Source organism: Nilaparvata lugens, chromosome 2 (assembly GCF_014356525.2).
Source record: "Nilaparvata lugens isolate BPH chromosome 2, ASM1435652v1, whole genome shotgun sequence".
Classification (NCBI taxonomy): Eukaryota; Metazoa; Arthropoda; class Insecta; order Hemiptera; family Delphacidae; genus Nilaparvata; species Nilaparvata lugens.
In genome coordinates this window covers 89,715,582-89,828,212 of record NC_052505.1, presented here as the reverse complement: position 1 = coordinate 89,828,212, position 112,631 = coordinate 89,715,582, and the positions used below count along the sequence as shown (strand labels likewise).

Sequence of the window (112,631 nt, the reverse complement as noted above, 5' to 3'; positions counted from 1 at the left end):
GATGCGGTAGGATAGCAAAATGTCTTGATATTTTTCAACTTGTGGATCTGGTTCATGAGTTATGTTACTAGAAAATAATAGGCTATCGTTTTGATTCTTGCTTATATCAGGGCATTTATAGAATCCACAATCTAAAGGTCTCCACTGTTACTTCCGATTGAAATATTCACATTTTGAGGAACATTCCTTGAGCTAACAACATTTCCGGATTTTTCACATTGGGTCAATTAGTTTCAAGTGGTTTCGCTGTGTATTTAGATCAATCAACTCATTAGATTTCTTGTCTAGTTGTGTGGAAGTTGTCTTAGATTTCCAATTTTCAAGTCAGAAGAATTCATTGAGCTTTCAATTTGACCACATTCAGAATAACCATCTTTTCTATCTTCAATAAAGGAAAGTCTTTTGGAGAAGATATCATATTTGAGGAAAAACTTTGAAATCATCTGTGGCACTGAAATTGGTTATTTTTTATAACTAGGTTAAAAACATCGATACAATTTTTTACACTCTCTTCGTTCGATAGTGTGGACATGGAATGTTCTGATTCAACAAGCCATTCGAATTTATTTTATGCAACCGATTATGATTTTTGGGTGGCTTCGTGATAATGGTAAAATTTCAATGATAGTTTTCATCGTGTTGAGAGAAATCTCATCCTCAATTTTCCGAACTTTATCACTTAATTCCACTCGATCACCACACAATATTGTAGGTGAATCTATGCGTTTAGGTGGAATATTCAATGAAAACAAAAGTCAATAATAGCTTTCAGATCATAGGTAATACTTTGTTTTCCTTCACTAAAGAATCTAGTCTGTTAACCAATTGACTTTCTTCACATGAGATTTATTTTCAGATGATTGAACATGGATATCAGTATCGAGAGTACATTCAGTTCTTTCAAGTTTAGAAGTACTTTGTATCATTGCTGGAGAATCAGGTTCACTTCTTGATTCATCAAATTGTCTATGGAAAAATCCAAAAGCCATTAGGAATGGGATGATTGTCAATGGGCAAATGATTTTAGCAGTCCACTAGTAGAACATATGAATATTTACCTACAGATCCGTTTGACAAATTATTTTCTTAACTGAGTGATAGTAGGAGCTTTATCGAACGTTGAATATAACCTGTTTGCGTTTAAACTTCGCTAATAGAATATTGAGAATCGATGCATCATTCCCTGTATCTGAATTGAGAGTTGATATATGGTGTATTACACATTTGGAAGTTTCTATGATGTCTGAATGTTTTTCTGATACTTTGTTTCCAATTTGGAGATGTTCTTTTACAATTCTTTAAATTTTCTAAAGATTGAGAAACAACCTTGATGTTTTCCGACGAAGAAAATCGGAAATTGGTGGGATAGAATCGGCGTTTTCGACTTCACACTTTTCTTCTGTTTGAGTGATTGAAGTTTTTCAAATGAAAGGACATGAGAGATGATTGGATGGATTTTGTGAACCATTAATAATAGGCTTTTCCTGTATTTTTTCTGGTTCCTGTTTACTTGAAATATCGTTTGGCACGGTATGGACAGGGATTCCTCCCTTATACAACAATATAATTTGTATTTGACTTTGAAATGACAGGATGAGAAGTGTTTCTACTGTGATTAGATGAGGAACTCATTTTGTGATCGAGACTAAACAAGTGCTTGTAGCTGTTCGTATTTTTTGTATACCAACTGACGAGAATTATTCTGAAGTTCATCAGACACAGTATTATACAAGATAGGACTCTTTTATTTCTTGCATCACTAGTGAGTTTCCCAAATGCTTTTCAGTAATAGAAGAGTTTGATAAATAATTGGAATCAGATAATAAATGCTCGAACCTAGTTGGTGATTTCGTTTCGTTATAATAAATTTAGGGAGGTTCCTTCCAGCTAAAATTTTTGTTTTTTGGCTTTACTTTTGAAAAATATTTTATCGAAGTACTTCTTTGTATCAGTATGGAATTTACTGTTATCAGTCATCTTTAAACTTTCAATATGTTTGAAACTTTCATCAACTGGCAATGATGTAGACTTCAGATCTGATTCATGCTTTGTAGCAGCATGACAGTTCTTATTATCAGTGATATCTTGTTTATTGGCATTCTCATTCAAATCTTCAGATTTTAGGATAGGTTCTGGGTTCTTTATCAATTGTTCGTTTAATTCAAGTCATTGCAATGGATGTGCTGATGTTTATTTTTGTGTAACATCAAGTTTGGGATTTTTGTTGCAGAGCTCTCTCTTTATCACGAGAATGAATATAATTGAAGGATTGAATAAATTTCTCTCAGATTCGTTTTTACCACAGGGTTCTTCTTCGATGGCGGAGTGTTTGTCTTGACTCATTTCTCGGTTATCTACTTTGCACCTATCATCCGACTTTTTTAAACAAGGCGTATTCACAAGAAAATGTTGAGTAAAATATCTGAGATCTGTAATTTTTTCGTTCTTGATTATGAGGAAATCACCTCATCTATGATCCCCACCATCAACTAGTAATCTATTTTTATTCATTCTCACTTTATTACATTATCAAAAAACTTTTGAAGTCAGGCTTTGAGAAAACTTTGTTCAGCTTCATGGGGTCCTTATCTCCAACAGCATTATATGTATCAAGTTAAAGGATGGACCATTGGATGCTTTTAATGCATTATTATGTTCTTTTAGTTTAAACTTTCTATCATTATACTTTGATGAATATGTAGAGCGATTATATTTCCTAGGAAAAAGTAAAGAATTGATATATCCTTCATTAGTTATATTTCTTTGCAAATTAGTTTGTTCAATTTCAGCAAACCTATCAGTTTTCGATTTATCTGACCAGAAAGAGAAGTTCATTCTATTTCTATTTTCCTGGCGAGACTCTGAATCCTTTCCATTGTTATTTATGGGAGGAGACTGATTGGAAAAAATTTCTTTATTTGGAGTTGATTTAGACACATATAGATCCCTCATATTTTGAAAATACTGTTCCAAATGAAGTGTTGAGTCGTTTTTCCTCTTATGTTTTAATTTCTATCTTTTAAAAGATGTGTAATTTTGAAAGAAGAGTTTTTTGATGACGTAATACTGGTGTCTCCACTCTTGTATCACTGAGATCTATGTGAGAACGGCGATTTCCATACTTTTATTGTCGACTTCTCATTTTATCAAGTTCCTCCTTTTTCAAATAATTCAGAGGCTTTTCGATTCTGCCTCCAGGTTTATCAGAGCTCCAACCTCTTCCGGGTATTTTAAATGCAGATGTTTTACTTCCTTTTTCTCGACTCTCAACTGGCGAGTTACTAACATTCGACTTTAACCAAGCATTCTTCTCCAAGTCTTTATTAACAAGGTTTTCTATGCTGAAATGAGAGCAATAGAAATATTTCTTGTTTTCTATAAATCGTTGTCTTAATCGAAGTTTTACATGTGCATTAGAGAAGTTTTGGAGTTTGGATTGAGAGTTCAAATCCGAATGCATCCCTTTGGAATTGAAGTTTGAATAGACACCGTTTTCTACTATCAGAAACTTGATCAGTTCCTGCTGGTGATGATAGTTTTCGCTTATCAACAAAATCTATGTTATTCTTTTTAACAAATCTTCGGACTCAATAGTATTATGATTGATGTAGTTATTGGACACTTTGTTCTTCTTAGTAGATGATGATATCAGCTTTGAATCAATACGTTTTTGATTGATAGGGTTGGATGCAACAGGAGACCTTTCCACATCTTTTTTCAATAGATTACTAAGCTCTTCCAAAGATTTAGAATTTGAATGATTTCTGCCTCTTTTATATTTTCCACTAAATTTTTGAAACGAATACATAGATTTCAAATAGAGCTCAAGATTTCTCATTTCTTCACATTTATCTTGTACATGATGTGATTGTACAACATTGCTAGTTGGAGCAAAGCTTTGTTCGTCTGAAATTTTAGATGAAGCTTTACCGACTTTCATTAACAATGAATTGATAGATGGTGAATTTTTACTGACTTCCACAGAAAATTCATTTGAATCCTTTTGTGAGCTAATATCTTTGCCATTGAAAAAATCAGAATCAATACTTTTTTTAGCAAGTTGTATTGGATGACGTATTTTTACTCTCGTCTGTCTGTGAATGAATCTTTTAGTGGAAACGTATGGTTCATAATATACATTTTCAAATATATTATAGAAAATATACATTCATATTCATAACACATAAATGACAACTTACTAAGCATATGAGAGAGCATAAAAATCTGATGAATATGATGATAAATATTACAATATATGAAAATAAAGGAATAATGTGCTGGATTTTGAAGTACAGGGACCGGCATATTAATCTGACGATTTTGTAGTAATTGCTATGTTTGAACCACTGTCATTGAAAAGGCGGGAATGTTGTACATCGACAGGTCTATTCTTGCCATTTTAGTAGCCAGTATGTCGTGGTCAAGTGAACATCAAGCGATTGTGATTGAAGCTTATTTTTAAAATAAAAACTCAGTTATTTTAACACAGCATTTATGTCGCATACATTTCAATAATTTGAATCGACACGCGCCTGTTTCCAGTAGGATCTTGTTGAGGGTAAAGAATTTCAGGAACACATTGTCCGCTTTAAAACGAAACCAACAGGACGAAAACGAACTGTGAGAACGCCTGAGTAGCTGTTACATGGTCTCCACAACATTTAGCAGCGAAACATGCTGTTGCGCTAGCCATTTCTTATTGAAGTGTACAACAAATTCTTCATTCCGACCTAAAATTCCATCCCTATAAGATAATGTTAGTGCAACAATGCAAATTATTGGGCACATTGCAAACCCGCTTGCGAGTTCATTCTCGAAAATTTCAACCAAAATTCCGTTATTCTTTCAAGTGACAAGGAACATTTTCATTTTTCGGGATTTGTGAATAAACAAAATTACCGTTATTGAGCAGCCAATAATCAACAGAACTAAAGGAAGTAATTCAACGAGAAATTGAAGCAATTCCACAAGTGATTATTGAGTGAGAAATGGCAAATTTTAGAATTAGGTTAAGTCAGTGTGTGAAAAGTAACGGAAATCATTTGGATGCCATAATCTACAAATAAAAAACTTTGTGAGTAATCTATGTAATTCACTAAAAATTGTAAAATTTGATCTTTAATTTGATATAGTATATGATTTAATTGTACGAAACACACTTCAGTTATTATCCCTTAAAAATCGTCAGGTTTTTATTCCGGGCCTGTACATTGTCTAGAATGTTTTCCAATAATATATATTTCAAAAACATATAAAGGCAGATGAGTTGAGGATGATAACCATGTGTAGTACCCCATCACCAACTTGCCAGTATGTACCGTGGCCTGGGGACTTCACTATTAAATATGTCACTATCAAAATAGTCTTGAATTGGGAACTGGATTACTTAAGCTAAAGGGTAAAAGATGCAAAGGCAGGCCGAGGGAAGAATGGATGCAAGAACAAGCTGAACTCAAGAAACTAACAAAATTTGATCTATTAGGACAATGAATTTGACAATATAACTCAACTAGGACATTCTTCACTTTATATACACTATACAATAAATTGAACTTTATGTAACTATGATATATAATGTATATAATAATAATATATTATAAACTATTATGAAATAACATTGGTGATAATTTGAAAACCAAGGCTATTGATATTTTTCATGAACATATAACAAAGAGAACACACCAATAGAGAAGAAATTGAGTTATTTAAACTGTGTGGGTATGCATATGCCGTGGCATATTATTAGAGATCCGCAGAGCTAATGCAGGAAATACATCTCGGGTCTTTGACAAACGGCAGTATGGCACATCTATTAGACATTGACTTTTAGTGTTGTGACCATGAAATCACTCCTTGTGTTGACCTCTCCAAGGTTTGCTATTACAAAAAAATCTGGTGGGCGCACTCACACAGCTTTCGTTGCCGTTATGAAATTTATCACCTGACGCTAGTTTTCACGCGCATCTCAAGACTGCTATTCAAAGATCCAGCCAGCTGGTGACAGGACAATAACGCTGGAGACACACGAAGTCTGCTATCTATTCATAGTGAATGATTCAATAGAATCAACAGTTGCCAACAGTTTCAATTTAAATAGTAACATATTCTCGAATTCTGAGCTTATTTTCAATTTAGGAGGAATGTTACTGAACATTATTGTAGAGATTTTCATGCTTATCTTTCCACTTGGAAATTTTTGTTCAATTGTATCTGAAGTCTGATAATTGGGAATCTAGAATCAAACTTTGCATAGAGGGGTCGGAGCTCATGGAATTTTTACAGATATGGGACTTGTGGCAGTTGATAGAGCTTATCAATGATTATTTTAGGTATACATTTAATTAAAATCTTTGGAGACACACACACACACACACACACACACACACACACACACACACACACACACACACACACACACACACACACACACACACACACACACACACACACACACACACACACACACACACACACACACACACACACACACACACACACACACACACACACACACACACACACACACACACACACACACACACACACACACACACACACACACACACACACACACACACACACACACACACACACACACACACACACACACACACACACACACACACACACACACACACACACACACACACACACACACACACACACACACACACACACACACACACACACACACACACACACACACACACACACACACACACACACACACACACACACACACACACACACACACACACACACACACACACACACACACACACACACACACACACACACACATACAGACCAATACCCAAAAACCACTTTTTTGGACTCAGGGGACCTTGAAACGTATAGAAATTTAGAAATTGGGTACCATAATTTTTTTGGAAGGCAATAGCCTACTTTTCTTACCTATGTAATAGGGCAAGGAAGTAGAATGGCACACAAATATATGTAATGACTGTATATATGTCAAGATGGCAGTGGAAGAGGTTGTCAACTCGTCGTGTGGTGTCTGTGTGAAAATCATAAAAGAAAATGAAGAAGCCATTTTTTGTGATTTATTTTGCGAAAAATGGTTTCATGCAGAGTGTGTGAAAGTTTCTAATGATGATTATGTAAAGATCCAATCACTCGGGGACATAGTGAAGTGGCACTGTGGAGTCTGTGATAATAGGTTAACTTCATTGAGAAAGCTCAATTTTGACGAATTTCTATCTATAACAACTAAGGTAGATGAAATGGACACTAAACTAGATTTAGTTAGGTCTTTTAATAATGATCTATTGGAAAAGATTGAAATTTTAATAGACTTGAAATTGAAAAATATGTGTGACATAAACAGTAACAGTTCTGTACATGTTGTTAAACCAGCTGTCTGTTTGAATTCGAACTTTGACAAGCCTGTAGGATCAAAACATCCCTCAAGCCACAGCCTTCCCAATCAACGAAATAAATCGACTGTTGGTGAGAAATCGATTATGGAAATCGAACGAATTGAGTTGACTGTTGGAAATAAATCGAATGTGGAAATTGAACAAGTAAATGGAGTATCGACAATGGTTCTAAATCGACCTGATGCAGCTGTTGAAAATAATGATGAAGTTTTGTCTAAACTTAAATGTAATGACCAAGGAACATTACCTGAAGGTAACAGTAGTTGTAATGCTAATTTACATAACCTTACTTTCAGATCATACATGTTCCAACAAATTGACAATTCCGAGTGGAAGCAACAAAAAAGCAGAAAATCTAAAACCAATAAACGTATACCACTTGACATTCAACAAGGAGATAATATGACACCAAACAAAGATAATTCCGTTAGAAATACAACTTCATCTAGATTGAGTTATGCAGGTGCTACAAAGAAAAACATTAGCAGTAGCCTTAAGGCTGAAAAGAAAATTCTTATAGGAACATGCACAAATAATACAGATAGTGAATCATCGTCTCCTCTTCTGGGCGAAAAACGGGCGTGGTTCCACCTTGGAAAGATTAAGATGGGAACAGAAAAAGAAGATGTAGAATCATTCTTGTCCAGGACGTTTCCTGGTCAAAGTTTTACTGTCGAAAAGCTGGAAAGTAAGAGTAACATGTATTGTAGTTTTAAGCTTGGAGTGGAATTTGACAAGAAGGACTCAATACTGGTCAGTACTAAATGGCCTAGATACGTCACTCTAAGACGTTTTTTATTCAGAAGAGCTCAGGGAGGTGTCATGAAGTAGCCCCGCCCCTCTTTCGTACACCAAGACAGTCCGCAAAAGCTCATTGCACACGCAATCAAGACTCTGGTGGCTGTTGTCAGATTGACAATTCAAACTTGCTGAGTGTGTGCTTTTTGAACGTTCAATGTTTGAGAACGAAATTCAATTTATTACAAAACTTCTGTGAAGACCTTCAGCCAGATGTATTGTGTATAAGTGAGCACTGGTTGAACTGTGAGGAGAGTCTGCTTTATTCCAACATTGATGGACTGGGGCTATCAGCTTCCTACTGTAGAGTTATTCATCGTGGTGGTGGAGTGGCAGTCTTCGTGAGGAATGAAATCGGGGTGAAGCAAATTGACTTGAGTCAGTTTTGTGTAGAACTCGATCTGGAAGTAGCAGGTGTCGAACTGATTGAGATGTCAACTGTTGTACTGAGCATCTACCGATCTCCAAATGGAAGTATTGAGGGTTTTTTCCATGGTCTGGATGCTTGTCTGTCGTTTTTCCAGAGTGTATCCAAGCACATTATAATAGGAGGTGACTTCAACATACCTGTTAACTTTGAAGAACAATCTACAAGAGCGTTTAATAATCTGCTGGCTGCTCATGGACTACGGATTGTTTCGCAGATACCAACCAGAGGAAACCGATGTCTAGACACCGTGGGAACTAACCTGGATATGCAAAAAGTTCAAGTTCGGGTTACTGAGCCTCTTGTTGCTGACCATAGTGCAGTGATCATCAAAGCTGACATTGAAATAGTGAATGACTCTACGAAATTTCCTGATTGGTTCTGTCATTATACCAGAGGGGTAAGGAAAATAATTGAAAGCTCTCTCCCTAGCTTCAGAGAGGCAGTATCTGAAGTGGACTGGATGAGTGAGCTTCTAGATAAAGGTCCTGAGGAGACTTTTGATGCTTTTTTCAAAAAGATAGATTACATCTTCAACATTTTCTTTCCTCTAAAGATTTTGAAGGGATATACCAAGCAGCAGAGAAGATCTTGCAACAGGCCAAAGTCAAAAATATGGTTTACCCCTGAACTATCTAGACTCAAAGAACTGGTACTGACTCTTAAAGACAACTATGCATTGTCAAACTGCCCTCAAGTGAAGGATAAGATTTATCAAGCCTATTCCAGGGCAAAGTCAGATTATAAATGCAAGATTGACAAAGCCAAGAAATTGGCCAATATGCAAGAAATTGAGAATGCACCCAATCCATGCAAAGCAGCTTGGAATCTTGTAAATAGGAATAGAGGTCAGCTAAAGTCAGCTAAAGTCACTTGCTCTGCTAGTCCTGACGAGTTTAATAGTGTGCTCTTGCAAAACATTGACCATATTGTTGCATCTATACCAACCACTAATATGAACCCAATGGAGAACTTGGACAGAAGTGAGGCCAGATTATTGCAGTGGTATGACGTTTCCCCTAGTCACATTGTTAAAATGGTCAATGGTTTCCGAAATTCTCAAAGCCAGGATATTTATGGCATGACAATCATAGTGTTGAAGTCCATCATTGATGTCATTGCAGCCCCATTATCTTGTGCTATCAATGAATGTCTTCATGCTGGAGTTTTTCCTCAGTTGTTGAAGATGGCTCGCACAGTTCCTGTCTACAAGAAAGGTGATCCCACACTCATTGATAGCTTCAGGCCTATTTCAATAGTACCAGTATTTGCCAAGGTCTTTGAGACTGTGATGAAGGAACAAATTGTAGTATTCTTTGAGTCCAACAGGCTGTTCTCCGATCTGCAGCATGGTTTTAGAAGGAACAAGTCTACATTGACTGCTGTGACCGAATTAGTTGAGCAGGTTCAGAGGGGCTTTGAGGAAAGAAATGCTGTGTCTCTGATCATGTGTGACCTGAGCAAGGCCTTTGACTGTGTGTCACATGAGATTGTTCTTGGTAAGATGGAGCACTATGGTGTTAGAGGTGCTGTTCTCCAGACTGCAAAATCTTATCTTGAAAACAGATGGCAGGTCGTTTCTCTGGGAGGAGCTAAGTCCCAGGCACTGCCCATCAGACATGGTGTTCCACAGGGCTCTGTTTTGGGTCCCTTGCTGTTTTTGATTGCCATAAATGACTTGAACCTAGAAGGGAGGGCTCTAAAATTTGCAGATGACACCACTATAATCTCTTCTGGTCGGAATCCAACTCAGGCTCTACAGGTGGCAGAAGTCGTGTTTGGAGAAGCTAGGATGTGGCTGGAAACAAATAAGCTCCAATTGAATCTTGGCAAGACACAGAGGCTGCTCTGTTCATTGGCACAACATAGCCCTGATCATCACAGTGTGTCCCTCCTTGGATTTATCATCGATCCTAAACTCAAATGGAATTGTCACATTGAGGGACTGTGTAAGAGGCTGGCAAGAGTGACCTATCTACTTCCTAAGCAAAAAGGTGACTCATGACAACCTCTTATAGATGCCCTTAATATGCCACTCCGAGATAAGCTTTGGATCGATGATGAATCCAAGAAGACACACTGTGAGTGCGAGTCAGTGTACAAACCAATCTCAGAGTCTTGTCTACATTCAGTAGCAGCTTATACTTTGGTAGCTTTCAACCACCATCAAGAACCATCGAACAATACATCAGCCTCCTGATGCGACTCAACTCGCTCGAACAATTGGTATCTCACTAGTAGCAGAGAGTGTGACCAAATGCAAAAAATGCTCATTAAGCAAATAATCTTCAAAATGATGGTACAAACGTTCAATTTTGGCCTGTTAGATTTGTTTAACATTTTTGGTAAGGCAGTATTTATTCCTAGTTATTGTAGTCACCTTTGAATGAATCCAGAATACTGCAATTTGTACAGTACACTGTCAAATCACTGTAATTTGTAAATAGCCTAGTGTCAATTGTAATTAATTTTCACAAAGGAAACACACTCACACCCGATCATATTTTGTTTTAGGAGACCAAGTTTGAGCCTACCAATTAAAGACAAAGCCAAGCAAATGAACTTCTGAGCTTGTTACAAGTAAATTAGATGCCGTACTTAAACAAACAAAATACATTAATAAAAAATATTGTGACAAAATATATCATGTCTCTGGCTTCCTTGCATCATAAATTGATTTATTGAACTTAATTGATTTTGATATATAAATAGTTGGCAAACTTACTATTGCACTGACAGAAAAAGCAGATTTATAAAGATTCAACTCTAGTGAATATATGAGGAATTCGTAGACTTTCTTTTGTGATACAAGAACATTCTATGTACAGTTTAGAGCTAGATTGTACAATAAAATTAATGTAAAACAAGTAACAACAAACATTACAACTAAAGTTATACAACTATTTTTCTTTTATAAACAGTAAACAGTATATTGACATAACCTAGAAACTAGGCAACCTGACTTGACTTTTGAATTTCGTCGCACTGCCGGCTGCATGCGCCATGCGGCTGTTTTGTGTTGACATAATCTTAATACATTATTCAACCAATTCAAATTGTTGATGAGAAAAATAACGATAAATGTTAATTTAGAAATGATAATTGATTCTTATATAGTCAATTCATATATTATATTTCAATTATTATTCACCAGCTATTTGGAAGGCCTTGGCAACTCTTGCAAAACAAAAACGTGAGCGAAATAACCTAAAATTTTGTAACCACCACTGTTTCTTCAGTGTGTTCTCTTCCTTCAAGTTATATTTAATTAAAAGGAAATACATTGACATTAATTTCTTGTTATGGCATGAAGCTAAATTTTCGATTTCATTGAAAAGTAGTTATCTGTATTTTAATTTTCCTCCTCATTCAACGATCAAGTAAGTATAGCGTACTAGGCTATAATCTACTCACCAAAATGCATTATTATTATTTATTGTAGATAGGCTGAGCAACTTCTCAAAATGTCAATCTTACAATACTGTAATTAAAATGTAGTTTGATTTTACAAATCCTTATAACGCCTTCAGTTTTCTAAAGGTTAGGAAGCTACAATGTTTTTAATCAAATAGTGGATGATCATATAGCTGGGTCTGGTTTAATGTTAGGTGATTGCTTGGGTTCTTCGGGTAATTAATGTTATATTCAAATATCAAAGACTAGATAGAATAAGAGTAGACAGTCATTGTTTTGAATCAAAGATAGATTTAAGTTGGGCTTACACCAAAGTTATTAACAAAATGTTAATAACTTAATCCTTATAGATTCTATTAGATTGAATATAACTGATCACACACATGATGCACATTTGTGTTTGTCAAGTTCCGTTCAAACTAATAGAATCTATAAGGATTAAGTTATTAACATTTTGTTAATAACTTTGGTGTAAACCCAGCTTAAGATTTCAGATTTATTCAGCCATGTACAATGATCAAACTTCTATGAGAAGGCTTATGCCCAAAACTGTCCTTTTCAAATTTATACTACAGTCCAAATCAAAATATAGGTTGAGCTACTATCACTTATCAAAATAACAATTTAAATAATCACTTTGAACAATTAATTACGACATAGCAGTCAGGTATTTATAAATAAAAGCTATTAGCTTCTACTTACATTAGTGTAGCGCTTTCGGACACTAGTTCCTTCATCAACACTGGCTGTCACTTCCGTTATTGAATACATATGGTTATTAAGCAGCGTGGGTTGTGGGAGTGGCAGGAATTTTGAACTGTTGGCGGCGGGGGTGGCGGGAATGTTTGAATTTGTGGATTATTGGAGTAGGAGGTTGAAGAGGCTGTGTGATTTGAAGTTGGTTTGCTCATTAAGGATGTTGTGGGGGTCTCTTTTAGTGTGTTGTATATTTCAAATGTTCCAAGGTGTTTAGTTCAGGTCCTTTGTTTCTGATGTGTAGAATTTTTAAATTTGTGGCTATGTCTGTGTAGGTGTGATTGTTTCCTATCAAGTGGGTGGCAAATGCTGATTCGGGGTTGTTGATGTGTTCTTTGAATCTTTTTTCAAATGAACGGCCGCTGTGCCAAGGTAGTATTTTTGGCAATTTGAACAGTTGAGTTTGTATACCCCTGGGTTTTCATATAGGTTTTGTTCTGTTCTCTTGTGGTTAGTAGGTTTTGATTTTGTTTTTGTTTGGAATGCTATCTTGAATCCTGCCTTTTTGAAATTCTTTGCTAAACTGTTGGACTTTGAGTTTATGTATGTTAGTGTTATGATTTGTTATTTTCAGTGCTGGCTTTTGAGTTTTTCTTTTCATTTTCTGTTGGATTCTGTCATCAAGTGGGCACCTGCTATGTATATACCGTGAGGTGTGGCACGCAAACTACTACCCAACGGCACTGCCAAGTCGGTAGGCGAGAATCATGGAGGAGTTAGCCTGTATTGTGTGGAACCACCACTATACAGTTCCGGCGGTGCGTGGGCTAAGCAAGCCCGGACGTATCCTCTAACTCGTCTACAGACCAAAAATATACACATGGCTCCCAATTGTATGTACGCTTGGCGGGCGCTTGCACGGCCACCATATAGGCGCCCAAAAGTGAACGCGAACGTTTCGGAAAGAAGGACCAGTGAGAGGATTCTTTGACATGCTATAATGCTATTTCCAGAGATGAAGGCGTTGCCAGATTCCAACAGTTTGGGTCCCGAGGTCTCTCGGAAGTTTCACATGCCTGCTACTTCCACAGATGGGAGTACCCATGTTCATAGTCTGATCTCTCACTGGCGACCCCGAAACTCCACCAGTTGCTTCATTGTGCTACTCCCAGAGACGGAGTTCTGGCGACTCATTCAAGTCATGAACCTCCCATATTCTGGAGCCTTCACCAAGCCGTACTGCTATAAGTCAGGCTACTCCCAGGGACGGAGTCACACAGTGGCTATGGTTCCCCCTGGTTGGCGTTTTCCTTCACCATGATAACCAGCGCCAGCAACTGGTTGATCCAGTACTTCCTGAGGCGGGAGCCAGAACAAACCCAAAAGAGCTCAGCCCGTGAGGGCCCAGTCCCTGAGGGGCTCAAGCACCAGCTCTATCCCATCAGGGCCTGACTTAGGCTGACAGGAAATGTAGAGACGAAAATTTACTGGCAGTCATTTAGACAGATGTTTATCAAATGGAAACTAGTGGAAATTGAAAAAATAGTCGCCAGAATATAGTCACTAAACAGTATCTTTCGTCTCTACCCTTCTTGTCTGTGAGCAGCTTCCAGTCTTCGTTAATAATTGCTCTAAAATCAGTTAATCGTGCTCTAAAATCAGTTAATCGTACTGTATAAACTTAACTTTAGGTCTTACAATCTTAAATAGAACATTTCAAGCTTTATTAAACCTTGCACACCAAACCTTGCAGCACGAATTAGTTTAGTTCTAGTGTTCAAGTGAAAGTGCAAAAACAGAGTATCCTTTTATGGAAAAAATAACCTTTAATATAGTCCTTGACCAATATAGAAGGGTGATCCAATGGGTTTTACCTTCACCAACGTTATTCTTGTCAATTTAAGTCAAAATAGAATAGCTTATTACTCCAACTAGGTGCTATAAATATCATGAAAAAACCTGTGCGGTGGTTGAAAAAATTATGTGATTGAATGAAATAAATAAATTAATAAATGTTTATTCCCCCCCACCAACAAATAACTAAAACTACTACATCAATTACAGAAAAATATTAGATGATAGTCTAAATATATACAATAGTTGGTTACAAAAAAATCTTATAATGTGTCCTCTACTTGTTTAGTGTTTTCTGTGTGGAAATTGACCAACTACACTATGGCGTACCATGTTCTAGAGTACGTTCTGTTGATTGACTGTTAGATTGGCTGTTTTATTTTTTCTTTGAGGGCGAAATTATTAGTTATTGCGGAGCTCTAACAGAGAGAGAGTGAGAGAAAGAGATGGAGAATTATATTATTTATGTATGTTACAATATTGCTGGCTTATATACCAATTTACATTAAATGACGGTAATGCTAATTATTCAACGAATTTTACAAAGTACAAATAATTAATCAATGAGAATAAAGATTGAATGGAATTATAATAACGATGATTATAATATTGTGATGTAACTTCATAAATCGGCGGAATTTCAACAGAAATTCAGAAATGTACTCAGAAATTCAGAGAGATTTGAAGGAAATGTAGTTTGCCATGGCTATAGCACAAGAGCAAAGAGTTCAGCTGTATATCAGTACCCGGCTCACAGACTGACACTTTTGGAAAAAGGACCATGTTATTCGGGACTCAAGCTCTTCAATTGTCTACCTGAAAGAATAAGGTTATGTGGTAGTCATAGGCTTTTCTTTTCTTCAATTACTAATGTACTTGTGGAAGCATGTCCCCATACAATGGAGGAATGTTGTGGTGCCTTTACACTTTGAGTTGATACTGATTCTTACACTTTGCATAGGAAAATGTTCATGACATGTTGCATGCCACTTGAGCTCTGCTCAGATTTGTGGCTTCACGTAACAAATGACAATAATAATAATAATAACAACAACATAATTGTCGATTCTCTGAGAAGATATTAAATAATATCATTCCCATCAACACACGACCGGAATGAGGGGGAGCGGGAAAATATCAAGAGAAAAATAGTCTGTTCCCTGATCAGGAGCAGTAACAGTAATAGTAGCAAAGAGGTGTAGTACAAGAGTACTGACTGTCAAGAATTTTAGCAAAACTCACAAAATTCGTGATTTTTGGTACAAAACTTTGCTTTTTTTCACTGTAATCTGTTAATATCAATTATTGCATTACTGTTTATTTATGTTTGTGATGTTTCAGGAGAGCAAGATGTCGTCGTGGAAGAAGGCATCCAAGACTAATCAGAAAACACACAGAGAACGACACCAACCCGAAGCAAGAGCGCATTTGGGTCTCCTAGAAAAGAAAAAGGACTACAAGAAACGCTCGAATGACTACCACAGGAAACAGAAAATTCTAAAAATACTGAGGAAAAAAGCTCTGAACAAGAATCCAGACGAATTCTATTTCCACATGATCAATTCCAAAATGCTTGCAAGTGGCCACAAGGAGAAGATCAAGCCAGATACGCATACTCCGGAACAACTGAAGATTATGGAAACGAAAGATTTGAAGTATGTCAACTACAAAAGAACTATAGAGCACAAGAAAATCGACAAAATGCAATCGACTCTGCATTTGCTGGATTCGGCGAATCAGGTTAGAAACAATCACACGTTCTTCGTTGAATCGACCGATGAAGTGAAGAATTTCAACCTAGCTGCCCGTTTGGACACGCATCCCTCGCTTCTCAACCGGAAGACGAATCGCATTCGAAATAGTGACCTGCAAAAACTCAATCTTCCAGACGTCAGCAGTGAAGCGCTCCAAGAAAAGAAAAAGATCTACAACGAATTGGAAAAACGTTTGAATCGTGAAAAAGAACTGTCAATAATTCAGCAGAAACTTGAAATCAAGAAATTTCTGAAAGACAAAACTGCTAAGAAACCCAAGCAAATCAAGCCTGGTACCAAGGATGCGCCTCCTGTTTACAAGTGGGAGTATAAGAGGAAAAAGTAAAATGTTTTTTGGTAAAGTATAATAAAATTATTATTCTTCTACTTATCTGTGTTTCTAATTGGAAATTTATTAGTAGTTCATCATCCAAATAATCGTCATTAACTTTAAATAATCTGTAGTCTAAATATGTTTTACAAGCTCCAGTTCGAATTTAAATTCAAATTCAAACTTATTGGATAAAAACTACATTTAACATTTTCAATAACACAATCAATTAATATCAAGTGGGGATGCTCCACCTGCATCCGATTCTATCTTCCATTTCATGATGAATTTTACCATAAAATAAGAATATGGAAATACAATACTAGTGTATGCTTTCTCTATGGTTAAATTTTGGTTATATTCAAACATTCTATTTTACTTTCACATAAATAATATGAAAACTAGTCAATCAATAATTAGTGGAGTAGTCGAGTGGATCAGATGCTGGCTTCATGATTCAGAGGCCCGGGTTCAAATCCCGGCCCGGCAAGATATTTATCTCGGGCCACTCCCGTGTTTCGGATGGACACGTTAAGCCGTCGGTCCCGGCTGCCTCAGCAGTCGTTTAGGTCATGTCAGAGGCCCTGAAATTGACCAGTTGCGACCTGAAAACTCTGACACCAGACCTGAGTCAGCCAGGTCACTCGATATTATTATTATTATTATTAATCAATAATTTCATAATCAGCTATAGCTATTTTGAATATGAGCAGTTGACTCAGTGTTCGCGCTGATAAGCTATTGCTAAATTAAGAATCATGCGCCTGATACTCCCGTTGGAAGGGTGACCGCTTGATCCAACTTCTCTGAATATGATTCATGAGTTGTAAAATCGCTTCCCGGTGGTTCGGAACCCAACTAAACTGTAGGTCCCTTCATCTCTCATTATCATCCGCCCCATTACCCACGCACAAGCCTAGAGCTCATGTGGGCATTACCCTCAAAAAAACAATAATTGTAAATGGATTATTAAAACATACTATTTATATAGCCTATTATATTCATTTATATAATAAGTACATTATCAAAATGATAGGGAGGGGAAAATAAGGTGACCTTGTGCTATTCCTCTCCCAAATTAACACCCGGTCGTGTGTGCATATTTTATATCATTCTTAGAGAATCGACAATTATTTGTTGAAACACCGCCGATTTATGAAGTACATCACATTATTATATTATCGTTATTCTAATTGCATTCAATCTTTATTCTCATTGATTAATTGTTTATACTTTGTAGAATTCGTTGAATAATTAGCATTACCGTCACTTAATGTAAATTAGTGTATAAGCCAGTAAATATTGTAACATACATAAATAAAGAAATCTGATCTAATCTAATCTAAAATTTAGATAACACATAGTCCGAAATAGGTAAAGTCTTGCAGTTCTTCAATTCACAAAATTTTCAGTCCTCAAGTATTTTCACAAAGTATATACCGGACGTATTATGCTGAGTGTGATAGATACACAAACTAACTCTAAGCTAGTACGTGGGTGTTAAGGCGTATAATTATGAGAGATGAGTTTAAGGTGGGTTCCGAACCACCGGGAAGTGATTTTTAAACTCATAAATCATATTCAGAGGAGTTGGTTCAAGTGGTCACCCTTCCAAAGGGAGTATCAGGCGCATGATTCTTAACTTATCTAAGCGATGGCTTATTAGCACGAACACTGAGTCAAACTGTCATATTTGAAATAGCTATAACTGATTACGAATTAATTGATTGACTATTGTCATATTCATGTGAAACTAAGATAAAGGTTTAAAAGTCAAAATATAACCATAGAGAAAGCATACGCATGTATTGTATTTCTGTATTCTTATTATATTGTGAAATTCACTGGAAGATAGAAGTGGTAGCTTATCAGCGAGCCAAACCGCTTCCCGGTTATAATCCTAAATTGAGAACAGGACTTTGTAGATGTCTCAACCATACATTAACAAAGATTTTGTTAATTTTTCATAGTCCAAACGATTTGTTCTACTGTAATTGATAAATCAATCGGTCCATGATACTCTTTTCAAGGTTTGAAGTTGATTATTTTTATTGAAGTTGCTTTCCATGACGAAACACTATTTAATAACTTTGTTGTAGTTCTGACACTGTGTTACTTGTAAATATTTGAAAAAACACTTACTTTCCTTGGAGTATTGAGGAATGCGTTTCACTCCTGAAGAGGAGCTTCATTAGCCTGACACCAGGGGCGCTTGCTCTTATGGGTTGGACTGTGTGGCCAAAATGTGGGAAAATATTACATTCGATTTGAAGTTTATTTGATCATTTATTAAATTGGATTTGTCATTTTTGAGGTGTTTCAAAATTTCGTATTGTTCTAGTGTGTTGAGTCTCTGGCTTTTTTTAAGAATGTGTAGGATTTCAATATCTGTCTATGTTTTTGTGAGTGTGTCCTGTGGCTATTAAATGTTCTGCATATGTGGATTCTGAATTCGAATTTAATGCTTTTATGTGCTCATTGTATCTTATTTTGAAAATTCAAATTCAGAATCCACATATGCAGAACATTTAATAGCCACAAGACACACTCACAAAACATACAGACAGATATTGAAATCCTACACATTCTTAAAAAAAGCCAGAGACTCAACTCACACCACTCTCTACGTCTCACCTGGGTGCCAGGGACAATGTCATTAGGGCCATCTACAAGACTTCTCTGGATTCATTTACATTTCTGAATGAAAATGAGAAAGCAATTATACCCACAGTATTTTCACTCAGCTAGTGCAGACAATAAACAGCATAAATAATAAACCTCAAGAGAACCTAATATCAAGTTCTCTAAATATATATTTCGCTTTTTTGTCTCCCAGTTGAAAACTTGGTGATTTTTATCAAAAAAATACCGGGTGATTACAAATGAAATAGACAGTTTGAATAGCTTGTAGAGAATTTATTATTTAAAAGTTTAGATCATTACTTACATGATTACATAGAAGAATTCTTGAAGTTTTTATTGAAAATTTACAGATGTTCAATGTGTGCACCATTTGCAACACGACAGATATAAACACGGTAGTCAAATTCTGACCACACACGACTAAGCATCTCACGGTTAACTGTAGCAAGAGCATTTGTGATTCGTTGTTTAAGATCATCGATATCAACAGGAAGCGGTGGTACGAAAACTCTGTCTTTTACATAGCCCCACAAGAAAAAGTCGCAGGGCGTTAGGTCCGGACTACGAGGTGGCCACGGCTAAACACAACGTTTTCCTCACTTGCACGGCCGATCCATCGTCTAGGAAGATGTTCATCCAGATACCCTCTGACGTCTGAGTACCAGTGAGGCGGAGCTCCATCTTGTACAAAAATGAAGTTACAACTATCTTCATGGAGTTGAGGCATTAACCATTCGGTTAACATGTCCAGATAAATTCTTCCGGTTACTGATGGTTCTTGGAAGAAGAAAGGCCCGTAAACCTTTTCACAAGATAAAGCGCAAAACACGTTCACTTTAGGAGAATCGCGTATATGCTGTACAGTCTCTCTTGGGTTTTCTGTTCCCCATACTCGTACATTATGTCTGTTAACTTTTCCACTAATGTGAAAAGTGCATTCATCACTGAAAATTAGGCGATTAAACAATGTGTCGTCATTTTCAAGACAATGTTGCATCTCTTGACAAAAATTTTTACGTACAACTTTATCATTGTCATTTAAACTTTGTACTAACTGCAATTTATAAGGTGTCATTTTCAAACGTTTCCGCAGAATTTTCCACACAGTAGGTTGAGGAATTTGCAATTCTAAACTCGCTGATCTAGTCGATTTTCCTGGACTTCGTACAAAAACATCACGAACACTATCAATTTTTTCTTCTGTAACAGAAGGTCTTCCAGTACTCTTCTTCTTACACACACATCCACTGCTTTCAAAACGTTCATACCAGTCATAAATTGATTGCCTTGTTGGTGGTGGTTTACCGTATTTTGTTCTGAAATGACGCTGCACAACAGTAACAGAGTTTGTTTTGGCTAATTCAAGAACACAATAAGCTTTCTCCACTTGAGTAGCGGCCATATTGCTAAACTAAACTGGCTGTTGTAACACGGAGCAGCCAACAATAGCCAGCAACAGTTCTACCAACATAAACTTTAAGAAATTCCCTACAAACCTATATCACTTACTATGTTGAAATACACCAGTTTAATTTTGTACAGGCTATTGAAGTTGTCTATTTCATTTGTAATCACCCGGTATAATAGGACTGTTGATATTTTGAATTAAAGTCTACAACTTTTAAGAAGATCATTTATTATTTTTTTATAAAAATAGTATCACAAACATAGCTTATTACAGATAGTAAATTGACTAGATGAATATTAGATCATAATAATTGTAATACTTTTCCTTGGATAGATTAACATTCAGAGAAAGAGGTTGATATTAAATCTTTAATCACCTTGTTATTTCAAATACAATATTGCCAATAAGTTGGTTGAAATTCTGTTGAAAACTCTATTGCTGCTATTATTACACTGACATGATATTACATTCTTTGGCATTCACTGTTGGTCCAGTCAAATGGTCGTTTTTCAGGAAACAGCCCCGAAAGAATTTTTCTCGACGGTTCTATATTTATTTTGGGGCGCTGAATTCGAATCTGAAATTTTCTGACACGCCAGAGGGCGGCTTCACCCCCAAAAGCACCAAAAACCCCTAAAATTTCGGACTTTTTTTAATTTTTCCATTTAATTTCGAAAACTTCGAGTTTTTGGAGAAAAATTATTCCCAAAAAAATTAGAGATAATGAAATTTCCAATAAATTGAGTGGTCGCGCAGGATTCTACCATTTTTTGTTCTGGAGCTACGAATTTCCAAAAAAGGGGTATTTTTCAAGGGGTTTTCAAAATTATGCAAACAACCACTTCTACTCTATACAACTTGGATATTTTTCTAGTATAGATAAAAAACCACACATCACGTGACAGAACAATTCATTCCGAACAGGATTCCTTAGGAATTTTCGAATTTATTAGTGAGGGGAGAGGGAATACACCCAAAAATTGAAAATCATGTCCTACAGCCAAAATACAAATTTTTCATTATAATACCTTTTCAAGGCCTTCCTAACAAAAAATACATATTTCGGCTGAAATCATCTTACGAGGGTTATTTTCTATGAGACTCGATAATAAACAGCCATGTAAGGCAACGTAGCTTATAGAGCATGTAATTCTCTTTCATTTGCAGTTTTCGAGATTAAATGGAAAAATTAAAAAAAGTCCAAAATTCTAGGGCGTTTCGGAGGTGAAGCCGCCCTCTGGCGTGTTAGCAAATTTCAGATTCGAATTCAGCGCCCCAAAATACATATAGAACCGTCGAGAAAAATTATTTCGGGACTGTTTCCTGAAAAAACGACCATTTGACTGGACTGGACATATTGGTGGTTTGTGATTCTTACATATAAGGTAGAGAGCTTTAGTACTGTAAAATGAGTTATATTTTATCATCAAACGATAAATCTTATAGCTTTTTTAATTAGTATACTACCGGTAAGTCACTGAAAATTACAGGAAGAACTTGAATCTATTTTCGAGTAATTTTATCAAATCTATTTTAAATTGTAATGCCTAATGAAAATCCGGAAGTAGAATTAATGTTAGGTAGAGGCAATGTAGTTACCTTGGGTATAGTTATTATAAATTGAATTAGTAAAATTAATTGGAACAGTTTCCGACCCCAAATAATGGGAAAAAGGCAAGGAAGAAGAAGAATTGGAACAGTTGTTACTTTTGCTAAAATTAAAGTTCACCAATGGCAGGAGTAACAAGCATATTTGTGACTCGAATACAAACGTGAACAATCCAACTTTCCAAAAAATCATACAAGTCCACTAGACCTTAAAATACAAAATGAATTAAATAGTAGATTTATTGGTAACACCTTATATGTGTTTCATATTATGACACATTCAAGAAATATATAGTAAATCAAGACGTGTTATTACACTTATATTTTAGCTATGAAAGTTAAGATGTTGAGATATACATAAAACAACAATAACTATCATTGTTTTTACATAGAAAGTATGATTAGGCCTATTATTTGGTAACTTTGTTACTGTTTTAATTCCTCTCTCTTTGCTGCTGTAACATTCCTCTTCCTTTGTTACACTGAAACCATTAAGGTGCGTACAGATATACGCGCCGCGAACATGAGCAACTCACTTTTATTCAGCTGACTATATCTGTATTTTTCAGAAACGGTAAGATACAGATATAAAAAGCTTGGCATCAGCTGATTAAAAGTGAATTTCTCATGTTCGCGGCGCGTATATCTGTATGCACCTTAAAATATCAGAGTTATTTAAAGATCTGTAGCCTACTGTATTAGTAAAATGGTGTCCATTGAATTTCAGAATAGCTAAGTCAGAAATTTTTATTATAATTATGAAGAATCATTACTGATTTTAAATAGCTTGCTAACCTAAATAAAGGTGGATTTATAAAATCAGAAATTGTTGATGAATTCTATCTGAATCATCAAATTTTAAAAACATTTAGTGATCATTGTCACATTAATCCAAAACATAAGGCTACAAAGAATATTATATTTAAAAAAAAACATTCCTTTAAAATAAAACGTATATAACATTAAAATTCATGTCTTCAAGTTGATTACAACTATAGATGAATTGCTTACATAGTAAATGTTATGTCCATTCATAGTAAAGTAGATTTTTTAATATATTAAACTCAATAGTGTGAACACCATAGAAATAATTAAATAATTCCTTGATAAACATGTGAATAATGAGCATATTATATACTTTATGTTCCTTATAAATAACAGAAACAGTGGAACAATATAATCAATAATATTATTGTGCTTTGATTCATAGTTTAAGAAATTATAAAAATTAAGTTGAGATCCATACTTATCTTCTCTTGGTGTATTTTCAACTACATTATGTAGATAGTGAGAGTTACGTTATGAAGTCAGTGAAAATAATAGGATGCCAGAGTTGTCAATTTTCATATATTCAGCTTTCATTTATTTAAAATAAGTTAATTAATTACATTTGTCAGGATGAAACACCAGTCACTCGCCCAATACTTTTTCTATCCCTAATTTAAAATAATATAATCAGCTCCTTCTGTAGTAGATAACTTGATTCAAGTCATCTCGGTATATCTTATGTAATAATTATTTATTGTTGATTTTTGTTAATAATGAATAACATTTTCTTCGTCCAGAAAATATATTTTTCAGTGATTTAATAATAAATTTTTATAATTTGGATAGCATTCTGCTAGTTTATTAATTTGTATATTTGAAAACCAATTTAACAATTTTGCGGAGCTGGGACAGAACTATCAGCTTTGTCTAGAATAAAATAGTTTAAGGGCCGGTTTATGATCTCGGGATTTAGCTAAGTCCTAGACTTTAAACAGCTGGAGTCAGAAAATTGGCTTTCCAAAACGGGGCGTAGTCGCAGCTTTTATAACAGTAGTCGTAGTTTTTATTTTCTCATTTCTATAATATTGGAAACGTTTTCCTTGACAAAATTGGACATTCTCAAATAATTCAAAATAGCTGAAACTTGACACTATTTTCTCTCTATTTTATCTTTTGTTCAATTTTCCAGTTTTTCGAAATTTAATTCAAACGTGGCTATGACAATGACTGCTGCGACTACGCCCCGTTTTGGAAAGCTAATTTTCTGACTCCAGCTGTTTAAAGTCTAGGACTTAGCTAAATCCCGAGCTCGGAAACTGGCTCTTAATCTATTTCACTTTCCATGACGAACTGCTATAATAAATTTTTATACTGCTATACGGTATTTAACTTTTGAATTATTATTGGCGATACTGCAATCTAAATGTTTAATATTAACAATTAAAACTTGTACTCAAAAAACGAGTGTAGAAAATGGATGTAAAATCCTGAAGCGCTCCACATGTGAGTACTAGCATAGAGAAAAGATAACGTGAGAAGATTCCCCATGGTATCTATGGGTATCTATGGTATCTAGCCTACCCATAGGTCGGCTATGTCCCAAATATCATGACGTTCTTGTTAACTCAAGCTACGACCAATCTAGAGTAGTTACACTATAGATTGGCCATGCTTATGTCAATTACTGTAGACTAGGGTATTCTGTATAGGTATCGGTTTTGACCGAGTTAGAGTTTAAAGGTGCGTACAGATTTACGCGCCGCGAACATGAGCAATTCACTTTTAATCAGCTGATGCCAAGCTTTTTATATCTGTATCTTACCGTTTCTGTAAAAATACAGTTATAGTCGGCTGATTAAAAGTGAATTGCTCATGTTCGCCGCGTGTATATCTGTACGCACCTTAAGAACGGCACAGTATGGGAGACTACCAGTGTCACATAAATTCACGAAAAAGAACTACTATAAACTACTATAGTGATTTCCACGTTATAATGGCAGTGTTTGTTTAGCAATGTTATTGCTATCCTTGTCTTATCATTCAACAAAGCGGATAGCGCTATCTCTTTCTCGCTTTGCTCTGTTACCAGATCGTCTTTTAACAATGTAGAATTAGTAATTTATTAACAGAATATTTCATCTTAATTATGAAATTATTGAAAAATATAATTTCTTGCTTAATAAAAAATAATTGATTATTTTAAACGAGAATGATCATTTGATATAAGGTACATCAACGAACCTGTATCAGCTACCGTTTATAGAAGGCATTGACAATACAGAGGTTCGGCAATATTGTTCGCCTATCTCTCTCCACTGCCATTATAACGTGGACCTCACTATAGGCTTGATTTAACAGAGAAATCTAGAACGTAAACGCCCTGAACCATAATAGGATATATTTTGTCCTAAAATACAATAAAACACAATCTTCTTATGCTATCTTGTCTGTATGGTAGTATCTCTTCTCCATACAGTACTGGTTTGAATTAACTGTGAAAGATAGTCTTATAACACACAAAATTTAATCAATGTGCTGACTTTACAACGTCAATCTCACTATATAGCTCAAGATGATCGAAAGATTCAATATCATTACACGATAAATAGTTGAATAGTTTAACAACAATAATATAAAAATCGTTGAGATTGTTGCAAATGTGTTTGGCGCGTTCTATATACATCTAGTTTTTATACATGTCACAGAGGACTTTCTCCATAGGCGTGTTGCCTATGGTTCGTTGAAAGAAGATGAGCTCTATCCGGGTGGTGGGGACGTGACGCAGTAGGGGCAGCATGAGTAGGAGGCGGCCGAAACGCGCACACTGTGTCGGGTGTTGTCCCCTTGTGTGCTGGCCTAGCATCACTTGTGCTTGCTCTTGCAGGTTGTCCACTTGCAGTGGGTCCTTCAGGCCTCTCGTCTCTGTCAAAAGTAAGCAGAATAATTAATTATTGATGTTGCTTTCCATGACGAAACACTACATAATAACTTTGTTGTATTTCAGACTCTGTGTTACTTGTAAATATTAAAAAAAAACACTTACTTTTCTTGGAGTATTTCACTCCTGAAGAGGAGCTTCATCAGTCTCAATTTGGTGGCCTCAATCAGCCTCAGGCTGATGAAGCTCCTCTTCAGGAGTGAAATGCATTCCTCAATACTCCAAGGAAAGTAAGTGTTTTTTTTTTAATATTTACAAGTAACACAGTGTCTTAACTTTAGACCATTTATAGAATAGACACGCTGGGAAGCCTAGCCTCTGAAGCCAACATCTAACTGCCAAATCCGCCCACCTTGACGTCACAACCAAGCTAACAACAATGTAAGTTAAACACCACAAACACCTACACAACAAATTTTTGTGACGTCAAGGTGGGCGGATTTGGCAGTTAGATGCTGGCTTCATCGACTTTCTGTGTGAATATACAATGGGTCGTGTCTAATCTATAACTGGTCTAAGGTCTGAACTATAACAAAGGGATTAATTATTATTAAACGAAAATCCCAATTAAATGCTCCATCGACTTTCTGTGTGAATATACAATGGGCCGTGTCTAATCTATAACTGGTCTAAGGTCTGAACTATAACAAAGGGATTAATTATTATTAAACGAAAATCCCAATTAAATGCTGTAAATCACCCTGAATACTTCTGCTAGGTACTGCAAATATTGACAACAGTGTGAACAGCTAGATGGAAATTCGACGAGCGCTACCTATTTTACAAAAATTATTTGTCAGGCCGGGAATCGAACCCAGTACCTCCTAATTGCCGAATGCCACTTCCACGGCCAAATGAAACTTCCAATTTATTCCCATCTTTAAGCAGAATGAGTTTAAGAGTATAATCCTAGGCTTACCAAATATGGAAAATACATGTGTTACTATAATGATGCCTACAAAATAGTCATATACAAATTTAAATTCAATTTTATTGATCCAAAACACTTGACAACTGGCCAAGCAGGCCCGGCCCCAGGGGTGGGCGGATCGGGCGGCCGCACAGGGCGGCAGATTTTTTTGGGCGGCAAAATTTTATGGAACAGAAAATTTTTAAATGCAAATAAATAATAAATTCAATGTGAATAGTAAAATTTTATAAGAAGCTTTTCCAAATTCAAGCTAATGAAGACATATATCTAAGATCAACAATGTCCCAGGAACGTCTGAGTGGTCTAGCGAACATAAAATAGCTCAGTCCCTAGATCTTGAAGAACTGGAGAAGGAATTTTTCTATGCAAAGGTCAGACGAGTTCTACTTAAATTAAACAAGTGTGTTGAACAAACTCCTGTTGTAGCAATTGTAGTTTTGATTACATAGCAAGTTAAATAGGCCCAATACTCTGTTTAGTTGCAGTCTCTTGATTTAGAAATACCGTCTTAATTATGTTTTCTTATTGTGTACCGTATCTGTTCCGAACATAAAAATAGTTTAATCAGATATTTTGTGTTACTGTTCTAGTCCAGTCAATTGAAGATTATAGAGTGAAAAGCTTGGAACACAATTTTCAACTCCACCGCTCTTTTAAGGATAGTAAGAGGATCAACAGATCGAAAGTCCTCACCCCTACCTCATGTGCTAAAGGAGTGGAGGTTGTTTGAAAGTACCATTTTTAATCTTTCTCATATATCTCGGAAACTATGCATCTTATGAACATTTGTATTCTATACAAAATTGAAGCTCACAAAATTACCAAGTATTGTACTCTTCATTTTCTTCATATATCTTATAGTTTCTCCACTCTTGAAGGTGAGACATTTTTTGAAAAAACACTTTTGCCTCCAATTTTTTCATCTTTTTGGCCTTATAATTTTTGAACGATTGATGAAAAAAATCCGTGCTGATTATAAGCTGACGAAGCATCAAATTATCTTCAATTTGATGTATATTTTCACTATATTTTACGTATTTCCCTACGACTGTTGCAGCAGTTTTAGTGTTGAGAATGAAATTTTCTGTTCAGCAACAATAGATCAGTTGACAATGAACTTTGAAGGGAATGTTTGGAACTCAATTTTAGACTTTGCAGCTTTGCTGTCACTAGTTTGGAGGTGAGCATATCAAAAATCCCAACCCCTACATCATTAGCTAAATGGATGAGGGTGGTTTGAAAAGTTGCATTTTCCACTACTACTTACATGCTATATCATGGAAACAATGAGTTCTATTGACATAATCATCCACATAAAAATGAAGCTCAATGAATTTCCTACAAGTTTTGTTTTGTAGAGGTTTTCAATAAATATGATACTAACTTTTCGAGATATATATGTTCTAAAGTAATCCATTTTCAAAAACCCAGTTTTTCTTCTATTTTTCGCTCTTTCAAGTCTTTTAACTTTTCAATAATTGATGAAAAAAGAATTTGCTAATTACGAGATTTTAGAGCATTAAAATTATCTTCCATTTAATGTATGATTCGACTATTTCATGCATTCCTATACGACTGTTGCAGCAGTTTTAGTTTTGAATGTCTTGTTTGGTAGGAAGTTTAGAAACACCCCCTGTGTTCAGTTCCGCAGACGTTCCATTGGGTACTCAATATGGATGTTCATACTGAAGCACACTCCAATTTATGATCACAGAATAGTGTGATATTCGAAAAAAGTCACTTGTTGCGAATCTTGATAATTGACTCTCAAACCTAAAACTGCTGCAACATCAGTCATAATTATAGGAATGCGTGAAATTGTCGAATTACAAATGAATAATTTAATGCTCTACAATCTCGTAGTAAGCACATTCTTTTTCCATCAATTGTTGGAAAGTTATAAGAATTGAAAGAGCGAAAAATGGAAAAAACTGGGTTTTCGAAAATGCATCACTTTAGAACATATATATCTCAAAAAGTATCAGATTTCTCGAAATCCTATACCAAACAAAACTTTCACTCTCAACACTAAAACTGCTGCAACACTCGTAGGGAAATGCGTAAAATAGTAAAAATATACATAAAATTGAAGATAATTTGATGCTCCGTCAGCTTACAATCAGCACGGATTTTTTTCATCAATCGTTCAAAAATTATAAGGCAAAAAAGATGAAAAAATTGGAGGCAGAAGTGTTTTTTCAAAAAATGTCTCACCTTCAAGAGCGGATATCTCAGAAACTATAAGAGATATGAAAAAAATGTAGAGAACAAAACTTGTTGGCAATTTTGTGAGCTTCAATTTTGTACAGAATACAAATGTTCATAAGATGCATAGTCTCCGAGATATATGAGAAAAATGGTACTTTCAAACCACCCCCACCCCTTTAGCACATGGAGGAAGGGTGAGGACTTTTGATATGTTAATCCTCTTACTATCCTCAAAAGAGCTGTAGAGTTGAAAATTGTGTTCAAAAATTTTCCCTCCATACCTTTATTTGAGCATTCGTTGCCTGCACTTATTCTTCAATATTTATATTTGTCAAATATTTGTTTAAATGTCATTTTTAACTTGAACAGCTGATATTCTTCGGGCAAATTTTTAAGTAAACAATTATTAGACGGATACCTGGTTGGGGGGGGGGGCGGCGTTTGCCGATTTCGCCCAGGGCGGCAAAGTCCCTAGGGCCGTCACTGTGGCCAAGTCAACAAGTATTGAAAAATACAGAGAAAATCAGAAGCTTACAAATTGTAGCACATTATTAATAATTATTATCAAACAAAAATCCAAATTAAATGCTGTAATTCACCTCGAAGACTTCTGCAAATATTAAGGCTAGTTACTATAATTAAGGCTACCGTACTGCAAATATTGACAACAGGGTGAATAGCTAGATGGAAATTCGATGAGCGCTACTATTCAAAAATTATTTCTCAGCCCGGGAAGAGAACCCGGTACCTCCTATAATTAGTCAGGAATGCTTACCGGTACCCTTTAATTATAGCACAGGTTACATAAGAGTGTATCTGATTAAATTACCCAACCCCGAAAAGGTTTAAAAAGAAGGGTTTGACCCCAACATTGAATTCATAAGAATTGCATAGGAAATAATGTTCAATGATATATTATTCATTTGCTATAAGGCGATATTCAACTTTGCAATCCTCCTCTATAGGGGCCAAGCCACATGAAGCGTTTTTCCAGGCGTTGCGGCGGACAAGTCAGTAGTGTAGGGCAAACGATCTGTACTATTAAAACATATTGATGGCAGTGCAAAAAGGTAGTCACACACTTTTGAGACGAGCCTTTCAATTTTTCAATTAATATGGGTCTCCAAGTAATGATAGTTTTCAATGATTGACTTGTTGGTTGTCCAACCAACCTGGTCTGCTCACACACTTTTGAGATGAAGCTTTTAATTTTTCAATCCAGTTACATGATTTCCTAAAAGTAATGATTGACCGAACGTAGTGAGGTCTATGTTTTAACTCGGATTTTCTTTTGTCTGCATGTATGTAACGCATTCACGGCCAAACGCGTTTATAGAATTCTATGAGATTTGGCAGAAATATTCCTTTTTTAACTGCGCGTCGATGTTTACACAAGGTTTTCTAAAATTTTTCATTTTAAGGATAATATGAAAGGAAAAAGAATTTCCTCCATACTCCGATATCACTTTAAACATCATCTACTCTGAAGATAGGATTAATCAGACTATGGAATTAACTAGTAGTTCTGTGAACAGTAGACCTCGCGTTCAGTAAGCTACATTAACCTGTTGTTATGTTTCTCAAAAAATAATAAATAATCTATAAATTTAAAATGTCTATATAGAAAAAATCTTAAATAAACATAGAGCTTCCTGTCCTATCGTACCGTGACGTGTTGTCCCGGAATGTGAGTGTAAGCGCTGTTATCAGGTCTGGCTGCAACTGTCTACAACGTTGATGGAAAGATACATTTTCAAGATGTTTGATGTTTTTGAACGGGTAGTATTATAGTCCACTAGTCAATTATTTATGATGAATAATTCTAAAGTCTGATTTTTACGGTAATATTGGCATTCAAAGGAGACTCCTTTTCCTTTTGTATTATCCTTAAAATGCAAAATTTCAAAAAAACCGTACAGTTTGTATACGTCGACGCGAAATTGCAAAAGGAACATACCTGTCAAATTTCATGAAAATCTATTGCTGCGTTTAGCAGCTGTAAATGCGGAACATAAATATAAACAAAAATATAAACATGAAGAGAAATGCAAAACCGTCGACTTGAATCTTAAGATGCGTACAGATATACGCGCCGCGAACATGAGCAATTCAATTTTAACCAGCTGACTATATCTGTATTTTTACAAAAACGGTAAGATACAGATATAAAAAGGTTGGCATCAGCTGATTAAAAATGAATTGCCCAGGTTCGCGGTGCGTAAATCTGTACACACCTTTAGACTTCATTTCGCTCGGTTAATCATAATCAATCAGCTGTCAATAAGTGGATTATTCATTGCATGCATGTCTGGAGAAGCCGGTAAACAGGTGACACCAGATACTTTGTGGATGAGAAAACTGCGTGAGGTCTACTGCTCAGAGAACTACTAGTATCAATGGTTGTAACCATAGAGAAACAATAGCATAAGTAGATATCCCATGGTATAGGGCGTTTTTGTCGCAACTCTTACTGTTATCTCAAGCGATAGTTCATGTAATTCTTTCCCGTGAAGCTGTGTGACACTGGTAGTCTCTCATATTGTGCCGTTTATACACTCCACCCCCACAAAACAGTGAAATTCGACAATAATCAACAGTAATCGGCTTGAAATAACAGTAAAAGCTGCGACATAAACGCCCTATACCATGGGATATCTACTTACGCTATTGTTTCTCTATGTTGTAACCTAGTTGGTGATTTTCAAAGGTTGAAACCTGAGTGTTGAACCGACCTGGTCTGAAGAGCACGATGGCTTTCAAGCAAGCGAACTCGGCCGGATCGACGCCAACGGAGCGGTAACGCAGTAGCGTGTCGTTGAGCTCCCTGACATCGGCTGCCAGCTGACTGGCCTTGCAGTTGCCGCCGTTGGGGGTCGACGCCAGGTGCTCGGACACGCTGAACAGGGGCGACGAGTCCAGCGGCAAACACCACTGAATCGCGTTCAACAGGAATAGTTGCGACCAGCACTCTTCTAACAGGATCACCTGAAAAAATATTTCATTCATTTGTTTATCAATTTATCCATTCAATCATTCATTTATTTATTTATTCACAATTTCACAATGGAAACAAGTGACGGCTGGTGTAAATGTAGTTTGGAGGTTGCAGATATCTGTCCCAACTATCAAAGTAAAAAAGAAAGCAATAAATTTGGATTATTAAATTGCCATTACATGGAACTTGAATTATATACAGTATTAATCAATTATAATTAAATCATATCAATTTTTCCTCAACCCAATTCCAAGTCACTTTAAAGGTGCGTACAGATATACGCGCCGCGCACATGAGCAATTCACTTTTAATCAGCTGACTATATCTGTATTTTAAAAGAAACGGTAAGATACATTATATGAAAAGCTTGAAAGGTGCGTACAGATTCACGCGCCGCGAACATGAGCAATTCACTTTTAATCAGCTGATGTCAAGCTTTTTATATCTGTATCTTACCGTTTCTGTAAAAATACAGATATAGTCAGCTGATAAAAAGTGAATAATTGCTCATGTTCGCGGCGCGTATATCTTTGCACCTTAAGAGATAACAAGGAAATGAATAAGTTACAAGATTCAAGCAATACAATAGAAATAGAAAACACAAATCTGTTTTACATCTATCAGTCTCTATTATAGCTTGGAAAGACAATAGGCTAGTACAAATATTTTTGTACTATGTGATGTTGCAAAATATGCTATGCGTTCCTTCTTCGGACCGCGAAAATTCAAAATGTTGAACTATCTGCTCTGGCTTTCTGCTATATGAATTTTGTCGAAATTGAAAAAAAAATAAAATAATTGAGAACATGATCAACTTTTGGAATAGTAGACTATAATTTTATAAATCTAACTATTTTTACTAATTTATACTAATTTTATTAAAACCGAACTATTAATTTTTTACTCTCCATTTTACAACAATCGAAACAAACAGGTGAGAACCCAAATAGTCACATAAAATTGAAAAAAATCATGTTTTTGGACTCAGAGGACCTTGAAACGTATAGAAGACTTGAAAATTAGGGTACCTTAATTTATTTGGAAAGCAATACTCTCCTTACCTATGGTAAAAGGGCAAGGAAAGTAAAAATTATGAATAGTTGATATATTATAGGCCTACATACTGAAGATTGGACACACATTTATAAAATGACAGTAACATATTAACCTACTTTTTGAACTAGTATATGAATCGTAATATGAATCATTTAAAACCGAAATACAGTAGGCCTATTTGTTTATATCTATTCACAATAATTTTACAATGGAAACAACAGGTAAAATCCCAAATAGCCACAATTTGAAAAATACATGAATAGTGTCGATATATACTGAAAATTGGATACAGATTTATCAAGTAGAGTAATCCGTGATCTAGTGGATAGAGTACTTGCGTAACAAGCTAGAGATCCCGGGTTCAAACCCGCTCATCACCGACAAGTTTTTGACCAGGTAACTCCCATGTTATTGGATGGGCACGTTAAAGTGTCGGTCCCGGTTGATGTATGACTGTCGTAAGGTCCATTGATGGCTTCAATGATATATTATGGCAAGGTGGGACCTTCCTGCAAGGGACTCCCCACCAACAAAAGACATGCTATTCTTTTCATCAAGTGAAAGTAACAAAACCTACTTTTTGAACTACTTAAGCTGGGTTTACACCAAAACTAATTAATCCTTACCTTACTTAATCCTTACCGTCTAGATTCTATTAGATTTAACGGAACTTGACAAACACATATATGTTCATCATAAGTATGATAAGCTATGTTCAATCTAATAGAATCTATAAGGATTGAGTTATTAACATTTTCTTAATAACTTTGGTGTAAACGCAGCTTTAGTACCGTATTATACGAATTAAAAATATTGCGGGAGGAACAGTTCTGGGCTCTCCCTGTTGGTCCTCCCCCAATCATTTTAATGAAGTGTGCATAATTGAATCAATGAATGGATAAAATGCAGTATAAGGGATCATTATTAGCAATTGATTAATATTAGCAGTTAATAACTATTTCAGAGTCCTCTATATTATAGCGAGGTGGGACTTTTTGGTGGTAAAAAACTTTTTGGTGGTAGATTGTAAGCAGCTTGGAATGGTCCGGAGTATAAAAGTGAACTCGTATGGCTTTTGATAGTGGTTAGTCCATTGCGGGAGGTCTACCTCGCCTGAATATCATTTGAGACATGAATGGGTTTTCGACTGTCATACTTCAGCCGGTACCGACAATTTAACGTGCCCATCCGATAACACGGGAGTGACCTGGTTAAAAGCTGCTACGCAAGCACTTTATCCACTCACTATCTCCTTGAACAAAGCCATAGTGCATGACAGATGGTTGATGATAACGTCAACGCAGGTAGGGCTCCTACACCATTAAAAACACTAGCTGATATAGATCAGCTGAAGTCAACAAATTTTTATTGGTGTAGGAGCTCTACCTGTGCTGACGTCACCAGAATGCACTATGGCTTTGTTTACGGAGGTAGGGCAATACCTACTATTACTTAGAAGTAATAGTAGGTATTGGGTAGGGGCATAGCCTACACCACAGATCACTCCCAGAGTATGATTGGGGTATACAAATGGTGGAGTATTTTCTTACCGACAGTTCGTATCTCAATAGAAGACATTAGAAGATACGAATGCACATTAAAATATACATTAGAAAATACAAATATCTGACCTGGTCGCGAAAAGGTAGCGATGCAAAAGATGGCAGATTTTTGGCCCACTTGACGGCCATGAAGAGTAGGCGGGCCGAGGTCTCGTAGATGGTCTCGTGTACGGGCGGATACAACACGTGGTGCTCCGAGGGCAGAGTGGCCGGAGGCGGCAGACCTCCACCCCCACCCCCTGTTACGCTGCAAGGCGTCGGAGGCGGGGGTGGCTCCTCGTTTGTCACATCGATGCTGTCTTCTGTTGACAGACAATGCATTTGTCACACTTTAATAGAAAAACAATACTTGTTCTGTAATATTTTAGAATATAAATGTGCTAAAATATACTGTTTGTATTGGTAAGGCGGGGGCGACTCTTCCTTCGTTACATTGATGCTGTTAACAAATTACATTATTAAATTATTGTCTGTTAACAGACAATACATGTGTCACACTCTAATACAAACACACTTATTACTTGCTCTCAAAAATATAAAACAATGCAAGAGTCATGATTAAATTTTCCTTGTTACACTTAAGGCTGGGCATACACCGGTTAGTCAAGACAAGACTAGTCACATTTAGTCACAATACTTCTCATAGTTGCTTATGGAGTCATGTCTAATTGCAATGACTAATCAGTATGAGTTGCGTCACAATGTGAAGTATTGTGACTAAACGTGACTAGTCTTGTCTTGGCTAACCGGTGTACGCCCGGTGTAACACTCTCATTACCGTACTTGCTCTATAAATTATAAAACCATGCTACAGTGGGTGTGTCATTATTCAATCTTTCTTGCCAATTGGGTGTGGATGAAACCTAGTATGAAACCTAGCCTTGTCAATTTCACCATTACCACAATGTGCAAATTATTTTCAATCAATAGTTACAGACAAAATGTTCCTTCATCAACTATATGATAGACTGATTTATTGAATTGCATTGAATGTTCTTCTTTGTCTCATGCTGAAAAGGCCTACTATGTTAACTTTTTTTATATCACAAAATGTTTGATGGTTATTGAAACAAAATTTGGCTAAAGTGCACGTCCAGTTCCAACATACCTGTCATCGAATTTTTGGTTGGGATCGATTTAGTATGTTATTTTGAGCACAAAATCACAAAAATTAAACGGCGCTCACTAAGTTACTGTTTTTTAAATAAACTAAGTTCAAAGTAGCACAATTTTACATGCATTTAACCTATGAGTAGCAGCCATTTTGATTATTGAAATCATCAAATTATGATATTCCTAATCTGAGTTTTCCTAACCCAAAGCTTTTCCTAACCTAAGCTTTCCTAACATAAAGCTTTTCCTAACCTAAAGCTTTTCCTAACCTACAGCTTTTCCCAACCTTAGCTACTTATGGTTGCTACTTATAGGTTAAATGCATGTAAAGTTCTGCTACTTTGAACTTAGTTTATTTTAAAAACAATAGTGAGCGCCGTTTAATTTTTGTGATTTTGTGCTCAAAATAACATACTAAATCGATTCCAACCAAAAATTTGATAATAGGTATGTTGGCACTGGACGTGCACTTACACCCAAAATTTTACTATTACTATTGATAATTATTCTGTTGAAATAACTAAATTAATTTGTTTCAAAGAAACATTTTTAAAAATGTGGTGGTTCCAGCAAAGTCTTGGGAAACCACATCAATAAGTAATAACAATTATTATTTGAATAATAAATTATTACTAAACGAAAATCCTAATTAATAATCATAAAATATTATTTGAACATATAAAAATAATTACTAGTATTCTTTACTTTCTTTTATGACACGACCAGTTTCGAGGTTTCGGTTGGGATTCATCACATTATCAAATATCCAAACTCATTATTCCTTTCATTTACATAATGACAACATCAAAGAAATATGATTCGGAGAGAATCAACAGGATAAACACAAAACTGTTTCTCTTCCTAGTTCTGATAATAATTTTAGTTCATTGTCCTTCTCAGGGCAACCCAAATAGTCACTTTATTCGAAAAGCACATTATTGGAATAACACAGAATAGCAATTATTATTGAGGGCATGACAAGAGTTGAGGGCTGACTGAAGTTCATTCTGCTTAAGAGGAGGCTTCTCAGTTGCTCCAGAACATACTTGAGTCTATAAGTATTTAATTATAATTATCCTTGGCCTATCAATAAAATAGTCTGAATTAGTCTAATAAAGAAAGCCTATTTGAAATTTCTCACTAATTTTAAATATCGTATTCACAACTCACCATCATCCGGTTCTTCTTTGTTGTTATTGTTGTTGTTGCTTTCTGGTGGCGAAGGGGGTGTGGAGAGGGGAGGTGGAATGGCCGTCTGATAGCGGACTGGGGGGAGACCCAGAGCAACCGACACTGGAGGACTGCAAACACAATCAATTAACAATTATAACAATAATTATTAGAAATAATAAACAATAATTATTTAAAAAATTAATAATTAACAATCTGCCAAAATTCAATTTAGTAGGTACCTTTTCGATGGATAACTCGATTTTGAGAGCATATGATTCAGAGCCGGTTTCCGAGCTCGGGATTTAGGTAAGTTCTAGACATTAAACAGCTGGAGTCAGAAAATTGGCTTTCGAAAACGGGGCGTAGTCGTAAGCCTATTCATAGTCAAAGTCACGTTTAAATTAAAATATCGGAGCACCAACCTTCACTCGTTATTTTCATTTATTGATAAACAGAACACAATTCTCTAAAATGATCGTGCTTATATTTTAGAGCTGGCTATACGTCAGCTTATGAATTTCGGGGATGCGATATTTTGATTTTCCACAGAATCACTCGCTCACATTTTACTATCCACAGACGACAAAAGTCTCAGCTGTTTCAGCCAAGGATGAATTATCCTTATAATGTCATTCAGCGAGTTTTCTCAAGGATGAGACTTAGTGCAATCAAATTTTTATATCATAAAACCTACTATGTTCCAAATTTTGTGAAAATCGTTAGAGCCGTTTTCGAGATCCGTTGAACATAAATAACCAAATATAAAAATAACCAGATATAAAAATATAAACAGATATACAGAAATTGCTCTCTTAATGCTTTTAATGCTTTAAATCCTTTTAATGTCATTCAGCGAGTTTTCCCAAGGATGACACCTAGTGCGATCGAATTTTTATATCATAAACCTACTATGTTTCAAATTTCGTGAAAATCGTTAGAGCCGTTTTCGAGATCCGTTGAACATAAATAACCAGATATAAATAATATAAATAACCAGATATAAAATACAGAAATTGCTCGCTTCCAATAAACTAGAAAATTCAACACAAAATAGAATAAAGAGAAAATAGTGTGAAGTTTCGAATTATTTAGAAATGTTTTTTTCCTACAGATACCCTGAAAAGTGACCATTTGTGCACTGATTGCAGGCTGCAAAGAATCACTTTTCCGCACTAGTGCGCAAAGTGAGTACTTTGCGTACTCCAGATTTGCAGCATGACAACGCAAAATAGTTAGTAGGTTATATGGAGCACCAGTGCTCAAAATCCAAATGAAGTTGGTAACAGTGACTGGGCTGCTATAGTGAGCAACGAAGCACAACGCGCTAATTATGCACCGAAGCACAACGCGCTAATTATTAAGTATATATTATAATGGAGGACAACGACAGCACAGTGCCACCACAGCACACACAACACAGCTGCCCCCCGCCATTCAAACACACATACATTATTCAGGCAATTTTACCCATAATTACCCACTTTTCATATTCAATGGTAACTGTAGGAAAAATTTAATGTGAAATACGTGCGCAAAGTTCGTTTGCTGCACTCAAGAAACCATTCCGCCCTCGCCTACGGCTCGGGCGTAAACGTTTCTTTCGATGCAGCAAACTGTCACTTTGCGCACTAGTTGCACAAATAACTAATTTCTTCAAAGAAAAACGTTTCCAATTATAGAAATGAAAAAATAAAGATTTATTTTTCTGCAACTATTTACTGCGACTACGCCCAGTTTTGGAAAGCCAATTTTCTGACTTCAGTTGTTTAAAGTCTAGAACTCAATTGAATGAAAAAGACTAAGAAATTGTCTAAAACCCACAGATTTATTGATACTCAGAAAGACCGGTTTCGGTTATTACACCATTGTCAATCTCTGAGCTGAGCTCTTAGTCTTTTTCATTCAATATGAATAAATTACCACAATATCAACTTCTCAACTACACAAAAAGTCTAGAGCTCAACTAAATCCCGAGCTCGGAAACCAGCCCTTAGTGCAAGTAGGGGCTGGGGTGTAGGTGAGGAAATACATTCTTTTAAGTGATCCTTAGACGGTCAATATCAATGTACAATATAGTACCTACTTATGAAATCAAAACACAGTGTTTATTACGTGTTTACTATAGTTGTGTGTCATGATTGTTAAATACTGTATTTAGGCCTACTGAATGTCTAGGGACCGCTTTGAATGAAGGTGGAGAATGACGTGTAGTAGTTTATTTGCAGATGGGAGTAGAACTATGGATAATGGATGATATTAGTATAAATCTCAATTCGTATTCTAGTATTAGTCGCATTACTATGAATATAAAGTCGAAAAGTAATTATTATAAACATTTTTAGGCTATGGAACTTGATGAATTGGATTATTACACTAAACAAACCACTTCTCTATCTGATAATAATTATTATTACAATAAAATCGATCAATGATTTTTGGTTTGATTCGTAAATTCTTTTTATCACTGAGAATACCAATTGCGTTAAATACTAATATAAAGGTGTGTACAGATATACGCGCCGCGAACATGAGCAATTCACTTTTAATCAGCTGACTATATCTGTATTTTTACAGAAACGGTAAGATACATATATAAAAAGCTTGGCATCAGCTGATTAGAAGTGAATTGCTCATGTTCGCGGCGCGTATATCTGTACGCACCTTAATAAAACACAAACCACAAACAGTATCTTACTATAGTGAGGTCCACGTTACGATAATCGCAGTGATTGATTAGCAATGGTATTGCTATCCTTGTCTATCATTCAATCAAGCGGATAGAGCTATCTCTTTCTCACTTTGCTCTGCTGCCAGATCGTCTTTCAACAATTTAGAATTGATAATTAAAAAATATTTCATCCTAGTTATGTAAATTCATTAAGAAATTATAGAAAAATATAATTATTGCTTAATAAAATATAATTGATTATTTTAACGAGAATGAACAGTTAATATTACATTAATAAACCTGTATCAAGCTACCGTCTATAGAATGCATTGACAAGACAGAGGTTCAGCAACGTTGTTCTATTAAGGTGAAATGAAAAGATGCTGTCAATTCCACAAAGTTTTTATTTGAGTACGAACTAGTTTCGATTAGTGGTAAACTCTACCACTGATGATGATGCCAAGTGCATCTATGCAAAACAGGTAGAATCTACCACTAATCGGAACTAGTTTGGACTCAAATAAAAACTTTGTGGAATTGACAACATCTTTCTATTTCACTTTAATATGGAGAAATTCCACAACATCTCTGTGAAAAGTGTTAACATTGTTCTATCTTTCTCCACTGCCATTATTATAACGTGCACCTCACTATAAACACCACAATAAAGATATAATAAATTATATAATGGTGTGTAAGATATGCAAACTCCATTCGAAATAGAATAATGATATGATAGTGGAGTATATTGATGTATACAATAAAATTTCAAAGTTTCAGAAAATATGTGGCTCTATACATAGAAACCTCTAAAATAAATCAAGACAAGAAACCAGAATAAAGTTCTATAATACCATTTCAGTTCCGACTCTCCTATATGGAAGTGAGAATTGGATTCACACACGTAGAATGAACAGTCGAATTCAAGCTGCAGAAATGAGGTTTTTGAGGAGTGTATTTGGCTGCACTAGAGTTGATAGAATCAGAAATACTGATATAAGACAGGTTTTATTGGTTGCTCCTCTACATGAAAGAATTATTCAAAATAGACGCAACTGGTGCAGTCATTTGGATAGAATGCCACCTGGAAGAATTCCCGTTGTAGTCCAAAACTATAGACCTACTGGAAAAAGAGATGTAGGGAGGCCAAGAAAGAGATGGGTACCGGAACAGGTTCATTAATAAACCTAATCCCTGAAGTGAAGATGATGATGATGATGATATGATAGTGTGTAACATAGTATTCAAAATAGAATGATGAGAACAATAATATGTAGGAGGAATAAAGGCGAACTACCTCCTTGCTTTGCCTCGCTCAAGGTGTAGAGCTCTTTTATAGGGCGGCCTTCGCTGTGAAAGGGTTGCATCATGAAGTTTGAATAGGTGGCGGGGCAGGTGACGTGTTGGAAGGGTCTCTTGACGCGCGGCAGGGCAAGTCAAGGGCGAGAAACGAGGGACTAAGGGCCTTGCGGAAGGGCAGAGTCTATTTGGAAGTCGAATCACATCGTGCACTCATGAACTGTCAGTCGCTACTTGGGCTTCACCCGTCGGCGACTGTTGCTGAATACTAAACACCGCCTTTCTGGTCCCTGTACACTTTGAGCTCAGCAATCCGCTTTGAGAGGCAAGCAGGTCTTGGTTTGCAGCACAACTGCTCTTTGCGAGACGCGCGCCACTCAATTCAATTTATTAATGCATTTTGTGCGTTTTACCTATGCATAACGCACACACCGACGTCCAGGTATATGGGTAGATTCTCCAGGAATTGAGTAGAGCTTTAGTTTTTAATAGCACATTTCGCACCCCGGTGAAAAATGTGTGCTTGCCGGTACGAGATCGCAGTTTTTAAATTCGTGATGAAGTTGAGCATTTGAAGTGAGGTGAAGTCTCAACTTCATCAACTTGAGATGAAGTAAAAACGAGATGAAGTCGATCGTTTGAAGTAAGGTGCATTCTCAATTACATCAACTTGACATGAAGTCAAAACGATATGAAGTCGAGCGTTTAATTTCGAGATGAAGTTGAGCATTTGAAGTGAGGTGAAGTCTCCATTACATCAACTTGACATGAAGTCAGAACGAGATGAAGTCGAGCGTTTGAAGTAAGGTGAAGTCTCCATTAAATCAACTTGAGATGAAGTCAAAACGAGATAGATGAAGTCGAGCGTTTGAAGTAAGGTGAAGTCTCCATTAAATCAACTTGAGATGAAGTCAAAACGAGATGAAGTCGAGCGTTTGAAGTAAGGTGAAGTCGCCATTAAATCAACTTGAGATGAAGTCAAAACGAGATGAAATCGAGCGTTTGAAGTAAGGTAAAGTCTCAATTACCTACATCAACTTGAGATGAAGTCAAAACGAGATGAAGTCGAGCGTTTGAAGTAAGGTGCAGTCTCCATTAAATAAACTTGACATGAAGTCAAAAAGAGATGAAGTCGAGCGTTTGAAGTAAGGCTAAGTCTCCATTAAATCAACTTGACATGAAGTCAAAACGAGATGAAGTCGAGCGTTTGAAGTAGGGGTAAGTCTCAACCACATCAACTCGAGATGAAGACGAGCACAAAAAAACATTTTTGCCCGAGTTGCGAACGCTATTTTTCGCCAAAACAACTGAAAATTTGACGTACTGAACACTTGATTAACTGAATAGGTAGGTACTTGACGCTTGACGTTTTGAAATTTTCTCGCATTAAAAACTTCGACGAAATGAGAACTTGACAAACTGAGAACGTGATATACTAAGACCTTGACAAAATGAGAACTTGATTGGATAAAAACTTGATGGAATGAGAGCTTGATAAACTAGAAAGCAGACACAGTTCCAACGGGGGAACCGAGAACATTTTGCGCTCTTTTTATGTGTTCCATTTATGTCACAGAGTAATGAACAACTTCACAAAGTAATGAGTACTTCTTTATCATGCACATTGATTGAAGAGGATTTTTCGGGTATTGAGAGTATTAAGTTTTTGAAAGTATATACTATATCTTGAAATTGCGTTATGCTTCTTTGAAGGAATTTAATATGTTTGAAAATATAAAAAATATATGCAAAATATATGCTATATATGCTGAATATATACAATTTTTTGATAATTAATCAATTATCTTAATATCAATTTTTTAATTTGACACCTCCCCTCCACCCCGAAGAATTTCAAGGATATAGTTCCCTAAAGTGCGAGATAAATTAATTTTATCATGAAGAGGAGAAACTCATTTCTCCCTCCACAGTTTGTAGCGTAGACACAGACGGACATCCTGCGCTCAATTGGATGCGCCGTGTCATTCTGCTTCATGTTCTTGTGATGAACACATCTCCGTACCATACACAAACCAATATACCTGCTGACCAGTTCACTTCTTGGAACATTTACATAGTCTTTGGAACATATAGATGGAAGGGAGTGTTGCCGCGTCGCGTTACAAAGCTCTCTCACTCAGACACAAAAGAAGGAGAATGCTGCTAGGTAGTGGGAGTGATTAGTGGAGGATAGAGCATCGGACCTCTCCGTCTTCGAGAGAGAGCCGTGTTAAAGTAATTCATCTCGCACTTTAGATACTTGAAAGCCATGAAGATGGAGCTGGTCTCCTCAAGCAAGCACCTTCCCAATGGGGATACCGAATACACCAATAACAAGTTTCTCATACAATAACTGATATCATGATAAAACACTCCCTTATCATATTGAATGATATATCCTGAAAACAGGATTTATAAAAATAGTCAACATACTACTAAACTAAATGCGGTTAAACTTACTCATTCCGCTTGTCCCATGTACACCTTATTATTATGACACCAGCAAGACTGGTAGACTTTGATGTTATTATTTTTAGGATTTGAAAAAGGCAGCCTTTATTTAGAAGCAGAACAGAGGTCTCTCAGACGAGTGGCTGTGTAATCGTGTGATGGCAGGCATCACTCTGATGGCATAAAAGGATGAAAGAGCAGAACGCCTGGTTGCCGATCGCCAGTGATCTTCCATGTGAGAGCATCCTGCCTGCTCTTTTCACAGAATGTTGATTCTACAAAGTGCGGCTCACCCCATGCATCTTTGCTTCTTGGTTCTTTGTGACTCGTCAGAGTCCAGAAAAGAGTCGGTGTAGTTCATTCGCCATCAGTCATTCTTCTATCAATTTATAGGCAAATGTTTCAACAACTAGGTACCTAGTCTATTGCCTATAATCTTGATACATCACTGAATAGGACTACTAAATCTAATCTAATAGTTTGCTCCATTTCACACTACTCATTATCAACTATTTATTACTATCTACAAAGTGATCAACTATTTACTATCTACAAAGCGATAAATTATTCTACCTTTCATGAGAGAATTGGACGTGAGTTCATTCAAAAAAACTATTGTTTTGTATGGAATAATTAATTGAAAATATACTTTTACAAAACTTATTGGAGTTACACTTATACAGTAAATTAATCACATTATTGTGCATATTTGCGAAATACATTACTATAATTTTACAATGAAGGGCGGGATAGAAACATTATCATACGAGTCAAAAATCCGTCCTTTTTAACAAATTTCTCTTCCAATTAACTCTCAAAATTCATCTCTGCCCGATAATGAAAATTTTGTTTATCCACTCCGTTTGATTTAAAAATGGCTTGAGCTCTGGAGGGAGAATATTTTTCTAGAAATCTTTGGCCTCTTTAAACTTACCTTACTAATTTCAAAACTATTTATTCTTATTTATTTATTTATTTATAGTATGGCAGATACACAACACAATCATATAAAGCTGATGAGTCTCAAATGTCTACATAAACACTATATATTTTTTTCAATTTCTTCAAGGTGTTGTGTAGTTTTTGGTCAGGAGAACATAAGTTTATCTGACCGCCGTTATAGGCTATGCTAGTCCATTTAGCGTTACCCAATGTGCACCATTTTTTTTTACCCAACATTTTTTTTTTATTCATTCTTAATTTAATGCAGGTGAAAGGAGAACAACGCCTGGTCCACAATTTGAGACCAAATTGAATTATCTATCATCAAGTGCTTCCGAAGTGGATGACATTGAGAATAGAACAGAAAAAAAATCACTTTTGATGATAGTTTTCCCGAAAACTCCTGTTGGTGGTAGTATTATCTACTCTTACTCAAATGGGTATCTAGCGCGAAAAAACAAACATTTTGCACATTAACAGGCCATTTAAGATCATCGTTCATAAAAACAGTTCGACTTATGATACATCATTTCAAAGATCTCAAAACGAGCTATAACTTTTATACATAACATTTTCTAGAAAAACGGAAGCATAAAATTTTATAAGTATAACATTATGAGGTGAAATTTTCCTGATTCTCTGACTTTGTATAAGAATAACTTTTTGAACAATGGATACACGATAGAATGTTATATGACATTAATATTGTAGATCTTTTCTTCCTGGAATGGATTAGATCAAAGTCAGATCGATATCTTGATTTGGAGCCGAGATATTTGTACTTCTTTTACGAAACCATTGCTGTTTCGAACCTCCGTGGGGGGGGGGAGCCAAGCGGTGTAACGATGGGGGCTCTTCAGTTCCAGGCTATGTACCATGTATACTAGCACCCTGCAGAAATTCAGCTTCCCCCTAATTTGCTGCGCAGAGTCCTTTCTGTTTTTACTTTCCTTGCCCTATTACCACAGGTAAGGAAAGTATTGCTTTCCGAAAAAAATTAAGGTACCCAAATTTCTAAATTTCTATACGTTTTAAGGTCCCCTGAGTCCAAAAAAGTAGGTTTCGGTATTGGTCTGTATGTGTGTGTGGTGTGTGTGTGTGTTGTGTGTGTGTGTGTTGTTTTGTGTGTGTGTGTGTGTGTGTGTGTGTGTGTGTGGTGTGTGTGTGGTGTGTGTGTGTGTGTGTGTGTGTGTGTGTATGAGTGTATGTGCGTCTGTGTACACGATATCTCATCTCCCAATAAACGGAATGACTTGAAATTTGGAACTTAAGGTCCTTGCACTATAAGGATCCAACACGAAAAATTCCGATCAAATGCGATTCAAGATGGCGGCTAAAATGGCGAAAATGTTATCAAAAACAGGGTTTTTCGCGATTTTCTCGAAAATGGCTCCAACGATTTTGATCAAATTTATACCTAAAATAGTCATTGATAAGCTATATCAACTGCCACAAGTCCCATATCTGTAAAAATTTCAGGAGCTCCGCCCCATCTATGCAAAGTTTGATTTTAGATTCCCAATTATCAGGCTTCAGATACAATTTAAACAAAGAAATTCAAGTGGAAAAGATTCAGCATAAAAATCTCTACAATTAATATTCAGTAACATTTATACCTAAAATTGAAAATAAGCTTGAGATTCGAGAAAATGTGATTATTCAATTGCAAACTGTTGCAACTGTTGATTTATCATCAAATCATTCACTATTAAGAGATAGCAGACCTCATGTGTCTTCAACGTTATAGTCCTGTCACCAGCTGGCTCAGATCTTAGACTTGAGATGCGTGAACACTGGCGTCAGGTATCAATTTCCAAAACGGCAAGGAAAGTTGTGTGAGTGCGCCACACCAGATTTTTTTTCTGTATTGACTGGACTAAAATTCGCTGTGAGATAATGTGTGTAATTTATGTATATCTGAGTAATTCATCTATGTCTATTTATCTAATATGAGTAAGTGTGAGTGAACATAAGTATTTGAAATATGAATTATGTGAATAAGTGAAAAGTGAAAAATTTATTGACTCACCCGAAAACTCCGACAGCGACTGCAGCCTCGCGTAGTGCTCGTTCGTGGTCCATGTCGACGAGCGACTCGGGTCGAATGGTGGCCGTATTGCGAGGTTGCCGCTCGTTCTGCACCGCTGCATTGCCGCCACCACCACAGACACCAGCGACACCAGCACACACCATCACATTAGCACAAACTAGGTTAGCAAATCTCCTCTCACCGCACCCGCACCCCAGTCCCAGTATTACTGGAATGGCAAGTCAACTACCTTCCAGCCAACACACACTACTAGGGTGGAACCTCGGTAACCTGGACTAACTGTGACCGAGTTAATAATTGTGCTAACAAAACTATCCAACTATTATCTGAATTATCAGGAGAATCATGGGGAAGACATACAAAAACAAATAATCAACATATTTACTAAGAGACAAACTAGTACTCTCCACAGTAACTATATTACCCACAGTATGGCCATTGACTGTCACGCTTCTGATTGGTTAGCTAGGTTACATGGTACAAATCCGCCATTAAGATTCCAAACAAGCTTTTAAGTCCTATCTTATAGCATTAGACATTTGGAACTTATCACTTATTTCACCGATTGGAAACATATTATGAACTTGAGATGAGTTTGATATAATTATCATTTTCGAAGAGAAATTGATTATACTTTAATATAGACAAAAAAGATAACTTAAAAAACACTAATAAAGCTTGAAACATCAATTTTTCTTCCCTCGGACTCCTCGCGGACCACTTCTAGAGCTTTCGCGGACAACTTATTGGGAACCAGTGATCTATAAATATGTAGAAAGATAAATTTCAATTTTGTGTATTTCCTCATCCCATTATTTATTGGATCGAACTTCAAATAATCCAATTTCAAAATATTTTTTGTGGCTCAATTGAATATAACATTTTATGAAATATTTAACCATGATTAAGTGCTGATTAAAGACGTCTTGACTTCTCTGATTGATTCTCTTCAGTACTGAGAACCCTACCCAAAACATGTTGGTGCAATAGTTATTGATATGATTTTCGAGTTGCATTACCACGAGCAGTGGTTAAGATTAGAAATATCACTAAATATAAACAATAATGGTTATGTGTATTATTTTTCAATTTCTTACATGTTTAATAAATTTATCAAGTAGTACCATGGCTAGAATAATTGGCTCTTCCAGAGTTTATATTCAATGTTGTGCTTTACAATATTTTCGTCAGACTTATTGGCTGAATAAAACAAACTATTTAAATGTTATGGAATCTAACTTATTGTGATGAGAATTCCATCACGCTTCTAGAAATAGATATGAGAACTTTATTATTTGTCAATGGAACAAAATTTATTACAATATCATGACGCATTTCAAAAGTTTTATGGTATTTTTTGGGAAATTCAGCTTTCAGGTTACGTTACCTACCTTTCAGTTTTACTCGCTATTATCTACGATTTATTATTTCAAGTTCCAAAAATATATTGGGGATATAGAAAAAACACGAAAGAAATTATTTCGAAGTTAATAATCACAAAAATATACTTTAATAAATAAAAGCAAGTGATTTTACTTATAATCCCATATAAGCTCCATTGTAAAATTCAAATATTTGGAATCTTCATGGCGGCGGCGGCGGGAAAAAATTCCAATGGCCATTCTGTGGGTAATAAAGTTACTGTAGTACTCTCTATTTAGAACTCAAAGTACTGACTTTAACCTACATAAAAGGATAAAAATTATAATCTTTACAATTATTCATAGAAAACTGTACTATAGTGAGGTTCACGCTATAATGGCATCATATGATTAACAATGGTGTTGTCATCCTTGTCTATCATTCGACATAGCAGATAGCGCTATCCTTTCCCATCTTCGGAACGATGCCAGATCGGTATTTATCAATGTCAAAATATGATTAATAAACATGATATTTTTGTGAAAAATAAAAATCGTTCAAATTTAGTGACCTTATGCTCTTTGATGCGAGGAACACGAATCTGGAATCAGATTTGCAAAATTCGTCAACGTTCATTTGATATGGGCTTTTGAAAATTTTATGTTTGAAGCTGCATAACTCACTCTCTATAGTATCTGGGGGTGCCAAATTTGGCTCCGAAATTTCTCAGGTTACGCTCTATCTATGGTACAAATATCAGGCAAATCTGAGATACTTTTTGTTTTTCAAAACGCACGATGAAATCTTTTTGAGTAAAACAAAAAGAAATTCAGATTCGACTGAAATTTGCACCATAGATAGAGCTTGACCTGAGAAATGTCGGAGTACCCCTAGGTACTATACAGAGTGAATTATGCAGCTGCAAACATTAAATTTGCAAATTTTCAAGAGGCCTTATCTCCTGTTTATTATGGAAATTTATTACTGAATCATTGAAAAATATACATTCTTGACAAATGTATATATAATTGTTTATTTTTAACAAGAATGAACTTCTAATATTACATCAGATATTCTGGAATCAATTATTTTCCATAGAAGGCAGTGACAAGGCAGAAAACCGGGAACGCTGCTCTCTTATATTTCTTCACTGCAATTATAACGTGGACCTCACAATAGAAGGATATGGGCGGTCAAAACCACAGTCAATTATTGTTAGAAAATGATCTAAATATATCCAAATTTATCCGGGTTAACCGGTTTTTTTCGAGTTAGCAGGTTCCAGGTTAACGAGGTTCTACTGTACACTTGTTTCAAGTTTTTATTCAATATACACCAATTATTGTAATAGTTTGAATCAATTTAGTGAGAAACTATCAATGAAAACTTTTCAATTACTGGTCAAGAAATATTTTTTGCCCCAAAGTTACTAGTAGAGTAGTAAGTCAACTACCTCCCTAGGTCAAATCAACATGCAAACACATGACAACTCTAATTAGAGAAATAAAGTTAGTCAGGAATAAATTGTTGAGAATAGCCGAACAGAATAGTTATAGATTGGTTATTCTATGATGCAATCTGGAACTTATTTCAGTTATAAATGCGTATTTTAAGTAATGCGAATGAGGTTGAGTCAATTGAACAAATCAATATTAGGGTACCACATTTCGAATAATGTAAGAAGGTCTCTGTATCATGCATATCACCTTTGAAGTCTACAATACTAGTCTCGTACCACTCGTTCCCATGAAACTTTGAAAGCTTCGTCTTGTGTTCCAGCGAACGTAAGAGAACTTATTTTCAGCTTTTTATTTTTTTGTTTAATGTTTTTTTTTCAAATTAAAACCAGTAAATTACAGTGTGGCATTATTTGTTAATAACAAATGCTATTCTCTGATAGGCTGCAATTGTTCTATCAGACACAGTGTTTGGTTTATATACAATGATTGATAAAAAAACTTAAATACATTGTACCTAATGCCACTAATTTATCCTGATGTTTCAATGTAAGACTGGAGATGACACTACAAGTTACGAAACATGTTTGGGTCTCTATAAAAATAAATAAGTGATTTTGAACGGGTACGCGCCACCGTGGTCCTCCGACACACCCAGAACCTTACAGGAGTGGACAGCGACCATCTCTTCCATCGACACCATACGCCAGCGACAGGGAAAGACTGTTTTGAAAGAGTCTCGAATTGGCGTGTGCGTTAGGCGCCAAAGCCAGATACTTTTACATTCGTACAGAAACGACAAAGTCAGACACATCGAATCTCTGACACTTCCAAAAAAAGACGGTTAAGTTATACTTCTTGGACAGACTGTACTACGCAGAGCTGTCTTGTATTCAAACAATAATCATTGTTTTTATGAATCCCCACGTGTAGGCAAGACCATTGACAATATATTTCTGAAACTTATCACTCTCTCTTCGCAGTAATATCAGGCGATGACTTATCTTGTAACTGTATAATTCGTTATAATTATATCATTCCTATTTTGTGCAATTGTCTCTCTTTTCTGCAGTTATTTGGAGCTTAAATAATAATAGAACTATCAGTAAATTTCTTGACACAAAACAAAAATAACTTCACTCAATAGTTCAATTGTCAAGATTAGTGAGTACACTGAAACCTCTCGATAACTCTATGATTCGTATTTTTCTCAAGAAGTGTTTTTATTCACTCTCAAGAAGTGTTTTTATTCACTCTCAAGAAGTGTTTTTATTCACTCTCAAGAAGTGTTTTTATTCACTCTCAAGAAGTGTTTTTATTACTTCTATCAGTCTAAGGGTCGCTTTCTCCTTGGTTGATCCAACTTTTAAACCTATTTAATCAATGAATGGTTTTGCATTCATTATAATTTGTTTGAATTTTGTGAACTGATAGTTTAAACTCGAATATGAATTAAACTTTTTCAGAGGAAGCTACCCTATGAGTAGGTTCAACCAATTCATCAGCTGCAATCAATAAATTCATCATTCAAATAATGAATTCATCAACTGAACTGCCCCTTCATAGATTACAACAATGCGAATGGAAGATTCGCAAAAGACAAACAGTCATTCTACCGACAATACACCATAATTTTTTTTGTTTGAATTGAAATCAATACAGATTTATTGGTAAACAAAACAAAAACGTGCCTATTGTTTATTGGCAATAATTGTTTGCCATGTAATAACGAAGGGAGGCAAAGTCAACGGTCGATCAATTTGTGAGTGTGATGTTGGCAGCTCTGATGATGATTGTGACAGACATCACAGTGCATCGAGGCGCGAGCGATTCGTAATCAACGGAAGGGGAGCGCTGCAACAATGGGAAGAGCATCGGCAAAAACGCCGAGCGACGTCGTTTACGTAAATGCAGGTGCGGTTTTGATGCGGCGAAGTTACCGCGTACCACGACTGACCCGAGCAGAGTCGCTTCTGCCGTTGACAGGCTCCCGCTGTTCAAACGATGATAACAATTATCAGAAACCCACGTGCAATCGTTTCTGTGTGTCTTGTCGTCTGCTGCCAAACTCGCTCCGCCCGCCCAACCTAGTTCAGCCCACCTATATACGACGTCGCTGTCAAAACAGACCAACGAAACAAGTCGATGTCGGAACCATTACATGTTCGACCAACATTCATTACGAGCAAATGCACCGCTACGCTCTATTACGACCACTCAATTTCCTCCTCATGTACTCTCCGCCATATTGTTCAAACCACCTACAGCCTCCCTGACAGGTAGACCACGGTTGCCTTGTCATTACGCCTTCATGCATGGTGGGTGTTTCGGACAAAAATCTGCTGGTAGCATCTTCAATTTCAATTCACTTCTTCTATTCGATATATTTTTCATAATATTTATTCTCCATTATTTGAACTACAGTTGTGCTTGCTATTACGCTTCTTTGTATTTATGCATGATGAGTGTTTCGGACAAATCTCTGCTGGCGTTAGCATCTCCAATAGCAATGAACTTCTTCTATTCGATATACTGTCTATAATACAGGGTGATCAAAAAGTCCCTCCGCAGTGAAAATATATACAAAAAACACTCAATCATATAGCTTGTGTAATCTAGAGCTTGTGCTGTTATCTTGTGTAACAGAGAGTCAAGTGTGAGAGAGGGTCGACTGCGCCCTAACTTCGCTCTCTAGGAAAAATAAAGGCAGTCATTCAATTCAATTGAATTTCATTTTCATTTCATAATCTCTTTATTCATAAATTTGTACAGTGTATACAATGAATAGTGTCAAAAATATATATCTTTGATTAGATAATTTTAAAATGAAATACAAAACAAATAAAACATCTACAGAATACAACAATACAATCCAACTCATAGGAGCTGATCTCATTCATTCAGATATTCTTCGATATTATAAAGAGCTCTTCTAGTTAAATATCATTCAATCACTTGTCAAACGGGTTTCTAAACAGAACACAATAGGCTGTGCCATCAGGCAGCTAATGCGGAGAGACTTTTTGATCACCCGGTATTTATTTTCCATTATTTTTGGCTATGAACATGTAGGCCTACGTCCTGTATATTAGGTTCTTGGGAATCTTCATGAATGATTCTCCAAACCTATGAATAGATAATGTTTGTGGGGATCGTATACCGTACAGTCAGTTCTCCCTGTATTACAGTTCTTTAAAATTTCCATGCACTATTTCCAAACCCTTAAATAGATAATGCCTGTAAATATGTGCATTATTGCATAATCATGACGATTAACAGACGTTTTTGAGATGCTCTCAATTACAGAATCACAATAAAATTTTATAATTGTCTCAATAATACAGAATTCTTCTTCTTCTTCTTCTGGTGCCTATCCGTTACCGAATGTTGGCAATCATTCTGGCAAATATAACTTTGTTGACAGCCGCTCTAAAAAGTTCCGGGGTGGACACTGCAAACCATGTTCTCAAGTTCTTTAACCAGGAAATTCGTCTCCTACCAACACCTCTCCTGCCAAGAACTTACCCTGTAGTACACATTTTAACAACTGATATTTAGTTCCATTCCTCATAATGTGTCCCAGATACTCCAATTTTCGTCTCTTGACAGTGTACATTATCTCCGTCTTCTTATTGGGTTGTTGAAGAACCCTGTTGTTGGAAATGTTGTCCATCCATGATATTTTCAGTTCAACAACATATAACAACGGAGGAGTCTAATTTTCAGTTCAAGGGTGAAATTATGCGACTTGAATACTCTTAACATGATTTTGAATGCCGCTCTCGTCTTTTCAATCCGAGCCCTCACCTCCTAAGAATGGTCCCACCGCTCATTCAAAACTGTACCCAGGTTGGCACTCTCTCCACTACCCTACCATCAATGTCAACTTTTCCTTTACAAATTATCATTGTCTTTGTTTTGTTAATGTTGACTTCCAGACCATATATTTTACTAATTTCAGCGACTTTGTCCATTAGCAGTTGAAGTCCTTGCGGGGTGTCGGCAAAAATTACTGTATCATCCGCATACCTGAAATTGTTGAATCTCTCTCCATTCGATAGTACGCCGGCCTCCAAGGCTTCTTGGAAAATTGCCTGTGAGTACAAGATGAATTTAGCGGAGATAATATACAACCCTGCCGTACTCTTCGGAGAATTTTAACACAGAATACAATATTCTAATTTGGAAGTAAAATAAAGGGCGGTTGCTGAGTTTTCAGCCTCGTTCACCTTCTCTGTAACCCTCTGGAGCCAATACTTATGACACATCAATTAATTAATTGGCAATTTCATGCTGTATATTTATGAACTTTATATCTGCAATATACCAAGGCCATGTACCGTTCTATTGCACGAAAATGTCTAAGCATACTAATAACTATTTAAATAGAAATAAAAATCTCAGTACCCTTTTTTGAACTATTTTATCACACCATGTTCCAACATTTTTCAAGTCAAAATGGCATGAATGTTGAAACATGGTGTGATAAAATAATTCCAAAGGGTACTGAGATTTTTATTTCCATTTATATTACAAGTAGCCCTAAACAGAAAAGATACTAACTGTTGAATGAAAAAGACTAAGAAATTGTCAAAAAACTACTGATTTATTGATAATTAGAAAGACCGGTTTCGGTTATTACACCATTGTCAATCTCTGTCTGATAAACTAACTCTAAGACTAACAGTCTAAAAACTAAACTAAACTCTAAGAGCAGCAGAATTTATACTAGTAGGCGAGTACTGCTATTGGTCGAGGGCTATATACTAGCTGCTATATACTCGCCTACTAGTATAAATTCTGCTGCTCTTGTATTTAGTTTTAGTTTATCAGAGATTGACAATGGTGTAATAACCGAAACCGGTCTTTCTAATTATCAATAAATCAGTAGTTTTTTGACAATTTCTTAGTCTTTTTCATTCAATATGAATAATTACCACAATATCAACTTCTCAACTACACAAAAAGTGAAAGATACTAACTATTTATTTGACACCATTTGGTGGAACGGGTTGGCTGTGAGGGAAGATATTGAGGCTAACTACTATTTTTTTCCATTTATTAAAATATGACAAAAAGTAACAGTACACATAATAATATGTAAGCTATTTCGAGCATGACTGCGAATGGGAGTATTATTCTCTATATATACTATTATTATTAATATAGGAAAAATAATTTTGTTTGATCTCAAAACATAAATTCTCTTCTCTCAATGAACGGTGACTGAAACCGGTGAAGTTCATCACCATACGAGATCTTCAAAATTTATTAAAAACCGTTGTGACCCTTAGTGAAACGGATCAGACTATCTCGCTTGGTTGAGAATCGTTTCGGCTTTCATAGTTTGCAGTAATTGCCGACATGCTAGTTATTCAAACTCAATGTGGCTGCTTGTTCATGTATACTGAATGACACTGTACATGCGGTTATTATTGCAGTAATTGCCGACGTGACAGTTATTTGAATTTAATGTGGTTGCTTGTTCATGTATACCGAATGACATTGTTATTATTGCGGCGACTGTAATGAGGCGTGCGTCGGCTTTAACGCAACAGGTACAGCGAGCGTTGACGTCACGTAGCCTAACTCTCTCATTAGGTTTTTCTCGTTGACACCGATTTAGGGTGGGTGAGAGGCCTCATGGCTGGAGGGCAAAAGACGCGTGCTCCATAACGACCCTCTATTTGAATAGTGTGATGGTACAACAATGGAAGAGCACGCTCCTCGATTGTGTGGTCACAGGCATAAGTTTGCTCATCATTTTCTCTGTTACCTTATTGGGGTCGCCGCAGTTCTGCCAGCCCTAAAAACCACCACTTACCAAAAAAATGGTCAGTTTTTACGGACGCCACCAAAGTGGAATAGTGAAAGACAAACTGGGTCTATTCCTATTTTACATCTATCATTTTTTGACAGCACTGAACCTGTATTCCTCTTAGTTTGTAGTAACATTAAAAAGGCTGAAAAGTAAATAGGATTATTAAAAGTGTTCATTATTGGAGTTATTATTAGTTTCAATAATATTATTATATTGGGGAATTCCATCATATTCAAGGAATCAAATTTATGAAAACATAATGTTAAATATCATTTTTTGTCGAATCTCCTTCTAGTATCTAACTGTATTGAAAACAAAACTAAGATATTTATAGACTATGTGCTCATATCAGAGAAGGTGATCAATTTGAGTTATCTATTTAATAGGTTAGTTCTAATATTATTAATGATCATCATCCTGGCAGTATCTTACTGATCATATAAGAGAAGGTGGTCAATTTGAGTTATCTATTTAATAGGTTAGTTCTCATATTATTAATGATCATCATCCTGGCTCTACCAACTGAAAAATAATTCTATTGACCGACCGTTGACTGCTTGACCAGTTACTTGGAATTGATAGTTGAATATGATGAATAAAATGGAATACTATTTATTACTTATACAAATGTCAATATCATATTTAAATAAATATTTCTGTGTATATTAATCATATATTACAGCTCTGTAGAAAGACGACACTTTCGACGAGTTGGAAATCGTTGTCAACGTTTGGTCAATAGAATTTTTCGGCCGGGGATGGTGGATTTCCCCGAGTAAGCTAAGCTTGTGTGCGTGAAGCGACAAGCTGGATCGAGAAAATACCTAGTATGTCGTCGTTCCAGTTTGATGAAATAGCCCAATTTGTCCATTTTTTTTTGGTTGTGCAGGTTTTCAGGGCTGGTGGTTTTCTGCGACCCCGCTTATTGTAGTGGATATTTTTGATTTTCTTCAGTTACCAAGTGGGCGGGTAACTCGTTTGAATGGTACGCTGTTGCTCTGATAGACTGCTTGTTTCCTTCAAAATTGATTGGAATGTAGTTGAATGAATGTATTGGAATGTTTTCTCCAGCTCCTGATGACTTTTCTCATGGGGATTAAGATGTGTTTTCAAATCAATAAGCTGTTGCTCTGACAGACTGCTTGCTTCCTTGAAAATTATTGGTTGGAGTGTAGTTCTATGAAGCATTTTCTCTATAACCTGACTCATTCTCTTGGGTGATTAAGATATGTTTTCAACTCAATAGTTTATATAGGAATCATTGTTGGAATTGAGTTATGCCTTTCAGGTGCATAGAATGGGATCAGGATCTACTTAATGAGAAAATAGAAATCAAGTTAAAGGGCGATCCTAATTCGAATCAAATGACATGAAGATACAGTATGAAGATACAATTCATGGAGATGCAGTAAGGTATCTTGTGATAATAATCTAGGTAATTAACTAGACTCTATTCAGCTGTGAAGTCTTCTGTCACCTAATCGATGAACGAGTACCAATATCATACAGGTATTTGATGATAACATTCTAGAGATGTGAGTGAGTATCATGATTCAAAAATGTCTCTCATATTGCCGTATAAATTTTTTAGCTAAATTGCAACAATTTATGGCTCCAAAGTAAATTTCTCACCACAAATGATTTGATCACTAGGATTCATTATACTTTTATATTTGTGTGATACGATGTCTGATACCGTACATTTTTATCTCAAAACTCCAGTACTCAGTCTGCTCATATCATCTTTTTTCTTCACTTGAATTTTTTTTAAAACATATCCTTTCAACTCAATTCGATCTCAAAGCGTCCTTGATTGTTAGCACAGATTGAAGCTTGTTTATTTAGTCTAAGGTGTTGGAAAACAAAATTCTTTATTTCAATGTAGACAGAATTTCTTATATCGAGAGCGGAAATCTGCTCTCTTTCTCTCTCTCTCATTGGGCTTCGAGACTTTTAGTCTCCTTTAATACTCGTAATTTTTCGCAATAATTCAGTGAAAATTGATCAATGCTTGACCAATAAATTGGCCACCAAAATGATGCAACAGATATAGGAGAACTGGAATGAGAAGAGAGTCTTTTATCTCTCATTTTTCTGTTCCACTATCAGTTTCCACGCATTATTCAATTGCATTGAGCAAGCAATCAATCATAGAATAAGAACAACTTGCAATTTTTCAATCCTAGATTTTCAGGATGAGAATAGCAACTTTCCATCGAACATTGTTCAAAATGGGAGAAAGAGTTTCAAATTTTTATTTCGAGATTCTCAGGATCGGAACAGTTTTGTAACTGAAACCATAGACTGTTAGATCTGTGTGAAACGTTTCGTGTAGCCAGAAAAGCCCGTTAACTATATCAAAACGAACTGATAAACTGACCGAAGCAACAGATTATGACGGAAAACTGTGAGAAGAATAACGTCTCTAGTTTAATAGGAGTGGTTCACTTAGTGGGCCCATTTGAATCACAATAGATGACAGAGTTTGAGTTTGTTTGTCTGGAGTGAGGACTCGATTTGCATGCCGGCGGGAGACGCTCATTAGAAGGCACGCGGCAAACAGTTGACAGACCCTGGCTGAGGGACGATCGACAGACGTCTCATTGCAACCTCGCTCGACCTCAGTTAGCAAAATAAAGCTCAGCATCCATGTGAAAGATGCCTCTTGTTAGTGTATCTGTGGCCGAAGGCTTTTTTCCGCATAATTACTCGCTGAAGAGAATGCGCACGTTCTATGAAGCCTACAGCTGCACTGGAAGACTTGGGGTCTTTCTGATAATAGGAAAAGTATGAAATTAAGAGCTAGTTGTGGTGTCACCCTGTGGTGTAGAGTTTCTTTGATTTTAGACTTGATGGAGATGGTAAGTGGTTGTAGTTGATAGAAATATAAAGTCATGCAATATAATATAAAACCACCGTCTACATAGTTCAAATTTGTACTGTTTAAATAGTGATTTTGTAAGTGATTGGAACAATATATTTTTTCTCAAATAGAGAACTATTATCAGTTAACAGTGTCATCGCTTATTCATAATAACAAAATCAGATAATTGTACCATCAATAATATATAAACTGATTAACAGTGTCATCACTTATTCATAATAACAAAATCAGATAATTGTATCATCAATAATATATAAACTGAAAATTAATGTTCGTTTGAATCAATTGAATGTTGTACTTGTATCTCTAGTGTTCCGTAAGGCCAAAAGTGTGCCAAATTGTTTCAAAATGTGCCATAAGGCCATCAAATAGAATTATTGAATCATTTTCTGATAAGAGAGGTTTTTGCCATGTAAAGAGAAGGTAACACCACCAACTTGATGCAATTTTTTGGAGATTTCGACTCTAGTATAGACATTTTGTAGAACTACACTACTATGTTCAGTAATATCGTTGAAAACAACCTCTATGTGAATTCTGGTGTTGAGGGGAAGACATTAATTGCTCACTAATGTTGATTCAAATAATTATTATTCGAACCAACGTTAACATCTTCATTCAGGTGAAAAATAATCAGTTGTTTCCTTGTGAATTGATATTCTCAAAAGACAATTTAATGTTAATGACATCCAAAAGGCTCCCAATATTAGCATGGGAGTGCGAACCCGAAGGAAAGCGAGGCATAGGAAAGAAATGGATGCCAGTACAGGCCGATAGAGCCTAATCCTTGTAAGAAGATGATGATGATGATGACGATGATATTCAGTCAAAGTTTGAAGAGTAAGCAATAACTGCAAGGTAAGGTTGTTGTCATTGTTCACTGTTCAAGTTTGTGAACATGGAAGATGTGAATCCGTTTGACGGGATTACAATTAAGCGCGTTCAATTTAAATTTGAAAGAACGTTTGTCTTCGTCACGTCACGACTCCAGCGACTTTGCGTCAAGATAGAATGAGAAAGCATTGTGTTCAGTTTTTTCAGCGTCTGGGAGCCATCAAAAAAGAAGGTGTAAAGGGGAAAGGAAAGTGAGTCGATGCTCCTCGGAGGGGTTCTAATAACAAGATGGCGGCAGAGTGTCATGTCAAGGGGTGCTCTAATTTACGGCACTCGAGTTTTACTTTGTAAATTGTCTCTTTCTCGCTCTTCCTTAGTCGCGCCCTTCTTTGTGCGAAATCGCTAAAACTCACCCCTTCACCATAACACACTGCACGAGATAACGACAACGAACCCCTCCCCCCCACTCCACACTACGAGACTGTCACCATTCTCAAAAAAGCTTCTTTTTCTACAACATTCTCCCTCCCCGGTTAAATCTTTCTCCTCGTTTGCTACTATTGAAAAATCCTGGATAATCGAAATACCAAAGTTTAATAATAATAATTGACCGGGCGAAGTGAGGTCTAAAGGTGCGTACAGATATACGCGCCGCGAACATGAGCAATTTACTTTTTATCAGCTGAAAATATCTGTATTTTTACAGAAACGGTAAGATACAGATATAGAAAGCTTTGCATCAGCTGATTAAAAGTGAATTGATCATGTTCGGGCGCGTATATCTGTACGCACCTTAAGATTCGACGGTATGGCATTTCTCTTTATGTTTAAATGTTTATGTGTTTAAATGTTGCGCATTTACGGCGAAACGCGGTAATAGATTCTCATGAAATTTGACAGGTATGTTCCTTTTTTAATTGCGCGTCGACGTATATACAAGGTTTTTGGAAATTTTGCATTTCAAGGAAAATATAAAAGAAAAAAGGAGCCTCCTTCATACGCCAATATTAGAATAAAAATCAGACTATAGAATTATTCATCATAAATCAGCTGACAAGTGATTACACAGATGTATGGAGGAGCCAGTCTATTGCTGTATTTCCATAATAAGGTCTATAGTTTCAATCAGGTACTTGTTGATGAGAACACTGCGTGAGGTCTACTGTTCACAGAACTACTAGTGATAATTAACCGAGCGAAGAGAGGTCTAAGATTCAAGTCGACGGTCTGGCATTTCTCTTTATGTTTAAATGTTTATGTGTTTAAATGTTGCGCATTTACGGCAAAACGCGGTAATAGATTTTCATGAAATTTGACAAGTATGTTCCTTTTTGAATTGTGCGTCGACGTATATACGAGGTTTTTGGAAATTTTGCTTTTCAAGAATAATATAAAGGAAAAAGGAGCCTTCTTCATACGCCAATATACTATTAAATATATGAAATAGCTAAACATACGGTGGAAGTCATTCGAATATCATTGAGTGAAATTACGATTTTGAGAGGGAATGAGTTCCCTAACATGAGTGTATCGTTGTGTACCCTCTGTATGTATTCTCTCTGTAAAGCGCATTTTAGATTTTATTTCTACTAGACTACTTTCTCTCTTATGAGACAATTATTCATACCTGATGGGGCAGAATAAGACTAGCATCATGCAGGTAGTGTGTGTCTCAAACTTTGCTTGTAAGAATCTACGTTAGACTGTATTTTAAGCGTTAGCCAAGAAGCATGGGATTAGAATTGAAGTACAATATTATTGTGTCTGATCAATTATTGAGAAATGAGAAAAATGCGATTCAACTTACCGTCTTTGTTCATTCCCATGTGCAAGCACTTCTTGAGCCGGCAAGCTTGACATTGGTTTCTATGTGCTTTATCTACAACGCAGTTTCCTGTTCCGGCTTGACATCTGCAAAAATATTACAAATCTTATAATAATCAAAATATAATTTTTAAATAATTTTAATAATAATTATTCATAATATAATATTATATTATTTTCAAATTGAATTTCAATCTGTCTTCTGTTAGAATCATGAAGAATGGTTATAGTGAAACGATTTTTCCCAGTTAAATGTATTATGCGAGAGAGAAAAGATAATATAAGATATTATAATATAGGTACTATCTTTCCTCTATGATGATGGACTACTTACTTTCAATGTATGATACACCATCATTGAAGACAATAAATTCACATACAGTTTCGAGTTGATAAGAAATGATACGGACTCACTGGGGAATGTGAGAATTGATTACTATGAGAACTGAAGGGTAATTGTCAACATCAGAAAACTTTTTATTACTAACAGAGCTGAATTCTTCGATTATTGCTGATTGATATTTTCATTCATAAGATATTAAAGATATCCAAGTGGCACTTTACACAAATTGTGGATTCGACAACAAATTTGAGGAACAGTTGAAGGAATCTTGGAACAGTTATGGCTCAAAAACCAGAGAGGAAAAGTATATTCAGTCAGTCATATGAAAATAAGATTGGTTTCAAATGTTTGAAGCTGCAACATAATGGCGGATACCTAATGGCCATGCTCACACTCACCCCACGAGGTTGTGTGGTAGAGAGGACTTAAAAGTCCTAACTCCGCCTAATAAATACTTTTCCATTTTCACTTTTACCAATTACAGAGAACAGGAAGCTCTACAATTGGCTGATTCTCGATACGCCAACCCAATCAGCCAATCAGAAAGCTTCTTGTCCTATCGTGCCGTGCCGTGTCGTTGAGTAATCGGTACATGTGTGAGCGACTATCTTTCACAAAATCGTATCGTGAAAGCTGCATCAATATTATATATTTTTCTTAGGCCTACATATTATTTATTTCAATCTCTGAGAAGACTTAGAGATCAGATATTAAACGTGAATACTTGATAGTCTTATCGAAAACTGTAACTTTATTTTTTCATGCTAGTTTTTTTTAAATTTTTATTATTAAAATATTGATAATGTTTTAACCTTGTTAATTTTACTTCGATTATCTGATCACACTACTGGAAACGTGATCAGTATATTTTCCAAGATACTATTTAATTTCTACTTATGTAATTTGTAATTTGAGGAGGAAATAAATTCATTTATTCATTCAACTTACTGTGACAACTGTATATCATCTTATAAATATAAGTACATTTGATATTCCTAAATGATAAGTTTGTTCATCTAGTATGTTCTACGCTAGGGTACTCGAGTTTTTTATTCCGTTACTGATGGTCGTGCGTCAATTCAAGGTTTGTTGAGTCAATAGGATCTCATCTCAGTTTCCTTCTTCCCCGGTTTCTTTCCACTGAATCTCACCTCATTCGGTTGGCATCGTCGATATACACGGTGAGGGAACAACAAGTAACGTTCGCAAGCCAATCTTTCCTTTTGTTTAAAGGGCGGCAGAGACTTCAACATGGATCCGTGAGCAGGGGGGGGATTGGATGGTGAAGGGTGGGGGAGATCGCTGGGGCTCACAGCCAACTCCCCCGGGTGCCGGAATCGATAGAAAAAAGCGCGGTTTTAAGAGCGAAAGCTCCCTTAGGAGCGTATCTCATGAACTTATTTCCGAAGTGGGATCAAGCCCTGCAAAGGCGTCTGCAATTCATTCCGCTAGTTTTTGATTGGGGTGGGCATTCGGGGAATTGAACGATCAGATCCCCGGACAGATTGATTCCGCTTTCCTACCCCGCCACATCCACCTCATAAGATGTTGCTCTACAGGGAAAGAAATATATAAGCCCTTCTTCACTGTGCTCGGCTCAAGCGGGGAAAAGACTTTCGAAAAATGAAAAAGGATATATTTCCTTTTGAACTGTCCCCTTTCATAGCGTGCTCAGTCTTTCCCTCTGCGATTTTATTTCAGATCTGTTTTTCTCTCGTAAAACTCGCACTTTGCGACAAAGAAAATCCAAAGTGTGATATTTCAGTGAAACGATTCATTGCAATCCATTGTAGAATTGAATTGGAATACGAGGGAGCAACCAATGTGTGGGATACGATATCATCCCACAAGATTCATGAACAGGATTCCTTCAAGCAGAAATAGGATTTTCGCGCTTCTCTTGATCAGTAGTCTGCTCAAGTGAGAGTTAAAAGCCGATTAAAATTAATTTCCCGTTAGTTAGAGAACTATTCAAAATTATTGGATGTCGTAAGTCTTCTAGCTCTGACCACTATATTATTTGAACTCTTCTTTGAAGAATTTTCGATAATAATTTAATTGTTCCGTTGACAAATACTAGAGCTATATAAGAGCTCTACTGTCAGATCTTTCTGATTCATTTGTTTCAAATTATGGTGGAGAGTTGGCTTATTGGTTTATGATTAGTCTATTAGGAAAATTGAGATTCTTGAAGTGAGATTCTTAGCTGACGACAATTAAATTATTCTTCAAAGTGTAAAACATTTTCTTTCTGCTTTTTAATTAATTATTAGAATAAGGCCGCTTCGACCTGAGATTGAACGTAAAATAATGTATCCTCATAGCAAGAATTTACTATGATTGCAAGAATTTCAGCTCCCTGATCAATTTATATGTAGTGGAACTCAACCTGATTTGGACTAGCCTATAATAACTATTAGAATTTGGGAGAGCCTATAATAATAACTATTAGAATTCGGGACAAGAACTGTTTCAAGGGTGATCCTGTTGATTTCCTTCCAAAACATTGATTTGATTATGTGTTGAATAGATGAATAAATAGATGAATTAGGTTTTTTGAATTTGAAAGTTTCTAATACACTCCGTTTTTTTAATTTATGAGTTTAGAAATTCAATGCTCACTCTAAATTCCATAAAATATACTTAATTATTATTCTTGCTTGTGTGAAAACTAGTCTGTTGAGTTTTGAAACAACAGAACTTTTATGCTCGAGTTAGTGTCGGTTGCACAGAAGCCGGTTAAATTTTAACCGGGATTAATCCCACGAGAACTAATAAGAGAAGCTGTTTTTTCAAAAACGCCTTTTCTGATTGGTTCTCGTGAATTAATCACGGTTAAAATTGAACCGGCTTTTGTGCAACCGGGCCTTGGAGTTGAAATTGAAATTAAGTTCCCTTTAGCTAGATAACTATTAAGAAAAATTCGTAAGTCAATGAGTTTCAATTATTTATAGTCTAATAATGTTAATAATATTGGTAAGTCAATGAGTTTCAATTATTTATAGTCTGATAATTTTTAGATGTTATGAAATAATTAGTTTGAAATTCTTATCCACTTATTATTCTCTGCAAATTATTGTAGAATCAGTAATCATCCCCTCTCGAGAAAGTTACAGAAACTTGTCTGATTGGGGAACAAACCCACAATCACCGAGCATGAGCACTCGAAAAGATACATCAAAAGTGCAAATCGAATCAGGATCTAATCGAATAATCTAAGAATGGACGATTGTATAATGATTGGAGAGGGAGGACGGATGAACATGAACACAATAGGGTCAGAGACAGGGCGCATATTCTAACAGGATTTCACGGTCAATCACTGGGTCTTCCCTTGTCGGAGTGCACAGTTCCGCTAATTGATTTTCCTTACAGCTGTTCGCTGCTGCTACACAGACGCGAGGCAATCCCTTCGCTTGTGATCGATTCATGAGGCTCTCTCTCCTCCGACGATACTATCATCTGTCAAGTGCTTCATCAATGACTCTCATTGTGATCACGCTTGTTGGAGTATGTATTCCATTCGGGAGATCAATTAAAAAGTGAATGTCTCCTGGGAGATTAGCATGGGCCCACTTCAAAAAATAAGGTACGTCTTATATGCAAATACGATGGTTGGAATGCTATATGGAACTTGGAATGCGAATACGACGGTTCTGAGTCAATTCATGTATAGTCCAGTCACTATATACATTGGTGCATGCAATTTATATTGTAGTTCAGATTTTTTTAATATATTATTTGACTACATAACTCAGTACTCATTGGAGATAGAGAGTTCCGAATGATCTCATTTATCCAGAATTTTATGATCTAAAAAAAGGCAAGAGCAAATTTTTCTGTTCGATTACGATATTTGGCAGAAATAGCTGAAAACTGGAAATTGAGCCGAAAATACGAGGTTTTTGGGCCACTCTGTATCTAGCACAAGGAAATTTTGCATGAAGAAAATGGTTCTGGACTTCTCTTATGTACCCAAATAATATATTAGAAAATCAGAACTACAATATAAATTGCAAGCACATCCCCATTTTTATGTCTATATTGACTGGACTAGTAGTTTCTGTTGAAATATGAAGATTGTTTGAAATAGAATAATGCTTGAAACAGGAAATATGGTTTTGTTTGGAATGAAACGATGGTTCAAGTCAATCATGGAATAGAAGGATGGTTCAAAATATAAACAATGGTTTCGTGTAAATCTCTGTGCTCTCTATTGGAATAGAACTATGTTTCTCTTTGGATTTGAATAAAACTTTGGTTTACGTCAATTATGAAGTAGAATGATCGTTTTGAAATAATAGAAACGATGGTTTTGTGTCAACTCCTGTAGTCTCTATCGAGATAGAGATCATAGGAATTACGAGCCTACATAAATCTTAAGAAGAGGAAAGAAACGTTAGAATTCAGCAAGCAAGGACACAATTGTGTGAGAAATGCCAATTTCACGTCTGATTATATATTTGACTGCATGATTAATTATTTACATAAATATATGTCTTATACAAAGTGACATGCCACTGTCTAATTGTCAAAACTCACTTAATAATATCGAGTTAATTAGTAGGAATCAAAGCTCGTTTGGAAAGATTTCCATGATTTATATCAGGAAAATAAGATTCCTTAATAGACTGAAACTTGTATAGAAGAGAAGACACAACCTTATTCCGTACTGTGTCACTAAGTCTAGATTTTGGAAAGAATAGGTCACCGTTCAACTTTCTTATCTCTCTCGATCATTGAATCTGACAAATTGTAGTTCTACATAATGAAAATGAATATAGTGAGCTAGTTTACTCGATCTTTTAATGATGAGTATGTCAAATGAAGAAATCTACAAAATTAGAATGAAAAAAGTGGATTCATTCATTAAATCATTCTGATTTTAAGTATGCCAAATATAGAATTCTACATGGTTTGAGTGGAAATAGTGAATTGTTCCTACCGATAGATGAGTTTCCGTCGCACGCTGCGCTTGAAGAATCCGCTGCATCCGTTGCAGGCGAGGATACCATAGTGCTTGCCGGAACTGGTGTCACCACACACGACACAGGTGAGGCCGAGTGCCTTGACCTTGGCAGCCGACGTGACCCCTAGATGACCTCCGTGACCTTGGGCGGTCAGGTGACCTTGGCCACCGTGACCTTGACCGGTGAGGTATGGCGGGGAGCGGCTCGCTCGCACCACCGTCTGCTGGGGCTGCAGCGATGCTCCACTGTTGTTGATGCACAGGGACAGAGGGTGTGGGCTGGGGCTGCATGCGTCCGAGGATAGTGCTGATTCCGCTAGAGAGAACAGAAATACAAATAGGTTAAAGATTAAGGTAGATTGAAAGAAATATGGAAAATGAAGGGGGTATGGAAATTAAGTGGAAATATGAAGGTGGTTTGAAGAGAATAGTATTTGAAGAATAATCTTCTTATTCCTCTTACAAACAAGGATCAAGCTTTAACCTGTTCCGACTCACATCTAGCCAATTATTCAAATGAACATTCAAAAATCCTATTATTATCACCGCTTGCGTGGTCTGCCAACATCTCTTTTGCCTACTGGCTGATAATTATTATAGACTTTTATAGTATCCTTTATTTTCTATTGAAATAGAACAATGGTTTCGTTTGGAATAAAGCGAGTGTTTGAGTCAATAATTATGAAATAGAGTGATTGTTTTGTTTGAAATAGAAAACTATGGTTTTGTATCAATCCCAGTGTTCTCTATTGAAATAGAACAATGGTTTCGTTTGGAATAAAGCGATTGTTGAGTCAATAATTATGTAAAAGAGTGATTGTTTTGTTTGAAATAGAAAGATGGTTCGAATAGAAAAGATGGTTTTTTGTCAATTACTGTAGTCTCTATTGAAATAAAGTTCATAAGAATTGTTAGCTCAATGGAATTCAATAGAGGGGAATAGAGGAGACCTAAGCATTCAGCAAGTAAGGATACATGTCTTCTCGAGTAAAAACTTAATATTACTCTCTAGGTTCGTCTAACAACTGATACATGATACAAAAGTAGAGTGGACATATTAAACAATAGACATACTACTGTCTAAACATCAAACATCAGTTCTCAAAACATCAAACCCATCAAATAACATCGAGCAGCTTGGGATGAATCTAGTCTTGTTTGGAAAAAGTTCATTGTTATGTTTAAAAACGTGTCTCTATGGACTGAAATTTGTATAGAAGTGAAGACCAAACCTTATTCCATACTATCATCTAGTATGACTTAGTATCACTTACAATCGACTTCTTTGAACATTCTAATTTATTCAAAAATAAAATAAAATCTTAGCAAGAAGCCAGATAAGAGATTCTTGGCCACTTAATATAATTGATATATTAATTTATCGCTATTAACAGCTGCAATATACAAAGGCTGAAGCCGTTCTATTGCACATAAAATAGCCTAAGCATACTCAAGCAGAAAACTTGTTGCCATGTGGTAGAACGGGTTGGCTGTAGGGTTGATGTGAAGAGCAAGTATTATTATAAATTTGGGGAGAAATTGCTCCTTTTTTCTCTTTTTTATCTCTCCAGATTATCGAATCTGACAAATCAGGAACAAAGATTTCTTCATATAAGAATAATTAGAATGAAAAATATTAAAATCATCTTTCGATCGCTCAGAGCGATTCGCTCTTATGGTAAGTGTTACAAATAGAGTATGAAGAATAATTCTACTTGGTAGTAATGATAATAGTGAATTGTTCTTACCGATAGATGAGTTTCCGTCGCACGCTGCGCTTGAAGAATCCGCTGCAACCGTTGCAGGCGAGGATACCGTAGTGCTTGCCGGAGCTGGTATCGCCACACACCACACAGGTGAGGCCGAGTGCCTTGACCTTGGCAGCCGACGTGACCCCGAGATGACCTCCGTGACCTTGAGCGGTCAGGTGACCTTGGCCGCCGTGACCTTGACCGGTCAGGTAGGGCGGGGAGCGGCTCGCTCGCACCACCGTCTGCTGCGGCTGCAGCGATGCTCCGTTGTTGTTGATGCACAGGGACAGAGGGTGTGGGCTCGGGCTGCATGCGTCCGAGGATAGTGCTGATTCCGCTAGAGAGAACAGAAATACAGGTAGGTTAAAAATAAAGGTGGTTGGAAATTTGAAGGTGGTTTGGAGAGGATAGTGTTTGAAGAATTTGTATATGAATTTATAATAAATTCACCGCGAGGGATATTAATCTTCAGCTGCAGATACATACACAGAGATATACACCTGCTCTAGAACATGAGTGTTTCTCAAAGTTGATTGGGTTAATTTCCGAAAAAAAGGCAATTTAATTATATTTGTAGTTAATTGCATATATTGTATTTTTGAATATTGTTTATACTTTATTGATTAGATTGCTTATTTATATATTAATGGAAATAAAATTTATTATTAATCTGGAATAGTTCAATCACCCTTAACTATATTAATATACTAGCCGGCAGGCCCCATAGCCTGAAGACCCCATAGCAGATCCCGGATGGGTCATCCAGAAATAGGATCAGCAGTCTCGCTTCTCTCGCCTGCATTTCTCATTTAATCTTTCTTCCTTCCTACAAGAAGACTTTCAGGCTCTATTCAATCTCCAGTTTTCTTTGAATCATGTAGTTCAGGGTTGATTTATCGCGCTGATTCTTATGAATTGATTCTGTTGGTCTCAAAATCACCAAATTTGACTCACCGATCTCATAATAATCAACGAAATTAAAATGAAAATCACAGTAACCTATTATAATATAATTTTCGAACTATGTAATAAAATCGCTCTCTGAGTTTTTCTCAATATAGGAAGCTCATAAATGATAGTTTTGAGATAAATGATAGTCTTCAACCCTATGCTGTTTTACTTGGGGGAACGTGTACAAGCATCGTCCCAGATCTATTGATGATCTACATTATGAACTCATGCTACTCGTTTATAGAATCATTGAAGCTTTCAGAAAGGCTTCATCGGGCTTTATACAATGATGTTAAACATAAAGTTACCTTCAAACTAAATGGAAACAAAAATAAAAATCTCAGTACCCTTTCTTGAAAATGGTATCAATGTTGAAACATGTTGTGATAAAATAATTCAAAAAAGGTTACTGAGAGTTTTATTTTTATTCCTATTTATACTACAAGTAGCCACATACAGAAAAGAGACAATAAAATACCTTCAAACTATAATAAAATTGCTATAAAAGCTATTTGAAGTATAATATTTTCCTCCTATTATAATTTGATTTTTATAGAAACGTTCAAACAGACAAGATTCTTTTTAAAATAAGGATGCTCAATGAGAATCAGTCTCTGGGTCTGTCGAGACCTTGCACAGCAATCAATAAAATCAATCAATCAATCTACTCCTAACAAGTTTAATCAAGTAACTTATAAGAGTAATATAGAAACGGAAATTCCCTTTTACTAAGTCAAGAATCGCTGGAAGTATTACAGTTTCCAATGTACTGCCTTCATCCGAACTGAATAAATTATTTTCCAACGAATGATATAATAGGATATGGACAACACTACTGCTCTTAAACAGTCTTCATTACAAGATCAGGACCGAGAATAAAATATGATAGCATATATTATGCGAATGGGCTCGAAAGATTGATAGAAGATGTGTGTTTGTAGAACACAATTTTTATTAGATTTCTGCTATTGAACTGAAATTTGATTACGCCATCTCAAAAACCTCGTTCCAACTGTCTGATTGGAGAGTCATTTCAGTAATTAATCAGTAACGATTATTTATGTGTCCGAGATAATTGGATGGATTATGCTATCAAATCAGTAACTAAAATCGGGTCACCAAGCTTCGCTCGTTATTTATTTATTGATAAACAGGACAGAGTTCTTCAAAATGATTGGGGAAGGACTAACAGGCACAGCCCAAAACTGTTTCTTCCTCGAATTTTGATTTATACACTATAAATGGTCCAAAAAGTAGGTTATGTTCCATACACTTGAATTCAGGTCAAATTTTCAGTCCAAATATTTGAAAATAGAAAAGTTTTAATTTAGATTGTTTACAAACCAAATTGAATAAAAAATAACACTCTCTAATCACTTAAAACTGTAAAATAATGACATAGAGAAACAATAGTATAAGTAGATATCCCATGGTATAGGGCGTTTATGTCGCAACTTTCACTGTTATCTCAAGCCGATAGTCCATGTAGTTCTTTCCCGTGAAGCTTTATGACGCTGGTAGTCTCTCATATTGTGCCGTTCATACACTATTGCCTGATCAAAACAGTAAAAATCGACAATAATCGACAGTAATCGGCTTGAGATAACAGTAAAAGTTGCGACATAAACGCCCTATACCATGGGATATCTACTTAAGCCATTGTTTCTCTATGATAATGATTAACTTTGAATATTATGATACATCATGTCATGTAAACAAATCAGATTATTTTGATCGAGTCTATTAAATTCAGGTCAAACTTTCAGTCTAAATATTTGAAAATAGGAAAGTTTTAATTTAGATTGTTTACAAACCAAATTGAATAAAAAATAACACTCACTAATCACTTAAAACTGTAAAATAATGATTAACTTTGAATATTATGTTACATCATGTCATGTAAACAAATCAGATTATTTTGATCGAGTCTATTAAAATTATTCTAGATTTCTCGCGAGGTACGGTAAGCTGATTGATTACACAGCTGATCTCCCACACAGGCACACGCATCTTCTGTTATCGACAGACGACGAAATTATCATCTGTTTTTCCAAGGTTGAATTATCCTTTTCATGTCCTTCAGCGAGTTTTCCCAGGGATGAGACCTAGTGCAATCGAATTTTAATTATCATAAACCTACTATGTTCCAAATTTAGTGAAAATCGTTAGAGCCGTTTTAGAGATCCGTTGGACATAAATAAATATAAATAACCAAATATAAAAATACAGAAATTGCTCGCTTAGTATGATAGGATTGTAATATTTGATAGACGTATGCGGTTATACAATACAATAAAGGTTGGTCATAGGTGGGAAGCCTACAATATTTCTCATTCGAACAAGGAATATAAATCTAGATGGATTTTTCAATTATTGCTTCTAGCGGGTGAATGAAATCGTATTGTATGGTTAGTTGCTATGATTGTATGAAGTAGAGTAGAAAAATTGTTAGTAGAGTATCACGAGTGTGACGTTTTCTACCAGGAATTAGTGGAACAATGTAATATGATGTGTTGATCTTGTAAGACGAAAAATGATGAAAAATAATTATTATATTAATTGGTTTCCTCACCCGAAATATCCCATCGTGACCGGCAGTGATCGAATAAAGACCGTTTGGACCAGAGACGAATGTGTTGTCCATTGAACCATTGAAATTGTAGCAGCCCATCCTCTTCATCGAGAACTACTGAGCTATCTGAAATAAATGTCTGACGCTATCATCTGATACTTTACATGATTGTGTAGGTGCTTCAAGATATAAAAATAAAATAAAATTTAATATTGGATTATGATTCATTCAAATTTACAGTTAGTTATGAGTGTCAGTGTTAAGTTTTGGATGATACAATTAAAGGTGCGTGAATTTAATCACAACTTTAAGTTACAAATCAAAATAAAAACTGGATTTATTCAAACTTGGTTATAAGTTTCTATGTTGATTTTAGATAAGACATTAAAGATGCGTAAACTTGACCTCAAAGTTACAAATCAAGTTGGAAGCTAGATAAGGATTTATTCAAACTTAGTTATGAGTGTCTCTGTTGATTTTAGATGATACAATATTGAAGATGCGTAAATTTAATGGCAAATGAATCTGAACCTGCGTTATAGAAGTGGGATATTTGCTGTCGATTCTAAAACTGATAATACCTCTAGTTGATACAAATCTGACAAGGGAACTTGGAAAATCTAACTAGTTGTATTTGATAGATGATTGAAGTAATGGATAAAAGTTATCGAAGAGTAACATCCTACCAAATATTCCTTCAAGGGTTCTGATTTGTGTGAGTTTATGATTTTCATTCTCATTTATTCCAGTAAGATAGCTCAATTTCCTCGGTTAAATCCTAACAGTACTAAAAATGAAAATGTTTTTTAATTCTCTGGAAGCTCAATTAGCTCAATATACTTGAGTAAATCCGAAGAGAAACGAAAATAGAAATGTTTTTGAATTCTCTGGTCGAATAATTTTATTGATTTTTCAAATTATAATTGCTTTCATCTGTATTGTTCTGATAATATACAGCTACGCTATACCATTGCTTAAGAAAAGTTCAGTAGAAACTCGATAATTTGGATCCTCTGTAATTCGTATTCCTCTATACTTCGTAGTGGAAGCTTGGAGAAATCTCTATGATTATAAAGTAATCTATTTTTTCCATTTATGACAAAAATAAGTAGTGAAAAAACAGGCATAACCATTTGTATTTCTAACTCAATCTTGAAGAATATAGTTCAAATTTTCAGGCAATGAGGTAATTTTGTACAGTAACTGATCAGTTGGACACTAGAAAAAGTAAATTCGTATGGCTTTTTGGTGGTTGGGAGCGCTTCCAACTAATTCACTATTATCAGAGATAAAATATAACTAAAGCATTTTTTTCTTTATGCTATTATAATTCTATTGAGCCCACGAATAAGCTTGCCGTAGTCTCATGTTGCCTGATGAACAACTTCCAAAAATTAAGTGTCTCATGCACTCCATTCTGATTTGTTTATACCAGTTTGAGGGTTCCGATCCAGTTTGTTGATTCAATAAGAAAGGTGTTGGAAAAGCAATAATGGTAAGTAGGCTATGAGGGTATAGAAGTGAAGGGCAACGCAACGAGTGAAAGGAGAGAGGATTAAAATCTCATCTTGGTCGGCTACAGAGCGGCACCAAATGTTCTTCCATATATTTGCCATTTGGCAAGTGAAATCCGTGGCTTGAGGTATTAGTTGGACTTTAGCAACGAGGGTGGGGGAACAAAAGTCAAAGAAGGCTTAAGCGTCGGCTCTCTCTGGGGGCGGCGTTGATTGATTTATTTTTGCGGGGGAAGTGATCATATTGAGGGTGTATTAGTGCAATGAAATCCTCATCCGCAACGGGCCCTTGAAATCGTTTTATTTGCGGCCCAAGTGCCAACACTAGCCGATCGAAAATTAATTATCCCCGACGGAACGAAAGCTGCTCGCCGAGGGAGAAACCAGACCTACAACCCCTGCTACACACATGCTACTTCAAACACACTTCATCTTGCTAAAGCATGTAAACAAACAAATAATTTATCATATCCAAGGAGAGTATGATCCTATCCTTAGGATGACTCTAGTATGACCTAGTATGACCCTATCCATACCCTAGTAGAGTACAAATTTTAGAGTATTACCCTAGATTATTACCTAGATTATTATACTCTAGTATTACCCTAGAGTATTAGCCTACCCTGGATGACATTGCTTGGTGCATATCGTCTTGACTGTAAAATCACTTCGCTTATATGGGCTACTTGATTCAAATAAAAACAATATAAAAAACTGAAATATTGTAAATATTTTAAAGCATATTAATAAAAGGGTTCTAGATGTTCTTTTTATCGTCTTGACTGTATATCAAGTATTAGGTCTGACTGTGTCCAATGTCAGTGTTTCTTAGTGGCAATAAATTGTATATATTTTTATTAATTCATTTCCATCCTATCCCCACTGACAACATAATTTAACTCAACAATTCTTTCTTTCAATGCATTTATAATAAGCTACTATGATTTTCCACATCACCTAAGGAAAAATAGTATGAAATGCATTCTCATTGTATAAAAAACATTTTCCTCCACCTACTGGCTAAAGTACTTACTTTACTCCCTGAAACATAATACTAAAGTGTCACTTTTTCGCTCTCGGTAGTAAAAAACAGAAAAACTCCCTAGGGAGTAAAAGTGACTCCATTTAAATAGCATGGGAAGCATCTCTATTTTAAAAACTTACATTATAATAGGTTAGAAGGTCTAAGCTCAGATGAGAAAGCATAAAGAGGTGTCTGTCATTGAGTCAACTGAATTCAATACCAGAACCAGAAATTTGATCAACTCATGAAATATATGTTTGTTTGATATTATATTCTTAATATTATAGACGATAAAAATTTATACAATTTTTAAAATATCTTATTCTATTCAAAATACCAGCCAACAAATATTTTTGATCTGCAATTCAAATCTGAACCGCGTGATCTGGAGTCAGCCATTTTTGGTAGACACCCAGCTGATATAATTTTTAAAACTTTTGCTAGATAGCGCAATCGGCAGTGCCAATCAGATCCAGATGGCCGGTTTTTAGGTTTTAGATTTTAGGTTATGTTGTTAGGAAACATTGTCACCAATACGTAAGTTATTAAAATGATTTTATTTGCAGTTTCTATAAAAAAATGTAGATGGAGGAAAAAACATTTTTGGGTAAAATGCTTGAGTATTGCAACGTGGAACTGCAATGCGCTGTGATCAGATTTTCAGCCATGGAAGATGAGAAACATGGTATCATCCGCAAGTCTAGTAGACTCGTACATACATAGTACTACATATATCATAAGAATAAAGATGTATTGTAAAATATTGGCTGATGATTATTCTCAATGAAAATAATTTTATTATAAATAATGAAAAGTACCGTAGTAAATTGATTCAACTTGATTTCACTCAGAGTTACCAGATTATGAAATGAGTTTGACTCATCTAGTTAATACAGGTTTGAAATACGATTACTAACAGGAACAACCAATCATGTTTAATGAATATGAAAATGTATGAATATAGATTATGAGTGTAACTGTATTATAAAAACTTCAAAATGTAAACATAATGTATAAGAACTACGATTTATGATTCATGAAAACTATGAAAATTATTATTGTTGTTGAGAAAACAGCAGTTCTCGGATAAAAATCGACAATCCTTACATTTCGTGAACCAGTTTTCTCTTTCTTCTCCATCTCCCAAAGCTCTTAATATAATCTATAATTATCTCTTCATATATTCTATTAATCTGGGATAATATATCACAAATTGTATATGATTATTTTTGTATCTGTTTTGTTTTGAGTTGAATAAATGAAATGAAATGAAAATCTCCAGTTACTCTACATCAAGATTCATGCTTGGAACGAGAACTCAATGTTCATCCACATTATCCAAGTATTCAACCACTTCATTCATTCATGTGTAATCTATTCCCTTCGTTTGATAATGTAGAACACATTACCCCCAACACTAGAGAAGTCTATTAACCGAATGAAGGGTCACCTACGAATTTTGTTTAATATTGATCTACAACTGCAACATTTGGAATATCACCTAACTAATAGTTTACATAGTACAACCATAGAGAAACAATAGCGTAAGTAGATATGCCATGGTATAGGGCGTTTATGTCGCAACTTTTACTGTTATCTCAAGCTGATAGTCCACGTAGTTCTTTCCTGTGAAGCTTTATGACGCTGGTAGTCTCTTATATGGTGCCGTTCATACACTCTTACCCGGTCAAAACAGTAAAAATCGTCAATAATCGACAGTAGTCGGCTTGAGATAACAGTAAAAGCTGCGACATAAACGCCCTATACCATGGGATATCTACTTACGCTATTGTTTCTCTATGGTACAACCATAAAATAACCAATCTACTTGTATTATGTACATCTATTATGTTATAAACAGTTTAATAATGTTTAGCTATTCTCGAGTACAACTATAAATTTTGTTGATGTTTGTGGAGTAATAGCTAGCCTACATTTTCATATTTGAATACCAAATATAAATCGAGACGGATTACCAATTGTTGCATGCAGCGGGTGAATCTATTGTACGGTTAGTTGCCCGTATTTTACTAATGTGATATTAAAGTGACGCTGCGCCAGTTGCTCAGCTCCTCCCAGTGATAAATCAAAACCTACAAGGAAAAATCGCATAATGATATAGTTTATTAGAGAGGGAAGGCAGGGTGAGAGGGGCAGGCCAGGCTTGGAGGGTGGACCCGCTTAATCCACCAGAATTGGATAAGTGCAGGGGTTCGGTAATCCGACGCCGGGTAATGGATATGCTAATGAAATCTGGCAAATTGCTTTCATTCTTTGCCGGGTCACACAACTACACCCCTTCCCATCTCATTCACCCCTCCCAACCCCCTGACACTGTCACTGTTAGCACCGAACAGCTGAGACCGATTTCCTTCTCGAACGACATCACAAGTCCCAAGAGGACAGGTCTCAAACACAACCTACAGCTTACTAGACTTCAAGCTCTGAATCAGATGCTGTTGATCCTCCTCTCGCGTCTGTTATTTCAGTTCTAGTTTCTTTCTGGGATCAGATCAGTCATTGACCATAGAAGAAGGATACGCGTTAGTGATAGAAGAGTTCAGATTATTATAGTGAGGTCCACGTTATAATGGCAGTGTTTAATTAGCAATAATTGTATAGATATCCTTTTTTATCATTCAACAAAGCGGATAGCGCTATCTCTTTCTAGCTTTGCTCTGTTGCCAGATTGTTTTTTAATAATTTAGAAATATAAATTATTAACAAAATATTCAATCTTGATTATGAAAATTCATGATGAAATCATTAAAAAATATAATTTCTTGCTTGATAAAATATAATTGATTATTTTAAACGGGAATTAACAGTTAAAATTACATCAATAAACCGGTATCAGTTACCCGTTATAGAAGGCATTGACATCGGCAACGTTTTTCTCCTACCTTTTTCCACTACCATTATAACGGGGACCTCACTATAACAATACATTTATTGTAAATTTTTCAAATGATCACAAAAGGAAATTCTTGATATAACTTGTCGATACAATAATATTGATCCTTCTCTCTTAGAAGGGTATGCTTTTGGAGAGTATCTTCTCTCTTTGATACAATCCTCTCAAGTATTAACAATAAATTGTTGATTTTACAAATGATCACAGAAGTAAATACTTGTCGATACAATAAATCAATGTAAATATAGTTCATAAATTTTGGATTCCATCACGAACTGCGATTGTAGGACTTTTGAAACTCAATGGCTACTTAAATTTGTTCTTGAAGGCTACTTGTTGCTGAGATCTTCAATTACTTATAGATTAAATTCTGACTAACTATAGGTATAGAGAAACGGAATAATATTCGTTTGTCTCTGCTGTAGGACTAACCTAGATTGAAGTATTCTTTTTATAAGTACGATGCCCATTGATATGAACCCTACCCTTGTTTTTTGGTGATTGAAGAATAATTTGAAGTTCCAGCTTCTTAGGCTCTCATCTAGTGCTTAGGAAAACATGGGGATGGAATTAATGATTATGATGGGATAAGAATTTCTTGTAACTTTGAGAAGCGATTTGGTTTCGTGGTCACGCCGATATCCTATCGATAAAATAAGTCAAGCTCCAAGTGCCTGCTACTCCCTTTGTAAGGGTGACCACTTTAAGAGCTCAACTTCTCTAAATACCATTTATGAGTTTAAAAATCGTTTCCCGGTGGCTCCGAATCCACCTAAAGCTGTAGGTCCACTCATCTCTCATCATCATTCGTCTCATTACACTTATGGAGGCATCATCCTGGACTGTTGGACTGTTGTATAAATTGGAATTGGAACCGTTTTGGGCGTAAGCCTTTGGTAGTTTTCTGTGAGTTGTGTGATTCTGAATAATTGAATTAATAAATAAATGAATTCTCAGCCAAAAAAGTGGTCTAAATCAGTCATGTATCAAACGGGAAAACCGAGAGCGATTATATTTCATGCCATTCGCCAAGTCAATCACGTTTTTATTAGTCAAGATCAACTAAAGCATAATGAGAAAACTGGACTTGCGGAACAGTTGTAAAACAGTAGTGTCCTGGTTTTATTGATCGATTATAAGATTTTGTTTGAAAATTATTCTTGAGAAAAAGGTATGATTTTCTATTGTGATTTCAAACATGGAATAATAATAACTTAATCATGCTTAGTTTTATGCAAACTCTACAACCAATCTCATTCGAATTAAGCTCACTCTGCAAGAGAATCAAAAGTAAGTTCACTCTACAAGAATCAAAATGAATATGCTTCTATAATCACGTTATATCCTGACATTTCATTATAATCAGCATGAGATGATTTGATTCAATGTGTAATCCGTTTTGACAAATCATCAATACAGTATAATAACAATATCCTCAAGTGAAGAGCTTCCTCTCCCACATTCGAGACCCCAACAAACTATAGGATCAGATTCTTGAAATTGATATGAAATATAATTATCCAATTAGTTGTTCTACTATATTCAGTACATGATACTTTTGATATTTCGACTTTTAACCCCCATGACGACCTTTTCAGCTACATTCTACCAATTTGATTCTCGAGTTTTGATCTTATACAATTATGTAACATTTTGAAGTCATTATTCTTCTGAGTAGGAAGAATAGGAGTGGCCGTAGTCGAGTGGATCAGATGCTGGCTTTATGATTCAGAGGCCCGGGTTCAAATCCCGGCCCGGGCAAGATATTTATCTCGGGCCACTCCCGTGTTTCGGATGGACACGTTAAGCCGTCGGTCCCGGTTGCCTAAAAAGCAGTCGTTAGGTCATGTCAGAGGCCCTGAAATTGATCAGTTGCGACCTGAAAACTCTGACACCAGACCTGAGCCAGCCAGGTCACACGATATTATTATTATTATGAGTAGGAAGATTCCTTAAAATGAAAAATTCCCAAATATTCACCATGCTTGAAGAGAGTCAAAGTGTGTATAACTTCAAAGGGGGGATATTTTGGGAATATTATTTAATAATCACATGAGCCCTGGAATAATAGGAGGGTAATAAGACAGATCTTATAATCTTAGACTCTACAAGACTGGACCGTGTTGACTTCATACCACATGAAAGGGATTTGAAACTCATACCTTATTCACTTAGTAGAACTGACCTCCATCAATTTCGACAGTAGTAAGGAGATTAAATTCCAATTAGATTGAATAGTCCTCAACGCAACTATCCATGAGCGGGAGTTTCTGAATATGATATCGTCTGGTCCATCGAATGATAAAATTATTATTGTCTTCGAGTTTGGAACGGTTTGGTTATGAAATTGAACTATTAGTTATCAATTTTTTCATCAAATTTTCATGGATTGATCCACATTAATTTGAGATGTCTGTGATATTCGATATTGACAACCGCTGAATCGTTTCTTAATATGAAAACAATAATTGATCTGATTGCCCACTTCTCAAGTGTCGATTCTTATAGAGATTTTAGTCACAATATCATAAGTCAAACTCATAGTGGTATTAAAATTGAATGTGGGAAACTACTTACTTCATTCACAACTCTAAAATAACGGGATTAACTGTAAAATAAGATAAGTGTAGAGTTTAAGGTTAGCTAAAAACACCTAAAAAGAATCCTGAATCCACTCTTTTTGGAAGTTAATCTACGGAGATGAATAATTCTTAATCGGAAATCTGTCACAAGATTTGGGTCGTAAAGGCCGTAAAAACTTATAGAGAGTTGAACTTATCCGGTATACGTTGCAGATTAGCTTTATCTGTGTAATATTATTGTAAATTTACAGTTTTTTGTGAATTTTAATGAAGTTGATAGTGAACAATCTCTTTCCTTAATAGATTAAGATAATTAATAGCTCACAGGAACAAAGATGAACTGCTGGAAGGGCATTGATAAATTAACTTCTTAGACCGGCATTGACCAATATAATTGAAGAAGTAATGTATAGCAGTATTGAATTATCAATCTCACAAACAAGAAAAAACTCATGCCTCGTACATTCAATTGAAAAATAATATATCTTCCTTCGGTGTGGTATATTATAGACGCATTAAAGAACACAGGGGTACATATCTGCTTAATAAGTAGTTCCTATAAACCGGGCCTAGGAGAGGCAAATACAGCCCAACGAAAAATGATTCCTCTCATTAATTTTATTTGAATTATTTTAGGGGATGATAGAGAATTTGAATGAGAGAGGTTTGAAGAATAGGAGTGAAACACCAAAGACGAACTTACCCCTTTGAGAGTCGGCATCAGTGGTCGGCTGTGAGGACGAGAGACTGCCGAGAGGCTCCATCTGGGGGCGGTGGAGGTGGCTTCGACTTCTAGCGGCGGCGAGAGATCTCAGGTCTGCTGAGTCAGTCGATTGTCGACGGCGAGCATAGCAGAGCAGAGCGGCGGCGAGTCGAGTGAGCTAGCCAAAGTCAAGCACTAATCCCCCGTGCCGTGAACAGTCAGCCTTCAGCCTTAGCAGCCGCCCTTTTCGGGGGCAGTGGGGGCGGCAGCAGGCGATTGGCCCGTCAAACACCGCCCACTCACCCCTTGCGAGCTGCGACACCCCTCTGTGCTCTGCTCTGCTCTGCTCTCCGCTCCGTATCGATCTGCTCATTATATTTTGATGCCTGCTCTGGAGCCCCCTCCCGTCTCTCAGCATCACCACCTTATTTACAGCCATTGATCGCAGACCTCCTCCTCCTCCTCACTCACAGATCTCGGCGCCACCTATGCTCTTTCATGTATTCTGCTCATCGACCGTCATTTGCTGATCGATGTTAATGCTATGCACTGGCACGGCTGGATTAGTCTAGCCACCAGGTTGGCAAACATGCAAAATCGAACACGACAAACATTCCACTAGTGAATTGGGAAGAACTATTGTCAGTTGTGAAAACGTTGGAAAGGTGGAAATTCATTGCTATTAATTGTTGAAGAGTTGTTCTGATACATTAATGTGTTACATTCCACTAGTAAATTGGGAAGAACTATTGTCAGTTGCGAAAACGTTGGAAAGGTGGAAATTCATAGCTATTTATTGTCGAAGAGTTATCATGTTACATTAATGTGTTGAGGGATTACGTGTGTTATTCGTCTATGATGCAAGGTTACATTTTATTCAAAATTGGTAGTCATTTAACCAACTCAATGATTTGTATACAGGATTACTTGTATCATACGAATACATTATACACATGCTCAGTATACTGATTTTGAGTTGAATTGAAGTTTTTGCGAAATTCAATGATTACTAGATCAAATATAATTTCTCAGTTTCTATTATGGAACTGATAAATTACACTTATGCCCGGTGGTGCAGCTGTCTGCAAAGTGGTATAATATAATATGAGATTCCATTGTTCAGTTAGGGGGTCTGATTAAATTCTATGCGTAATCAATCGATAAACTGCCCAATACTAAGATAGTAAGTGAGTGCTAGCATAGAGAGAAGATGTAGGTAATGTATGTATCCTACATTATTCAACTATGGTATTAGGTTGAATTTGATTCAAAATTGTAATAGAAGTGGAATCATTCAACCAACGCAATGATTGGTATACAGGATTGCATTTTCACACATCATAAACAGGCTCAGTATACTGAGTTTCATAATCCATTGGAATTATTATGTCACGATCCCTAGCTTGGTATTGATGATTTATATTATTCGCATGTACAATATTTTCAGATGAATGGAACCATAGAGAAAAGATACGATTATTTGTCTGTGATGATACTGAGTTGAATTGAATTTTTTACTTCCAGTTGTATCCTATGAAAAGCAACATGTCAAGCTATTGAGATAAAAGCGAGGAGAGCTCTATTAATTTCATTTAGAAATTATATCTCACATTCCTGAACAAGTTTTGGAACAAATCATAACTCTCTCAAGAGATATTAAATACATTGGAACAAGACTTTTTAATGTAGTGTTAACCGAATTTAAGAGCATTCCTGAGACGAACTAAGCTTCACTATTTTAGGAATAAGAGTTGAAATCATTGACTGGAGATTTCGAAATGAGTGATTCAATCAAGAGTAGCCCATGTGATAAGGATAAGTCTTATTCATAGCCATTTTCACTTGATAATGAATATTGATTGAATATCCTTGAACAATGATTATGCAGATTTAATCTAGTTGGAAAATTACTCACAAAATCATGAATGAGGTCACTGCAGTCGGGTAGATCGCCATCATTCTTTGATAATCTGTGGCCGAAAATGATGGATTCGATCCTCACCAAGGACTCAGTAATAAACTGTTCATGAGTTCATGTGATTGTTAATTCGCTCCAAAGAGTTTGATCATGTCATCATTTTCATCTCCTATCAACTCACGAGTGAAAGCTTTTGGGTTCATCCAGCAAAGATACCTATAATCAGAATTCCTGAAGTAGGCATACAATACTGCAAGGGAGAGAGACCACATTAAGCGTTTTTTCAGCTGTCACGACAGAACAGACAGCTCTCTGATTGGCTAATTGGGTTGGCGTCTCGAGAGAGCTTTCTGTCCTGTCGTTCCGACTGGAAAACGCCTAATGTGGCCTCGCCCTCAGTTTCTCTCGTCTTATTAATTATACCCTACTCTTAGAAGTGTGTGTTCATTGAGAATCTCATTTGATATTAGAGAATTGAAGAACATTTCATCTATGAGCTTATAATTTATTTGAATCAGACAATATTGTGTCATAGTCAGTTGGTTAGCTTGAAGGGGTAAAGGCTGCAACTCGCATTACACGTTTATTCCTGCTTTTGTTTCAACATCATCAGTATCATATCAGGGCTTGTGAGACACCTTGAGACCATTGGTGATCGAAGAGGAGGAATGCTCAAGAATAAATAAAATGTTGATATTTTCTTAAAATATATGAATTCAGGGCTACTTATTTTTATTTATTAGATAGGATTATAGTACCCTTGATTTTTGAAATTAATAAAATAATAGATTAATACAAATTATAATCAACCTGAAGATGGTGTGGTACACTGAAACCAGTTGTTACAATGTGTATTTTCAATCTATCATTTTATCAATTTCTAAAATAAGGGTACTGTAATTCTATTCTATAAATAAAATGTTGAATACGTACATAAACGTTCATTAAGTACGTTCACCATTGAACGTGGTTCCTTGTATCGATTGGTTGGAATTTTTAGTTGAATGTACAAAATAAAATATTGAATATAATGGAGGATATCTTAAAAAGAGTATGAGAGTACCTTTCGTATGAGAAGAAATACATTCTTCTCATAATATGACTGAAAAGCATGACTCCATATTAAAAGAATTACTTAAACTTGTTTGCGATTGTAGGTTATTCATTAATTGTTTTTAATTTCACAATTTAAGATTTTTCTCTTCAGTTTGTTTAAATTCACATGTTTGATGTAAGTTCACATGTATGTGAGTTCTCTTGTCTGTAATTCAATGTAAATTTGATTGAATACACAGTGAAATCATGAGAATTGATTGAGCTCGAGTCAAAGTAGATAAAGGTTTTTTCACGGCAATGATGAGTTTTTTTTAATTGAATATAACTGTTACCCTTACCAGTACTAGGACTAACGATCAGTCTATTTCTATCCTAATTTAAAACTCCAAGTCATTTTACAAGAAGAGTCTTGTAATAGCTTCTCCTTGTCATGAATAAGCTCATTCATAGAATAATGATAAGTAGCAATAATGCTAGTGATATTCCTCAAAAACATAACATTGGATAACATTGTGTATAACATCAAAGACTAATAATTTTTGGATCCTCTGTTATAACCTCTTAAAGATTTTGGATAATAATGTGTATAACATACAATTCCAGTCTCCAAGGATTAAGTTTAAATGTATGCTTACATTATGTTCAATCCTATAGTGTTGCCCCACCCATTTCAGCAGTGATATCTCATGAATAAAGTAAAATAGTTCTAATTGATACCAAGAATCTATCACTACCGAAGATCTATGTTAAAAGTTTGAATGAATATAATATTGAGAACCACAACTTGGAAAATTTTCCTCTCTAATACTAATCTAAATTTTAACAGAAACCAGTTTGATGATCGTCTTTAATAATGAAAGCAATACGCCAAAAATATTAGCTTGAATTCCATAGGGAATTCTGAGGATCTGACTTCTCCCAAGGTTTTTTTTGACTAATACTCTGAAAGAGAATCAATGATTGAACACAGATGTTTGTTTGTGATGACACTATGATAAAAAAGTTTTTTTATGATGATGGTATGCCAAAAAATTTTGTTTATGATTTCCAACTATAATTTTGGAGGATCAATCCATATTAATTGATTCAATGGATCAATTTTAAATGATTTTTTTGGATAATTATTGGAAATAATACAACTTTAGATAGTAGTAAACAACACAGCTGAAGAAGTGGCTGGCTAGCCCATTAAACCAATAATATCATGTTTTAAAAGTTGAATCTAATCAATTTTCCATAATATTATAAATATGCCGAATCATGTAGAGGAATTCAGCTGAAAAATCATTGATCGTGAGCATCAAATCCTCAAACCTTTTTAATTCTGCTCTCCTCTAGCATTGTAACAAAGGTCTGGATCGAATCAACAAAGCATATTTCAACATAATTATTTTCGTTTCAACTGATGAGAAATCATTGCATAGAAATTATAGACCTGAAAGATAACGTTTCACTGCTTTTAGCTGAACTGTGTGATGGAATGATAGAGCTGTGTTAACGGGATTGTGGCGGTTGCTGCTGTAGAGTGTGAGGGGATGAGTGAGATTTCGGGGTGAGAGAGTGCGATTTAGGGGAGAGAGAGTGTGATGGGGTGGGTTGGAGGGTTGGTTGAAGCAGTTGGCGTTTAATAGAGCCCTCGAGCCCTGTACTCAATATTCAATTAAAGCCAGACTAGTGTGTGTGTTGCTGCGTCATGACGAGGCGACCTCCTGAGCCGCGCTGCCATTGGTCGGCTGGATCCGCTAATCCCATTGGCCGCCGCGCCGCGCCACCGAGGTCGTGACCTGATTGGTCCTCCCCCTCTCCCTCCCGCACTACCTCACCCGTTGACGCCAAGCTCCCTTCGTCTGGTCAGGCTTAACTCTTCCCTGGCTCCCAGCAAGAAGTCCCGGGATAAATAAAATGCCATCAAAGGAAATTAAATTTGCATCTGTAGGCCCTGCGGCGGTGTAGAGACCTTCCTCGACGAAAAACATTACTCCGTCTCAATCAATAGACCTCAGATCGCGACTCGTTACACAAGCTCAGCCCTACTTCCACCCCTAAAGTCACCCTTCCTCACTCTCTTTCCGCTCACTCTCTCTCTATCACTCTCTCTCTCTCTCTTTCTCTCATACTCCCCTTCCTCTCCACACCATAACTTACAACCTCGATCACCCGTCCCCCCTATACACCCTACATTCCTCTACATCCTGCTGTAAAATCCGCCAGATGCGACTGTTTTATACGGCTTGTGACCCAGCTTTAACCTCAAATGTTCTCTCTCTTGTTTTAATGTCATTCCAACAAACGCTCCCTGATTGCTCCGGCTAATCTATTTTGATCAAACGTTCAAATGCTCTTCACAACTCCATTCAATATAATTATTCACGCTTCTCTATTGGATTGGGCCTTCATCGAGATTTGTATTTGATGGTATATGTTTCGCTTATCTAGGTGGAGAATTGAGGATACTCAATATGATTTCAAATAATAAATTGAGTGATAAGATGTATTTAGCAATCTAGACAAGGCTGCTTTTTGATGAATAATAGGACGTTATTAGTTATGTACTTCCTATGCTGTTGTAGAGGTGATATGATAAATATCCATATTAAATGAGCACGACTTTATGTTGTCAAAATCTCTTTGACAATGTCAATACCGGTAATCGTTTCCATTTAATAAGTATTTCCTATGGCTTATGTACGATGTACAATGCAATGTTCATTCCTTATTACGATGATGAATCATTAATGGACTTATCAGGACATCATCATTTTGTAACAGCTGTGCCTAGTTGAAAGTTGTGTGTATATTTTTGGCTTCAAAATTTTCTTAAATAACTTAATTTATTCAAAGTGCGGTTATATTAAGTGCAAAATTTGACTATAATTTGGTATTTTTATCATTCTAAATTCAAAATTTCTAACTAATTCTTGGATAGAACTTTGAACTTTAAATTTCCTCAGTAAGAACATAACCTATTTTTCGGACAATTTCATTATTTATCAAAATTTGGGAACAGAATAGTTTTGGGCTATGCCTGTTGTTCTATCCCGATCATATTCATATGATTTGTAATTATATCAATGAACGAATAAATAAATAAATAAATCATCATCAGCAGTGCCTCAAGAAATAACGTATGATTAAACAAGTTGTCTTTGGAATGAAAATAATTCTTGTTGAGACACCAGCTCTCAAATGGGAAACAGTAGGCCTACTCACCGAAACTATGGTGAGAAGAATAAACTAAAGTTTCTAGTGATAATGGTGAGAAATGAAATAAGAAATTACTTCAAGTTTTAATAAATTATAATTCACAATATATAATACTTTTGTAGCCTATTATCTACTTCCAGCTTATTTTGTTTTGTAGAATTCTTCAGTTGCGGGTGAGTTCAACACCGAAACTACAATTCTATGGAATGTCTCTCCTCTAAATCAGTGATTCGAGTTTCAAACATTTTTCAGATTGAAATAATCATTTAATAATGATTGAATCGATCACATTAGATTGAGTTCTAACGTGATAACGATTGAGAAATAATTTTTCTCAATGAACAAATGAAAAACCATTGTTCTTGTGTTGAAATGGCCAGATCTAATCAGAAATGAATCGAATCCAGCTCTAACGATTCATAAGTTTAATTACGATAACTGGATTCTAGTAAGGATTTGACAAATCCCTATAACCACAGGAGGTCACTGGATGGAATATAAATTTAAAAAATTAAAAATAAGAATAAAATGGATCTTATTTGAATTATTATCTGCTTTGAAATAGAACTATAAATTTTGTCGAATAGGACCGAACCAAATAATCATCATTCTGTAAGACTAAAACCATGAGGATGACGTAAGTCTGCAAGATGAGTTAATATTATTATCATTATGATCCTATGTTCACACGTCCTAGCTTCATCTCAATGTGAAAATTACTAGTGATCCCCTGGGTTGGAAAACTCGCTCAGGAACTCACTGTTCTATTGTAATCTTTGAAACCCGCGACTTTTAATTATACAGAGTTGGTGAGAATTATTAAAACAGCTAAATATTTCTTTCACAAGTATAATTTGACATTTTCATTGGGTATCCTATTTGGAATGAAAGATTACTCTTCAAAAATTAATCTGTTGTCTCAACAGTTTTGTCCCCCATATGAATCCAAACTCATTTTTTCAAATGAGAAGATGGTCGTATAATACATGATTTCCAAGAGATACAGAGTTCCAAGAGAAAATGAATGGCGAAAACCGCACATTGATATCTCAACCCGTGTCAGTTTGTTGATGTAAAAATTGTAAATTATGTTGTATCAGGACCTCCTAAATACCGACTAGAATATTGTGCACTATATTGACTTGTCGCAAATTGAGACTCGACGCGACGTGACATGAAGTGTCGTGAGTCTGCTAGATGACTTAATATCATGTATGATCATATTATTGAACGAGCGTAAGCGAGTTCTCACTTCTTGACTTACTGTAGGCCAAAGTCGTTGTCCGTCTGTATGTTCTGTTTGTAGGTCCGGTATTTAGGAGGTCCTGATTCTTTCTCAAGTTATTGTAGAACATACAAACAGGCGGACGGCTTCAGTAAGTCAAAAAGTGAGAACTCGCTAACGCTCGTTCAATAATATGGTCATACATGATATTAAGTCATCTAGGAGACTCACGACACTTCATGTCACGTCGCGTCGAGTCTCAATTTGCGACAAGCCAATATAGTGAACAATATTCTAGTTTTCGTAGAACCTATAAGAATCGTCCAAAGTGTCTCGTGATGATATGCAGAATCCTTCGTATTCTCTTTGAGATTTTGTGGATATTTCTTGCTCCATATGATAAGATGAGATTCAGTTTCTATCGAAATGATGGTTCATGAATCTTTCATGATCTGAAATTGTAGAAGCCTACTTGGAAGTGTGATCATCATGCGAACTATTCTGTAATAAATACAATGTAAATGTGTTGAATATTATTCTTTCTCAAATTACAATTCAAATAATTATGTAGAAATTAATTGAAGAAACCAACTTGGAAGTGTGATCATCATGCGAATTATTCTGTGATAAATACAATGTAAATATGTTGAATATTATTCTCAAATCCCAATTCAAATAATATGTTCAGCATAAAAGCATTCATCTTGTGAGGCCCAACGTCTGAGACAATCTTAGAGCTTGTTTATTATGTATTTAAGTCTTGTAAACTAACTTTATAAAACTCTTGCAATTGAGATGGTACTCAAATTTTACTGAAATTGAGTTTAAATGAATTGTATTCATGTGAATAATTTGAGAAGTAAGATGAGTTATGTGAAGTTAAAAAAGCATTAAAATTGTGCCCCCTCTTCTGTAATTGATAATTCTTTTGTACGTTACTATCCAGCAGGCTCGCTTCGCTCCTCCAAACCCTGACGGAATCTTCCAATAATAAGAGCAGCTCTTCGCTGGCCTTCATATTTTATTTGAACAAGTTTTGATTTTTTCAGATTGACTTAAATCGTCTGTTGATTTGTAATTATCTTTGTTATATCTTTTTCGGTTGCAGAATTGTTGTTCCACGTTCAGTTGTCCTTGAAAACACTGTAACGATGCAAAGAATGAGAGGAAAAATCCGATCACTGGCATAATTATGTAGCTATTTCAGCAAAATATTCCTAGACCTCAGCTGAACTTGTGTACCAGATTTTGAAAACGTTGAGAAAACGCAGAATGAACGCTGGAGAACGCCGATTTCGAAATATGTTTTGAAGCAGTCATATCTCAGAATCTCTAGACATTACCTGAATGTTGAATTCGAAAAATGGGTCAATGAATGGATGAATGGATGTCATCTCGATGTTCGTTTTGATAGATATTCGATGTTCAATGTGCAAAAAATCATTTGCCCAATCGTAAGGTGAATGGTGAAACCTATAAGGTTGACGAATCAGAACTAAGGTAAACGAAAATTAACCTAACAAAGGTAGAATTGAATTGAATTGAATTTATTGCCAAAAATCACATACAAATATTTGTACAATACAATCACTAAAGTATGCAATATACAATCACCTAAAAATATACATTTATTGTAACTTGCACAACAATAATTATCAATGTAATCAATGTAATATTCGGCACTGCCAACATAAGAGATGTTGGCATAGCATAATAGCAATATCCAAGAATGAATTCAAAGTGTAGATTGGAATTCTCTCAATGTTCATATGCTTGAAAACTTGATACAATCAACTTTATGTACTTTTGTGTTTTGTACTTTGTGACATTGATCATTTTCATGTATTTTATTTGTTTTTATAATTGACGTTTGCCATATCTGTAATTGTACAGCTTATTATGCAATAAAATATGTTATTATTATTATTTATTCTCATATTATTTCAACTTAACCCTAGATTGATATTAAGATTCACTGCAAAATAATCAGAGACAATGGAAAACTCCTAATTTTTTTCAAGGCATAAGCCTTATGGTTGTGTCCATACCATCATACAAATCTGTTCGCATTTCATCTAATAACAAATAAAATGAAAAGGTGTATTTTTACGGAGACGTTTCATTTCGAATAAGATTTGAAACGAATGTGATTGCAACTTCACGTTACACGTTTCTGAGTAGAAATAAGCACTGAATTATAATCATGGTTGGTAATAATGTCATTATCAGTGTATGATAATATTAATATTAACAAGAGTAAAATTTCCCAATCATATCACTAATCTATTGTGAAATTGTAAATAACTTTTGAGACGGCTGTGTTACCATTTCAATTTCAGAGCTTGGTACGATAATACGTGATAATTACGAATTATGAGAATCAAATGTCCAATGAAACCTTGCACAATACTCTATTTACTCTATTTTCTTAATCAAACTTAAATCTTCTAAATCTATGCATGATGCATATATTGTGAACATCATAGTCTGCTACAAAAATGACACTGATAGAGGAACCATATCCATGTCACCAATATGTCTACTTACACACACATCAATTTGTGTCCTTCCTATAAATTATATTAGATTGAACATAACTTGCTACATGATGTGTATTTGAACATATCATGTGTTTGCTGAGTTTAGTTTAAACAGGACTTCTCATATACTACTACCTGGAGGTCCAGATTTAATCTGGTAGAATTTATAAGAACGACAAAAAATCGGACGTCCAAGAATCGATGTGTGTGTAACTAGCCTATCCAGATAAGATTTGAGACATTACCGTGCACGTTTTGAGAGCACTCAATTAATTGCAGTTATGACCTGCACTCTCATCATCCACTTATTCAATTCAATCATTGTGATTACTTTTATAGGCGCCACGCGCTCTATAATCCCAGCGGCGGGTGTAGACTGTGAGCGTCGAAAATAAGCGCGCGTTAAGGCGAGCGACGCTTTGCAGATTGAATTGCGGCAGCAGTTTATTGAAGGCATGCTGCGTGTTACCTTTCTCCTATGAAATGTTATAAATGTAAATCGAATGGGGTGGCCGGAGAAAAACGGAAAGAAGACAGTCTAAGAAAGATGAAAATAGAAGCCGGGGTTTATAGAGTGGTAAATAACGGAGGGTGTGGAAGGTAGGAAAGGATAGAGGTGGGTGGTGGGAGGAGTGTGGAGGAGGAGGAGGAGGAGTGAGGTGGAAGATGAGAGAGGAGGAAGAGGGGTGAGAGGGGAAGGATGGTGATATGAGGAAGAGGTGAGAGGAGGAAGAGGAGTGATGCCACAGGGACCGTTGCCATGACAACGCCACCAGAGAGGGCCGCCAAAGTAAGTGGAGTAGATTCAAGCAGCAAACCCCATCTTCCATATCGTTTCCTGGTCGAACCATGAAAATTGTCTGTCTTGACTCTGGTCTATCTATCTACGTTCTGCCACCACAGTGAGTCGTCACACCAGAATGTATAGTAAGTAGTTGACTCGAGTCGAATAACACTCTATAATCCCCTAAATTAATGATAATGATATAAGAGACGATTATTCGATTCATGCTCGATAGGAGAATAATGCATTGAAAAGTGAAGAGATTTGTTAATTTGAGAAAAGATTATTCTCATTACCCTAGTTGGTAGAAAAAGGCATTGGAATGTGAAGAAAATTGTTATGAATAGAATTAATAATCTATGAAATGATTATTCGCATCACCGTAGTAGGGAGAATAAATAAATAAATAATAATAGGGAGAATACGGCGTATAAAAGTGGATTGAAGTGTGGAGAAAATTGTTATTAATTTATTGAGATGAGATCAAAGTCTATTTTAGATCAAAGGACGTTTTTACATTGAAAGCATGAAGTGAATTAAATCAGCTGCTGGCTATTATAATTAAAATGAACCACTATAGCAAACAAGAATTGATACATTTAATCCTGTTCGAATTTTACAGAGGGTTATGTCAGTCATGAGTTGAATGCGAATCAATTTATATTTTCATAATACATCTGACGAATTTGCAACGTTTATGTGAGAGGGGGCGGTGAGGAGGGACATGACTATGTCAAATTCCATCGGACTATATTCGTGCGGTTGACCGTAGATCATATTATATGATTGTTCAGATACCATAAACATATTAGACACTCATCTCTTCATATAGGATAGAATAAATGTTACCGTGTTCATGAACGAGAATTTTTCATACACATCGATGAGCCCCCATAGTAATTTGATCCTCATGAGATAGGAATTGCGAGATTCACTGGTCTTCAAACCTCAAAGCACCCTGTTGTTGTGGCAACGCTTAAAAGAGATTTTCCTCTTTGCTGCGAGAGAGGTTCTTCTGTTAGAAAGCAAAGGGACGCTGACCGTCTGGCTTTTCCAACACTAATTTTCCGCGCATTAACTTCGGAGAGGTCGAAAGCACTTTATAATGTTGATGGCTCATGGTCTTTAGTATCCTTTTCAACTTCCATCCGTAGCAAGGGACTCGATGACTGACCTCTCACTCGTTCCAACAAGAAACTCTTCTCTATTATCACATATCGGAAAGTAGCCTATTTTCGCTTTAGTTTTGGAAGCTATTTTCTTAGATATCTGTAAGAGAGAAGTATATTTTAGATACGTCTAGCATATCCATAATGTATTGGTTGTTTACAATCAAGGGTTGTTTTACGTATAAATGATCTTCCATCTACTGATGAAAGTTCAAAGTAATACAATAAACTTATCTTTAATATGGAGATATACAGTGTATATAAGCGATTCCTCCATTGTTATCATAATGTCTAGTTAATTTTATTAAGTTAACTTGAATCTACCGATGAAAGTTCAAAGTAATACAAAAAATTTATCTTGAATATGGAAATATACAGTGTATATAAAGCGATTCCCACATTTTTATCATAATGTCTAGTTAATTTTATTAAGTTAACTTGAATCTACTGATGAAAGTTCAAAGTAATACAATAAATTTATCTTGAATATGGAAATATACAGTGTATATCCAGGCATTTGTGACTCATGAGCTATATATTTGTTGTGTATCTGCCATACGCTAAATAAATAAATAACTTATCTTGAAAACTTTTGGGCATACTAAGGCAAACGCACACATAAACAGACGGACGTATGCAGACAGACGGTGGAAAAATATGTTCCCAGTTTTTAGAATGTTGCAACGCATACGTCCGTGTGTCTCCATCTGTCTGCTCACTTCTGCATGCAGACGTTTGATTTTTTATAGTTCCTTCCTCATGAGTTATAGAGTTAGTCAATTTAACCTCTTGTAATCCAAGAGATTTCCCCATTATAAATTGCTATCATAATGTCTAGTTATTTTTTTTAAGTTAACTTTAATTAATTGTTCATTCTCACAACTCTATAATACCAGCCCAATACCATACATAAGATCACCCCCCAAATAACCTATAATATTAACCCCATTACACTGTTTTCATACGTCTGTTGATGACGTATGCGTTCGTACTTCTCTCAGTATTGCTGTTATTAATCACTATAAGCACATTCTCATTTACAATGATAATTGTAATGATTAGATTACAATCTACGTTTTTATGATTGACTCCAATGAAAATCAAAATACTTTTTCGAATTATGATGCTTTGAAGAGGAATATCAATTCTGATTTTATGTTTCTCCACGGTTTTGATTTTTAGTTTTTTCACGGATAGGTTGATTTCAAGAATTAGATGTCCCAGCATCGTTCGAAATAGCCTAGTGTGAAAAACTATTTCAAAACCGGATGAGAAGTGGCGAGAAGAGTTCCATCAGAAGAGAAATGGCTTCAGGGAGCAACTGAATCAGTATAGCTTATCGAATCGTCAACCAATAAATTCTTATATTCATTTCTCTTTGCAGAAAGAGAAAGAGAGAGAGAGAGATAGAGAGAGACAAGAATATGTGGATACTTCAATACGTCTGCAAGTAAAGGGGGGTTTGACTGATGCCATTGGCATAAACAAAGGGGTTAGACAAGGTTGTTGTATATCGCCGACTTTATTTACTATTTATGTTGACGACATGTTACGCACATGGAAAACTTTGGTGGACTTAGGTATACAGCTCTCAACCCATAATTTTGTGAATTCAATTATGTATGCAGATGACTTTGTGATAATTCAGAGAAATGAAGATTCCTTACAAAAATCAGTTTTTTTGTTGGACAGAGTTGCTGAAAACTACAATTTGAGAATATCAGTTATAAAAACAATATCAATGGCTTTCAAAGGAAAATAAATATCCAATCAGAACCAAAATAGAATTGAATGGAAAATTATGGAACAAGTTAAAAATTTCAACTATCTTGGTAATGATGTAACATAATATGATACAGATAATTGATGTGTACAATAAAATGTCGAAGTTCCAGAAAATATGTGGCACTATATATAGAAACCTCAAAAATAAAACACAAGAAACGAGACTGAAGTTTTATAAAGTACTATTGCAGTTCCGACTCTCCTATATGGAAGTGAGAATTGGACTCACACATAGAGAATGGACAGTCGAATTCAAGCTGCAGAAATGAGGTTTCTAAGGAGTGTATTTGGCTGCACTAGAGTTGATAGAATCAGAAATACTGATATAAGGCAGGTTTTATCGGTTGCTCCTCTGCATGAGAGAATTATAAAAAATAGACGCAACTGATGCAATCATTTGGATAGAATGACACCTGGAAGAATGCCTCTATAAGTCCAAAACTATAGTCCTACTGGAAAAAGAGATGTAGGGAGGCCAAGAAAGAGATGGGTACCGGAACAGGTTAATCAATAAATCTAATCCCTGTAGTGAAGATGATGATGATTTCTCTTTGCATAGTATACATAACTCATTTCGCATACCTATGATTTTGTTTTACTAACAAACGAACATAGGCTACCCATAACCATAATTGGCTGGAATTGAACGAATTCAATTAATAGATCTCTACAATTTCCTGGAATACGAGTTCTAAATCTAGCATTTTCTTCAAGTTCCTCTTTCGATTATGATAATACAAGCAATTGAAGCTCAATATTTTTTCAGAGAAAATAATAAAATTGGAACTTACCAATTATTATGATAATGTGAACAATTGAGGCTCAATATTTTTTGAGTGAAAATGATAAAATTTGATTTTTCCCAACAGTAATATTTTTTCAGCTAATTACTTGTGAAATAGCCTTCTAATTTTTTAGCTAATTACATATGGAATAGCATTCTAATTTTTTTTCCTTCCATCCAATCAGCACAATTGAGTCACTGAGGATTTCGACGAGCATTCAACCTGGTAGATCTGTCGTTGATATGTTTTCGACAAAAATCATTGGCTATTAGAATGTGTAAGCAATTTTCGTAACGCAGAACTAAAGCAATTATCGGCCAGTAGGTAATCAATTGGACAAATGATCAGTATTGCACTATTTACCTGAAACAGCACTGCAATTATCGTGATAGTTCACCGGTGAGGATAACTAATCTAGAAGAATTAATTCGGTGGAACGGAAATAGTGTGGCAAGAGTTCCATCACAACAGAAAATGGTAATTGCATGTTGGTTGGAGCGGTGTTGGTGCGATAGTAGTTGTTTTGCTGTAGTAGTGTATGTTGTTGTTGTTGATGATTTTGCACACACACATGCACGCACGCGAACACTCGCGACGCCTGTCCAGGACAGCAGTACTCGCCAATGCTCTCTCCTGATGTGTAGAGAGAGACAAGACTACTGTCAGTCGAATGTTATCCTGTTTTGTTACATAACCCCCGCTGAGCTGTCCATTGTTCCTGCAGCAATCCAATTCCCCCTCCCCCTTCACCATTCACCCCCCCCCCCCAACGAACCACCAGCACAACCCAAAAACTAAGAGTATTACAACCCCTTGTTGCCCCAACCTTCCAGGTCGATTTTATTATTCTTCACAGAGCGTCGCTTTTCGAAAATTACCAGCCTTATTATCATTGCTTCACTGTTTACAAAACTTGCTTTTGACGATCCGTATGTAAATAGGTTATTGTGCGCTAAAAATTTATTCAACCACTCAAAAATAGTATGCTCACTCGTTTATATACGATTCATATGGGGATTGTGATGGCTCTAGCCAATTTACTCGATTATAAAACAGCGGTCCACTGAAATGCTACTTCCATCTTCTATTAAATTACCATAGCTCATACGTGTGTCTTAGTATTCTCATACTGTTTCATACTGTACTATTATGAATTGATGCTGCCGTTTCCACCGGAAATGATACGATTTGTTTAAAATATTGATATTTTTTAGATTTCAAGGACAGGATTAATATCATGAGCAAAGAGAGAATAATTTTCTACAAAGAAAATCGTCAAGGAACGATCTGTTCATCCCTCAATTATCATAAGCACTTACTCTATATGAAAATAATGCAGTGAAATCCAACTATGATTGAATACGGGATTTCGTTTTTCCTGGAATTTCTTTCTTTATCATTCCTACAACTTTTTTTCAGCACTACAGCCCAATGTGAGCTTTGGCCGCCTCCACTACAGCTCTCCACGCTTTTCGGTCCTCTGTTAATTGTCTCCATCCTCTATATCCCATTTTTTGGAAATCGTTTCTCACTTCATCTTTCTACCTTATTCTCGACCTCCCTACATTCTTCTTGAATGTAGCCTCTCCTTGAATATTATTTTATTTTAAATATCATTCCTACAACTTAACTATCAAATTTCTTCTTGGGTTCACTGGAAAAGTATTAAGAACTGAACTTCGAAAAAAGTTCAATAGAAATAATTAGTGAACGTGTGTTATAATATTTGTTATAATAATGGAGCTTCTCCACATTGATAAAACGCAGAAAAATGTTTGTGGCATGCCAATTAGAATCGAAAATATTAGAAACGGTATACTCATATTAGATCAATTTACTCGACCAGTTTCACTTAGTTTCACTCTCTTTCTCACTTACAATATCCCATTTTCTTTAATCATTATCTGTAAGTACTTTTTTATTTTCTTCTTCTTTTCGGTTAATTCATTCCAATTCCAGGTCTTCTACATACTTGAGCGAAATTAATTGTACAGAGGAGTAGAGAGCTTGCAATCGTTTCCCTCACTGGAAGCATAGACAAAATAAGTGATAGCTGCTGCAACTAAGCAGTTGAGTTGATATTTCAACCCCACTAACATAAAATCTATATCATAATTATATAGATTGTGATGTGTTGTCTGTAACACACTCACGTTATGGTCTGGGTAAATAATAATTATTATTAGTCATTTGCATTACAGGGGGCACAGATTTAGCAACTTCCTGCGCTCAAGCCAGAAAGAGCATTAAAGTCAAAGTAACAAGAGTAACAACCCAGTTAATAATAGCATAGAGAAACAATAGCGTAAGTAGATATCCCATGGTAAAGGGAATTTATGTCGCAACTTTTACTGTTATCTCAAGTCGATTACTGACGATTATTGTCGATTTTTACTGTTTTCTTGAGTTGAGAGTGTGAGAACGGCACAATTTGAGAGACTACCAGCGTCATATAGCTGCATAGGAAAGAACTACGTGAACTATCGGCTTGGGATAACAGTAAAAGTTGCGACATAAACACCCTATACCATGGAATATCTACTTATGCTATCGTTTCTCTATGATAATAGTCTCATATGTATGTTCTGCTTGGTATAATATCACTATAACTGACTGCTCGCTATGATAAAACTATTTTACATTCATTTTTCAATCTTCTTTCACGTTTAATTTGAAATCAAGCCAGCCAGGTTGTCCAAGACGACTAAGGCGTCCTTCAGTCTGATGGCGATACCTGGTCGTGGGTTCGAATCCTGCTGTAAGCATGGACGTTTGATCATCTAATGGAATCACTCACGCACTTCCCATTACCAACGCACAAGCTCAAATCTCATGTGAGCATCATCCGCAATAAAAAATAAACATTTCTCATTCCTCACCAAGTAATAGAGGCAACCTTGAGAATATTATACCTCAGAATTAATGAGAGTTTTTAATTCCTCTCCCATTATTTCAGTCTTCAAAGAAGTGGGAATCGGAGGTTCAACTTCCTTGAAATGAAGGTCGGTTTAGTATATTAGGTTAACTGGGTTTTTAGTATATCAGGTTTCAGTATATTTTCGGTTTTGTCAATGAAGTATGAAAACAAACTTTACTTTGTATAATACCTTGAATAATACAAGAATTGAATATACTGAAAAAAAACTGGTTCAGAATTAGTGGCAGCAATAGTACTGTACATAATAGACCCTGCCAGTTTGATTTACTTCCAAGTATACATTTTACAATACTTAAGAGGTATAATACTGCAGAGGTAAGAGATAATAATAAAATACATTAAAGTGATTAGCTGCAGTCATTATCTGACACCTAGGCTATAGTGATCAACATATGAGTAGGCTACTACCATAGAGAAATAATAGCGTAAGTAGATATCTCATGGTATAGGGAATTTTTGTCGCAACTTTTGCTGTTATCTCAAGCCGATTACTGTCGATTATTGTCAGTTTTTACTGTTTTGTTGGGGTGAGAGTGTATGAACGGCACAATTTGAGAGACTACCGGCGTCACACAGCTGCATGGGAAAAAACTACGTGAACTATCGGCTTGGGATAACAGTAAAAGTTGCGACATAAACGCCCTATACCATGGGATATCTACTTATGCTATTGTTTCTCTATGCTACTACGTGTAGATCAAGAATAGTATGTATAGTGAGGTCCACATTATAATGGCAGTGTATGATTGACAATACTGTTGCTGTCCTTTTCTATCATACAACAAAACAGATAGCACTATCTCTCTCTCTCGCTTTGCAATGTTGTCTATTTTCCAGAATATTTTATTTTTACTTTTGACAGTGACTGTACATAGTGTACAAAAGTGAACAAACAATTCTCAGCCGCCATTTTTTTTCATTCTATCAGAATACTAGAGTACACAAGTCGTATAATTGATTTAAAATGTATTTTTGAAACAATTAAATAATTTTTAAACATTAGGTTACCGTATGAAAAACACAAATTAAAATACCTTAAATGACATTTTAAAAGTTGATAACTAACCATTCTAGACTTCATCCATACTTCAGTTAGCCTACCCGTATAGGTTAGACCTACTCATACCGGTATAAATAATATTGAAAAGTTATTTCAGAACTAATCCATTGAAATTACTTATTTTTAAATGCGATTTCTATTTTTCTATTATTTTTAAAAGAAATTGGAATAGAATACCTACCAAATAACTTAATCTCTGCTGTTTTGAAATGAAGATTGTTGTATCACAGCTTTTTAAATTAGCTGGCGGCTAATTCCACGTTTGTATAAAAATAAAAATCTGATCTCAGTTATGAAAGCAAATTTTTGAATCAAATTATGAAAAAATATATTCTTTTGCTTAATTTGACATTAAATTGATTATTTCATCAAGGAAATGATAATTATTATTAGATAAAATCTAATGGGATGAATTGAGTAAGAGCTGTGTACAGTCAGTGGCAAAATGGAGAGACTTGGCAACGTTTTTCTCCTATCTTTCTTCACTGCCATTATAACGTGGACCTCACTATAGCTGTATACTATCCTGGCGTGAAGATGATGTACTCCCAATCGTTGGGTACTTGTGCCATCCATCAATAAGTGAGTGCACAAGAATAGCAGATACAAAGAGGGTGAGAGACAACAAGAGCTTGCAGTGCCGAGGTTTGGCTGAGACCGACTAATTCGGTTGTCAGTGCTCATTGGCACCACGCTGTGAGCATTCCGAATCAACTTAAACTATTAGACGATGAGGAGTGATTGGGAGCGAGAGGGGAGTGGGAGAGGGTGTGTGACGATTACTTCGACTTTTATTGGGGAGTCAAATGAAGTGTTGCTGCGAGTATGTGTGCGTGGGTGGAACTTGTCAACACCACTTCTGCTATTTCCTTGTTGCTTCCGGCAGAATGCCCTTTGTTGACATGCATTCAAATACCAAGCAGACGTGGATTGCCGAACAAAACAATAAGACTATAACGGTCATGCTGTCTGTATTCGATAGATAACATATTTTTGGTTTTCAGTATATTCACTTTTCCTTTATAAGGGCTACCACTATTATTATTTGCCATTGTAACCACTGACCACATATAAAATTATGTTTGATTGATATTTTTCATACCCCTATATTTTATCATTAAAATATAGTAAAAATCATCATTAGGCTAGTTTCACACTCATTCGGTTCGTTTCGTTTTCGGCAAATTCCGATAAGTGTGAAACGGTAATTCGGTTTGAATTCGGTACCGAATAGAAACCCCATAGAACCGAACACCCACTTGACTCTAATAAATTCAATCAGGTTTTAATTCGTTGCTAGCGAGAGGCTACTTTCACACACTTTCGGTTCGGTTTGTTTCGTTTTCGGTTCGTTTTCGGCAAATTCCGATAAGTGTGAAACGATGATTCGGTTTGAATTCAGTACCGAATAGCAACCGCATAGCACCGAACGCCCCCTCGACACGAATAGGTTTCATCATATTCGAATTCGTTGCTAGGGAAACAGGAAAAAACAAAGTCTTTTACACACGCTTGCCTTTTTTGTTTTTATTTTAGCCTGATATCGTGATTATCTGTTTCAAAATTTTCCAAGTCGAAATCATATGGTCAATTTATTTCTGTTAGTTCACAGGAACATTTTTTTCTCAATGAATTAGTTTGCTAAAAAAATATGAAAGATATAAAATAAAACTCAGGGAGAATTTTTATTTTTTTTTTCATTTTTCCACGATTTCTTCAATGGAGAGAAGAGATAAAGTTTATATACCATGTGTCAAAACAAGGAACAAATTTTCAATTTGAAAAAATAATCTCTCTGAACATCCAAAATATTAACATAATCAAAAAGAAGCTATTCAAATAATTTATTCACAATTTTAAATCAACTTTAAAATTTTGTTGTTCAAGAAATAACATCTTACAATTTAACACCAGCTGTTATATTTAAATATACCAGCATGAACTGTGAAAATCCGAACACAGCTGTGTTTGAGAAGTAAATACCTAATTAGAACCGTACGAATTAAAACCTGACATGTATGAAAGCCTCATTCGTTTTCGGTAACGAACCGAACCGAAAACGATCCGAACCGAATGAAACCGAATGCGTGTGAAGCTAGCCTTACACCTGTTATTCTTCTTCAAGTACACTATGAAGATACTGTAGCTTTGTATAGTGAAGCCTAAACCCGTCATTTATATATTATGTGATCACTTCATTGGAATGCACTAATGAAGCATTATATTGAATTGGTTACCATTGCTGAGAATATGGTTGGTTTTTTAAGTACACAATAAAGATATTGTGGCTATAAAGTCTACAGTATAACCTATAGACTTTATTTATAAATTGTGTGATAGCCTGACTGGATCACATCCTCAGACAGAGGATTATATCCTCTCATAAAGAATAATATTTCAATTAGTTATCTCATATTCCAGTGCTGAAACCATATTTGTATTCTGAAGTACATACTGTGACTATACAGTGTACAGTATAGCCTACATATTTTATTAGTAAATTGTGTGATAGCCTCACTGGAATGCACTAATAAAGCTCATATACAATCGTTGATAATACTGATAATAATGTTTCTATTGGTTAGCTCATATTCCAGTGCTAAGAACAATTTCTTCTTATAGTTCTGACTGTCGAAAATGATGGTGTGAAAACTATATGAATCTCTGATTCACAGGTGGATGAGAATCAAAAACTTCTGTAAACTTATACAGAGTGATGATAGGATTATTGTGTATGAATTCTTGATGCGTTCCCAGCATTTGCTGGCAGCTTGAACTCTTTCAGTGATGAGGAATTCAATGAAAAAAATCAGCAGATCTGCTGTCTGCTATTCATGATCGATAACCTAGTTGATAGTAAAAAACTTGCATGAATACTATGTCCCAATGGTGTGGATACTGATATTCCAGGTGTTTGAAAAAGAACTCCCTAGTTTTAATGTGTCATAGAATCTGTAAAAAGTTATATACACTATTCTAGTTTGTGGTGTTTGATTCAGCAACTGTCCCTCCTGTTTTGTCCCCCTGCATCAGTTGGATTGTGTTTTCCATTAAGATGACGCCAAGGTTATTACAGTTATCATGTGCTCGCGGCTCTAGACACTTACTTTCCGGGAAGGTGGATAGGGAGAGCTGGCCCGATTGCTTGGCCACCAAGAAGCCTGGACTGAACTCCTCAGGACTTTTTCTTTTGAAGACATATGAAAAATGTGTACAGTGAAAAAATCCGAGACACAAACCATTTACGGGGAAGAATTGGCACGGCGGTTGGGACAGTTACACCTGATATGTTGGTGTAACATGGCGAGAACTTGAATATCGTCTGGACGTGTGCAGGGCAACAAATGGATCCCATAATGATGTGTACTGATGTTAAACAAACCTTGAAGCTTCTCTTTTTCATTTTATGTACTTGTTGATGACGTTTTTCATTAATTTACACATTAAATTTATACCGAAAACTAGGGAGTTCTTTTTCAAGCATTCTGTATAATTGTATAATGAGTAATGTTGGCGGATGAAAGGAACACAGGTAAAATTATTGGCAGTCAACATTGCGATTGGTAACCAAGCAATTGTGCATAATCACATGCATATTATACATCATAGTCATATTAGGAATAATTTTTTTTCACTTTTCAGATTGATTCCTACAGAGTTTGCAGGTTTGACACCTAGTAAGATCGGTCTCTCCTAATTATAGTGTTACTGTGTTATTAATCATAGTGTCACTCCCCGATGTGTTTCAATCATATCTGAAAATCAATAATTAAACAGAAAATTCGATTAAAATTACACACTATAGTACGAATACTATTATTATGATATACTTTATTTGATTTCTGTATTTATGAATTTATTAGTGTGAAAATAAAATAAAATATGATGGTTAATGTTGATCAGTAACAGTAACAGGTAATCAGCATTGTGATAGGTGACCAACCAATTGTGCATCTCTCCACAGTAGTTTATTATCTTATTAGGAATAATTCATATTTGTTCTTATTTTATTTTATCTTATTCATATTTTAAAATCAATAATTGAACAGGAAACTCAATCCACTCCGCGCACTAAAAATAAAAAGTGTTTTTCTTGTGATACAAAAAACCTTATCCAATAGCGTGGTATGTCGGTTGAAGTTAGGTAAGTTGGCGTGTATCTGACAGTGAGTGGGACTGTTGCGCTGCGGGTTGCAGCACGGCGAATTTCAGGCGCGGCCGAGCGAATATCACGGTTTGCTTGTTTGTGTGTTCGCTTGCACTGCAGACGTCCGTCCGCCCGTCTGCCCGCAATTGCTCGGCGCGCAGTCATGTGTGGCGGGCTTTGGCCGCGGGTCATGCGTGAACATCGACAAAACTATTTACTTACACAGGGCGCGCCCGAGCCGCGCGAGATTCAGATCCGCTCGCCCATAAACTCGCTTGCATTTCGATGGTGGACACTCCTCCAGTGTGCACCCACCTTAGGCATCAAGCCGATTGCTTGCTGTCCGTTTTGTCGTTGTTCTCAGCTATTCGAACAATAATTGAAATTTGGAGACATTCAAGCGAACAAAGCTGATCCGTTTGTGGAAGGACAAAACTGTTGCCTAAATTAATGCAATAATATCTATAATATCTTAGGTTAATTGGAATTGGTCAGAACTGTATGTATTATGTCCATATATACTGTTCACATTGATCCAAAGTATATCCAAACGGGATAAACCTTTGCACCTATAATAATAGGTATTCTAATACCTTATATTCTAGGTACATTGGGTTTATCTGATACAGGTTTGTAGTTTTCCTTTGTACAAGAGTGTTCCTTTCCTTTGCTCACAGTACAGTAGGCCTAACTCAAAGCAATTGGGTACTCAACATGTAGATTAGTGAACTCGGTTTTGTAAGTCAAATTGAAGTGGATTCCCACATATCAGTATCAGCGTCATTGTCCGGATCAGTGGGGATCCACCTTTATGATAATATGTATCCTTTCATCATAATTATATTACTAGTATCATTCCATAACAATAATTTGAATCTCCTGATCAGATCCAGTGGAGAATAAGTGTTACACGATGAATAAATTAATATAATCATACAATGAAATCTACAGGAAAAAGTAGAATCCATACACCACGGTTAGCGAAAAAGCACAAAAAACGTTCACTCTGATCGAATCTTGTTCATAGCGATGAGGGTATGTTTCATGTAAGCAATAAAGTCAATCACTGTAATGTGCGTATTTGGGGGACCGAAAACTCTCAACAAACAGTGGAGCATGAACGAGATTCGCCCAAGTGAACGTTTTCTGTGTATCTTCACAAACCATGGTGGATGAACGCTATTTTATTATATTTGTCGTCCGAGCCTCAAAAGGATGACACTTTTAACACACCATCATAAACTTGATGCTTCTGTGATTAATTTGAAGTGGCTTAAGTGATTAATATATTGTGTACCGTTTCTAAAAAGGAATATAATATTGTTCGAGATTGGAACTGATTTTAAATCACCCCAAGTATATTTCCTGCACAGACTTGTGTCAATTTGTGATAATATCTGTATCATATTTGTGCAACTTACAAAGGCCTTGAGCTGTCATTCTGCACGTTAAAAACCTACTATTATTCTGTATATTTAGATGTGTTCTAACTTGTCTATTTGTACAAATAAAGGTATTATTATTATCATATTAAAAAATGTAAAAAAATCACATCCCCTTTGAGAGTTACAAGTTACCTGATCCAACAACTACTCTCTCTCCTAAGTTTCACTCTGAAGATTCTATCGACTAAGTTCTTCATCAGAAACTATTTTTCAATCAAAATTTGAAAAAAAATCATTTATTCACCAAAACACATTAAATGCATCCACAGAGAAACATTTCAATAAAGAGGAGCGTTTTCCCCACAAAAACAATTTTCCTCTGAGAAAATTATATTTTCAGGTAATAAAGATCAGAAACGTTTACAATCACACAAAACTTTATTTTTGTCAGACCTGTAATCAACCGTTGAAACCCGTTAACCAATAATAATTTAACTATTTTAATATATGATTCTTATAGAGGATTTTGATAAACCTCATCAACCTCACGCAATAATCCATATCGTAGATATCATCTCCGTAGATTATCTTCATAATTTCGATTCACAAAGCTCGAGAACGACAATGTAACTATTTACTCACTTGCTATTAAAAAGAACGACTGATAATCGTTCAAATTTGACTGCTATAGTGAGGTCCACGTTATAATGGCAGTGGAGAAAGATAGGAGAACAACGTTGCCGATCCTCAGTCTTGTCAATGCCTTATATAGACGGTAGCTGAAACAGGTTCATGATGGAATATTAACTGTTCATTCTCGTTCAAAATAATCAATAATATTTTATTAAGCAATTTCAATAATTTCATAATGAATTATCATAATTGAGATTGAATATTTTTTAATTAATTCTACATTGTTAAAAGACGATCTGGCAACAGAGCAATGCGAGAAAGAGATAGCGCTATCCGCTTAGTTGAATGATAGACAAGGTAGCAACACCATTGCTAATCGAACACTGCCATTATAACGTGGACCGCACTATAGTCGTTCCTTTTAATAGCAAAAAGTGATTTGATAATAATAAGCAGTTCGTGATGGAAAACAACATTGAAGATAACTATTTACAATGTATGATTTTCTTTATTGATTGATTGATTCTTTATCACGAATGACAATGTATTACTAGTCTTGCAAGACCCATTGCATACTAACACTACATTATAATGGAAACAGATGAAAATTAACATATTCAGAAAATAAAATAAATATGTAGATGAGTAGATAACTTCTAGAAACAAAGAGTAGAACCTATTTGTAAAGAATAGAAATGAGAATACTCCTGAAATTCTATCAATACTAAGTAAATAAAATAACTCAATTTTCTTAACAGATACACACACACACACACACACGCTCAACGAAAACCCAACAAAAAAAAAATTTCAAAGGATTTCTGATGAATCTCATGAACCTTACGCAATAGCCCATATCTAAGATATTATCTTGATAGATTGTCTCCACAATCTCGATTCAAAAGGCTCGAATCAGTTCTAAACAGTTGGAAGAAGGAACAGCATTATTTAGTTTGAAGCCAGAGATGCTCATTGTTCACAGTTTTGTCTGTTGTCGCAAGCGAACAGGGATTATTAATTAGATGGTTGGTTGGGCCCCCGGAAAAAGACAATGAGTGAGTTGCAACAGTAGGGGGGGGGGGAGGAAGAAACGCCTCACCTCCGTACCGCCAAAGGCCTTGCCTCGGTAATGAGGCTCCGGTCACGTTCCAACCCTTCTCAATCAAATCATCGCGCCAGGGGATAAACGCGTTACCAGCGCCTTGCCTGCGCCCTGCCCTCATGAACTTCCCTTAACGTCAGAATTAACTTCCACCGTGCGACGTTAGCTTCCCCCTCCACTTTCTCCTCTTTTCAACGTCTTCCTCCTAATGACACGGCGCCTTCTTCTCAGCTCCATAGTGACGTTATCCTCTTGCTTTTCCGCTTGCTCCCTAACTAGATTTCCTTCTCCAACTCTTCATCTTGCCTCTTACCTCTCCAGCTGGTAGAAGACTCATTGCTACAAGCGAAATACTTTCTAGTCAGATTCAATTACGCTACGCTTTGTCTGAAACCTAGGTTGCATGAACCATGATTATATTCTTCAATGTTGTTTCCCATCACGAACTGCTTACTATCAGTATATTAACTCTTTAGTTATTAAATAAAACGAAAAGCTTTCAAATTGAAGTCGACAAGCAAGTCAATTTTGACTGCTAGTCGTTCTATTCAATAACAAAAACGTGAGATGGTCCTATATTCATTTTATGTGATCGGAAAGGTGACCTTTATTTCTGACTGTTATATAAAATCCAATAATTGGACTACGTTACATGTATCGAATGTACATCTAGAAATAGAATCAAATAAAATAATTTATTTCCTCAAAAAATTCACAAAAATCTCAATATTCAAATTATACAGTATATGTTTGACTTGAAATATAAATACATAAGACAGTTGTTATTTATCAGAGTTGAATGCTAAAGCATTAATGTAATATTAGCCTTAATTACGGTACAAAAATAAAATCATTCACCACTTTTATTAATATTCTGTGACATCAAACAATGCATGGAAGGTAAATCTTATTCCTCACTGATATGAAATTTAGAATTAACTTACATTTAAAAAAAAATGTATCAACCTAGATTACGGTTAAAAGAAAACAGTCTCCAATTATATGAATATTATTTGAAATAAAGCAATACTTGCAAAAATTGAAGGAGTCTTGAAAGGTTCTCTATTGAAAAACTTTAATGTGCTGCTTAATCGCTTCTTAGGGTACGCACTGAACGGTCAGGTCGAAAAAATATTTCAGATCGCTAGCGTTTTTTCATATCTATATCAATGACTTCAAATGTTTTTATCAATGGCATCGATATTCCGCGACTTACTTGTTCTGTCGCACCTTATATTCAGATCAGATGCGATTTATTTTCTGGAAAATATCAAGTTTCTGATATCCTCAAGTTCATTTCATTGGAAAGTCATTATGGTAGAAGTCATTCATAGTGAACAAATTATATATGATATAGTTATACGATTTTTATATATTTTTGAAGATGAATGTCTCATTTTAAAGAGGAACATGGTTGAGAAAATGAATGTTTTGTAAGGAGAAGCTTGCCAAATTGACAAAAAAACATTTTTGTTCAAATCCATTGTCTATCATTCGTAGAATTCCATTTTGATTGATTGATTGATTTGCTGTCTTTATTTAAAACCTATGAAGGTGAAGCTCAGCCGGCCCTCTCTTACACTTAACCCTACAATACAATTCTAAGTTACAACTAGAACAAAAAATCATATAACAAAAGGATAATAAGTTGAAGAAAAACGAAATCATTTTAACAAAATAATGAAAAAGTAAAAAGAATTTCTTTCAAATAGCAAATGAAAAAATAACTGAAATTTCTTTCGAATTTGAGTTCAGTAAAAGAAGACTATACAATATTTTGCAGAGACAGTAGATTAAAATGCAACACACAGCATCAAGTGCTGAGTGCTTTCACAGTTGAAAACACAACAGCATCAAGTCTAAATGACGAAAACCCTTAGTTCAGTCAACAATAGATGCGTTACAATACATTTATTTATTCGGTTAGTGGCACCAAATTTGCCAACTTGCGTGTTTATCTTTGATGCAGCTATAAATTTGCACGTTTAGCTACTATCTTTGATGCAGCGATGGAAGGGACTAGCCGACAGGAAGCTGGATACATTTTGATCCTGCTGTTTGTGTGAGTGTGTGGTGGTTATTGGTGCCTGGTTGATAGGTGAGTGATGAGGGGTGGTGGAGGGATGGAGCCACATGTGTGTTCCGCTATTGCCACTTCACCCCCTACCATTACAAATCAATAAACTGCGACCGACTACGCTGTTACATATTGCCAGTGAGAGGGGCTCAATATAGATGCCGTTTTAATTACCTTCTGGTAGAGTGACTCGACGCGAGCGCGGATTACAATCAAACTGCGCGAGCGACTCGACCGATGAGAGTAATCGCCACCCTTTCCTCCTCCTCTCTCCTCCTCACCACACAACTAATCCGCAACGAATAAACTACACTCAAAACTAGTGGACCAGTTTCAGCGATCATCGACATTTTTGTATTAAATGGCGAGGGTCTGACGATTTCATCTGAATAATTCATTGAACGTGCACCGTCCGTAATAATCATCAAACGTGTTGAAACGTAAAGCTCATTATCAGGAAGTACGATTTTCAGGTCAATGAAGCCAATGAATATCATTGGTGCATGCTTGTAACTACCATAGTACAGCACTAATTCTATTTACACCCGATTAGCCTTAGTTAGTAGCTCTACAGATAGTTTCTATACTACAGGTAGAAAAAGTATTCATTTGCCCATTTTCAACTGGTTGGATGTTCTCTTTGCAGGATTGCCTGATTAGAACATTTGTCAGTTGTTAGGAAAAAGTATACAATATTAGTTTTCTGTGTTCGTAACTGTTTTATCTCGATACCCATTCATTCATTTGGGAGTATCAAGCCACTACTCATCAATTTCTGTTAAAGATTGTAGATAATAATCAGATTGTATATTAATTTTATCTCTTCATTACTTTATAGTCTCGGCAATATTCATGAGAGGGGCAACAATGCTGAAGTCTGTTCTTCGAAATATTCCAAAAAAACAAGATTTCACCCTTTGAATATCAAATAATATTGCCACTCTAAGATAACATAATGTTGTAATTTTCATATAGAATAATATGATAATCTTCATAAAGCAGTTGTTTCAAATTGAATTGAGCAGAGTCGACTAAAGCCGCGTTTACACCAAAGTTATTAACAAAATGTTTATAATTTAATCCTTATAGATTCTATTAGATTGAACGGAACCTGACAAACACATATGATCATCATGTGTATGATAAGTTATATTTAATCTAATAGAATCTATAAGGATTAAGTTATTAACATTCTGTTAACTAGTAGTTCTGTGAACAGTAGACCTCACGCCGTATTCTCATCCACAAGTACCTGATTGAAACTATAGACCTCATGGAAATACAGCAATAGACTGGCTTCTCCACACACTGTGTATTCACTTGTCAGCTGATTTATGATGAATAATTCATATAGTCTGATTTTTACTCTAATATTGGCGTATGAAGGAGGCTCCTTTTTCCTTTTATATTATCCTTGAAATGCAAAATTTCCAAAAACCGTGTATATAGCCTACGTCGACGCGCAATTAAAAAAGGAGCATACCTGTCAAATTTCATGAAAATCTATTACCGCGTTTCGCCGTAAATGCGCAACATATAAACATTCAAACATTTAAACATTTAAAATTTAACATTCAAACATTCAAACATTAAGAGAAATGCCAAACCGTCGATTTGAATCTTAGACCTCACTTCGCTCGGTCAATAGCTTTGGTGCAAACGCAGCTTAAGGAGTCTAGCGGTACCTGGTTGTTTGTTTGAATTTCGCTGTAGGCATGGACGTTTGATCATTCCATCAAATCAAGCTGGAAGCTCATGTGGGCATCATTTGCGATGAAAACAAATGAAAAAAGTGTATTTTTTGAACAATTCACGACAAAACATTATTCAAATCTATATTCCTTTCGACAACAGTAAGTATTCCCCAATAACTCTTTATTGTATGTGAGAAAGTTTTAACTGCAGAGAAAAACCATCAAGGCTATTGGAATTGCTTCCACGATTATGTCTCAAAGCACGCCATAGAATCCGTAATCTGACCAGGAAAGAGTATTTTGTGAAGTTGGGCTCGAGCTATTGTGGCAGAGAACGAAATAAAAGCGTAGCTCTCGAATAAAAGAAGCAAGCGGTGATCAGTTAAAGCTTAGCGGGCCGAAATGAAAGCGCCTCGGATAGATTATATTTGATTTATCTGAACGAATTGGAGTGCAGTGGCGAGTGTGATAGTGAGGAGTGAGAGAGTGTGAGAGTAACAGACTGAGAGAGAGGTGAGTGAGTGAGTTTTTGACGACGAAGATTGTGTTTTGGCGCTGGATGCTGGAATGGTTCAGAAGGGGTTCTGCCGCGGAGAACATGGGGATCCGGCATCATTTACTGATGCTCCGCCCTATCACATTCAATACAGCTAATGCGCAAAGCATGTTAGCTGCAAGAACAATCAAAAGAGCCCGGTCGCTACTCCAGCGCCGCCCTGGCGGAGATCCCTTCAACTAACACCACAATTCTTATCACAGTACTTCTGATACCATTCATTGTTGAAGAATTCTGACACCAGTTCATTGTTGAAGAATTCTGACGTCTTTGTTGTCTGAAGAGAGAATGTTCACCTTGAGCTGACACAGTACTTATTCATGGATAAGAAGTGTACTAATCAGATTTGATACTATAAAGTTTTGAATTTAGTTATTTTCCAAAAGTACAACACGCAAATTTTAAAAGAAAAATAGTAGTAGAATAAAGTTGTTTTTAATATAGGCCTATATAATAATGTTCAATGATAAAATAACACATAAGAAAATTGATTCAAAACAAATTTGAAGTCTGATTCAAAGGTCAAAGTCTGATTTGACTTTGATTAAATTTGAAGTTCTGTGGCCTGAACAGGCCTGGTTATTCATGGATAAGAAGTGTACTAATCAGATTTGATACTATAAAGTTTTGAATTTAGTTATTTTCCAAAAGTACAACACGCAAATTTTAAAAGAAAAATAGTAGTAGAATAAAGTTGTTTTTAATATAGGCCTATATAATAATGTTCAATGATAAAATAACACATAAGAAAATTGATTCAAAACAAATTTGAAGTCTGATTCAAAGGTCAAAGTCTGATTTGACTTTGATTAAATTTGAAGTTCTGTGGCCTGCTTCCAAGTATTTATGAAATCTGGTTTTCTGAGCTATGAAATTATATATCTTGACGCGTTGTACTGTATAAATGTGTTCTCCAGCACCCTCCAAAGAAAACTTGCATGATTTCTTGTGCGCTTTACCACAGGCAACTCATGCCTGCGTTGAAAGAAAACAATGTAAATTTTAAAATCCATATTAAATGCTATCCATCACCCCAAAGATCTATGCTAACATAAATATTGACAAGAGGGTGAAATGCTAGAAGGAAATTCGATGAGAGCTACTATCCAAAAATCATTTTCCAGCCCGGGAATCGAACCCGGAAACTCCTAGATGCTAACCGAAAAAAAACAAGTAGTTTTGTTTTTATTATGCATGCAAACTGATCACACATATCTCTGTGTAGATTGGCTGGCCGCTATAGTTTAGTATATGCAATGAACGCTGCTATCGAAAGATTGTCAGTTTGGTGTAATTATTGGTTGACGCATGCTTTAACCAGCAATTAGGAGCGAGATGTCGGGCTCGATACCCGATTTTCCCGGTCTGGAAAATAATAGCTCTCATCGAATTTCCTTGTAGCTGTTCAAACGTTTATTAATATTTGTGGTAGCAGAGAAGTCTTCGTGGTGTGGTTAACAGCATTCAATTTGAATTTGTTTAATAATTACTGTCTCATTAGCATTGAGACATATTTAATATCTAATTCATTTCCTTTAGTAAAACCTGCTTAGGCTACAGATATAGTGATTGGATCGCGACTCTGATTCATTTCATCGGAAAGCAAGTATGATAACGCGAGGGACGCGCTTATCTCTCTCACGGTGTTGGCAAGTTGCATCGGATTAATGCCACACGAATGCAGACACACGTAACAAACGCGTGCTCAACTTGACCAAATGACAGTCATCTTGTCATTGCCGCCACGATGACTCTCTCCTGGTCGCGCCAATCCACTCAGCTAATGCACGTAGCGCATTTGCGTCTACTCTGTGATTATTGCCGTCCTGGGATTTCAATCCTTTACTGCACGTGGCAAGCCACTATCATAAATGAACAACACTCTCCTCAGCTATGCTCTCACAAAACTAGTCATGCTATTTTCATGTTTGCTACATTATTAGATTCACTTCAAATTGTCATGCTATTCAAGCACTCCCATGCTATTTATCCACTCATTTTAACTGCCTTGCTATTTTCAAGTTTGCTATATTATTAGATTCACTTCAAATTGTCATGCTATTCAAACACTTCCATGCTATTTATCCACTCATTTGAAATGCCATGCTATTTCCAAGTTTACTGTATTGTTAGAATCACTTTAAAGTTTAAACTAGAGATGCTATTGTGAGGCTCTCTTCAACATTGGTGCTGCTCTTCTTGTCTATCATTCAACAAAGCAAAATAGCGCTATCCTTTTCTAGCTCCTCAACGTAGCCAGATCATATATCAACAATGTAGAAATATAATTATTTAACAATGATTTAATCTCAGTTATAAAAATTACTATTGAATCATTGAAATTTTTTTTTTAATAATAAATAATTGATTAGTTTTAACAAGAATGAACAGTTGATATGACATCGTATATAACGGTAACAGCTAGCTATCTTCTAGGCAGAGAAGCGGCAACGTTGATCTCTTATTTTTCTCCACTGCCATTATCACGTGGTCCTCGCTATAGCATTCATGATAACATAGAGTAAAGATACCGTTAAAATTAATTGTCTACTGTGAAATTTTAAGTGAGTGTAAGTGAGCT

General features: G+C 35.8%; 2 protein-coding genes across 4 annotated transcripts; one reads left to right on the top strand and one right to left on the bottom strand.

Moving 5' to 3' along the window:
* Positions 1-11,799: 11,799 nt before the first annotated feature.
* On the top strand, positions 11,800-16,731 carry LOC111057965 (probable U3 small nucleolar RNA-associated protein 11). Its single transcript, XM_022345452.2, has 2 exons — positions 11,800-12,005; positions 15,931-16,731. The coding sequence occupies exon 2, from the start codon at positions 15,940-15,942 to the stop codon at positions 16,687-16,689; it is 750 nt and encodes a 249-aa protein (XP_022201144.2). The 5' UTR covers positions 11,800-12,005; positions 15,931-15,939; the 3' UTR covers positions 16,690-16,731.
* An 8,920-nt stretch (positions 16,732-25,651) lies between these two features.
* LOC111057966 (photoreceptor-specific nuclear receptor-like) lies at positions 25,652-80,179 on the bottom strand. 3 transcript variants are annotated; one of them, XM_039422057.1, is made up of 9 exons: positions 79,993-80,179; positions 71,256-71,381; positions 67,730-68,069; positions 60,653-60,756; positions 46,467-46,581; positions 37,075-37,205; positions 34,861-35,093; positions 31,911-32,163; positions 25,652-26,023 (listed from the first exon to the last, which is right to left on the bottom strand). In XM_039422057.1, the coding sequence occupies exons 1-9, from the start codon at positions 80,051-80,053 to the stop codon at positions 25,785-25,787; spliced, it is 1,602 nt and encodes a 533-aa protein (XP_039277991.1). In that variant the 5' UTR covers positions 80,054-80,179; the 3' UTR covers positions 25,652-25,784. The 3 variants fall into 3 exon arrangements, with proteins under 3 accessions (XP_039277991.1, XP_039277992.1, XP_039277993.1); XM_039422058.1 differs by lacking the exon at positions 71,256-71,381; XM_039422059.1 differs by lacking the exons at positions 67,730-68,069; positions 71,256-71,381 and adding an exon at positions 65,958-66,297.
* Positions 80,180-112,631: the final 32,452 nt, after the last annotated feature.

Coding starts and splice junctions, on each gene's coding strand:
- LOC111057966 (XM_039422057.1), bottom strand. CDS start 80,053: ATGGAGCCTCTCGGCAGTCTCTCGTCCTCACAGCCGACCACTGATGCC. Junction 60,757..67,729: donor CGACGGAAACTCATCTATCG/GTAAGAACAATT, acceptor ATATTTTTGCAG/ATGTCAAGCCGGAACAGGAA. Junction 46,582..60,652: donor CATGGGAATGAACAAAGACG/GTAAGTTGAATC, acceptor GCGGCAATGCAG/CGGTGCAGAACGAGCGGCAA.
- LOC111057965 (XM_022345452.2), top strand. CDS start 15,940: ATGTCGTCGTGGAAGAAGGCATCCAAGACTAATCAGAAAACACACAGA.